The 114,467-nt window shown below is 38.0% G+C and overlaps 4 protein-coding genes across 9 annotated transcripts; 1 reads left to right on the top strand and 3 right to left on the bottom strand.

Moving 5' to 3' along the window:
- Positions 1–24,704: 24,704 nt before the first annotated feature.
- LOC306870563 (Golgi phosphoprotein 3) lies at positions 24,705–35,421 on the bottom strand. The gene is made up of 4 exons (XM_079417922.1): positions 34,967–35,421; positions 30,088–30,219; positions 29,374–29,488; positions 24,705–26,982 (listed from the first exon to the last, which is right to left on the bottom strand). The coding sequence occupies exons 1-4, from the start codon at positions 35,180–35,182 to the stop codon at positions 26,558–26,560; spliced, it is 888 nt and encodes a 295-aa protein (XP_079274048.1). The 5' UTR covers positions 35,183–35,421; the 3' UTR covers positions 24,705–26,557.
- A 301-nt stretch (positions 35,422–35,722) lies between these two features.
- On the bottom strand, positions 35,723–50,141 carry LOC306870116 (myotubularin-related protein 12-like). Its single transcript, XM_079417190.1, has 16 exons — positions 49,924–50,141; positions 46,158–46,215; positions 45,509–45,648; positions 43,830–43,902; positions 43,554–43,690; positions 43,378–43,465; positions 42,689–42,812; positions 42,013–42,082; positions 41,777–41,874; positions 41,299–41,423; positions 41,091–41,169; positions 40,918–40,988; positions 40,097–40,266; positions 39,451–39,627; positions 38,998–39,156; positions 35,723–37,918 (listed from the first exon to the last, which is right to left on the bottom strand). The coding sequence occupies exons 1-16, from the start codon at positions 49,990–49,992 to the stop codon at positions 37,328–37,330; spliced, it is 2,229 nt and encodes a 742-aa protein (XP_079273316.1). The 5' UTR covers positions 49,993–50,141; the 3' UTR covers positions 35,723–37,327.
- Positions 50,142–51,345: 1,204 nt separating this feature from the next.
- LOC306869346 (zinc finger RNA-binding protein-like) lies at positions 51,346–76,241 on the bottom strand. 3 transcript variants are annotated; one of them, XM_079416072.1, is made up of 20 exons: positions 76,102–76,241; positions 75,825–75,906; positions 71,852–72,134; positions 66,704–66,848; positions 66,155–66,376; positions 64,042–64,280; positions 63,711–63,911; positions 63,114–63,411; positions 62,766–62,959; positions 62,556–62,675; positions 62,300–62,445; positions 62,054–62,216; positions 61,456–61,667; positions 61,223–61,373; positions 60,742–60,883; positions 58,171–58,268; positions 57,196–57,291; positions 56,168–56,279; positions 54,435–54,532; positions 51,346–53,076 (listed from the first exon to the last, which is right to left on the bottom strand). In XM_079416072.1, the coding sequence occupies exons 1-20, from the start codon at positions 76,136–76,138 to the stop codon at positions 52,894–52,896; spliced, it is 3,222 nt and encodes a 1,073-aa protein (XP_079272198.1). In that variant the 5' UTR covers positions 76,139–76,241; the 3' UTR covers positions 51,346–52,893. The 3 variants fall into 3 exon arrangements, 1 of the variants encoding a protein (XP_079272198.1); XR_013784165.1 differs by lacking the exon at positions 58,171–58,268 and having other exon boundaries at positions 51,353–53,076; positions 59,601–60,883; XR_013784166.1 differs by lacking the exon at positions 58,171–58,268 and having other exon boundaries at positions 51,353–53,076.
- A 2,482-nt stretch (positions 76,242–78,723) lies between these two features.
- LOC306870582 (activated RNA polymerase II transcriptional coactivator p15-like) lies at positions 78,724–84,654 on the top strand. 4 transcript variants are annotated; one of them, XM_079417949.1, is made up of 5 exons: positions 78,724–79,095; positions 83,192–83,261; positions 83,443–83,562; positions 84,058–84,166; positions 84,306–84,654. In XM_079417949.1, exons 2-5 carry the CDS (start codon positions 83,193–83,195, stop codon positions 84,383–84,385), a joined length of 378 nt encoding a protein of 125 aa, XP_079274075.1. In that variant the 5' UTR covers positions 78,724–79,095; position 83,192; the 3' UTR covers positions 84,386–84,654. The 4 variants fall into 4 exon arrangements, with proteins under 4 accessions (XP_079274075.1, XP_079274076.1, XP_079274077.1 ...); XM_079417950.1 differs by having other exon boundaries at positions 78,985–79,095; positions 83,189–83,261; XM_079417951.1 differs by having other exon boundaries at positions 78,988–79,095; positions 83,476–83,562.
- The last annotated feature ends 29,813 nt before the right edge of the window (positions 84,655–114,467 follow it).

Raw genomic sequence — 114,467 nt, 5'->3', positions numbered from 1 at the left:
ATGAACTACAGCGTCCGTAGGAAGCCCGAACACAGAAGACCTGACAGCTGGGTGAAAATAACACACTTTCGACGGCATGGCTACAGCTCTCCACTATAACTCTTCCTCTTCGACAAAGCCGCAGAACATGGCCTTGCCCCCTTTTGCATGTTCCGGAGGGAGGGTTGATGTAAATTTATGGGTTTGTTACGTATGAAACCCGGGAAGTATCTCGTTGTAGTCCCATTTGAGTCGTTTTTGTAGGCATAAAACGTCCTGATTTTTAAAAGACGATATCTCCACTTACGTTGAACTTTCAATGCAGCAACTTTGCAGATACTGTTCATGCACCAACAGCAACATTACACACTATTTAAAATGAAAAAAGTGAAATCGCAATCAACCACCCCTTTAATTTCTAGTGATTATCGTAAATTTGATTTAGCAGATACTATTTAAACTAAACTGATCTAGACAATGACATCTCTGAACTCAATAATGAAATGCCTTAACTGAAAATTGAGTGTTTAATCTTATTTTTATACATTACTAACACTCTATCCTCCAATTTGATACTGTTAAGTGCTTTGACACAATCTGTATTGTTAAAAGCGCTATATAAATAAAGGTGACTTGACTTGACTTAAAGCCTGTGTCTGCAAGGATAGAGTTCAGTTTTAAAAAAACAAGACTTGAAATTAGCCCAAAGCTATTTTGTCCACATATAGGAAGACCAGCTTACACTATTCTTTCCTGCCAGTTTTTCCTCAGTAATTAGTAGTAAAGTTATCCTGATCTCAAATTATCCCAGACAGATATATTAGCATAACAAAAAACTACAAATAAAGAACTACAAGCATTCATTAGTTTTGCAGGTCTTACACAGGGTAAGCTTATACTAACAGGAAACAGACTGAGTGAGCTCCCATATCAGAATAACAAGAAGAAATACAGCCGTTGTTTCCCAAGACGTCTTGACATCAACAGCTTTTCTTTTGCTTGAGAAAATGATATGTCTGAAGACAACTTCAGTTCTTGGTCAAAACCACGTGCCACTCCCAAGAACCTCCTCCCTGTCTGTATCCTGCCGTCCATCCGTATGGGAATCAGTAGTCCCAAAGCAGATTCTGTGTCAACACTGCAAAACTTCCTATCATTTATCAGTCACACAATACAACTCCTAATTATAGAGCTCAAGTTACAGCGATGGATTCAACTCTTACAGACCACAACATCCACAGAACATTCAAAGGAAGTAGTCTTCATCTTGGGTATATATAGGACTGTATAGGATATGTGACTTCTACTCTAGAAATCTGAAGAATATTCTAATCGCACTTGATGCTTTATTAGACATGTAGTAGCCAAATAGATAAATATGTGCACTATATTTGTTTAACCAGTTAAAATATTTAAAGTTCTTTTGGTCTCAATTTTTTTTGAATCCCTAAAATTTGGTCACAGAGCTTTAAAGGGATAGTTCACCCAAAATGTATTTATTTTTTCATAATTTACTCACCATAGGTTGCTCCAAAGCTATATGACTGTCTTTCTGGCTATATGACTGGCTATATGACTTAGTGTTTGTTTTTTTCTCAATGGAAGTCAAGGGTCACCAAAACAGTTTGGTTACCAACATTCATCAAAATATCTCCTTTTATGTTCCACAGAAGAAAGAAAGTCACATAGGTTCGGAATTACATCAGGCTGAGTAAATGATGCGAAAACCTTATTTTTGGGCGAATTATCCCTTTACAAAATCTGCATTGCACCATACAGTTGTTTGCATGCACATTTATATCTGTCTGGTCAATGGTGCCAGTGGCTGATTTTCAGGATAACCAAAGCTGTACAAGATTTAATCAGGGCTGTACAGAAAACATAATTTAGTTGTAATGTTATTATACTCTCATTCTGAATCAAAAAGGCTTGCAAACTGAATTAGAAGTCTGGAAATAACAACAAGCTGCTAAAATAGTTCTTTTTAGAGAGCCAGAGAGTATTTTAAAATGAAGAAAAATGGTCCAAAAACATTCCAACATGTTTTTTAAACTTACTGGCGACATGGGACACAGAAGTACTGGTAATGTCACATATTTTTCCAAGGTTCTGTTTGCCAAGAAAGGAAAAGGCAAAATAAAGGTATGGCAATGCAGCATGGTGAACTTCAGAGTGCAGGTCCATCCTTTGTTTTGGTTAGACGCAGACATTTGGCGGTCTCAGTGAAAGCTGAGCATGTCAGCTGGTCCAGATGGAGGCCAAACACGGACAGACACGAGACTGTCCACACCACTGACATATGCAGCCGTCTGTCAGAGCTGTCAACATGAGCTGTCAACATTCCTTGTCAACAAGGAAAGACCCGCTGGCCCCGATCCAAGTACCATGCTCTGGGGCCGAAAACAGTCAACCGAGGGACACATGCTGACACGCTGTACATGGACACGGGACCACTAACACACAGGAGACTGTTCTTGCTGACCAGCTGTGAATCACCCTGATATTTAAACAAGAAACTGCCACCTAGTCAGATCTGTTCAAAAAAGGGTTTTATATACTATACATTTATCCCACTGATTGAACTTGTACAATGTAGATATATTTTCAAAAATTTCCTAGAATTAAAAAAAAAAAACGTCTGATGTTTCTTCCTCTGTTTGCAGAACAGCGACATCATTACTAAGTGTGCCTAATAATTTGGAAAATTTTGATTGCTAAAACCAGATTCCCAAACCCTTTTCTACAATATTTTCTTGAAGTATGACCTGAAGTCTGATTTTCTGAAACTTGATGTCAATTTTTTGAAAACTAAACTTTGACATCCTCGACAGATGTGATCTCAATACAGCAATGTACAATATTGTAGTCTCAGCCTCAGACGTCACATCCACAGAACGTTGGCTAAACGTCTGATGCATATGACACACTTATCTGGAAACACTTCAGGAATTTCAGTCGTCATCGGATTGGTTAGATTATACAGGATTTCCGGGAGACGTGTATGTCGCGTTCTTTAACGTTCTGCCTGGAAACAAAAATGCCGTAGTGCCAAACCCCCTCACGAAAGAAGGAAGCCGTTGTGTTTACAACTGACGACGAGCGCTTGTCACGATCAACTAAACACTGAATTTTCAAAAGTATGTGAAAAATTTAAAGTTCGCAGCATAGAATCTTTAAAATATGTCAGAGAGTTTTACACACCGGTCTGTTATTTTAGCAACATTTCCACGCCCCTAAACATGACGCAGCACAAAACAAAACGTGATTGGTTGCTTTACCTGTCAGTCATATGGCCTCTTGGGCGGGCCTTGGCCATTCAAAGCGGCCAAAGTCTGAAGGTCTGGCTACGCGAGACTAACAATATTGTAACTGTCACCATGTCTTTCACGCAAGTTCAGCCACAAACAGGCCATCTTATCTGTGGTAAATTTCAGTTACCACCAACAATTATGCCTTTTGTAGACACGTTTTCAGTAACACTTTTATAATGGAAGCTTAGCAGGCTCATTTCATATCGGTGTTTACAAATTGAGGGAAAAATATATACAGTACTATAGATATACCACATAAAATGTCAATAGATGTTAAGTTGTAAATAACCTAAATGCACACTAACATCACATGATGAAAGAGGGATGCTTTCAGTGCACATTTTTTCACAATTTAGAAAAAAGAGAGATTCAGCGACAGGAAAAACTGAATAAATCAATAGAATGTCTTGTAAATCAGAAATTCAGAAAAAGCTATATGCTTAGGCTACTAATTTAATGAACCAAACCAATTGTTAAAGGTATAGTTCACCCAAAAATGAAATGATTCTGTCATTAATTACTCACCATCATATCGTTACAAACAAGTAAGTCCTTCATTCATCTTCTGAACACAAATAAAAATATATTTGAAGAATTGTAAAATAAAATTTTGTAAAAAACAAAAAAATTTTAATTATTATTTTTGTTTTCTTTGTGCACCAAAAGTATTCTTGTACCTTCATAAAATTACAGTTGATCCACTGATGTCACATGGACTATTTTAATGATGTCCTTACTACCTTTCTGGGCCTTGAACGTGGTAGTTGTGTTGCTGTCTATGCAGGGTCAGAAAGCTCTCAGATTTCATCACAAATATCTTAATTTGTGTTTCTGAAGATGAATGAAGGTCTTGCAGGTTTGGACCAACATGAGGATGAGTAATTACTGACAGAATTTTCATTTTTGGGTGAAATATCCCTTTAAAAGCCAGAATATGACATATAGCTCATGTCATTATATGGTGACTGCAAACGAATGCAGACATCTTACCTGGCTCCGGTGACATCGACCCCAACCATCAACTGTCCGTTCAGTGACAGAAGCTCATCTCGCAGTTTGATATCTCCACAACGGGCCGCTGGGCTGTTCTTTTTCACTTCAGTCACCCAAATGCATCCGATGTCCAAGACAAGGCCTTTATCGCCCTTCCTGCGCCTCCTCCTGACCCCTTTCTTCTTCCCCTCGGGGTCTCCAAAAATGGGGATATTTCCAAAGCTGAGCCCAAACTCCAGTCCATCTTCCTCAGACTTGTTAAGGTAGACTGCCCTCACCTCAGCATCGATTTCCTCTCTGAAGTGGCTGCCACTGTACAAAGGACTCTCAATTTCAGCAAAGTTTAGTTGGATGTATTCCACAAGCTTGCGAATGGCAGCCTTGCAAACACCGCCTGTGCTCATCTGAGATTCATTGCCCTCATCTCTGTCTTTTTCTTGTGCCCAGAGCCAGTTCTCCAGCAGAGGTAGATGGCTCAGGGCATTTTCTTGGGTGATAGGCATCCTAGCTGCTGCTGCTGGGCCTGCCTGGGCCGCCCTTGCATGTTGAGTCAAGGCTCTCCAGTGGTTGCTGTAATCAGACGCATTAAAATGGCTTCACATTCTTCTCAAAACGACACGTTGACCTCGCAGACTTCAGATCCAGAGTGCTGCCATCCATCGATAATACACTTAGACCACAGAGCTCCATGATGTCGTCAGCAGAAACAAAAGGAAAGCGCAGAGATTGAGGGAGTAGGGCACGTTTATGCTTCGAGGCGTAACAAGAGAATGTGTGCCATTAGCGGGTCGTCTTGGTGTGTGCAAATCTAATTTCCAATGCCATTAAAGTGGAAAATAGTGGATCGCTGGGAGTCGAGATCTATCCTTGACTCACAGGCACCACAGACGTCCACCTAATCAGAAAGAAAATAAATAGAAATGCCATTACAAAGCAAGTCAGCAGGCATGATCTCATGTTAAAGCACTGCAGTCATGGCTCATTTGCTACTCAACCACAGTAAGGACAGGAACAGAAATTGGCGTTAGGTATGACAAAGAAAGCTTCCTATATACCAGCCGTTTTATTTGACTGACAGAATTCATGAACTGGAAAAGGTTCCAATAATAGTCATGTGGGGCTTTTACAGATGTGTCACTTGGCTGTTTATACAGCCATTCAGTTGGTGCAGAATCAATGCGGTTGAGATTATTCAATGCATGGTGAGCAGATAGAAAGGAAAAGCAAACTTCCTTTCAGTTCTTATTCACCTTAACCTCGTGGAATGTAACCTGACAATAAACGTTGAAGCTGCCAGCCAGATGTTGTGATGGTGTAGCTCAAACTCTTGGACTTTCAGACCATATTTCTGGCATATTTAAGTACATGCTGTAGACAAAGACCACAAGCAAATTGCTACTCTGGGGTTTTGCTCAGAATAACACGATTTTGGCCTCTGTAAGTATCACACAAACTACTAGGGCTCCCATATGTGATCAAAATCTTTCAGCGAGATAATGGAGCATTTACGTGTAACAATGTATCAACTTCACATTAATGCCCATTACGAGGTAAAAAATACATTCAACTGTGAGAAGATTACTTAGCACAGCTATATAAACAAGAGGAGGATATAACCAACTGTCAGATGACGTCATATGGATCAGACTAGAAGAGTAAAATGACAGCCAATACCAGAAGACAGAAGCCACCCACCCCTTTCAAGAGTTTAACCTCAATAAGTCACAAGTAATTTATAAATGGCAATTCTAAAACATTTCTATCAACAACCAGACATGCAATATGCAAACATGTCAGCGAAAATATGAGTAACGAAAGCAAGATTGCAATACTGCATATGAAAACATGCTTACAGTGAAGCTTTATCTTTCCACAGGAATGTGACACACTTATTTGTCTCTTAAGAGATGTCCTTACATACACTATAACAGTTTCCTACAATTTACTAGACTACTTTAAAATGGAAAATGAAAAAATATCACACATTTATTAACATTTTCCTCCTACCTTTTCACATTTTATGAGATTTATTCCTTACTCCATATAAGTACATAGAGGCTATGCCTCTCGCCATGGTGTGCTGTCACAGTGACACAGAAGGTCTGCAGACCCTAGACTTACCCTCTGAAAAGACCCACATGTAATAGGATTAGTCTCACCCCTCCCATGTGCCACTTACAAACACAATGACCTCCCATTTTCTCTTTGGTTGAGTCGCTGAATGGCCAGTTCAAGTGTTTATATTTCTGCCATCATGTCATTCATGATTATTGATGTTTTTGTTCCTCACATAAGAACAACTTCTTTAACAAAGCAAATGCAGATATATAAAACACTGGCACACATTAAATAAGATGTTTGCTCCAGTCTTCTTCGGTGTCACATTATTCATCAGAAATGATTCTAATATGCTGATTTTGGTGCTAATTTGCATCCTTGATGACCCCAAATTTTGAGGGTGAGGAAATTGAATTTTTTGGGGTTCATTCATCTTTAAAATGAATGTTAATCATCAGGAGCTACTTCCCCAGTCCAGTGACAGAAAAGTATCTGCAAACATTTTTAAGCCATTGACACTGAGAAGAGCTTCTGCCAACGACAATATCCCCATGTACAGCCTCATGATAAAGAAAGAAAGCTTTTGTGTTCTCCATTGAACTGTGTCCCATATTAAAGACTCATAAAGAGGGATTAAAGCTAAAGAGGACGCTTTTTCTTTGATATTCATTACATGGGTATTACGTACTTGGCTTTATCCACTGCAGAGACACAATAATAAAAGCACTGCATTTGATAGTGTGACGAGGAAAACATGTGTCACTAGTAAAAACCAAGAAAAATGCGATCTGGATTATTATCGCTGTAAAACCATGAGTTCCACATGGTTAGAATAAAACACCCTTTCATATTAAAACAAACAATATTTAGCATCATCAAAATCAGGCCTGTCAGGCATAGGTTTTAAAAAGAACAATAAAAAAAGATTAAAGATGTCTTATATGTCTAATAATGACCATTAAAGTCTACGCTTGGGTCTCTTAGATTAATTAAAACAATAATTTTGTTTCGATTATACTAGAACAAAACACTTTTCCATAGCCAAACCATGACATAATGGAAGCTAAACTGCCTGAGCTCAGAGCTCTGTAAATACATTCAAAATAAAAAGAAAGAAATGAGAGAATATTTCAAAGCGAAACATTCCAACTCCAGAGTCCAACAGAATTTGTCACCCTGTGAGGGTGGTCTTTCAACTCCTCTTTGATTTATCCATTAGGATCATATTACTGAGCTCTCTCGTCATTTAATAGAAGCGTTTATCATGGACGTGGATGTTTTCATTCTGAAACTTTCCTTTGCTTAATTCGCATACGCACACTTGACATACAAATCAAGCAAGCTCACGCCATGAAGTGATTCCTGAAAAAAAAATGAATATCTCAAGAAATGAACGCTGCGGTCGGAGAATAAAGTTGCATGCCAATTGTGGAAACATGAATTAACTTGAGTTTTCTAAAGAAGCGCCATACTGCCACTAATCACAGAGGTCTTGCTGAGAGCAGCTGTAAACGGGTTCACTCCAGCATGAGGTTCTATCCTCAGGCCCACGACAGTGCTTTATAATCTACAGCCATCGATTATGTGGTGGACTTCATCTCTTCTTTGATCTGACAAATGTGATTCCTTACGACTTAAGTAATGGGTATCACTATTGACAAAAATATTTGAGTTGCCAAAATAAATAGATCTTGATCAACAACATACATCTATTCATGGGACTGAGCTATTTGTAATGCTAAAAAAGTATGTTTTGTTAGTTAATGAGGCACTGGAAGTACAAGATACAGTGTGGATGTGTGATTGTACCCTAGTTCACACAAGCTACTGACAGATCGCCAACAAAGACTGGTTAATAGAGCAACAAATTGTAGCTTTAAAGTGTCTACAAGAAACTGGGTCAGCAACTACGGAGACTACAGTGTCCTACAAAAGTATTGGAAGAGTAAAGACAAAATTGCTCTGTTGGCTGTGGAGTCAAGACATTTACAAATATGATTAAAAGATGAATATGAGACAAAACTACAGAATGTCACATTTTATTAATGGGTGATTCAACACATAGATGTTTTACCAGCTAAGAAGTTCAGCACTTCATCCCTCTATCTGATGTGAGCATAAGTATTGGAACAGTTGCCTCACAGGTCTTTCTAAGTGATCAGCTGTGTCCTGTTGCATTAATTCTTCAGATATTAAAAGCAGGGAATGTGATTCTCAGACCTGATCGGCTGAGAAAACAACAGTAGTTGATGACAGACAAATCATAAAAGCTGTGAAAATTAACCCTAAAAGACGTGTCTGTAAAATCATCAACAACTTCCAGAAAACTGGGGTGATGCTCTGACAATCTACTGTCCTCAGGATACTTTGACACAGAATTACAGATGCTACACAGCAAGATGCAAACCTCTGACCAGCTCCAACAATAGAAAGGCAAGATTAGAGTTTGCAAAAAAGCACAAAGGTTTTGGAACTGTGTTTATGGACCGATGAGAAAAAGATGAACCTTTATCTAAGTGATGGGAAAGCAAAAATGTGGAGAAAAAAGGGAACTGCAATAATCCCAAGCATACAGCCTCATCTGTAAAGCATGTTGGAGGTGGTGTCATGGCATGGGCATGCATGGCTGCCTCTGGAACAGGCCCTCTCAACTTTACTGATGACAGTAGCAGAATGAATTTGGAAGGGTACAAAACCATCTTGCCTACCAATATTCAAGAAAATGCCACCAGATTCATTGGGAAGTGCTTCATATTGCATCAGGACAATGACCCAAAACACCCTGCCAGTTCAGTCAAGGAATTTATAAGAGCAAAGAGATGGAAAGTCTTAGATTGCCCAAGTCAATCTCCAGATTTAAATCAGATTGAACATGAATTTCACCAGCTGGAGAGGAGAGTAAAGGCAGAAACTCCCCAAAACAAGCAACAATTGGAATTGGCTGCATTAAAGGCTGAGAAAAGCATTTCAAAGGATGAGACCGAGAATCTGGTGATGTCTATGGGTCACAGACTCACTGCTGTGATTGTGTGCAAGGGATCTGCAACTAAATAATAGCTTTGAATCTTTTATATCTGCCTTATGTTCAACTGTCCCAATACTTATGCTCACATCAAAGAGTGGGATGAACTCTAAAATTGCTGTACTTTTTATTTGGTAAAACATGTATGTGTTGAAACGGCTAATAATAAAATGTGACATTCTGTAGTTTTGTCTCATATTCATGTTTTAATCATATTTGCAAATGTCTTTACTCCACAGCCAACAGAGCAATTTTGTCTTTACTGTTCCAATACTTAAGGAGGGCACTTTACATTTAAACAACTCGTTTTAAAAATCCTTATTTGAGAAGACGAAGCACACTGAAAGGGAAGCAGTTTGAGTCTAGAAGAAATCTGCCCAGTGCTGTTTGCTAATAATGTGAATGCAGATGGACAACATAGAGACCAATCTGCTCAGGTCATGGAGCTCTAATCCTAGACAGTGGGTGGAGGGGTTACCCACAACTGACCAAAATGTAGGGGGAGGGCTGCTGGTGAACAGGAGGAATATCCAGTGAAAAAAAATGGTGTAGGATTTACTTTTACAATTGTCACTCAGCAATTGCTGGTAAATTACATAAACAATTACAAAGAAATGGCAAGCAACACATGGCAAGCAAGTTTCTTGTAAAACTTATCCAATCATTTTTTTGTTTTATTTACAACTTATTTTAAAATATTAAAAATGATATTAAATATTAAAATATCAAAAATATTTTAAATATAATAAATATAAATAGAATATTTATTTATATTTCAAATTTTATACATACATATTTTAAGTTATTAAAATATTTTTATATAACGGCATTGTTACTAATTCCTCCAGGCATAAATAGTGGTCTACAATGTACAGTGAGTGACAGACGAAGAAAAACATCAGAATTAAAGAAAATATTGCAATCATTAGCCAATCACTAGGCTTTAACGGGGTCATTGGATGCCAAATTCACTTTACATGTTGTTTGAACATAACTGTGTGTTGGAAGTGTGTGTACACATCCATCCTATAATGATAAAAATCCACCCAGTGGTTTTTTAAAATCCCTATTTTAAAATCCCCTTTCTCAAATCAGGCTGTTCTGAGATTCCTGTCAGAATGATGTAGTTATGCGCAGGCCACTCCCACGATAGTTGATTGACAAAGCCGTCTCACCTTAGACCCGCCCCGAGTGAGCTGAGAGCTGTCCACCATTGTGTCGACTCCGGTGCAGGGGAAGACAAGAATGTCTCCAATTAAGCAATTGAGGTGTTTTGTTGTTGGATGTAATAATGAACATAGCAGTCGTTATTCACTCCCAGCATCTGAGCCACTGAAGATGCAGAGGATTAAAGTTACTTTTGATTTTGAAAGGAATGCGGTGATCCCTGATCTGCCTAAATGCGTTTCTGTTCGCGCAAATCATTTGTGATCCAGCTTCATCTAAGAAGTGAGTATAAGGGTTTTAATCTTTGCAAATTGCCTTTCCTAATATGTGCAAGTTTCGCAGCTGAAGTTTACAGTCTGCTCGTCACCCCAAGGAAGAGAGGGGTGGGGTCAGCATAGCTCATTAGCATTTAAAGCAACATAGACTAGAATGGCTTGCTGAAAACAGAGCTGATTTTGACAGGTTAAAAAGTTTTTTACACTACCATTGAGAAATTTTAACCAAAGTATGTTATAGACGTTTCATTAAGACCCTAAAGAATCATATCAACTTTTGGAAAATGGGCATCTAATGACCCCTTTAAGTCTATTCTGTTGAATTTTAAAATTGAATGTAACAGTTGCAGCAAATATCATCTGATTTATTTATTCTCATTAAATCGGTAATAGAAAGCATTTGTGGTACTCCAGACAAATTATTGCCTATCATATTTGACCAGGAAACCAAAACAACTGATTAAACCATTTAATAAACACCATGGCATTTCAAGATTCAAGATTTTTTTATTTGTCACATACACAATTATACAGAGTATAACCAGCAGTGAAATGTAGGTAGGTAGAAATGTAGGTAGCATTTGTGAGCTGAAACGAGTATAACACTCCTCAGAAACAACAGTTGAGAGAATGACATTAAAGCCCATCCCTGTTTGCAGACACACCATGTGTTTTATCAGTCTCATTAAATTAGGTACCATTAAAATTCTGGACTTGGGTTTGTCACACCGTAAACACTTCAGTAAACTCGACACATTTGTGTGACCTTTCTGTAAGGTCTTTAGTAAAGTCAGCCTGAAATTCAGTAAGCTTAAAAGTGCATTTGATTTATGTTTAGCAGAAAACAACAACACGGCAAACAAAATAGGGCTAATGTCACTGTCTGATGAGTGTTGGAAGTATTTGTTTACCAACCTTTGTTTCCCTTTCCCAACTATCCAACACATCCCTCCTTCCTCCAGGCCATATGGCCACAGATTACTGAACCCCCATTTTAACTCATCCTAAAGTCTTGTGGCTACAATCATATTGTTTGTATAATGCTTGATTGAGAAAAGAAATGGATGCTAATATCCATTTTAAAAACTATCGGTTGATTAATTGGTATCAGTCGACCTCTAGATGCTATTTTGTGACCCTGGACCACAACACCTGGATAAATAAGCTTTCCATTGATGTATGGATTGTTAGGATAGCAGAATATTTGAAAATCTGGAATCTGAGGGTGCAAAAGAAAATAAAAAATTGAGAAAATTAAAGTTGTCCAAATGAAGTCCTTAGCGATGCATATTACTGATAAAAAATTAAGTTTTCATATATTTACGGTAGGAAATTTAATATCTTCATGGAACATGATCTATACTTATCCTAATGATTTTTGGCATAAAAGAAATTTAATTTTGACCCATACAATGTATTGTTGGCTACTGCTACAAATATACCCGTGCAACTTCACATTTAATTTCACATACTAATAAAAAATAAAAAGATTTGTAAAAATTGTTTTTGAAAAGACCGAACACTTTTATTCAACAAGGACACATTAAATTGATCAAAAGTGACAGTAAAGACATTTAATGTTAAAGAAATATGAATAATGTTATGTTATATTTCAATGAAATACTGTTCTTTTGTACTTTATATTCATCAGATTCCCGAAAAGAAAGTATTATGGTTTCCATTAAAATATTAAGCAGCACAACTGATTTCAACATTGATAATAATAAAAATATTTCTTATTATAGAATTATATCAGCATTTCAGAACAGTTTCTGAAGGATCATGTGAAACTGAAGTAAGGCTGCTGAAAATTCAGCTTTGCCATCACAGGAATAAATTACATTTTAAAATATATTAAAATTAGGGCTGTGCAAATAATCGAATGCGATGATCATGTGCATCTCGTCAGTAAAGCCAGTTCTGTGATTAGTAGTAAATCTCCATCACCTGCTTTCAGATGGTGCTCCATTTACTACACACAGCCGTAGTTCACTGACAAGCTACGCAATATCACGTTCAAAAACGCTTTAACATTTTTAGCTTTAACAAAAAAAAAGATAAAAATTCAGATGATAAGCATGATATAATGATTGCTTTAAATATCAATAATGACTTTTAATTGTTTTTGGATTAAAGTCCACTTTCATAATGAAACTAAACAAGACTATCAATTAAAACAAGTAAGGGGTTATAAGAATAAACACTAACCCACTCCAACTGGTAGCCCACTATTTGCCTTTTTAATGACTACTGTAATAAAACGAATACAGCTGCATCAGAATAATGTTATGAGGATCCATGTGCTGTGCTACTGTCTGTGTTCATTGGTTTTACTCCGTTTAGTTTAACATGAGGTAGCAGTATCTGGAGTCGTACAGTCTGGAACCTTCCACACACCTGCCAGCTCATTCAGTCCTGTCAGCGAACACATGGAGAACGTCTGTCTGACTTTCAGCTACAAAACAGTGTAAGAAATGTTCTTCACATCTCACGAGTCAACAAGCACTGTGTGGTTTACAGCCCAAAATAGCAATTGAGTCTCACTAACACAAACATCTTTGGATTTTTCCACAAAGACTTGAGAAGTGTTTTCAAAACGTGTCTTTGTCAGTCGTTCAGAAGGGTACGCTTACACTAACCTACAGAAAATCTGAGCCGTTCAAGGAAAGAGTTTGACTTCAAGATCATAATATCCTACTGAAATGCTTTGATAACCGCTTTTTTACCCAAACATACAGAAACTTTTATCTGTTTGCCAACATACTATTTATAGTTGCTTAAAAAAAAGCCAAAACTGTATAGCAGAGCCATATTTATAGTCTAGCTGAGCATATGGTTGTCAGTTTTTAGGTTTTTGAGGTCACCTCAAGAGAATAATTCTCCAAACAAACGCCCAACAAAGTTAAACAGATTTTGGCATTGAAAGGCTTGACTTTAAGCATTAACACAAACAAACTTGCCATTTAAAGTATTCAAATGTTGTGAAACACTTATAGTGCAAAAGAAGAGAAAGAACTAAAACAGGAGGGGGCACTTCCCAGCCGAATGTGAGAGAAGGCTGTGGGGGGTGGGCACAGTGGCAGTGCAATTTACACAGATGTCAGAGGTGAGCCACTGTAGGAGTGAGACCCCCTCATTCAGATTCATTCATGCACTCTCCGTTCTCATTGAGGACAATGAAATGCACTTACAGGGGGCTCTAATATGTAAATGAACCCCTAGACAGGGTACAATTCATCAAGTACCCATACTTGCCATAAAGACCAATATAGTGATGGCCATCCACAAATGAATGGCTGTTTTCAATGTGATTTACAATGATGCCAATACGGACTGAAATAGGGCAGTAATGAATGGAAAGATTTTCAATGGAAGCTCTAAATCTGATTATTTTTGGGATGTTTATTGGTAATACAGCTGGTTTTAAGAGTTTTTTATTATTATTATTTTAATGTTGTTTTTAGTCTTTGAAAAGTTCTAAAAAAATAATAATATATTTTTTTTTAAACATACAGTGGTGTGAAAAAGTGTTGGCCCCCTTCCTGATTTTTTATTTTATTGCATGTTTGTCACACTTTAATGTTTCAGATCATCAAACAAATTTAAATATTAATCAAAGATAACACAAGTAAACACAACATGCAGTTTTTAAAACATAACTGTGGTTTATCACACCTGAGTTCAGTTTCTCTAGCCACACCCAGGCCTGATTACTGCCACACCTGTTCGCAATCAAGAAATCACTTAAATAGGACCTGCCTGACAAAGTGAAGTAGACCAAAAGATCCTCAAAAGCTACACATCATGTTGAGATCCAAAGAAATTCAGGAACAAATGAGAAAGAAAGTAATTGGGATCTATCAGTCTGGAAAAGGTTATAAAGCCATTTCTAAAGCTTTGGGACTCCAGCGAACCACAGTGAGAGCCATTATCCACAAATGACGAAAACATGGAACAGTGGTGAACCTTCCCAGGAGTGGCCGGCCGACCAAAATTACCCCAAGAGCTCAGCGACGACTCATCCAAGAGGTCACAAAAGACCCCACAACAACATCTAAAGAACTGCAGGCCTCACTTGCCTCAGTTAAGGTCAGTCTTCGTGACTCCACCATAAGAAAGAGACTGGGCAAAAACGGCCTGCATGGCAGAGTACCAAGATGAAAACCGCTGCTGAGCAAAAAGAACATAAAGGATCGTCTCAGTTTTGCCAGAAAACATCTTGATGATCCCCAAGACTTTTGGGAAAATACTCTGTGGACTGACGAGACAAAAGTTGAACTTTTTGGAAGGTGTGTGTCCCATTACATCTGGCGTAAAGGTTACTCAGTATTTCAGAAAAAGAACATCATACTAACAGTAAAATATGGTGGTGGTAGTGTGATGGTCTGGGGCTGTTTTGCTGCTTCAGGACCTGGAAGACTTGCTGTGATAAATGGAACCATGAATTCAGCTGTCTACCAAAAAATCCTGAAGGACAATGTCCGCCCATCTGTTTGTGACCTCAAGCTGAAGCTAACTTGGGTTCTGCAGCAGGACAATGATCCAAAGCACACCAGCAAATCCACCTCTGAATGGCTGAAGAAAAACAAAATGAAGACTTTGGAGTGGCCTAGTCAAAGTCCTGACCTGAATCCTATTGAGATGTTGTGGCATGACCTTAAAAAGGCGGTTCATGCTCGAAAACCCTCCAGTGTGGCTGAATTACAACAACTCTGCCTAGATGAGTGGGCCAAAATTCCTCCACAGCGCTGTAAGAGACTCATTGCAAGTTATCACAAACGCTTGATTGCAGTTGTTGCTGCAAAGGGTGGCCCAACCAGTTATTAGGTTTAGGGGGCAAGCACTTTTTCACACAGGGCCATGTGGGTTTGGATTTTGTTTTCCCTTCATAATAAAAAAAAAAAAAAATCATTAAAAAACTGCATGTTGTGTTTACTTGTTATCTTTGATTAATATTTAAATTTGTTTGATCTGAAACATTAAAGTGTGACAAACATGATAAAATAAAAAATCAGGAAGGGGGCCAACATTTTTTCACACCACTGTATATGACTGGATATTGGTAGAGTTAGTTTTATGTTTTTCACTTAGGATAAAACATTCAAACATCCAGAAAAAGAAAAGGCAATTCACTTGCTTGCCAGTTTAACATAAGGTAACACTGGAAACAAAGGGATGTTTCTAGCCTTTCATACTGGGGTACAAACGGCCCAATTCAAGATTCAAGAGTTTTATTTGTCACATACACAATTATACAGAGTATAACCAGCAGTGAAATGTAGGTCAGGTCCGCTCCAAGGACAGTGCAATTATAAAGTATACAAATATTAAGAGAAGAAAAGTAGAAAAAATAAAAGAATAAAATAAAATATAAGATAAGATAAAAAATATAAATATAAATGTGCAGGTCAGTATGTTGTTGACTTAAATAGTAATAAGAGGAATGTGCAAAAATAATGTGCAAAAAAGTTGTACAGGGTATTTACATAGCAGCAATATGAGGTAGAGAAAAATTATGAATAGCTTATTGAACAAAAAGCAATTAAACAATGTGTCCCCATATTTTGAAACTCTTATGTAATACTAAACGATACATATAGATCCGAATTATGTTGTTAACGGTGGATTGTAGGTAAACCACCACAAATGATTGAGTGCCTGAGTAAACTGTCCAAATGAATCAAACTGAATCACACAATCACTTTCAGACCTTTCTGTAAACTTGTTTGGATCCGTAGTGATCTGGCATCGCTGAAGTTCTGATCCTACAAAACTCATGGAAAACACACACTTGATTGTTGAAATGCCAGGAATTTACAGTGTAAATACATTAACCACAACACATCACAGTATTTGAATGCTACATCTATTTATACTCATAAACAAGCTCTGTTAGGTCTGTAAAAGCTCTGTAAAGGTCTTTTCACAAGTCCAGAGCTGAATGAACTCTAAACTAGACAAAGTAAGAGTCATCTCCATTCTTTTCAGAGGAGTTAGGGAAGCCACATAAAAAAGACAAAGGTATTAGTGGGTGCAAAACACGTGACATAAGTCGTCAAGATAAACCTTTCAGATCTGGTATCAAACCTGGTATACCAGGTTTACATTAATCCATCTGACACTGTCTGGCAAAAATGGCTAACTATTTTAAATGTTCTGGGATTTTGCTTGGTTATTATAATGTTAAACTTGACAATAAACCTTGAATAACAAATGAGACTAAGGTTATTAGTGCATAGGAACTACGAAGGATGTGTAGAAGACAAATACACACACACAAAACTAAATTGTCACAAGTGCCTGATATCTGTACATATAGCCGCTCATTTGTTCAGTCTGCAACTACATTCAAAATTACATTAGACTCAGGCAAGATCATGCACTTGAGACGACCCAAAGAAAACAACTAGCTTCCTAAATTCCAACTGCAGTTGTGCTGACTGAGTGAGGTTTGCTAAAAGTGGCACTACCACGCTTGGTTGATGAGAACTAATCAATTAAACATAAATCAATTAAACAGGACATAGAATGAGAAACAGTGCTCCTGTAAGACAGACAGGGAGAGAGAAAAATAGAACATGCACTTGCACAAGGGTGAAATAAAAGTATGGTTTAGTAAATGTTCAAACTAGAAATTCATAAAAATTACTTTAGCAATGCCAACACTGCTTTAAGTGTTCAAATTTTGTGCACATCCTTGGAAATGTTAATAGTCTGCAATAGTTTCTATTTTTAAAAGATAAAGAAATATTTAAAATTTTCATTCATTTTATTTAAATATTTTCATACCAGCAGAGATCCATTCAAATGTGTCTCCATTCATCTCTGAACTTTGACCATCCTTCGTTAAACAGATAACCACACAGGCAAAATGTATGTAAACCACCTAATGTCAACCATACAAAGACAAATATTTGGATACATCACATCCAGAAGTTGCAAACTTTTCGATGAGAGGGGCTGTCCTTCCTTACTCTTTGTTTAACAGTGTGGCATGAGATGTCCCGATGTAATCCTCCAGAAGAGAATTTGATCTAGAGGGGGCAGGTTGGATCAGTCCTGTGGTCTCCCCACTGGATGTGCCATGCATTGCTATTGGGCGGTGAGCCAGATGCTGTCCAGCTTAACCCAAAAACAACAACTGTACCACAACCCACTGACACTCCCCTGCTCCCAGTCTCCTCATTCTCTCCGAGACGCACCATTACGGTCTTTTTTTTAACTATACACACTGTTGTTCACTTTTTCCAGGACGACCACTCTGCTTCAGTGCACTAGGCTGCTGCTGAGGGTTCATGTGTGCTAAGATATTTATTGTATGAAGCATTTAGAAGAAAAAAAAAAACGGTGTTTAGTCTTAGTCTTTTCATGATCTATAGCTACCATGAAGTGACTAAATGGAGAAACCAAGCAGGTCAGCAGCATTCTAATGCATTGTGGACTAACTATATTTAGCGTGTACACAGGGCACAAAATAATTACTGTCAAATGAGTGTGAAACTATGCAAATGAAAAGGGATCACATGATAGCCGATAACCTTTAAGATGGATGATGAATAAATGCCTCCTAATTTACTGTCATAATGCAGACTGGCACAAATATTTAAGGCTTTAAATTTTCATATGACTCTTACAGTGGATTAGAACATAACTGGGAATTTGAAAATATGATATGAAAATATGAATCAATATGGATCTTATTCAGATGTTTGATCATCATGATCACCTTACTTCTTGTTTCTTACTTTATATGGTACCTCTGAAAGTACATATTGCATTTAATGTACACAATAAGAAACAGGTCATTTGTGTACATTAGATCACTGGATATTTTTGCTTTTCCCAGAGGTATGGGAACAATGGTACAATGGTAAAGTGAGGGCTAAACGCTAACTGCCATGACTGACAACAGAGTGTAATTCTCCCACCTCAGCAGAAACAGACACAAACAAAGGGAGGAGACTTACTCACACAAGTGAACGCTTCAGACGGAGCACATAACTGTCCATAACTGCAAACAGTAGCCAAGAGATGCTTTAAAACACAGGTAATGCATGCTCACACTTCAGGTGAATGGATGAGAACTATGTGTACACAACACAGACAGCCATAAGTTGCTGCCAAAAATTTTGCAACAATTTATTAGATTTCTTCATCATTTTTAAATCGCTATTTGAATTTACAGTATGCAAAGGCTGCAGGTTTTGGATTCAAGGACAATAAGACTAATCTCTTCAATGGCACTCTTCCATATGCTTTATTGTGAAATAACATGTATTATTATTATTACTAGTAGTAGTAATGGTAGTTAATTGCATGATATGACTGTCATGTGATGTCAACAAGGCGGCACCCATGGGGTTGACCCACTCCAAACAGAATAATTATTTTTTTTCTAATTATATGAATATTACAGGAGTCATCTCATGTAAATGTACACTATTAACCATATTTCTCAAGTGTTTCGTTTTATTTTTTAATACATAAATTCAAAGTGTCATAAAAATCTTTGAAATTCATATTAAAAACAGCTCAGTTGTAGCACGCTTACTAATACATAAATAAATACTGAGTCCACAATTTAACTATAACCAGTGCTGAAAACTATGACTGTTAACTTACTCTTTTTAAAAGTAGGCAGTTTCACAAATGAAAATGACTTAATAGAGGAATAGTCTTTTTTCCGTTATAATAATAGATACAGTAACACTGTTTAGTAGTAATAACCCATTATATATAAATCCGCTTACTGTAGATGTTCGTTAGACAGCATTTGTCCATGAATGTCACAAGAGGAAAATGCGATAGGAATTCAGTGAAGCTATAAACTATATAAACTAAAACTTACCATCCGTACAACTGCATTAAACCGTGTTAGCAGACTGTATTTCCATCACCAGGAGAAATTTTAATCCAAATCAATGAAATCCGATTCACAAGTCGAGTCTTTCAGAAACGCATGTAACGTTAGTGATCTGGGAAAGAAAACCACATGCACACCGAACAGCTGAACTTTTTTCGTCTGAGTGTTATTGTGAAAAATCGCCTCCCTTTTGGTCAACTTTGACAACTCTTTCACAAAGGATGCAGCAGTAACAGTAAAGGCTCGGTTTTAACACATGCACGCGATTCGCCGTGGGGAATGACGCAGGGAGTGGGCGGAGCAACACTGCTGCTGCTGCTGTTTAATTAGCTGCTGCTGGATCTGTCTATAAACACATAGCAGTTGTTAAATGCCTGCTGGTAAATTGATCTTTTAGAGCCATATTTGGCAGTATTTAGCTTTAAAACGATTTCAAGAGGCTTGGAATGAGAGGCCATTGTGTAATGTTAAGAGGTAATGACTTCTGAACAGCTGATAGGCCTATATTTTATAATATTATGTTGTGTGTTGTTAATCTGTTATATTTTGGTTTTATCATAACAGCAGTAATTAGCTACAGAGATTTATTTTTCCAATTAATTGCTCCAGTTCATTCCATTCAAGTACTTATATATGTAAATAAACGTACATTTCTGTCACTTTAATCTACAATTACTAAAAGTATGAATCATAACCTCTGGAAATCCCCAGCTGAGTTTTGTCTAGGCATGGCAAATCAGATCATAAAAACCAAGACTAAGGCTCTCAACTCCTTTTTGGACCAGACTTGCCCTGCCTTTAGTCTCATTCAATATCCTCACAAACGGAATCGCATGCCTTGAAGCTTAAATAAACAAAATACCTTGTTAAAAGCAGCAACTCTTTTGTCAGGAACTGAATGTTCCTCGCAGAAAATGTATGAAGTGAATTGTTTTTCAGGGCTGGCAGGAAATTTCATGACTGTTTGTATCAAACAGGAACATGAAAAATGTCTCAGAACAAAAAACTGCTGTGATATTTTCGTATGCTCTCAAACGCAATTGCATGTGAACATCTCTGTTTATGATTTAAATGCTGATTAGAAATGTTATGAATAACACAGGCTGTTGATTTGTTAGCTTTAATTTTACTTGATCATAGTTAGATCATAGTCTTATATCTTATTATTCAATTTTATGAACTGATTGGAGATGGAGAATCATAAAATCATTGTTTTGCAAATCTTGGATTTTTTTGTGTAATATTCAGAAGGCTGTTCTGCAGATGAAGTATTGTACTCTTCAACTGCAGGAATCCATAGAAACAATGAGGTACACAGGCATTCTTGGGCCCAGGTGGTTTTGATTTGAGAGGCGCTTATGTGCCTTTAGGTCATTTATTATTTCAAGGGAAGTAAAATTAACTATGAAGACAATGTAGCACTTTCAGACTGCTGGACACCCACAGATTGACCACTGGTCATGCCAAGCCGAGGAGAGACATTGTGGCATTTTTGGAAGACATAATCAGAAAGTAAAATTATCGAAATGGAATAGACATTAATGCATTAGAAAACTGACATCGCCTACTGCGCCTTGAGAGAGTACTCACTCCTCTCCCCTTGATTTTATCTCTGCATTTTGTTTTATTTCCAGATTTTATTGAAATAATTAATTTAACACAAAGCAATCACCCCCAACGAGTTCATGCTGTGGACCTGCTCCTCAAGTAACAACTACAGTATGAGTCTTCTTGCTTATGTCTGCATGAATTTTCCACATTTTAATTCTTTAAAAAAAAAAATCACCCCATCTCTGCCAAATTAGAAAGTGTTGGCTTGCAGCAGTGTTCAGGTCATACCAAAAATATTCAATTGGATTAATGTCTCAGCATAGACTGAACCATTCCAGAATTATAAGCTTATTTAAACTATTCCATCATACTTTTGTGTGTGTGTGTGTTTGCTTTTTATCATACTGGTGGAACATGAATAATCATTCAAATCCAGAGTATGCTGCTGCCACCATCAATCTGATTGGATGTATGGTTTTATCAGGGTGTTTGTGATAAACATCTTTAGTCAAATGATCAGATCACAAGTTCCTCCTAAACTTTTGTCTTTAAGGATTTTGTCACAACAGACTGCACACAAGGTTTGCCATTCTACTTATATATATATATATATATATATATATATATATATATATATATATATATATATATATATATAGCTTATAATTTGTACTTTTTTTAACAAAATCATCGAGTTTCAGTGGTAAAACTATTACTTTGTTTATAGCAGTGGAAATACTCATGTTCAGTGTCTTTGTAGCGTCATGCCATTTTAAATCTAATGTTGTCACTTGATATTTTTTGAAAGTCGGAATTATAAGTTTCGGGTAAAAATGTATTGATTGATTGATTGATTGCATGAATGACTGCATGAATTATTGTAAACATTTATGTTCAGTGCTTTTTATTTATGTTCATACTTTTTTAAATCAAATTTCTATAAAGGGGACTACAAAAGTATATTCTGATCTGTTATGAAACTAACATTGATATTTATTTTGCAATCAAGCAGTTGAAGACTGTAAGGTCTGCATAAGAGCTTTGCCAAAACAGATAAACAAATTATAAATATTTCCAGTGTTGGTATAGGCTACAGCAAATAAGAGGTTACTGTGTTTCGAATCCTCACACCACATATTTCACAACATTGCCTAGATTCTTATCTGTGATGGAAACAGGAGCCAGTATCACATTTGCGGCTCACTTTATTATAAGTCGTTCTTGCTAATCTATAAATCATATTGACTACGTTTTCATGAAGTTATGAGTTAATATTCTGAGAAAGTGACCAAGTATAACAGAATCCTGTCAGCTAACAGGGTGGACTGTGTTTTAAATCAGCAAAGACGCTGGATAAGTCAACATAATCATAAGCTTCCAAGCCTCAACATTTCCCAGCGGGAATGTGCACGTCAAACACTTTCCCTTTAAGGAAAAGACAGAATTTGACATAACTATGAGTCATCGTTGACAATGCCAGAGCAACATGTTTCAACCATATTCAAGGATGAAGGTGTTTTGCTCGCTTCTGACCCTTTGGCTGCATGAGCATTTTCTTTCAGTGTTAAGAGATGAGCTAAGCTGAAATATTAATGCAGTGAGGCTATTGCGCAGGCAGACACCACAGCTGGCCAGATGTCCAAACGTCTGCAGAAGCCAGACACACACCAGGCCAGGCACAAGAATAGACCAGAGACTCAACAATATATATTGTTTGTAAACAAGCATACACTGCTATGGGAGAAGACTGAATGAAAAATTACCAGAAAAGAAGAGCGTGTAAATACAAGAACCCTGACATGAAAGAAACTCTGTTCACTGACTAATGTGGAATAAAACTGTGTTTACTCTCAACAGGGTAAAGACAAACTTATTCTCAATGAGTGTTTCTGGGGTTTTTCATCTAGAATTATAGCAATGATTTATGCATACAAATGGATAGTCAGCAATCTAGAAGCCAACATACATTCATTTACATAGCTGAAATGCTCATTAGTGGTTGTACAAGTTTGCTAGTCTAGGATTTTATAATGACTCAGTGGTAGGCTACTGACAACTTTAGAAGTAAATACCTCTGTGCTTCAGAAAATGCACACTATGGTGAGACCAAGTCCAACATTCTGGATGAAGATGAGCTGCGATCGCTTTGTCTGTTTAAGAAATTAATACTTTTTAGTCAGCAAGGATGCATCATCACATTAGTTGCACCAAATCAGCATATTAGAGTGATTTCTGAAGGATCATGCTGACACTTAAATAAAAAAGTAATGTAAATTGTACTAATAATTCACAATGGTACTGTTTTTACTGTATTTTTCAACAAATAAATGCAGCCATGGTGAGAATATGAGACTTCTTTGAAAAAATATTTTCAAAAATTTCACCAATTCACCAGTTTGAACAGTTTCATACACTGCTCGAATTGAAGGGGGGCTGGGGGGATCCGGGACCCCCCATAAGGCATTAGGGACCCCCCATAAGAAGTAAAAAATAGACTTAGGGGGGTCCCTCAGACATTTTTACTTGGAGTAAGCCATTTAAAAGAAGAATAGTAGCTTATCTCTCTTTGTTATGCAACATTAAATAGTATATAGTTATGCATATTATGATCAAATATATTGTTTATTTTGTATAAATTGTATATTGCGAGACTAACCCCCACCCCCACCAAAAAAAAAAAAAAGTCTGATGGTGGGGACCCCCCATAAGACTTGATTCAATTCGAGCACTGGTTTCATATATCTGTTAAAGTCTGTTTAAAGAGAATTCTTTCTAAACACATTACAAATGTGAGAAAAGTATTGCTGAAACACATGACAAAGACTCTGAACGATGTAGTACTGAATTGTGGCGTTAAACCGCAGAGTTAAGTCCGTGTAAAGTGATATTAAAATATGTGTTCTGAGTTTGTCACACAACAGAAAAATGTGTTAAGCACCCCGCCAAATTTGAATGATAAAAAAACTAAAATAACTAACTAAAATAAGTTATCAAAATCTTTGAAAAATAAGCAGGACTCTTTGCTCTCAAACGCTGGGGGCGTGTCCGCTGTCGGCGCTGAAACCGTCAAACTGTCAAATACAGCTACAAGCTGAATGGATGCTACTGATATACAGCCATACATGTTTGAGCGCATGTCCGGTGCGCTTTGAAAGAAGAGAGAGCGGCACAGCTCGTGTTTCTAGATGCGAACTGTGAACGCTCCATGTTTTTAACTTGTAGGTATTCTGACACATATTGATGTCTCTGGGCTAAGTCCCGGAGAAAAAGGATGAAAATATTGATGTGCGCATGCGCAGTAAGCCCCGATAGGAAAATCTGACGGGTAAAATGTCAGGACACCTGGTTTCCATTCACCCTAGAACCGTCCCTTTCCTATTTGTCTTCCTAAGTTGTCTCCCATACGTGAAAAATGAAAAGTAATTTAACAAATCTTATGCATTAAAAGCAGCACTTGGCTCTTCACAAAATAAATAACAGATTTTGAGGCACTTTTAAGACCGTAGTTTATTTCATGGTAATAAGAAAGTATATACATTGGGGTCCCTTTATAGTGAGTCCTAAAGCTACACACATGATTTTCATTTTCTTTCACTCCGAGACACTTTTCAGACACTTCAAAAATCCCCATGTCTTAAGTCGACACTTCCAAACAATCGCTACATACAATGAACTATTGTGAAGCAAGCATTTACCATCATTCTGAAAGAAACAAACAGCAAAACAAAAGCATGTTGATTTTTAAATTATTGCTATAAAAAGGAATAAAAATCAACAGAATGACAACAACTAACACTGAAATATGATGATTGAACAAAGGCTTTTTCAACACATCTTCATAGTGTGAAAAACAAAATTAAGACATGCTTGTGCTAGCTTTGACATGCCAGGCAAAATGAAGATTGATACAGAGTTTGCTCATATGGTGTGCAATGTGAATACATAAGAAACTATACAGATTCAACTAGATTGTGACAGAATGCCAATCCATCCTAACATACAACCTCCAATCAGCTAATTATAATAACATACTATCAAAAATATACTGACTTGAGAAAATGGAGGAATCTAATCTTACATATAAAAGTCACATTTTTGAAGGTTATGATTTCTTTTTAAATCCCATGTTTGTTTAGAAGTGAGAGTACATGAAATGAAAAACTTATGACATTCAAAACTCCATAAAACCTCCCTTAAAACCTTGAGGACTTTTATATATCAGTGGAAAAATATCTAAAGAAAATGAAGCTGTATGCCATACATATCTTTATTTTCAGGGAGCACAGACTTCTTAGAATTATACACTTGTGGTCCTCAAATTTAGTTTCTGGTAGCATATACAAAGGGTATGAGGCCTCCGAGGAAATGAGTTACAACCAATTTCTGAATCTAGCTCCATTAATGCCACGTCACAAAGGACATACTGCACCTTGAGAGCTATGCATCCTGTAACCAATCTCAGGCACATAAAAGTACATTTAAAACAATCAGAATTCTCATGAAGGAATCACCACGATAAATGTGTGAAGAGGTAGAGTTTGAAGTTGTGGGGTGTTATGGACAGAATGGAAAGAATCGAGGGAATTGGAGGGAATGGTATAATAAAAATAAAATAAGCTCATAATACATCCAGTAAATACTGGACAGGTACTCAAACAGCCTGAACTATTTCCCCTTCGCTTTGCATTTACTAGCATTCAAAATGCTGTTTGATTCTTTTGTTTCAGTAGTGTGAATGCCACACTCTGTTAGCACTAACACTTGTTACAAACTACTAATGTAATCATAACAGGATTTTGTCCTTTTTGGTTTCTTTTCAGGCTTCATTATTAGTATGAAGACAAATTGAATTAAAAAATGATGATGCATTGCAGTGTACTTTATTTCTTGAGCATCTGTCAAGTCGTACCATACGCAGATTAATCAATTCTAATTAAATGCACAAAACTGATAACAAAACAAGGAAAAATATATATATCCTTGCTTAATTCTCCAATTGTAAAATCTGTTAGGCACCCAACACAGATGTCCAGACAAGAAAAGCCATTTTGCGTGGCAATGCAAATGGTAAATGCTCCAACAGTCCATGGTGGGAAGGTACCCAACTCCATCCAACTGAACAAACGATTCAATGAGGACAAAATAAAGTGGTCCCCTTATCAAACGAAAGAGAAACCCAATCATAGATCTTGCAGAGAGAGTAGCGAGGAAGGAATATCTACAAGGAAAGACAACTGAGACTCCATTTTGACACACCAGGTCAACCAATTCTCAAAGCTGATTTTACCAGTCCAACCGTTTTACATTTCATCGCACATCCATCAGAACTGAACCTGCTTCATTTGGTGAAGGCAGCCACCACAGCCCACAGCAGCTCATTGGCGTTGTTCTTCATGCTCTCGCCCTCAGGCTCCAGGTCCAGCAGCTGCCGTACTCTCTTCATGGCCAGATCATACTGGTCATCCAGCAGCGGTGCGAACGCGTTCTCTAGTACGTCAGAGGAATGGGCGAGGAATATAAGGGCCAGAAGGCGCTTATCCATTCGGTGAGGGTCGTTCACCCACTTGTCCAGTACGGCCTCCTGAACCTTCTTAATAAGGCGCTGCTTAATATTATTATTGGTAAGGGGGTGTGTAGTCATGTCGAACAGAAGAAAGTTTTGTTTCTCAGTGGTGAGGACGCCTTTCTCTACGAGGTTCTTAGCCAGGCGCTCTCGGACGTTACGCAGCTGATAGTGAAGCTTCAATGGGTTCCATGTCTCACCTGCAAAACACCAAACATACTGACATTCACTTTATTTGACAAGGTCAGAGATTAAACTAATCTATCATAGTCAAAATGATCACTAAAATACTCAATTTGTGACCATAATAGAGTGCATAATAGAGGTTTTCTTTCCCAAAGATGTGATATATGATCCTTTTTTCCTGATAAATTGCTATGGCTATAACTTACAATTCTAGAAGGTGTCAAGAAAATCTTCAAAAAAAAATAAAATCGGGCATAAGATGTACAATTCCCATAAGGGCTGTATTTTTAGAGATTAAATTGACCACATGAGGCCTGATTGCATCTTGTACAGGTGTTGTCAACATTTAAATGAGAAATTAATTAAATCAGCAATGTAAATAAAAACATTTTTCATAACTATTCAGACAATACTAGCAAATGGTAAGGTCAGAATGTCCATTCAAGGTAATGCATTCCTTAAATGGGTCACACTGTTCTTGAAAATACCTTTTTCTGTTCTGTGTGATGGCAAGACAGCTGGACTTATAATAAATGTATATTTATTATAAAAAATATTTTGCACAATTATTAAATTTCCAGTTGATATCAATAAGCTTGCATATTTTAATGATGGCAGATAACTAATAATTGGCCAATATATTAATTCTACAAGCCTATGTATGCCTAAATAAAAAAAACAAAAACAATTTTTTTTTTTTTATTTAGGCATAACAACATTATAATGTACAGTATGGCCATTCATTTTAAGATTTGCTAAAGATTGCATTTAACACTGGCATTACATAATTAACGTTTTTTATGACTTTAATGACTTAATTTTAAATGAGCATTAGATGATGGCAAAGGTAATCTAAATGTAAAAACAATCAAAAATAAATATCCAATATCAAGCAATATCCATAAATTTAAAAATATATTTTTTTCAAGTAGTGTAGTCCCATTTATTGCTAGCAGCTCCTACAGGATTATTACATTATTAATAGTTTTCATAGATTTTCTTTAAGATATTAGCAGCTTGCAATCTTTCACAAGTTGCTGACATTAATTTTGAATGCAGAAGTCATGCAACAGTCCCTTGAGCGAGTACCACCAGCTCAGTTGGTTGGATCCTGTGGTGAAGCAGAGAAGCACAGACATCTCAGGATCAAAGCAGACTGTGGTAGAGCATTTGCTAGTCATCATCCTGTAGTAATTTATGGCTCTGATCTAGTTCTGAGCACATTTTTATACACTTTATAAATGAGGACGGCAGCTCCTTCTCTCAGATGCTTTGATCTCACCCTTTGACCCTTTGGCTTACCATGCTGAGACATTTCCAAATGAGCTCATAGCCACAGTAGGTAACAGAAATCTCTCTCAAAGTCCGCACTCTGGACCAAAGCGAGTCTGGATCCAGCATGTTTATGTGCACCAGGCACAGTACATTTGGAAGGTAGCAATGGTTAAAATGATTAAATTTAATACAATTTCATATAATCTAATTACACTACCATTCAAAAGTTTGGGGCCAGTAAGATATTTTTCTTGGATAGAAATGAATGCCTTTATTCAGCATGGATACTTGGAATTGATCAACAGTGACAGCAAAGAATTTTATAATGTTACTAAAGATTATAAATACAAATAAATGCTGTTCATCTCAACATTCTGTTTATCAAAGAATCCTGAAAAAAAGTATCATGGTTCCCACAAAATAATATAATAATCCCACAAAGTTCACCCAAAAATGAAAATTACCCCATGATTGACTAGGTGTATATAACTTTCTTCAGACGAATACAATCAGACTTAAATTAAAAAAGTACTTTTATGATGGATGGATGCACTTTTTTGGCCTTCAAAATCTCAACCCCCATTCACTGCCATTAAAAAGCTTGGAAGAGCCAGGACATTTTTTAATATGACTCCAACTGTATTTGTCTGAAAGAAGAAAGTAATATACACCTAGGATGGCTTGATGGGGAGTAAATTGTGGGGTGATTTTCATTTTTGGGTGAACTATCCCTTTAAGCAGCACAACTGTTTTTAACATTGATAATAATAAAGATTACAAAATCATGTGACACTGAAGACTGGAGCAATGGCTGCTGAAAATATATTAAAATAGAAATTAATTTTCAATTACTGTTTTTATTGTATTTTAGATCAAATAAAAGAAGCCTTGGTGAGAACAAGTGACTTCTTTCATGAACATAAAAAAAAAACTTATCACCCACAAACCTTTGAACAGTAGTATATAATCAATAAATATGAGTCTTGTTTACAACCACTATAATAAATAATAATTAACGAGTTTAAAGAGAAATGTTTATGTTGTACTCTAAAGCCAAAGTAAGGTATCGAGGTAATCAGAATAAATAACTGAAAAGATTGATAAACTTAAATGATCTGTGCAAAACTCACCACTGAGTAACTCTATCCAGCTCTGCACGGTTTCGGGTGGTTGAGTGTCTTTTATGTGTTTCAGAGCCTCATCCAATAGCACATCCCCTGTCGGAGCATCAGACTTACATATAACCTAAAAAAAACAACAACACAAGAAACACATCACTGAACACATTAAAACACCCCAAAGCACAAAGCACCACTTACATCAAGGCAGTGAACTCAAGAGGATAAAATCATGTGAAGGAGATAAACTACTTAACTGAAGACCAATGAGTTTTATCTCATAAATTAAATGATTATTAATTAAGCATTTTCTAGGGATACATCTGAGCTGACACACAATTAATATCAAAGAGCTCCCTCTTGTGGTAGGAAGTGACCTACGCAATTGCAAATGTACTAACACTGAATTTTACAAGCACATAAAGAATATATCTTCTCAATTTGTTCGGTCCAGTTGTGATTGTAGAAACATTCACCATTAGTACAGCCAAATGTTAGTCTTACATTACATTTGTCCATACAACGAAAGTAAATGGGATCCACTGTTGTTTGAACACCAGAAGAATGAAGGTTTGGAATGACATGAGGGTGAGTAAATGATGACAACAATTTAATTTTTGGGTGAACCATCCCTATAAATGCTTGTAGAACTGAGGGAGGGATACAAAACAGGAAGCCTCTCCCCATCATATGATAATTTCCAGAGAACTGAACAGTGTGTCTTACCTTCCGGGCAAGCAGGCTTTTCCTCCTCATGCCACAGGCCTCCAGCTGCAGTCTCCCTCGTAAGGCCAGCTCAATGAGCATGCAGCCCCGCAGGCCTGATGAAATGCAGTCATTCCAGAAGGAGGTGTAGCCCTTGCACAAAAGCAAAATAAAGAAAGTCAATATACATGCCCCATCGAAGTTCAGAGCTCCAGAGTAACTAAAACTTCCAATTAAATGTTTTGTGAACAAAGAAAAATGTTCAAACACAGTTTACAGATGACTCAAAATGATAAACACTGCTAATATGGACTCCAGTTGTTTTGTGTAAAGACCAAAGGATCACACAAGGATATAATTTAAGTCGGCACAAATGAGAAACAAATCCCACTCCAAAAAAGTGAACTGTAATTCGAATGTATATTTAAGAATTGTCATAAATGGGGAAACAAAAAAACTACATATATATATATATATATATGGCTAGTTGATGTTAAAAAAAAAGTACTGCACAAACTAAAAAATACATAGGCATAAACAGGCAAAACAATAATAATAATTAGTTTTGTGACAATATGTGTTGGACTACAACACAATCCTGTGTGACAATTGCATTTTGTAATTCAGTAAATTTCACCTTCTCTTATTCAATTAAAATTGTGAATTTCTAAGAACATTTTAGTTTGTGCAGTGTCATGGTTAGCAGTGGATGAAGTGAGCAATGGATCTCTCCAGTATTAACAAGGCCTGCTTTGTGAAGTCCAGTCTCTTGTCCCAGAGGCCACTACTGGGAAACAACAGGCCTCTTTCAAGGCACTGGCAACACAGGCAATGCTCTGCACGTGAAGTGGAGTGCATGCAAAAAACTCAAAGAGTGATAAAAGCACAATGCTATATCATTCTGTGTTCTCAATGACCTGTATCATGGCAGTTCATGTTGCACTGTCAAGTTCATTCAAATACAGGAAGCTGTTGATTTTGAATGGAAGAAAAAAAAAAAAAAAAAGGAAAACAGAAATCACATCTAACATTGCCAAATCAAAGGATAAAGTGGGACAAATGAGAAAAACGGAAAATTATGTCATCATTTATCCAACCACATCCCTAAAACTGAACTTTCTTCCCCCCAGTGGAACTTAAAATTGCCATCAAATGTCAAAGCTGCTTTTTTCATAAAACAAAAGAGCATAATGATCAAGTTTAGCTGGAATTCTGCTTGGCTTATTAAAAAAAAAAAACAAATAGCCTTACACTCGTTAAGAATTACTGGATACTTTATCTGAAAGAAATTGACCAATATATATAAATTCAAATAAATACTGGTCTTACTATTCATTAAAGAATCCTGAGAAATGTGCATCACTGTTTCCACAAAAATATTATGCATCACAACTGTTTTCAACATTGTTAGTAATAACTAATTCTTCTTGAGCACCTAATCAGCATATTAAAATTAATAAATTATTCAGTGTTTTTATTTGACTGTATTGCTGATCAAATGAATGCATCCTCTGTGAGAAGAGCCTTCTTTCAAAACATTTTTCAAATGTGTTACCGGCCCCAAACTTTTGAACGGTAGAGTAGATGTTAAACATATCACGACTATATGTGATCCTTTGATTGATGACATTGCTAGAATGACAGACTGGCAAGATAAAAGTATGGAAAAGCCTGAATGACTTCAGTATCTTGTCTTTTCAAAAATAAGTAATTAAAATGAATGCATTGGACAATTAAAATATTGCTTCTTTGAAGAACACAACAGTCAGGCTCACAAAAGTCTGTCATAGTTGTTTTGTTGACACTGTACGTAAGTTCTCTGTCATGGGAGTAAACTAGATACTTGAGCTCTGATAACAGCATTAACAGGGTTAAAAATGTCAAGGTGTCCAGGTAACACGACCCAGTCTGTGTCCTTGTTGACATATTGCGAAATATTATTAAATTTATTTTACACATTACAGGTTTAAGATTATAGTTTGGTGTTTGCAGCTCATAATTATTCACATTACCAAAATGCATTATTGTGATGTAATAAGGTAACATGGCATTACTTGCATCACAATTTTTTTTTCTTTTGATTTTGGAGTAAAATATGACCTACATGTTTCTGATAGGTTCTGTAAGATTCTCCCAATCAAGCAACAGAACCAATAGCCAGACTCTAAAGTGTTTGTTTGTTGACAATGTTTCTGTAAATTTTGTGCCACCCATAAGCATGAGCAAACTGTAGTACTGGGACATGTTAAGTTAAGCCATTTATCCTTTCTGCTGCTTTTCATGCAGATAAGCAAATCTTAAGTGAGGTCTCTGTATAGGGCTCTACATGATATTCAATAACTGAAAATGGCAGGGACATAAAACCCAGGATATAAGACCTTCTGTAATAATTTTCTGGTGCAGTGCTGTTAAAAACAAAAGGAAAGTTATCCACCTTTACAAAACTAACATAGTGAACAAACTCTAAAGCGTATGACACTTTCATGATCAATGTAAGATGCTGAATGGATCATAAACATCCTAAACATAACAACAGGGGAAGAAACTATATATATATATAAATTTGCAAATCTCTTGTAGAAAGAAAATAAGACAGAATGATTCCATGTTTGATAGGTCAAGGAAAAGCTAAATGTAGAACATTCTATAAATTTATTGACAAATGAAGCCAAAACGCGCTGTATTTGAGTATGTTGCTTTAATGCAAATGAGCTGGTGCTCCCAGAAAAGAGGGCGGAGCTTCAAGATCTCAAGCTCGCTAGCCTTTGCAAATAAATATTTCACTATTAGTACAAGCCTGTTATCTTTACAGAAAACGTCCTCTGTTTAAAAGTCAGTCATCTGATTGTACTGTGCATAATAAATTCCCGTTTGTGAATTACACAGACAGGGAGCACAGCGCGATAAATATAACAACATAGCTGGTCTCATGGTGCATGGCATGCTATCACCAACTTTATAAGTCCCACTCGTGATTATGAGCTCAACAAACTGAAGCGATCGACTCACATTGCTTTAATATGCAACTTTTAACTACCACATTCCTATTCACCATCATTCATGGGCAGCTGCAGTGAAAACAGGCAGAGACAATGGTAGCTGTTAGCATCAATAGCCTTACAGAGTGCCAAGAAGCTCTTTCAGAAAGGCAATTTGGAAAACAAACGCGTGATACTTGCTTTGTCTGGAGCTGACATTCGAGCACAAAGCGTTGGTATTGATCCCTACACATATTGGGGGCTTAACCAATTTTTTCTGGGACATTTCCTTAGACAATGAAACTTGACCACAGTGTCCTCAGCGGCTCAGATGGAGGGAGTCTATGGAGACTCCTATGTTTGTTAGTGCATCCCAAAACAACACTTGAAATGCGTCTTTGGCGCTGACATTGTATATTTTCAGCAACTACAGCAAGTAATCATTACCGACGGAGGCGGACCGCAGCTTCTCACTCAGGGCTGTGTCTATAGTGCAGCGTCACAATTGGGTGGGACTTTTTCCCCTCAGTGACGTGAACAGAGGGATAATCTGAAACTGCTTATTCTGAGAGCCTGATTATGATTTTTTTTTAGATTATAAATAAATGAGTGGGTGGATTTTTACCATTATAGGTTGGTTGTTTTCACACATTGCGGCCACACAACTGTGTTCAAACACCTTATATAAGTGATTTTTGCATAATCGGTCCCCTTTAAGGGTCAGTCAACACAATTACAGCAGGCATCTCACAGCCAAACTGGCTAATTCTAGGCCTCTTCCCCTTTAGACAGTCGTATTAGTTAATTCAACATTGTGGCATCTATGAGTGTTCTGCATAGAATTGGGGAGATAATATTTACCTATCAATGATCCATGTATTTTATTTTTCAAACAGATCCTCCATATTGGTGACGTCCCTCCTAATGAATGGCTATAATCACAATGGAAAACTAGCTTACTACTTACTGAATACTGTGCATCACACACTGTAAAAAACAGCAGTATGGCTACACCGTTATCACATAACCTCATCACATTGCAGCGAGTGATGTCATTATCAGGAAAATAAAACAATAAAAACTTCAGTTACACTTTATTTTAAGGTGTCCTTGTTACGGTGTAATTATACATTTAAGTTCTGAGTAGTCTTAATTATCTATATGTATAGGGTTGGGGTTAGTGTTACTTGTAATTATGTAATTATGCATAATTTATTGTTATTATAATAGTAGGTACATGTAACGTGTAACAAGAACACCTTAAAATAAAGTGTTAGCAAAACTTCTTAGTAGTGGTCTTAAGACCTATGTTTCTGATAAGACTTGTTCCAAAATGCTTATGTTAAGCATATCTGGACGCTTCTTAAGAATGTGTACATGTGGGCGTCTAGTGACAAGGACAGGGGTCCCAGTGGGGGATGAGGGCATGCATCTTTTAACTTATATCAATATACACAACTTCTTAAAATGCATACTCTTATCAGTTATATATTGTATAAAAAACTATCATTATATATTTCATGTGAAAATGGCATCAAAACGTCACCCTGCTTAGGCTACCTTACGCTACACGAAACAGTCTATATTTGTATATTAGAGAGTTAGTCTGTTTTTTAACTGATGTAACTTAGTTCACTTAACTATGATTTGTTACGACAGTCTGGTGGGCCAGAGAGATAACTTATAATGCAGTTCAAGGCAAGCTAAAAGCTACATTGCATCAACAATCATGTGGCTGACTTTAAACAAAAAGTGGGCTAAAATAAAAATAAAAAAACCTTATTGTTTTCAGCTCCTTCTTTCTTTAAAGAGCTCAATTATCAACTGGGAGTGATCGTGGTGAGTGAAGAGGAGAAAAAGGGCTAAACATCGACTACAGTCAACTAACGTTACTAATCAAAATAAAGCAAAACGGCAACAACCTCGCGGTCTTTCAAGCCCAACAGCAGTACTTCCTCCATCAGGGTCAGTCTGGTTTCCTTGGAATCACCGCTGTCATCATCGTCCTGCTCGTCTCCACGGCGGGGCTCGTAGTCCTCGTCGCCGGATCCGCGGTCTCTGTCTGCGGCCGCAGCGCTGCGCGAAGCCTCGGTGCGTCTTTGCACCAGGCCGGAGCTCCGCTGGGTCAAAGTACTCATCTCTCAAACACTAAAACTAAATCTCCTTCCCAGACAACTCCTGTCTGAGAAAAGACTGACTTATTCAGTCCGATGCATAAATGATTCCCGGGGTGAATTAGGGGAATGAAGGTGTAAATCGGGATTTGTTTTGGAGGGGCCCCTCGCGATTGCTACCGCGGAGCGTCGCCGATTCCGTCAGGTTTAATATGGCGACCAGCTTTGACGAGAACAGCAGTGGATGTGGCATCTCGACACTCAGGTTGGATCTCCAAACCTGGGGGGCTACATACCGAGACAGCATTTTTCGTGCATCTTTCTGCGTTAGGGTAATATAGTTAACTACAACCAAAACCATTTAAAAATTTAGGTTACTTGAAATAAACTATATATATGTATAAACAGCTAGGTTCCAAAGCAATATTTCTCATTTTTATTTATTTTAAACTTGTAGTAGAATAAATTAAACAAATAAAATTAAATAAAAACTATAGCCACAAAAACACAGAGCTGTTGCTTGTTAGCAAACTATTGCTTGTTAGATTACTTGTAATAAGAATTGAACGATTGCAAAGCTGTATTTTATTTCAATCATATTCTGTGGTCAAAAAGATAGTGACATATTTCTCAAGTGCATATAAAAAGTATATAATGCTTCTTTTACATGAAAATTATCATTTTGAAGTCAATGGTCCAAAATAAAGCAATCTGACATTCTTCATATATTTCAAGGGCAAACTCTGATAATGTGAAAAAGTTAAAAGTTGGTTATAGAAAAATGCAAAACAATTGTACAGTAATAAGTTCAGTAATACGTTTCAAATCCAGCTTGCAATCACTTGCCAAGTGAAGTGAACAGAATCAGATTTACAGCTGGCTGTTCAAGTAACAGTGATCGACTGGCAAGGAGCAGTAGTGCAAAACAAGGGTGAAAAAGGTGTAAACAAAATGCTCAGGAAACTGCTCTCTCCAAACTTTTGCCAGCAAATAACACAGTTCAGAGCTTACATTAGTTTCATTACATTTCAAATGCTGAAAAACACAATTTGAACAACACATTTTTTGAATGAAGTGCCTGTTGATTTGTGGCAGTAGTCCTACAGGCACCTCAGAAAGGAAAATAAGAAAATGTGCACAAATGCAGATACAGTATTACATTATCTTGTTTAAATAATTATATTTGCAGAGCTTGCAGTTTACTATGATTTTCCATTGTGTGTGTGTGTATAGGGCAGTTGAATCTTGTTGTGGTAAGAATTAATCAATTGTGATATTAATAATCAGCTTTGTGTACTTTTTTTAAAATCGTTGTGTCTCAATGTAATACTAAAATAACAGCCAGCCTATCACTGGATGGCTAAGAGCCACACAGTGTACATTATGCAACAAAGCACTGAAACTCTGAGACAGCTGATCTCATATATTGTTCCATACTTCCTGTTTTCTTACATTTTCTTAAGAAAAAAAACAAAACATTTATTAACCCGAAGGTTGACTTGGTATCTAGGGAAAAGAAATGAGCAGTCACATCGGACCACAGGGAGTATAATCTAATCTTCAATACATTTTAAATGCAGCAGTAACAATAACATACCTGTAGATGGCTCCACACTATTTTCCTTGGTTAACCTTCTTTAGATACAGAAAACATGCTTTAAGAACTGCAGCGGCCTTTTTCCAACCCTCTGAGTACAGTCAGAGAAGTGTGGAAGTCAGATGTATTTGTAACTCTTATAATGGCTGCTATTATTCAGGATAATTTCATCCATTCATTGACCACTGGAATGGAATACTGTTTGGAATGTTACTTGGTAATGATTTTATGCAACACTGCACTGTTGAAAGACTGGAAGCTCAGGGCTATATCCTGTTCCTGTTTTGTGATGAGCAAGAGAACAATTCTAGGTATTGTTCCGTTAAGATCAACAAAAATAAAAAAGCTTACATCCTGCCTGAAGGCTCATATTATGTTTTCGATACAGTAGGGCACATGTGGTTTGACAAAAGCCTGTTTTACTTTCCAAAAGGACTCGCTTTAGCACCAAAGGCACTTTAAGCACCTAATTTGAATCTGACATGGCAACTATAATCCCGTATTTACCTCATAATATTATAATTTAATAATAAATGGACGAATATTTAATATATGGGTGAAAAAAGACTTTGTTAAACAAAACTCACAACCGAACTGGCCTCATCCTCCTGACTGGCTAGGCTGTCAGTTAACATAAGGCTTTGCATCAGACCTGTAGGAATGATGGGCTTGAAAGATCGGTTGCGGGTGTAAACGAAGGGAAAGGAGGATGACAATCGTCCCGAGTAGCCGAACGATAGCAGCCGGTGCTGAAGGTATGGACGGTGATCAAGTTTAGCAGCTTGTGTTGAGTCTCTTTGCTCCAGCACACGCTTCAGATCCTGCACCTGACTTAGAAGTTCCATAAGCTTGGTCATGACGGCCACGGAGCCTCCGCCCAGGATGTACACCTCCGGTATCCACCGCAGGTAGCGCTGCATCCAGACACGGACAGCCGGTCCGTCCAGACAGGGGAGCAGGAGGCCGTGATAGTCCAGAGGACGGTGCTGCCAGGACTCGTAGAACTCTCGGGAGGTGGCAGCGGGGGAGTCAGGAGAGCCCATCCAGCGACTGAGACGCTTCACTCGAAGCATCTTTTTAAGGCTGTCGGTCTCGTCCTTAAAGAAACCTTTCTTCAGTGGGGCTTTGAAAGCTGTGCTGGGTAAGGATAACTGTCTTTGGTGCTAGAGATTTTAAATAAAACAATGTAAATATTACTCTGCAAAAAATTAATGCACAGAATGGATTGTGTATGGTGTCTCCCTCACTTTCATTTTCCTCTTGACTACAGACATCACTATATCTCAACTAATTTACCAAAGAGCTATGCTCTTATTAAGCTTTTATCTGAACACCAAAATTTTTGAGATTTATTATATATGAACAATAAATCATTTAGATTTGTATGGTAACAAATACAGTTTTTTTTTATATTTTGCAGCAAGAGGAAGCCTGTTTCCACCACCGACTAAAAAAAAAAGTAGTTTTACATCTCACAGTTCTTGACTTTTTTCTCAGAATTGCATGATATGTACTCGCAATTGCGAATTATAAAGTCAGAATAGTGGGATATAAACTCGCAATAGCGAGTGATAAAATCAGAATGACAAGACATAAACTCGCAGTTCTGACTTTTTTTCTCAGAATTGCATGATATAAACTTTGTGAGTAATTGTGAGTTATAAAGTCATAATTGTGGGATAGAAACACAGTGGCACAAACGGGCTTCCATAGGTTAAATAAGAAATAGGCATTTTATTATTTAATTTAAATTCAGCATGAAATAGAAATTGTAAAAACATTTCTCTCTATTGTGAAATATTCAAGTTATCAAACAATAAAAAAAATTAATTTGGGTGTCCAGATTTTGTCCATCAGTAATGATTGAATCATAGAAAATGGGCATTGCAAAATAAATGGGTTGACATGATAAAATGATAAAACAATGATAAAAACACTTTTTTTAATATTTAAAAATATAATATAAAATTGTGAATATTTACATATTTTTTATGTAATTGTAAACATGCGTACATTTATTGATTTGATGACACCTTATTGAAACATCAATCATTGTGTTTCACATGATATCAGATATATCTGCATTTAAAATTTTGTGCTACAAAACCTAAACGTGCAAATTTATTTCCATTAATAATTGCATGCTGATTTTTAAATATAATACAATATAGCAGTAAATAAACACAGATTTTTCCACATCTTTCCCTAAATTATTAAATATAGGGGCATTCCACTCTCTCACCTTAGACTTGTGAGGTCTGCGTACAGCTTTCTCATGTTTCACCTTTTCGGAATACAGGGGGTTAAAGAAGAAATTCTGGGCCTTGCTGTCAAACTGCACAGACCAGTCCCACACTGTAGGAAAGCTCAATGGGCCGCTTTGTGCAAGCTGTGACTCTGCCTGCCAAGACAATCAAGCACAGGCAGTTAGCAGGAGGCGTGCCGACTGTGTCAGGGAGGCAACGGCCACCATCTCTGGAGACCATGTAGACTAATAACAGCATTACAGAGGGCTGATTGTTTTCTTGTAAGCCACTGTACTTCTATAAAGGCCTCTAATACTGTTCAACATTCAGAATGGTAAATGCAGTACTCAAAATACAATCTTCAAAACAAACTAACTCTTTGTGCATTGTGCAATCACAATGACATCAACCTCAACAAGAGAGTTTTAAATGAAATGCATAAGTTCTACCTTCATAACACTTTCTCTGTGATGGGCAGAGTTAAACAGAAAGGTGCTAAAGATTGGCACGTGAACACTGTCGGACAGCACAGTCAGGTAAGTCTCGGAGAACTGGAAGGCTGGGCTGTGCTGCTGAATAAGCTGCCACACGCACTCCAGGAACAGGAGGAAGACCGGAGAATGGCACTACATTGAGGAACAAGAATCAAATAAAAAAAAATGAGGATGAGAATGTCTGTCAGACATCGTTAAATCCGACAATAAGATGGTCAGTATGCTGATGGGGTTTATTTTGCAATAATTCTCCATTTTACTACACGCAAAGAGGTAAATAAACAGACATTGCTTTTAGGTGGAATTATTTTCTTACGTACTGCAGATTATCTGAACTGAATAGTCAGAGTTCACTAATCTAAAAATCTAAATATCTGAATGCCATGACTGACCAATCAGAATAAATTATTCCAGATACACATGTTCCTGGATATGATTTTACAACCTGATAAAAGACAGGTTTGCAGGTTGCTTTTTTGGCTGCAGAATAGCCTATAATTCTCAGAGGTTAAGAATAATGAAAACTGGAAAATATAAAACAGTAAAATTTCCACTAAGCTTCTGAAGAAACAACAGGCAAGACTGAGTATGCAATAATTACCTCCTTGTCTTTCTGATGGAGGTGATTACATCGATCCAGGAAGGCATGGCAACCAGCCACCCACTCCTTCTGCACTAGACTCTGGAAACCCATCAGTGTTCTGTAATAAGGGTCCAGCATTATCTGAGCCAGACTGGAGATCACACAGCACAGATCTGTTCCCTCTTCCTCTGCAATCAATCAATATTAAGACAAAACATCAGGGGATACGATCTCAAAGTCAAAGGGATAAATCTGTCAAGGTTTAAAATTCCCAGCCAACGCATTTCCTTTGTGGGGGAAGTCGTGGCCTAATGGTTAGAGAGTCGGATTTGTAATCCGAAGGTTGCGGGTTCGAGTCTCCGGCCAGCAGGAATTTTAGGTGGGGGGAGTGAATGTCCAGCGCTCTCTCCACCCTCAATACCACGACTGAGGTGCCCTTGAGCAAGGCACCGAACCCCAAACTGCTCCCCGGGCGCCGCAGCATAAAATGGCTGCCCACTGCTCCGGGTGTGTGTTCACGGTGTGTGTGTGTTCACTGCTGTGTGTGTGTGCACTATGGATGGGTTAAATGCAGAGCACGAATTCCGAGTATGGGTCACCATACTTGGCTGAATGACACTTCACTTCAAATTACTTTATTTTTAAAAGGTAAGGTGTGCAATTTATGCACCAAGTAGAATTGCAGTTTGCACTCCTACCACCCCTGGACAAACCGGTGTGGTCCCATCCCAAACACACTATTGGTTAACATGTTGGACCACTCAAACAAACAAAAAAATGTTTTGAAACAGACCAGAATCTTTGGAAAGTCGGAATTAGTTGAAACATGCTTGACCTACCTGTTATAAGAACATTTGTGTTGTCCTTTTCAAGACTTTCAACCACCTCTACTGCTTTTTGGAGACACTGTCTGTTGAGGAAATCAAATGCAGCTTGATAATAGTTTCATGGAATCTAATGAATGATTATGAACAGGAATGCAAATAGTATTATTTTTTAAATGCAAGCTGACCTAATCATGTCTAGCCATCCTGAACTTTCAAGGGAAGAGAACCATTTCACATCTGACATCCAAAATTCGGTTGAATTTTCTAAGAGAAAAATAAATAAAAAAACCTAAACAGCGATTGCAAACAAAATATCCATCCTTTCAATTAACATTTCAGGATTTTTTTTCACCTTTTCCTGTGAAAGAGATTTGTATATATACTGTGACTCACCGATAAGAAAGAATTGTTTGAACTTGTTATATGACTGCTGGATTTCTTGGATATTAGGAAGTGATTCTGAGAGGTCCTCTGTTTTTACAGAGTAAAGGTAATTATGTGCAACTGCATTTATCATTCTGAAAAAACAAAACAAAACGAATATGTCAATGTGAAGGTACTATTAACAGTCAATACTATTGACAGTTTTTGTTTGTTTTTGCTGTGGACAGCATATTTCACAACCATTTTGGTCCTTCAGCTGATCAGAGAGCAGAAAAACAAAGAAAGTATATTGGTTCATGCTAATGGTGTCTAGCACACTACTAGATCTGTTCTACTAGACTACTGTTCTTTGATTTAAAAAAAAACAGTGCCCTTGAGTGTCAAAACATAAAAACACAGAAACCCAGTGCACAAATAACCATGAGGGTATCGCAGCAGATTGGCTGATCTCATGGGATAAATAAACCGAGTCAATATATTCTTTTACGTGTCCAAGTGTTTTTGGAAATCCCCATCTTCCTGTGTCACAGGCGGGAAAGACGCTTTGAAGAGAGCACAACCGCTGTGATGAGACCAACACCAAATCTCAAAAGAAAAATAACAGACATCCAACCTCAGTTACGATCAGCTATACAAATGACAATAACATTCCAACATTATAATAAACATTATGACAATATTCATAAAAATTATTTAAATGCTTAGATAATATTCTTAACTCACTGGTAATCCCTTTCCTTGGTAGCTGAATAAATCCCCTAGTGCTAATGGGATGACAAAGTACTTCGGTAACCTAAAATGTCAGAGCAGTGTTTTTGTTAGAAACATTTCTTTCACAATGTATGACATGCTATAGAAAAACATTTTGCATCTATTTTATCATATATATTATATATACTATATCTATATTTTGTTATACTGCAAAAAATGGCTTCTCTTACGTAGTATTTTTGTCTTGCTTCTAGTCAAAATATCTAAAAATTCTTAAATCAAGATATTGTTACTAGACAGGCAAAAGGACTTAAGATATTTAGTCTTGTTTCCAGGGGAAAAAAATTAATCAAGTGCATATTGCTTCAAACAAGTAAAATTATTTTTTTAGTTGTGCAGTAAGTAAAATACTCTTGTTTTAAGAATATTTTACTTAACCCACTGTCAGATCATTTTACTTGTTTTAAGCAAAATGCACTTAGTTAATAAAACACCTAAAATATATATATATATATATATATTTGTGAACTACCCAAATGTAAACAGTGTAGGATTGACTTTATATCAGTCTAGGTCAGTAACACATATAAACTTAGATTAGAGATTGCATCCTGTTACTGAACATGTACCTTGTAATTTAAACAATGGTAACATTGACACTTCACAGCCAAACAGCTGCAAAAAGTACCTTTGTGAGACTTCAAAGTTCTTGTTTTCAGTGACTAATCTACAGTTCACTTTTGTCCGTTTCATTTCCTGGGTCCAGTCCTCTGGTGAGTCAAACATAATTGTCTCCTGTTTCCGTTGCATTTCTGCAGATAAAATATACATCTTTTGTTGTCGTTCCAAAATTGACTAATGAGGCTGAACAAACCCTGGCTGATAATAATAAAAAATATTTCTTAAAAAGCACATTGGCATATTAGAATGATTTCTGAAGGATCTTGTGACACTAAAGCCTGGATTAATGGCTGCTGAACATTCAGCTTTGCATCGCAGGAATAAATTACATTACAATGTCTATAAAGAAAGAGTGACTGTTGTTCTCTCAGCCATCTGTTGAATTCCAGTTACACAGACTATGATCAGAATTTAGCAGCTGGTGCTACAAGACCAGAGCTGCATTTCAGATGTTCTGCATAAATGTGACTTCATGAACTTCTCAAGGTGATGTTTTTCCTCATGTTGTACAATTACTGGTTTTGGCAGCTGCTGTATTTGGAGGCATGTTGTTTCAAAAGCAGTAAAATGTTAATGTACACATCAAAAACAAAAGAATAAAGTACTCAGACAACGGCTGTTTTTACATCAACAAGTGAAACTGAAGAGCATCAACATCAAAACAATGAAAGCCTCTACAAAAAGATAAATCTGTACCTGGGCTTGGTGTCCCTGTATAGGAAAAGGCAAAGACACACTTCAGAGATTTCTCTTCCAAACAATGATGAGCAATACCCTGAAAGATCTTTAAAAAGCAAACAAATAAATGCACAAGGAGATGTGAAACCCTCTTTAAAATTTACATATACATTTCAGTCCTGCTGTCAAATTACCTTTTTGGTATCTTCCTCCTTGGTGAATGTTAGACAGAACTGAAAGACTCGTAGGTCTTTACAGTGAATGATCATTTTGGATGGATATTTGTTCTTCACAAGGCCTCCTGTTATCAGTTTTTTCTTTTCATCATAAACTTTGAAAGAAATTAAATGTTTCTCAGTTCAAGCCAATTCAAATTACATTCAAACCAGAAAGCTTGACCAAGAAAAATTTACACATGTTCAGATCTATATTAATTAATAAAAAGTAAAAAAAGTAAAAACAATTATTACCACCATAGATGTGATCCACACACATTAACGGAATGTCGTTTTCTCCATAGAGTTTGTTCTTAAAGGTTTTGGCCTGGAACAAAGGTAAGTGACACAACAGCCTCTTATTGTGCACTCTCAATACTGATAATACCAAAGTAAGCTATTATGAAAGACAGCAATTAACAAATACCAAGTCCATGAAAATATCCAAAATATCCATGAAAGGTGTTTTTACACTGTACATCATAATTAACAGGAAAGCAAGACGCTGTTGCCTTGTTCAGTGTGCTGTATCAAACTTTTACACAATATTTTGTTTGTGAAATCAAGTGTGAAACACTTCAGTTCCTGTCAACCACCCCCAAATATAAGTCTGAAAGCAGCCTATGAAACCTCTTCATACCAACTAACACGAACATCTGACCAAAATTAGCTTTCAGCAACAACACGTCTGCAGCTTTTTAAGATCACCGATTAGATTAGTAATATTTATATACTGATCTTAGTCAGTATACTGGTCTTAACAAGCCCCCCCCAAAAAAAAGATCTGAAACCAAGAGTACCTGGCACTTCATGAATACCTGACCATTTAAGGCTGCTCTAAGTTTCCCACCAGAATTTCACTGCCAGCGAGTCCGGCACTCAAGTTCCTGAAATGGCAGCTAAAGTGAGAGCACTCACAGCGCAGTTCCTCATGCAAGGTCACCGAGCATGCAATCAGGCAAACATTTTTGAGTTAAGACACCCAATGTTTCAAGGCCAACAAAAATGGACTGCATTCACACTTTTTCTATTTTTATTTGCTGAAAAGTTTATCCAAACCTGACTAACAAACAAGAAAAAACTATTTATCATACAGGAGCAAACAAAATTAGCTCTGTGGTGTTTAATTTATTTGACTGAACAAACTCTTCCTGTACACTGTCATTTACCCAAATATGCTGATTTTCAATGGAGTAACTTAACTTCATAATAATTCAACTCAGTAATTTAAGGGTTAGGTTAGGGTTAGGTTTAGGTTAGGGGTTTGGATTCATAGCTGGGCTTTCAATTTAATGTGTTCATTTAACATAAAAACAAGTTAAAAAAATAATAATATTAGTCCATTTAGTCGTGTCCGCAGAATGAGTAATGAGCTGTTCAAGCAGGACACATTTAATAAAAATTATTCATTGATAACCCCAATTAATAGCATTCTTATCATTAATATAGACAATTGTATGAACATCTAGCTCACACGTTATCTTCTCTCCAAACCACACTACATGTACAAGAATGCTACAGTCTACATACAGGAAGTACACAATGCTTTAAAAATAACACTGTGGTTCTTTGGTCAATTGAATTACAAACTATAGATGGCTTCTTAGGTGACAGTATTGTAGATGTAACATAAGTCCATTTTTAAGGAATACAGTGTTCATATCATGATTATTTTGGTCTACTGTAAGTAGACAAACTCCTGACTATTTCCGTGCTTCTGTGAAATGGTGGAAAATTCGTATGATGTCATTGGTATGTGTTTGTACAACACTCCACTGAGAGTTAGGTTTAGGGGTGAACCTTCATGCTTTCTTTCTTCTAAAAAATTTTAATATGAATAAAATTTGTACGAATTAGTCAAATACTGTAGAACTGATTCTCATGCGATTGTGTCAGGACAGAAGGGTTTGTTGAGTCCTGTAACCAATCCTTACCGTCTCCTCCTGTGGTGTCTCATCACTAATGAACGTAACACGAAAATTGGTGCAGAACAATGTGCCAAAGACGCCACGCTGGGAGAGATCATCTTGAGTGTATTTGAGAATGGGGTTGGCGCTACAGAACTCCACTTCACCTAAGGAGCAACAGAATAACAGTCAAGTTAGTTTGAATAAACACAATGTCACCGGACGCGACAAAATAACCACTGCAAATCATTTTAACTTTGTTTCAGTACATCATAAATAGAACGAGGCATTAGTTTACATTCAGGGATTTGTTGTGTTGTCATTTGGCGCATCTAGTGTAGACAGCATCACTGATTACATTAGGTTTTATTGTATTTTGTTGTGTCGTGCCGCGTCTGGTGTAGACACGGTGTTAGTTTTGTGGTGTGCAGAGCTTTAAAGAAATGCAGTCTGTATTTTAGTATATTACACACTTTTCTGTATCTGCAAAACCACTCTGATTACATTAGAAGAGATCTCTGGAAGCTACCCTCTGAATTAGAGAACAATTATTATAGACTGAATTGAAAACTACTCTAAGGGGATCAGTGATGCAAAAAAATTTTTAGATTTACATACAATAATGCAAAGAAAATCCTGAGAGAGCAAAACATTGTGTAAGGGATTTCCTATTTACCTGGTAGCAAATCAGGATGTTTCTCTTTCTTTGGTTGGTCTTTCTCCAATTGTATTTCCTTAAGAGGACAGAAGCAATACAATTATATTATACACTGTAAGTGTAATTGATTATCTAATAAAGTAAATTACTAAATGACATTTTCACAAGTACTATAGAGCACATATAAATGTCAAAAACATCATGCCACATTTCACACACTGAGTGGCTGCTGCTGAGTAAGCCAATATTTGAAGTCTAGATGCCTCCACAGGACATCTGCTCTGTAATGAAAACTCCAACTGCTGCTGTCGTACATATGAGAATATAGTAGGTATGAGAAATCATTTATTAAATTAAAGAAAGAGTTCACACAAAAATAACATTGTCATTAATTACTCATCATTATGTCGTTTCAAACCTGTATGACTGACTTTATTATTTTTAGAACACAAAAGAAGATATTTTAAAGAATGGTGGTAACTAAACAGTTTTGGTGTCCACTCCAGTGACATCCACTGTATGGACAAAAATAATATCCTCTTTTAATGTTCTACAGATGAAAAAAAGCCATACAGGTAAGTAAATTACTTTTTTCATTTTTTGGTAGACAATCCCTTTAACATTTGATTGAGTAACATTTTATTTTAGTGTAATATACAAGTAATATAATGAGAACTGAAACAACATTGAACAAAATCAGCCAACTAAGATACTCAATTTTGTTTAATTTTGTCTCTGGTCCAATGAATTTTAGAAGAAGCCCTGTGAAATCCTTAAGACATGCTTTGCAACTTTAAAATTTAAATCAGGTTACTTCTCTTGTTACTGGTTCAAACAGATAAAAGAGGTTTTAGAAAACAGCAAAATCGATCAATTAATGGCAATGCGTAAAAACTGTAGAAGTTCATTTGAAACAAACAGGATAAATAAAGGAAAGGAAGTCATCGAACATCCTGGCTACCATGAGGCCAGCTGCAAAACACAACAGCCAAAACTTCACAAACAGACCCAAGTATTTGGGCCACTCCTTTCTCTAATGACTTCCTGGGGGTGAAAGCATTCTCTTAAAATTTGCTTTTGAAATCTGAGACATTAAAAACACATGGTCTTTCCGTTTATGTAAATTTTTCCAGACATAAATATGGATCACAGTGGGTCTTCACTAATATCAAGCCAACAAAAATGAGGGGAGAGTGCTGTGAGATCCGACAAAGCTCCCTGGTTTGGATCTTCAGAGAGGGAATCAGTTGAACTCTTCACATAAGACCAGTGGCCAGTTGCATAAACATAAACACAAAGTTAAGATTGAGTCTTAAGAATCGGTTTGATCAACTTATACAAACTGACTTGAAAAAGTTCTGACAAGTCTTTTTTGACTAGTCTAAGTAGTTTATGCAACCAGCCACAGATCTTCCTGCATTTATTTAACAGGACAGCTTATCAGAATTGATTCACCCTCATGTTGTTCCAAACCGGTATAGCTTCCTTTCTTGGCAGAGATGTTAGGCAGCCTCAATCAGAAAGTTTCTATTCTATTCAAGATTATATACACATATACATACAAATACACACATACATGTTGGTTTTTGTGGTTTATGGGGACTCTCCATAGGCGTAATGGTTTTTATACTGAACAAACTGTGTGTGCTATTGCCCTACACCAACCCTACACCTAAACTTAGCCCTCAAAGGAGACTTTGTGCATTTTTAGATTTTCAAAAAAACACCATTTAGTATGTTTTGAATTTACGGGGACATAGGCAGTGTCCTCATAAACCACCTTCATATTGTAATACCTCTGTCATACCCATGTCATTATACAAATTTGTGTCCTCATGAACCACATAAACATGCACACACACACACACAGACACACACACACACACACACACACACACACAGACACACAGTATCTCACAGAAGTGAGTACACCCCTCACATTATTGTAAATATTTTATTATATCTTTTCATGTCATCATGTGACAACACTGAAGAAATTACTCTTTGCTAGAATGTGAGTACACCCCTGGTCAAATTGGGCCCAATTAGCCATTTTCTCTCCCTGGTGTCATGTGACTCGTTAGTGTTACAAGGTTTCAGGTGTGAATGGGGAGCAGGTGTGTTAAATTTGGTGTTATCGCTCTCAGTCTCTCATACTGGTCACTGGAAGTTCAACATGGCACCTCATGGCAAAGAACTCTGAGGATCTAAAAAAAGAATTGTTGCTCTACATAAAGATGGCGTAGACTAGGGCTGTGCGATTAATCGAAATCGAATCGCAATCGTGATTTGAGACGTTGCGATTTGCTAATCGCAAAGCCTGCGATGTGGACGCGATATTACTCTGTTCCAGAGCATATGCATGACTGCCAGCCTTGAGTGACAGCCTTGTGTCTTACTAACCAATAGAGTGAGCGCACCTCCGTTCTCCCCAATCAGCACTGCTCTAGCCAACTGTGCAAACGCCCACTGTTTAAAAAGGGTCAGATTGAAAGTTAGGCAAATTAAAACTAAAGAAAAACATATGTAACTTCAGCTTCAGCTTTTGGCTCAAGGCCTGCATTTAAAGTCACACCAGAGGTGTTCAGCTGACATTAGGACTTTGCTTTATGCAGACCAGTCAAGTTCTTCCACACTGACTGAATCAATCATTTCTTTTTGAACCTTGCCTTATACACAGAGGCACTGTCATGTTAGAATAGAAAAGGGTCCTGTCCAAACTGTTGCAATAAAATTAGAAGCACACAATTCTCTAGAATATCATTATATGCTTAAACATTAAGATTTGTACTCATGGAAATTACTAAAGTTGTCAAACCTGTTCATTAGAAGAGGGTGACCCAATACTTTTGGCAATATCGTGTGTGTGTGTATTTTATTCACATCTTTTTATTATCTGTTTGTTGTTGTTGTCTCTGTGTACTGGAAGCTGTGACACTAAAACAAATTCCTTGTATGTGCAAACATACTTGACAATGAAGCTCTTTCTGATTCTGATCATCACTCATTTTCACTGTATTTTTTTAAAACAATGAAGCTGAACAGCGACTGAAACTGTCATTCTGTCTAAAACACTTGCATTACATATTTGGCAGATGCTTTTTTTAATCCCAAAGTAGTCTTGCATTCAAGCTTTGGTTGATTTTTTTTTTTAATTATTGCATTTGTTTGTTTTTGTAATGTTTTATGCACTAATCTCTTGAATAAAAGTACAACCATTCTTTCCATCATGCTTTCTTCACTGAACAATAAGAACGTGAACTCTATTGTCCATCAGTGGGTCATGACACAACCCATGACATCTATGCGCGCGCGCGCTGCATGCATCAACGCTAGATGTAAGTTTACCGATGGACTTCAAACACATCACATGTCAGAGGCAAGCGAAGACACTCGTGACACATGTCAATAAACAAAATCATTCAATAACCTGGATTGCAACTTCCAAGAAGACTGCATTGTAAAGTTGAGGACTTCTGTCAAGTCTAAAAAACTATATTTCAGTCGTCAAACCGAAGGCTTTCAACTTCGAGGTGAAAGTGAATGAAAAATCACTGTTGCTCTTTGAATGTATTTCTCCATGTGAACGAAACACACACAAAACAGATTTCCCTGTTTGTCTAAACTTGAACTAGTCGACAATGTCAACATCAGCATGGGACTTACTAACCCCGCCCAGTGCATGGCTATCCGCGGTTTCAACTCTTCTTTGAGTTAAGTTCAGCTTCTCAGGGTTGTTATGAAAACAACGCAAGTGTAACGCGGCACGAAAGCTTTCGCTTACCTCGGGTGTAACATAAGACACAAATGACGGTTTAGAAGACTTCGCTCCTCCGCTCCCCAAACTCAACATTTTGCCTGTGTCCCGCTTCCCGAACAGTCAGGTGGAAATCCGGGAGAGCTCGAGCTGCCCAACTTTCCTCCCCTCTCACTCTCTCTCTCCACCTCTCCTTCCTCCAGCGCGATTTCCTTTGGCTGGAACACAACCCCTGCTCTGACAGCAAACCGCGCCCATTCTACGTCATTGGTTTAAACTGTCCATTTTCTCAGCTGGTCAGCTGCTTATCGCTCATTGGATGTCGCGGCTGTCAATCACAAGCGCGTCCTCATTTCCGAACCCATAAGCAGTCGCATTAAAAATAGCCTTCACCCTGAAGTGAGAACTGAGAAGGGGCTTGTGTTTATATAGCTACGGACGGAGTACACCCGCATTATTTTTTCTTTGCTATGTTTGCACGTATTGCGATTTTCCTTATTTGTGCACAGACTAAAATAGTTCCTTATTGGCATTAACAGGAAACACAATCAAGCAACCGCTGTGAGGGAATCTAGAAGTAACATCCACTTGTATTCTTAAAGCGAGACACTGAAGGTGAATAGGGGGGAAAAAAATAAGTTATCTCCTTACCTACCCAGTTGATTGATTACATTGATAATTGAAAAAAAATGTATTACATGTTTTCCTAAATTTTAGGTTTAAATATGCAAATGAGGCATTATTTAATTAAATTAAATCAGTTTCAAAATTCTTATTTTTATAAGATTAAAAAAAAAAAAAAAAAAAAATTGACAGTCAAATGTTTTTACAGAAGGAATTTTGGGTATATCATTTTTGCCACTCCATAATTCAGAGAATACTGTGGGAATAAAACGTATATACTCAAGCAAATTATAAATGAACAAATCCCTCCGTAAATACCTTCAGGATAAAGACAGGAATAAAAATGTAAATCTTGGTGTAAGTGCTACTGAAGTGGATATATATGGCTCAGTGTAGGAAAAAAATACATTTTGAACCAAAAAAAAAAAAAAAAAAAAAAAAAGGCCTTTAAATATGTGAAGTGACATACGGCCGTATATATATACATATATATACAGTTCGATATATGTGTTGTAATTTAATTCTATTGACACAAATAGATACAGTGTTATAAAAAAAATCAAAACCTTAACAGTGTCTCTTGGATGTTTTCTTTCCACTAGTCTGAAAAAAAGACTATGAAAAACCAAAAAGCCCAAAATCTCAAACTGGACAGGTGCATGAAGCAGTGTTTTTGCCTGCTGTCTCCCCTTAAATCAGTGAATTATCAAAGCTCTTTGATAACATTAAACAAAACTAAATCTCCAGGTTAAATATGACTATATTAGGTATAACTGAAATAAATGTAAAGTAGTTAAAAAAAAAAAAAGAAAAAAACCCTAAAAACACAATTCTGGAAATGCCTTTATTATATGCATTGTATTGCAGTAGTACCTTGACAATGAATGACAAGCATCAAAGGGTAAGTCTACATCAATCTGCAGTTACAACACCGATATTTCACTTGTGTCCCTCCCATCTTCTTCAAAAGATATTCATCAAACTCTAATCAGAAACCAAAATTAGGGCAAGCAACTATGCATCTATAAACCAGTAAAGCAAAACCCATTAAAAACAAAGAACATAACATTCCAGTGCGTTAAAACCATACAGGCATTTGTTTCTGAAGATCTATTGCAAGATTAGATACAGGCTTAGTAAGTGATCATATATTAGAGATCATACAGTTATATGATCACATTTAAAGATACAATTAGGGCTTACAATATTATGAACACAAACGCAGGCAGACCTGGGTCAATTACAATTTCTAAAGGAAAAAAATAAAAATAAAAAAAGCCTTTGACTTTAAAAGTACAAATGTTCACTGCTTTGAATACTTGTGTGAACAACTGATCTGGGGCCGGTTTCATAAAACAAGTTTACCAAATAAGCCAGGCTTATTTCAGTTAGTCTGACTTATTTTGAACCAAATCAACTGACAATAAGCCTGGCTTATTTGGTAAACTTGTTTTATGAAACAGGCCCCTGAAATGGACTGGTAACTCAAGATTTCTATTAAACGTACAGAGACAACTTATAGATACTTGTGGTATACCGCCCAGGCCTGATTTCAATGGTCAGTGTCTTCAGAAACGTGATACAGCTAAACCACAGAAGGCTGTGAATATCAGAGCACACTTAAAGCCTAACTTTGAGACAAGTGCAGTCTTGCATCACTTGGATTAAGCATATAGAAGGAACAAGATTCTAAAGAGGTTTGATTGACGTAAATTTACAAATGGTTAAAAGCCATCCCAACCTTCAGAATGCACTAGCAATGGAAAATGCATGCTTGTATAAATCCACATCCAGTCAACGTCACATTCATCACAACAGGACTAATGAGTCGCATAAATCTAACATTTTATCTTCGATCTTGTGGTTTTAAGAGGAATGTCTCTAAACATAAGTTGCAAAAACACCTAAACAAATTTATTGCAAAGCAAAGGAAGCCATTGTCAAAGTTATTTTACATGTGACTGGAAGGATAAGATAAAGAATCTGTTCCACACTGACACAAGTACGCAGCTCAGACTTCTACAAATGCCTAGCCTGAAACTCGTAAGAGATCTGAAGATGGTGAAAGATTACATCCAATGTACTGAATGGAGCATGAACTTTAGGCTTAACTTCTCAGGTTTGTGCGCATCTCGAAACTTTAAACCAAGACACCAGACTAAACAACAGAGATGGACTACAGTCTATGTGCCAAGGAAATGAAGCCTGGCAGTTCCCCAAGTGGCCATCATTAGGCCTTTACCAGAGCTTAAAAACAAAACTTCATTAGTAATCAGCATGCACAGAGGTCAACAGAAACATTTCGTATTCCTGGAATGAACAGGATTTATAATGGGTGTGGGGAGAGCAGGGCTAGTTGTACTGTAGAGCACTTCAGAACCCCTCGTAGTCCTTCTTGTCTTTCTTCCCTTCAGCTTCAAATGCATCGGTCCCATCGCTGTCGTCACGTCGCCTCTTGCGGTTATTCCGTACGTTGAAGCGCAAGTTCATCTGGGGCAATGGGTCCATGCCCAGAACCTTGTGAATCTGACGGAACGCCAGCAGCCTCAAGGCAAACTGTGGAAAAATTGGTTGGTCAATACACAAATTAAAAATACTTGATTAAAGGGATACTCCACCCCAAAATGAAAATTGTAATTAATCACTTAGCCCAATGTCGTTCCAAACCCGTAAAAGCTTAGTTCGTCTTCGGAACACAATTTAAGATATTTTGGATGAAAACCAGGAGGGTTTGTGACTGTCCCATTGACTGCCAAGTAAATAACACAGTTGAGGCCCAAAAAAAAAAAAAAAAAAAAAAATTTGTATGAAAAGCATCCGAATCTGAATTTTAAGCGACGAGAACACTTTTTCTGCTCAAAGAAAACAAAACAACGATTTTATTCAACAATTCATCTGCGCGTATGCCGCTTGCGCCAAGCGCCATTTTGGAGAATGTCCGCTATGCTGAACCAGAGGAGACGAATTGTTGAATAAAATTGTTGTTTTGTTTTCTTTGCGCAGAAAAAGTGTTCTCGTTGCTTCATTAAATTCAGATTGAACCACTTATGGCAGATGAACTATCCTGACGATGTTTTTCATACTTTTCTGGGCCTCAGTGTTATTTACTTGGCAGCCAAGGGGACAGTCACAGACCTCCCGGTTTTCATCCAAAATATATTAAATTGTGTTCCGAAGACGAACAAAGCTTTTACGTGTTTGGAACGACATTGGGGTAAATAATTAATTACTAAATTTTCATTTTGGGGTGGAGGATCCCTTTAACATAATGCCATAAAAACGGCACGCATAATTACTAGTGCTGTCAAACAAGCGATTAATCGCATCCAAAATAAAAGTTATTTACAATGTGTGTGTGTACTATGTATATTTTTCCATGCTTTAGGCGGAAGTAGTGTCAGTGTTTACAAACGTGCGGAAGGAGGACCATATACACATATTCAAATGTCTTTGTGTCAGTTTATAGTTTAAAATGCCCATTTGTGCGTATCCTGGGTGTTTTAATATTAAAAAGCCTTCTGACTCGGTACTTCCGCCTAAGTCAACCGTGACCTTTTCAACGTCATTGCGTATTACGTGACGTCGCGAACGCGCATCACAGAACAGAGCAAGGCAAGCATTTGTGCTTATAAAACTTAAACTTTATTTATTTTTTAAATGACCGATCGTTTCGCTAGATAAGACCCTTATTCATCGTCTGGTATCGTTTAAAGCCCTTTGAAGCTGCACTGAAACTGTCATTTGGACCTTGAACCGTTTGGGTCCCAATGAAGTCCATTTTATGGAGAAATGTTTTCATCAAAAACCAAAAGAAAGACATGGACATCTTGGATGACATGGGGGTGAGTAAATTATCAGCAAAAGTTTTTTTTAAAAGTGAACTAATCCTTTAAAGCAGTTACTGTGTCCATTACCTGAGCGCTTGACGTAATGTCCTCTCTCTGCTGCGCTTGCATGGTAGCCAGTGTATCTGCTGGATTCTTCTCACAGGGGTCCATCAATCCTGGAGCACCTGCATTACACAGAAAAAAAAAAAAAAAAAAAAAAAAAAAAAAAACAAGAGCCAGAGAGTGTGTTAAAGGGATCATATGATGCGACTTCAAGTTTTCCTTTCTCTTTGGAGTGTCACAAGCTGATTGTGCATAGATAAGATCCCTGAAGTTTCAAAGACTAAAGTCTCAAAACTAAAGAGATATTCGTTATAAAAGTTAAGACTCGACCACGCCCTCCTAAAACGGCTCATTCAAACACGCCCTCACATGTCTACGTCACGGTGTGGGAAGACTTGCAATACACCGCCCAAATGTATACGCAATGAAAGGCAGAGCAACTATTATTCTCGCTGTAGTATTGATGCTGCTGCCAGCGCCATGCTGTGTTTCGTTGTAAAATCGAAAGTACTTTGTTTGGGCTTACAAAAGAGGACACAACTAGAAATCAGTGGTTAAGTTGTATTTAGAACACTGTTCCAGAACAGTTCAACCCAAATATTCGAGTGTGTACAGTGTATTTTACGGAGGACTATTTCCTGAACCTGGAAGAGTAGCCTACAATGCTGGCTACGCACAAAGACTGTTTCTATAAAGTGGGGCAATTCCAAATTTGCAAGGACATTCTGACGCTTCTGACTTACAGCCTGCAAGTAAGTTCTCTTATTTAAAGAATTTGCCACTGACTATTCAAACGCAAGTTTTGAGCAGTGTAGAGTAGTGCTTGTTTGTCGTTTCTCTGATCACAAATGCAGACATGGTAATGTTTACGCAGCACGATGCAACACGACGGTATAAGTCATTATAATCAGTAATTATGTACCCACTGGATGCAACAAATGCCTCGTTTATAATTGGGTTATATCGTTTTCGTGTTGTCGCACCGGGACATGGCATCACAATACGGCAAGGGGGCGTGTGATGAGTGGGGCGGGGCCGAGAGAATGGAGCGAAGCCGGTGGGGTGGAGTTAATGATAATGAGCGACACCTCCACCACTAACCGGTCTCGAGTCCCACAGAGGAGCTCCGGAAGGATAAAAGTAGGAGTGACGACAGTGCAAGACGAGAGAGGACCAGGCCTGGACTTTTTTTTGTGTAGTGTGTACGGCAGTCGTCCGTGAGGGGCTGCCACTTTACTTTTGTGTTTGTTTATTTTTTATTATTAAATGTTGGCCGGTTCCCGCCTCCTTCCCGATCTACGAACTGCGTTACAGGGCGTAACATTTCAGTCTCACGCTTGAGGTATTCGGCCAATCACAACGCACTGGATAGCTGGCCAATCAGAGCACGCCTCGCTTCTCAGAACGATGATCTTTGTAAAAATCGATGCATTTCAGAAAGGCGGGGCATAGAGGAGCAACAATAATGTACAGTATGTTTTTTTTTTTACCTTAAACCGCATAAACGCATTGCATTACACCAAATACACAAAATAATGTTTTTAGCAACGTCATATGACCCCTTAAATTGAGCATCTAGATTCCCAAGATGATTTTTTAAAATGGAAGTTTAAAAGTTAGTAAATTAAAAGATCTCTTTTAGTAATTCACACCAGTATAAAAGCTAGATTACTAATGTACATTACTACATAGACCTCAAGACACACTTTATGGGCATTGCATTGATTTTTAGATGTTATCAGATTGCTGCATCTTACCAGATAGCAGAATGCCTGAGGAAATACATTCAAAGACTCTTCGCAGAGCATCTCCGGGGCTCATTGGTCCAGAGGCGCTGCTGATGGCCTTCTCCACCAGCAGCTCCATAGCCTTAAATTAAACACAGTAACTTAAATTTACCATAATAAATGGCATTTTGAGCAGTTTCCTCATAAGATCATGAGCGAAGGATGATGAAATTGTTTAAACAGGACTAAAATTGATTTTGCTTAGCTTCCTTAATGCTGTTGCTATAAAGGTTATGTTAAATTACATGTAATTGAGCTACACTAAGGACAGTAAAAATTTTTAAAAAAGGAACAATTAAATAGGGTAAATTAACAATTACTTAAAATAATTAAAACTGTAGGAAAGGCCTCATTTTGTGTCAGATTTTATTGGCTATTTGACATGTTATAAAAAAAAAAACAAGCTTAACAGGCTATTCTGAGTAAAGTAGAAAGAAGCTCTGGTATAACTACAAAACTACCCAGGGATGTTGTCAAGATGGCTGCTAAGTGGAAAAGAACATGAAGAGTGAATGGTGTGCCTTTTAAGGTAACACAATCAATCCATGAAAACTCGCTCACTAATAATTTACTCATGTCAACAGCAGATCTATGCACTGTGTTAATGCCAGCTAATGGGATTTGACAGAAACGAAGCATTTTTTAAATACGGTTATAAAAAGCTACACCATTTAAAAAAAAAAAAAAAAAAGATGAAATGCATTCATGTTTTACCGTTGTTCTGTGAATTTGAGAGGGCAAACATTGCAGATCTCATGAAGGGTTTGGTTGGTCATGCGAATTTGCCATGCTGACCAACAGTAAGCTGCTTGGTTTGAAAGTAACAAGTGTTCGCTGTGCTTCATAAATTGCTACAATATTGACGATCAACCTTTTTTGCCCACAGTTTTACAGAAAAGTTAGCAAATGTGACTGCACTTTAAGTGTCTGCTCCCCAACACTGTACATCCATGGATCAGAGAAAACTAAATGTTAAATGACCAGATATTTTTACTCACCCAGCTAGGAAAGGCAGACCAGGTGGGCACTCGCTGACAAAGGTCACGCAGTATTCGAATGACAATCACACATGACTGGAGTCCATTAGCCCTAGCCTTCAGTGCAGTGAAGTCAAGATTAGTTAATGCACATGAACAAAAACATACAATCATTCAACATGGCGGAGCTCAGAGAGAGGTGCAACACTACTGTTCACAATGGAAGCTTATAATTGGATTAAAAATAGCTAGGCCAATTGGCTTTCTTAAGCTGCCATTTCCAGCAGTATTTTACCTCACCATTAGTACAAGTATGAGTTCAAAGTTTGCAAGATTCACTTGGAATGGCTCCCTGGTAATCTTGTAAACCCTGACCTCAGTTGTCAGATACTTCACAAACATATACTTTCATTTAACAAAAGATCAGTTTGCAAGAGTAGTTGCATAGGAACTGAAGCAGTCAAGGAAATCTGCTTTACTTTGCCTGTGTATTTGCAGAGATGGCAACAACACAGTAAACTAATCAGATATTCCTTTCCTCTCAATCCCTATTCCCAAGAAAACAAAATCATTAATAAACTAAAGAAATCACAAAAAAGAAAAAAAAAAGAAAAAAAAAAAAAAGAAAACGCTCAACATGAAAGCTCTTATCGATGACACTTTTATGCAAAGGTATTCTGCAGCCTTATGGAATCATTTTACATGCCGTGTATTTCATCTAAGACTTATGAATAAATTACATATATGCAAGGATGCTTAATTTTGTAGGATCAGATCATATATACAAAAACAGAATGCAAAAAAATAAATAACCATAAATCTCCAAATTATATACTGCATCCTTGTACCACTTTTACCTCAAAAACAAACAAAACAAAAAAACCCAACTTTGAGGTTTAAAATTTAAAAACAAAAATACTAATCAACTTAAATTAACAAATAAAGAGGAATACATCTCATAAGGCTACAAGAAGAAAGAAAAATGATGTTCCAAACCTGGAACCACTTAGCGTGGCGTAGGGCAGCCAGAGCGTCAAGGCATTTTTGCCTGTCCAAGACGTCCGCTGGGTCTTTCACCATACTCGAGGTTACATCTAAAAATGGATCGAATTGTCAAATGGTGGTGAGGAACGGGTGTTTGACCAGGTCAGAGAGACTGCTAAGAACACATTGCCACACATACCAGTCAGTTCTTGATCACTGCTCTCTTTCAAAATGAATCTCACATTTCATCCCATATGCAGAATCTTTCAGATCTTTTCAACAACATTAAGGATCAGCTACACTTGGCATTTGGTGCACTTCTATTAAGTCTGTGGTGTGGTGCTGAGAGAAATAGGATAGGGACGGAGTTAAAAATAAAGGCCTTTGTCAAAGATGATTAATAAAAAAAAAAAAAAAAAAAAAACACTAAGAATGTGGCATAGTGATGTAGGATTTCTTCATTGGAGTTGGAAATGCACTCATGATTTTTTTGTACTCTGCATATAGTGAGCATGACACGGATTTCTCTTGATAAAGACCATTTCAGTTACAGCATTACAGCTCTGCAATCCACCATTTGAAATTGCTGGGAATACGACGATATATGATTTTCCAGTGCTAAAAGCTAGCGGACTAGCTTAGAAGTCACAATCCGTAATTGCAACTACTGGCAGATTCACACAATTACAACAGCCATCTTTCGTAAATCCACATCGTATCACAGGTATTCAAACACATTACTTTGGAAAACTCTTAAATTGTGCCATTTTGCCAATTACGGATGATCTTGTTGTCTTACAGTGGAAAAAACCTTGAGGATACGTTAATAATTTGTATTTTTATAAGCTAATAGAAAACGTTTCTCTAGTATCAGATATTTTGAAGGTGTACATTTCCTTAATTTCTTGCTTAACCAGTTGACTTAACATTTGAGGCTAAAGTTATTTTCTTTTGCTTCGGGCAAAAACAAATTGTGGATTCCAGTGTCAACCTAAGTGAAGATTGAGGTAATAAAAGTTATAAAAAATACTTTGAGGATTTCTTTGAAACACAAAGTAGTCACTGTACTGATCCAGAAACATTAGAAAGATAATGATGGGCGGCAAATGGTACCAGATGTGTAAATCATGATGATGTAAAACGGGGATATCAAGGGAGATGTGCAATGTTTACAGCTGAATGAGTATTTGTAGTGACCCACTACATTTGCATGGCAATGGTAGGTGTGGCAAAGTGTTTGAAGGTATTCAGGAGGGGGACCTTGGTCAAAAATCCTTCCGGAGCTGGTAGACGTAGCCTCAGATGGGAAACAATTTGCTGAAAATGCAAGGAGGCTTTGGGCTGGACTTAAAAAGCTTTGGATACATGAAGGCAGCAATGCGTGCTGGCAAGAAAATATGAAGCTCCCAGCAAGAGGATTAGGACAATCACTGCATGCATACCTGTCATGATTGGGTTTGGAGAACCCCCATATCTCAATGTATACTGAAGGCTGTAAACCCCAGGTCCAACCAAAGATTCCTCTATCAAAGCCTTCCTCCCAAAAGCTGACTGATACTCCCCTAAGGAGCCAAACAGGAATGGTGGCATGGCCGCAGAGCCTACGTTTAAGATTCCACCATTTCAGCGGCTTCTTACCAACTAAAACTCTCCGTTGCAAAGATATAAAAAGACAAACTGGTTAATTCTATGGTTGCTCTATTATTTGGGGAAATGTCATAGCTTAATGCATTTTAACATCTGAAGAAATTAAAAGTAACACTGTTTGAATGCCAAATTTCAATTTGTCAATTTCTTCTCGATTGCTTCACTCAGGGGAGCACTTTCATTTTGGAACAGGGGACCTCAGAATGGTGAACCTTCTCACCACCAGACAAAAAAAATATTTGTTTCCTGTGGGGACATAGTAGGCATTCCAACTGCTCCTAAGGTTTCAGGCCCAACTCAACCATTGCTCTTCAGGAACTAAATCAGGAATTGAGTTTCTTCAACAGAATAATACCCCTGACCAAACACTATGCCCCCTTGGGAAAGGATAAAATCATTTGGTTCTGCATAGGACACCATCCCCTTGAACACAGGAAACAAAAATGAATCTTACCCGGGACCAACTAGACTTACACAATGCAAACACTTATCATGCTTGTTTTGGGGAGAGCTTCAAGAGCACTGGAGAAGTGTTACAAAGAGAAGACCCGGAGCACCACTGCTGGCATCGGAGATGGTTGGATAAAACCTGGTAGTGTTGAACTCGGCTCTAAAGCAACTTGAAGTCAAACCCTTTTACAGGACATCATGAGATAATTAGTGTAAATGAAGATAGAAAGAGGCACTTTACCTCAGGGGTAAACGGTGTAGATCATTTCTTATGTATGGCCAAGCTCAAGCACACAACAGGTTTAATTTGTACCATTTTTCAATCGTATTTTCTCCAATTCAAAAAGGTGCAAACATTGTTCTGCCAGCATTAACATCTAGCACCATCTTCACAGTGCCAACAGATGGGCTCTTTAGGTTGTCAAAATCAGCATTAAATATTAATCTGATAGGTAGTCGGTTAATGTGAGTAACTTCTTTTCCAACCTCCATCCCGGGTGTTTTCCTCTCGGATGACGGGCGAGGTGAGGGTGATGGTCACCTGCATCTTGGGCTCAGCAGAGGAGGTAAGGATAATGGCAGCCTCTTGGATGGAGCCTTTTACCTCATATTTCTCCGGAGTAACCATCTGACAAACACATGGGTTAGCAGAAAACGAAGTTACAACCACCTAACTGAGATCTGGCAAACCCTGACCCAGTCCTGTTCCTGGAAGGCCAATGTCTTGGAGAGTTTAGCTCCAACCTGCACCAACACACATATCTGGAAGTTTCCAGTTATCATGAATATACTGACTAGCGGATTCTGGTGTATTTTATTAGAGTTGGATCTAAACTCTGCAGGACAGAGGTCCTACAAGAGCAGGATGTGACACCACTGCTGTAAAGCATTTAAAAAACAAGGAAGATTTTAAGGAAAATGGGACAAATCTAATATTATTGCAGTTAGCACTGCATTGAACCGGTACCGTGAGCTGTTTGGGAAGATGTTCCACAATGCGTGTTAGCAGATTCTTGGTCGGCTTCTCAGAACAAAGGAGGACCAGGTTGACATTTTTGTCTCCACGTAGAAGCAGCCCTTTGGCGAGAACGCCAACCCGCATCACTCCCTTCAGCACTCTGCAATGAACAAGAGGTCATGTATTGCTTTGCCCTTTTCTTTCTCTCTGCTTTGAGAAACATTAGAGAATTCTTCTCCCACCTGTCTTTGGGAGGCTCTTTCTTTTCTTTGTCCTCTTCTTTGCCCTTTGCACTTGCATCTTGGTCTGTGATGATGTCAGAGACAAGCTTAAGTGCTCGTTCAGTGATTGATACAATCTTCTGGATGGCCTGGAGCTCATCCTCAGATGGGTAAATAGCTGCATGTTTGGTCATCACATAACGATCATCTGAGGAATCAGGGCGACGTGGAGGCTGCAACAAAAACTATACGTTATGAACCAGTTGTGATAAATACATTTCAGTGGTAGATATGGCAGTGAAATATAAAATTGATCTTCCAAGAAACACTCCTAGTGTGTAATACAGGTATTATTCAGCATGATTATTATTCTAGTCAACAATATCTAGTTGAGACAGGAAGGGTCTGTCTGAACCGCATGTAAAAGCAACCAACACTCCTGTTCAAGTCTCGGTCACTTTTGATCAAATGTAATGCACCTTTGCTGAATAAATGCACTTTTCAATAAAATCAAAGATCTTACTGACTCCAAACTTTTTAAATGGTACTGTACGTCAAACACAAACCACATGTTTTGGCAAACTCTGTGTTTTCCTCAGTAGTAGTTCTCAGGACTTACCATTGGTCCTTGTGGTTGAGGAATGGGCATCCCAGGCCTCACTCCAAGAAGACCAGGAGGTACAGGTGGACCCTGTGGATAACCGCCATCAGGCATTCTGCGCCTTTCCTCCCAGTGGTGCTCGTCCTCCATACGTCGCCAATACATGTCCTCTTCATAGCACCTGAGAATAATTACAATATTTAAGACCTCAAAATGCTCGTGTAGATACTGACATATAGGAGGAGGAAGAAAAAAGTATCACACCTCATCTCCATCCTCCAGCGCTCCTCCTCTTCACGCCTTCTCCAGTACTCTTCCTTTTGCATCTGCTTCCTCATCTTTTCCTCTTGGATCTTCCTGGCTCGGATGCTGGGCTTCACTTCCACCTGGAGATCTGGGTTCACCTTTTTCTACAATAGTGGAAAATACAATAAGCTACACTGACAAAACATTGCATCGATCTCGATTGTTCTGCATTTATAATAAAAGAACCACAGCAATCAACAAATCACTTACTAACCTTATACTGCAGTCGATGTCTCCTTCCTTTCAAATGCATTTCTTTGGCATTCGGGTCATTGAAACTGCATTCACACAGTTTGCAGTGGAACCGGATAACCTTTCCTTCATCATTCCTTACCTGAAACCAAAACACACTTTTTTATTTTGCACTTGGCTTAACAGCTTTAAAGTTACTTTCATTTCCCTATTGGAACTTTTTTCCTGATACCTCTTCAACATAGTCATGTCCGACGGGCTGAACATCACTCTGCAGGGCTGCAAGTGCTGACTGAGGTGACAAAGGGGCAGACATTTCATTCTTTAGGTCCGGTGGTGGCGCAGACACAGCGGATTGTGCCGTTTTAGCTGCCTCCATCTTGGATTCTTCATTTCTAACAGCAGTGGTCTGTAACTTGTTTCCACCTGTTTTGTTAATGCATCAAAGCAAATATTCTATTGTGTTAGGTTATATAATATAATAAATTAAAACATTTTAAAAAGTAAAAATCTAAAATAAATATGATCTGTTCTGTAAACTTTCTGTAAGAACAAATAACACCGATTCAATAAGACACACCAACAAAGTTGATCTTGGGTGTGTTGAACTTCTTGACAGAGGTGCCATTGACTGAGACACTGTTGGGCACTGGGCTCTTGCCCTGTGCAGCCGAAGCCGCCATGTTGTTGACCATGCTGCCAGATTTTAAGTAAGAGGCAGAAACTGAGGAAGCAGAGAGATTGGACGATGTGCTTGTGGAGCTGCTGATGTTGGAGCTGGCAGTTTTATTAGGAGCAGCTGTACTGGAGGATTGGGAAACAACACTGGGCTCTGTGGATGGTATTGGCTTTCCTAGTTTGGTATGCAATTTCACAACCTATAGAAACAGAATTCAATTAGATACTAGGCACATAATCAATATTCCACCCACATGCACCCATGAACATCACATTTTGACTTATTACATCTTGGCATTTCATAATAGAGTATGCTTGTAATAATGCGGCATCCATTCCCCTTCAAACTACTTTCCACTGCATATTGTAACAGATAGAGTCCCTAACAGGCCCTCTCTACAACGGAGAGCCAGAATCAAATGCATTCAAAAATAGTGCTGCCAAAAAACATGCTGAAAGCAGATTATTATGTGCCGAGATCAGAGAGTGAGTCATGTACCTTCTGGTGTTTGGCTCCTCTGATGTGCGCGGCGTAAGCATCAGCTCCAGTACAGGAGACGTCACAGAGCTCACAGCGTAGCTGATTCTGTGTGCCGCGGGCGGAGCTCCCGCCTCCGCTGCTGCTACTGCTGCTCTGTGACAGCTTCAATGCGGCTTCCTTCTTTTTGTGTTTCTGACCCTCCAGATGCTCCTTATAGGTCTGAAAGCCGGTGATAAGATATACAAGTGCCATAATTCATGCAAACCATTTATTATGAGTATTAGGAAAACACGAGTGTCTGAGCACATAACACACAAACAACAGCAATAAATATATTATAATAAAATACCTGGGGTCCAGCACAGCTGATCTTGCAGACATCACAGTAGTGTATCTGTGGTGGTTTAGGGGGCTGTTTAGGTTTGAGTGTTTTGTTCTGCAAGGGTGCTTTCTTTGTAAAAGTGCTGCCTGTCCACGCGGCAGTGGCTGCTGCGGCGACTGCCGCCTGTTTCTGCTGCTGTTGCTGCTGCTGATAGTAGGAGGAGGCAGCGGAATACACTGCAGCTTCATAGCCAGAGTATGACGTTCCTGAATATACAGAGAGAAGCAATTATTGGCCACAGTACACACCGAGATTGACAGGATTGCACTGTAAATCTACAGGTCCTTCTAAAAAAAATTAGCATATTGTGATAAAGTTCATTATTTTCTGTAATGTACTGATAAACAGACTTTCATATATTTTAGATTCATTACAACACAACTGAAGTAGTTCAAGCCTTTTATTGTTTTAATATTGATGATTTTGGCATACAGCTCATGAAAACCCAAAATTCCTATCTCAAAAAATTAGCATATCATGAAAAGGTTCTCTAAATGAGCTATTAACCTAATCATCTGAATCAACTAATTAACTCTAAACACCTGCAAAAGATTCCTGAGGCTTTTAAAAACTCCCAGCCTGGTTCATTACTCAAAACCGCAATCATGGGTAAGACTGCCGACCTGACTGCTGTCCAGAAGGCCATCATTGACACCCTCATGCAAGAGGGTAAGACACAGAAAGAAATTTCTGAACGAATAGGCTGTTCCCAGAGTGCTGTATCAAGGCACCTCAGTGGGAAGTCTGTGGGAAGGAAAAAGTGTGGCAGAAAACGCAGCACAACGAGAAGAGGTGACCGGACCCTGAGGAAGATTGTGGAGAAGGACCGATTCCAGACCTTGGGGGACCTGCGGAAGCAGTGGACTGAGTCTGGAGTAGAAACATCCAGAGCCACCGTGTACAGGCGTGTGCAGGAAATGGGCTACAGGTGCCGCATTCCCCAGGTCAAGCCACTTTTGAACCAGAAACAGCGGCAGAAGCGCCTGACCTGGGCTACAGAGAAGCAGCACTGGACTGTTGCTCAGTGGTCCAAAGTACTTTTTTCGGATGAAAGCAAATTTTGCATGTCATTCGGAAATCAAGGTGCCAGAGTCTGGAGGAAGACTGGGGAGAGGGAAATGCCAAAATGCCTGAAGTCCAGTGTCAAGTACCCACAGTCAGTGATGCTGGTGTTGGTCCACTGTGTTTTATCAAGGGCAGGGTCAATGCAGCTAGCTATCAGGAGATTTTGGAGCACTTCATGCTTCCATCTGCTGAAAAGCTTTATGGAGATGAAGATTTCATTTTTCAGCACGACCTGGCACCTGCTCACAGTGCCAAAACCACTGGTAAATGGTTTACTGACCATGGTATTACTGTGCTCAATTGGCCTGCCAACTCTCCTGACCTGAACCCCATAGAGAATCTGTGGGATATTGTGAAGAGAAAGTTGAGAGACGCAAGACCCAACACTCTGGATGAGCTTAAGGCCGCTATCGAAGCATCCTGGGCCTCCATAACACCTCAGCAGTGCCACAGGCTGATTGCCTCCATGCCACGCCGCATTGAAGCAGTCATTTCTGCAAAAGGATTCCCGACCAAGTATTGAGTGCATAACTGAACATAATTATTTGAAGGTTGACTTTTTTTGTATTAAAAACACTTTTCTTTTATTGGTTGGATGAAATATGCACATTTTTTGAGATAGGAATTTGGGGTTTTCATGAGCTGTATGCCAAAATCATCAATATTAAAACAATAAAAGGCTTGAACTACTTCAGTTGTGTTGTAATGAATCTAAAATATATGAGAGTCTAATGTTTATCAGTACATTACAGAAAATAATGAACTTTATCACAATATGCTAATTTTTTGAGAAGGACCTGTATAAGCCTAGGTTATGTAGATCAATTGGTAGCGTATGACCCTAGCCATACCAAGCTCATTGATTTGGTTCAGTAATAGTACTAGAAAAAACATTTCACTTGCATTCTGTTCAGCTTAGTGTCTCCAGGCCGGGGGCGCAGTGTGCATTTCATTATATCAGATCAGAGTTGAGAAAATCTGCAAATATTTTGGAATAGAACAATGATGTTCTTACCAGAGTATGTGACTGCATTGGTGCTGTAGGTGGGACTCTGAGAATATGACGGGACTACAGAGGGAGCCGCAGCTGCGACCGGCTGTACAGCAGAGGACACTGGGTAAATGGAGAAGGTTGAGGTGGCAGGTCTAGGGGTGGTTGGCTTTATGGCTGTAACCTGACGCGTTTGCTGGGTCTGGGAGTACGGAGTGGCACCTTGGCTGTATCCAGTTTTAGGGGCTAATGGGACGAATAAAACAAAGTTGTACAGAATTTTACAATACAAATCATTTAAAGGGTGACCTGGAGAGGATTACGGATTTAATTATGTGCCCTTCAGGTGGCATTTCTTCAAAATAATGAATAGGGATAAAGGAAAAATACAATTTGATTCCATTTTAAATTTAAATAAATTCCATCAAATGTTACTGTTTTTATGGAATACTAGGGCCTTTAACATTTGGTAATAAAAAGCAACAAGATAATTTTACAGAAAAACAGAAGCATGAAAGTTTAATGCTTTAGAACATTTCTTCCCATTTAAATGCCAAGACATGTCAAGCATACCGGTCTGATAGTAGGATTCGGCCACAGTGGGTTGTGGCTGGGCTGCTGCAGCGGCCACAGCCGGTGTAGCCACAGGTTGCTGGTAGTACTGTTTACTGTCATACGCTACAGCCGGAGCGGTGGACCGCACATAGGAATAGGAGTCCTGCAACAGTAAACAAAAGGCTTGTCTTTTCTTAGCCATTGGACATTGATCCGACTCTTGAAATCGAGAATGCATTTCAGAAACAAAGAAACACACCTATATACAAAGGTTTGGGGTAGAGAGCGACCGATATACCGATATTTAAGCATTTTTCCATAATCGGATATCGGTTTTGTAATATCGGATTGTGGACGTTTTGAGAATTGCGCGCAGGATTGCAATCGCAGCGCATCTGAGGGGAGATGAGACAACGGCGTGCAGGTACTTGATTTGCTGTAGTTAGTAAACTATTTAATATTACAGGCATTAATGCACAAATTCGATGTATTACATAAATGCCTGATATATAGTTTATGCAACTTGGCTCTAGGAAATGTGATAAATAAGACACTCTGTCAAGCCCTGTCCCTATAAAGATATAACTTTGCCTGAAATAACACAGCCATGAATTAGAGCATGTTGGAAATAAAAGCGCTGAATTGAATTCTCTCTCTGTGGTCTATTAGTCTCGTGAAGTCGGAGTCACGTAGATAATCCGTCAAGTCCTCTCCAAATAAAGACGTAACTGCATTAATTAAATACAGCCATGAATGATTGCATGTTGGAAATAAAAGCATTGAATTTAATTCTCTCTCTGTTGTCTATATGCTCATCATTAGTCTCGTGAAGCCGCTTTCATATTGCAGTTCACTCAGCGGGTTGATGCTCAAGAAATGCTCAGCACGGCCACCGCATGTAACTTTTAACAAGATTCACTTTTTTGAAGCACCCTAAATTGTATTAACTCTTACTATATAACCATTATTTAGTTTATAAACATGTAAATGAATACAACTCTATGGAAATTCTCTGCAATCGATCGCAGTTTGAGTAGCCTATAGTTCTGTCTAAATGCATAGATAAACCGCGCTGTCAGCAGCATAATTTAGAGCATGCCAGTTGAGAAATGCAATAATACAATGCTTGTTATATTCCAATATTCCAGAGAATATTATTTCGTGAATTAACATTATCCAGTGAATTATTCTTCACTCTTTCGCCTATTAAAAAGCTTATAAACCTACTAAAACTGTAGTTAAAAATTAAGTTGATATGACTCCTGTCCTTTATTTATTTTCTCCATTTGAAAACATTAGACATTCTACGTTTATTTTGCTTACTGCTATATTAGTGTTGCTGCTAAAGCTTTTTATAAATAAAATGTTTTTATTGTTGTAATACGAAGATTAAATTTAACATGACAGGGCTCTAGACTGTGACCAAAATGGTAATTTTTTGCGAAATTTAAAATTTGACGTGGTCGCATTTGTACGAGTGCCTGGTCTGAGCTGCTCCAAAGCGTCTGCTTCATACAGCGCGCGCTGCCAGCCCCAGCACATTATAGCAGGAGTCAGATTTCACTGATCACGTGAAGAGAGGTGCTTTCAGCGCGAGCGCTTCGTGGGTAGAGCCTGGTTTATACTCGCCACGTCAGCACGAGCGTGAAGGTGCGCGTCGCGGACAGAGCGCAACGGAGGATTTTGCTTTCAAACTAAAGTAAATGACCGCTTCTTAAACCAGAGAAGGTGAACATGGTGGTATTCTTGTAGAAAAAAAAACATGCAAGTCCTGTCAGCCACAGCCAGTTTAGTTTTACTTTTCTTTTTGAGAAGCTTGTTATCTTTGCGGTTTACCTCACGTTATGCTATGGAGGCTTTCCTTAATTTAAAAAAAAATATATATATTAATATTTATTTGCTTCCTCAGAGTTTCAGGGTTCATACACATCTTTACCAATAAATTTCCATGACTTTTGAGACAATATTCATGACCTAATGTTCCATTATTTTACAATAAGAATAAAAATCTGTTCAAATTATCATAGCATTAACTACAATTAATGACTAATGCTATTGTTTGCTTTCTCTGTTTTAGTAATAAGTACACGCAGCAACTGCGCCAGATGTTACTCCACACAGAGAACGTATCATATCACTGAATATTATCATTTAACTCTGTTAAACACAGGACCTGAATTTCGTTTTGGAAACTTTTCTCTTTCGCAACTGTTAAAGAATTAAAACACGACAGTGCTTACTCGCCAGAATGGCCATTTTAACAATTTGTGCATTTTTGTCGCTTAAACGTAACAAGCTGTGCTTTAGAGCCTTGCATTTCAGCCCGAGCCCGACAGGCCCCGACTTATTTACGGCTTCAGGACAATTTTCATGTCATAGCTCAGAGACGGCCGGGCATTGGGCTTGTTTTAGGCTTCCTCCTTATTTTTATATTTTAGATATCCATCAAATATTACGGTGATGAAAAGGATTTGCCGCGCTGGTGGAAACAACACGAGACCGTGCTACCGCGACTGTCAAGAGCGGCTCGACTGTGTTTAGTGTCCTGCCAGCAGCAGCAGCAAGTGCTGGAAGAGTTCTGTGTTAAAGTGCACGCAATAAAGCTTGCCACAAAACCCCAGCAAGTAATTACCATGATGAATGTGTCAGGGCCAGGGGGAATAGAATATTCGCTGAGTTTCGGTTCATTTTTGTAAAGCGCTTCTGCTCAAGACCGAGATAGCAGAAAGCCCATCTTGTTTGTGGTTAAAAAACGTATGTTGATATTGTGAGTGCACACAAATAAATGTCCTGCAAAGCCTCCACTCTCCGCACAAACGATACGCACCTAATAGTACACATTTGTCTAGGTTAAACGTTTAAACTAACTTTGTGATATGCTTTTTTAAGTATTTTATATATAGATTTTATTTTAGTCAGGTGGTTTGAGAAGGCTAAATTGATCAAACATTGGTTAACTCACTGTCTGCCGCTGGCCGCTTGGTCGTTAGGCTACTTTAAAAACAAAAACTTGAATTTAACAAATAAAAAATTGTTCCAAACATTTTTTTTTTAATTAACTTATAAAGAAACAAAAATAAATATAACCACTTTGCCATTAAAATGAAACTGAACTATTTTAATGGCTACAACAGCAGCTGTGTAATGGGGAAGAGAGAAAGAGAAAAAAAGACACGGGTTCCAGTCGGACTTGGGTAATCATGCCGCACAAGGGCATATGTTTGAGGCCTGTGCAGGTTTCTACTGAGCTTGTTTGGTACCAAACTCAATTTGGTTCTCGAAAGTCGGCTTTATACCATAGACTGTAAAAAAATAGCTTTATACACGTGCCCTTTGGAAGTGACTGAGCGCACGGGAAACCGCCTCTGGAGCGTGCGAGTACCGACTGGCTTAAAAAGACGTGCAAATAAATAATTGTGTCGATGCAACAAAGACCCGATTAGGCAAGTGACAATTCTGTCAACTGTCCCGAAACGCGAGCGAAAGACTTGTATCGCAGCGTGCAGCCGCTCTTTAGTGACGAGATGCGCAGATGAGAAGCCGCTATAAGAGACAGTCAAAGAGAGAAGACGCGGTACAGCTGAATCACTCACGCGGTTTTCAAATTACCGATTTCATCTGATACTCTGTGTGGATTCACTTACTCAAACCTACATGCAACAGGCTATTGAATAAATGTGTGAATATCCATCATTTTAAAGTCGAATGCTGCGGGAATGAGTAAAATAATGCGATATAGCCTATGCGCAATCCCGCACCGAACCTGATTAAACAATTCTATTATACAGATCTGTATAATAGAATTATACAGAGATTTGTGAAATAGACTTCCATGACTTTTCCAAAACTTTCTGGGTTTATTTATTTTTCCAAAACTTTTCCAGGCCTGGAAATTGCTGCTTTAAAATTCCATGACTTTTCCATGGTTTTTCATGACCGTACGAACCCTGGAGTTTGCTAAACATTCTGTAATATACTCGGTATATAGTACAGCATGTGATGTGTCCTGTGCCATGCCTTGCCTTATTCGTTTTTGTTAATAAATGTCATGTAAGCTAGTTTGTCATTGTCAACATACTGTTTTATTGTTGTTGTGCTTTTTAATTAAGAATAACAATGAATCCATCTTTTGTTTTAGTCATACATGAAAGGTGTATAGATATAAGCAAAACAGACAATTATCTTTTCTTGCAAGATCGCAAATTTGAAAGTGAAAGTACAAAGTACAAAAAAAAAAAAAAAAAAAAAGGAATTCCTGTTCACAAAATTTTAAATCACAAATACAGATGAAAAAGAACGAGTTAATGTTGAACACTTTCGTTACCATATAACTAAACTATGATAAAAGTTCATCAGCATGCATTGATTAATCAAATGTTCAAAAAAAAAAAAAAAAAAAAAAAAAAAAAAAAAAAATTGCAACCAAATTATGTGCTCGTTCGACCAACTGAGAAAGTTAGTCGCAAAAGTGAGATCAGTGGGAAGAATGAGTCTAGAGCTCTGCATGAAAGACTGCTAATTCTCAAAACATTTTTTGTTAAGATGACTGAAAGGAGGAAAAACCAAAGTGAAGTATGGACTTGCTTCACGCAGTCATTTATATACTTTATAACAGTAAATAAATATCGGTTCTGCATATCGGTTATCGGGCACATAAACACGCAAATAATTGGTATCAATATCGGTCGATCACTAGTTTGGGGTCAGTAAGATTTTTTTTAAAAAGCCTTTCATGCTCACAAAAGCTGCATTTATGTTATCAAAAGTACATAAAAACAGCAACATTGTGAAATATTACAATTTGAAAATAATAAGTTTTAGTAATTTATTCCTGTGATGGTAAAGCTGAATTTTCAGCAGCCAGTACTTCAGTCTTCAGTGTCCCATGATCCTTCAGAAATCAAATATAGTAATTTATAATTACTTGGAAATTAATAATAATTAATTATAATTAATTGGGAAATAATTATAGTACAATAACTTTTGTAGCATTATAAAATGTCATTTATTTTGATCTATTTAATGCATTTCTTGCTGAATAAAAGTCATTTATCTGAAAACAAATCTTGCTGACCCCCAAGCTTTTGAGGAGTAGTGTATGGTAAAGACTCAAGGTGACAAATGACATGAAAATGAAATTAAATGAAAGTTTCTCCTTTCTTTTACCTGGTAGTTTTGTGAGGTAACAGGAGGCGGTGGTGGGGGTACCTCCGGTTGTCTCTGTGCATACCCGTAATCCGCGGCAGCGTGGGCTGGCTGGTATCCTCCATAAGCGCCGGCAGTAGCTGCTGCTGCTACTGCAACAGGTGCAGGCCTAGCAACAGCAACCGTGGCAGCTGTAGGGGCGTAGGCTGCTGCCACCGTGTGTGCCGCCACAGGTGCTTGATGCACAGTATAGCTGGCCACTGTAGTGGGGTGGGTGTATGCTACCCCAGCGGCCTGCTGCTGACTGCAGAGGAGAGGACGAGAGGCTTAGATGACAACACAGACAGCTACGCTACTCACCGTGCTGACCTGGAGCAATTGCATTTATTAAAAAATAATAAGACACACACACACACACACACACTGGACTATCATTGCAAATAAACTGTCAAAGGCAAAAAGTAACAATTTTGACAAAATCTAACCTACTAACAATGACCTTCAATGTAATTAAGACATTCATGTTAACATCTAACGCATGCCATAACAGATTATCTTTGAGGAACATTCATAATTGTCTTTCCTGATTGCTGGACTTAATGCACCAAACCCATTGGCTTGACAAGGAACATACATGTAGAGCAGAGGTCGGCAAGTAAGTTTGGCATCGGGCCAAAAAAATAATTTTGGCACTAGATAGCGGGCCAGAACATAATCAAAGGATAATTTAAGAAATTAATTGATGAAAAATGCAACTAGAATTGCCTGTGACATACTGTTACAGTGTCTTTTGTAACTGTGAGCTGTTACTCGATGTTAAATCCTGTAGTAGGACCGTCATTAACAAAACGCCACATTTGTGTGGCGGTGACAGGCAGAGTAGGCCATGTGAGCGGAGTGGAGCGTCAACAATTTCCCCTCCGCCTTCGCTCCGCGGCTAAAGCATTTCAATATCACAGTTCTGTTCATAGGCCTATATTAAAAAAAATTAAATAAAAGACTTTCAACGTGGCTTATTGGAAGTTAGTGTGCAAACTTTTTTTCCTACCAAGACAAGCTAATTACATGGTTGTCAGCATTAAAAGGCAAAGTCTAATTGCTGCTTTTTGCAGTGCATTTTTTTTTTTTTTATGAAAATATCGGTACGTTTTCGTCAGTTATTTTACCTACAGATCGATGCATTTCTTACAGATTTCTGTTCATTCGAAATTGGTAACAGATGAAAGATTACATTTGTATGAATGCATTGTAAGAATGCATTGAGAAAGCGATTGCGTGTGAATAAGTATTGTAGTAGTTGTTTAAATCATGCTTTCAGCTCAAAATATTCAGTATCTAGAAGGAACAAACAAATTCCTTGAGAACCATTATAAATTCCCGCTCATGTCCATTGCCATCACATTCACATTCTTTCTGATTTGAGCGATACTTCTCTAATCAAGCTAGCTAAATATTTTAAACTTGTGGATTCTTGCTAAATATGCAGTTATATTACGGCCGGGTCATTGGCATGAATTGTAGCCTAGGCGTGATGGAGCAGTGATGGAGTGCTCTTGGAGCGAGTGAAAACCACGCCGCTCCACTCGCGCTCCGCTCACATAGTCTAATCTGGTTGCGAGTAGGCTAACTGTTGCCGATCACTGATGTAGAGGAACAAAATCAAATCAGATAAGGATTAAATTTAGTGCAGCACACATACCCACACTTGCGGTCTTTGCACTTGATTACTTATGACATATATCCTGTATTTGGCATAAGTGTTCAAGTGAGGATGAAGACCACGTCTGTGTTGAACTTCTCATTACCTGATGGGACACTTATAGTGTTGTAAAAATGCAAGCGTTTATGTAGTTTTTTTTTTTTTTTTTAAATGGGCTACTTTGCATTTTAAAATCAACTTCTAAATGTCTGTCCAGTAGTCCCTATAGCATAATTTAATTTGTGATGCTTCTAATTAAGTGATTAAAAAGCAGTTGCAAATGTTGTACAAAATAAATATCACTACTTCTCATCTTTGCACCAATAAAACTTGCAATACTTTGTCTACCAAATTATATGTAATAACTAATTATATTAATTTTCCGAGATCTCTCGCGATATCGCGGCAAAAAGTCTCATGATTTATTTGTATGCATGACGGGATACACCAAGCCTCAAATAGCACTCCGGAGTGGTATTCGAGATTCAGTGTGCATTAAGGGCACTGCGCTTTGACGTTTTTAAGACCTGGGACAGTCTTTCGCACTTGGGCCTACTTCCTGTCTCAAGTGGCCAAGACTGCAAGAGTAGTTATTTGGACAAGACATCTGCGGGCAAGTGCGCGACACATAATGGCGTTGGGTCACGGGCGTCTCGAGTTCAAATTGAATACATATTGTACCCATTTTCGACCCCCTGCCAAATTACCCCTCTAGTTGAAATCGCTAAACCAATGAGATCGGGGTCTCTGCAGAGCAAATGTGGCCATTTCTGACTTTGTAGGTGTTTTCAAACAGGTGTGAAAATGATCCCCCTTACCTGACCCCACCCCTAAACCTACTATCACTATGACATAAGCCAATCAGGTAACATGGTCTAAAAACACCCCAATCTGGTAACTCCCATTACTTTCCTGCAGAGATCTATACTTGAAACATACCAATACTAGGGGGTTAATAATCTGGCAGGGATCAGAATTCGGCAGAACACTGGCTTGAGGACATTTCCAGATCCTAACCCCCACTCTCTCTTCCACTTCACTTCCTGTCTGCTCTCCATTGTCATTTCATAATAAAGTCAAAAAAAACAAACAACAAAAAAAAGTTATATTCTTTAAATCTACTACTACAATCCATCCATGTATAAAATTCAGACAATTCCAAACTGTCAAGCCATCAATCTAAATAGAACACTGACACCTGTCAAGAATATCAAACACCAAGCTGAAGGAAAACTGCTCAGAAATATGATCCAGCTCAGAAGTAACGTCACATCTCAGCTACTTAAAAAAAAAAAATGGAGGCACGTTCTTTCACTATATGGCACATAAAGCCAAAACAAGAAGATTAGGATTAACGTTACTTTAAAGACAACTTAAACTGAAAAACGTCAACATAGGCCAAATAAACCCTCGAACAAGCGGATCAGTGACATTCAAGGAGTCCTTGAAGACGTCCGTGAAGACATCGCCCTTCCCCACACACACACACACATTTAGTCAATTATTCAGCTAGAACGATAAAGTGTCAAAACGAGTTTTTAAAGAGTGTTGGGCGACCATGTACATTCGCCTTTTTGCGTTTCCGTTTTAAACGCACTTGAGTGTAAAGAAGCCCGTTGAGATGGACGGTCATGGAGGAGAGATGACCGCTGCAGTCTGCTCGCTTTACTAGATTTACAGTTTATTCAAACAGCTCAATACAAGAATAGGTTCACAACAGTGCTAATATATTTTAAAATAAATACGCCCCATGTTGCGGATAAACCCTCAGAGATAAGCGTCGTGTCTGTTTACGCGGCAACACGATCTGATATTAACAATCACTATTTATTACAACTAGACCATTAGTTACAAACCAAAATGTTTTAATATCTGTACATTTTAGTTAGTTATACATTTAAGTAGTATTTATTTTAAACTATGATTACACGGGTTTAAACTGTGCACATGCGCTAAACTGTAAAGCGGTACAATAACGCCTTTTTTGTAGCTTAAACGATCACTTCAATTTCTCCGTAAAATGCCCAAAACACTAATAAAAAACTCAATCTCTCTCCCTAACAAAAATAACACAAATAAGTTACATAAACAACGCATTACTGACTATATAATAAACATAAATATTGAATAATAGCATGTAATAATGCATCATTTCCTCTCCAACTGTTCATTTGAAGGTTTAAAGCCAATCGCCTCCCTCCCCTACCCCCACCCGGCCCCAGCAACAAAGGCAGATGGGCCAAATCCCACCATTACTGTATCACCGCAGTCCCCATTAAACATCTCGGCCCTTACCTGTACTGGGCCGCGGCACCATGGGTGAATCCAAAGTAGTTGCCGGTAGCCATTTTGACATCTTCACCTAGCCGGCTGGGCACTGAAAAAAAGGAAAGATTCATGGAGGGTAAGCGACTGTGTGCGATGGCAACCATGATGAACAGCCGGATCATGCAGAGGACTACGACGAAATAAACCCTACCGATCCCCACACACCCATAACATGATCTTAATCACATCCTCTCTCGTTGAAATCGCGTCTAATGTCTGTTTCTAAAAACCTAATTTTACTCACCATAGGTGAAGGAGACTACTGGACATATGGGAATCATTGGTTTCCTTTTCTCTTACGAACTCTTGACTCGTAACCCTGCCTTTTTATATGAGAAGGTCGTACCAGGATATAGCGCTTACCGCACGTGCGCGTTTGAACGTTGAGAGAGATGGGAAATGTAGTCTTTCTTACAAACCATTTCAAGGTCGATGAGTGCAGCTTTTGATAAAAACAAACACAACAGACAACTTTGTGTATGATTGTGATTAGGAAGTGATACTGACAATGTGAACATGTAACATAACTTGAAATAATTAAAATGCTGAGGAAATTTAAATTAATTCAGTTGTGGCTGTCATTTTTGAACGTACACCAAATATTAACTGATGTTTTGTATTTTAATTTTACGCTAGTTACCATTTTTGTTCTCTATATGTGAGTGAATTAATCATTCACTCAACCAGTTCTTTAAAATCAAGGTAAAATGTCTATTCACGACAACAACACAAAAGTATTCATGCCTACACACCCCAGAAACAGTAGTGTTAAAGCATCATATTAAAAAATAGACATTTTTATATGTGTTTTATCATCGTCATTGCGTTAAAACATTATAATTCTCCGCCATTTTCGCTCTTTTATGGGAACGAGTTTGACGAACACAGAACGAGAAGCATTCGTTCACTTTAAAGATTTGTTGCTCCTATGGTGCTCTGCATTGAAGAAAAAAACTACATTTCCCACAATGCCGTTATAGGCTTTTATCACACTTCCGCGTTCGAAAAGCGGAAGATTTAAATTGTAGCGTAAAAGTACTTCCGCTGCAGCCTCTATCAATGGCTGTGTCCATAGCAGGGGATTGTTGTGGATTATTTATGTAGAATTCAGCACATATACGTCTTCTAAAGACACCAATCTCAGTTTACAACTATTAGTATTGAAACTATTGAGTATTATGAAACGAAGGAATATGTTGTCACGATATCCCGATGCGTATTTCGTTTTTTAAACAGAAGCGCGCGAGCCATGCTGTATGTGTATAGGCAATTCTTCACAGTCTGATCACCTTATTTCATTATAGAACAGCGAGAAAACCATACAAACAACATATCACTTTCTTTAATAAGCATTAGAATTAGCCAAAGCTTAAAACATTAATTATGACTAAAGGCTGTATAGGAGGATTAAATTAAATGTTTAGGGCAAACTTGTTGTATTAAACATAATGCTCTCATTATTTCGCGCGCTGACTTTATGATGCAATGCTCTATAATTGCATCAAATTGAAGTTGTTCAAATAAAGAAATATTTCCAGCCCATAGACGATAATAAAAAATGATTATTTGATTATTTTAATCGAGTTATTCTCCGTGATTGCGTGCAACGATTGAATATCATTATACTGTGAACAAGAGCGGGAGGTTAATCACAGTAAATATAATTAAAAAATAATAATAATATTAAAAATAAAATAAAATCAGTCCGAGTAGGCCTATTCCTGGCTGGCAGCGCCGAGAGTCGCGTTGCTCAGATTGGCTAATGTAATGTTACACATTAAAATGAAGGATGACATGATACATGGTCTGGAATCGGTATAAATACGCAGTTTTAACATTGACGTTTATTGCGTCACTGTTCAACTAAACTAAATTAGTTTAATTTTCTTCACAAAACTGGCGTCTGTCAAGCAACCGCAGCTTCAAAAACAAGCCCAATATTGTTTTTTTGATTATTTATTATCATCAATATTATTTATTATCAATAATTTATTACGAATAAATGAGCCTGCAACATATTAAACTGAAACCACTCTTTTATCTGAAAAGCAAAAACAGAAGCTATTTTACAAAAATTAGCAAACTGCAACAAAAATGGGAACAAAACTCATCTCCAGTCAGAATAGGATTGGAGAGATGGAAAAGGAGAAAAGCACAAGAGCTTCAAAGGGGAGCTGTAACATAGCCACATATTTGTAACCTAAAATATATTGGGGTTATTCTATGGAAATGTAAATTTTTCTGCCTTTACAGAAATATTACACTTGAAAAACACTTGGTTATAATTTTGATATATATTTTAAAATGAAACAATTACACTTTCTTGAGCCATCAATGTGGCAATATTAGTTTTTAATTAATTATAAAGAATTCCAAGCACCACAGCCATATACAGAGGGAAAGTGCTTTATTTTGAGGTCAAAAACAGGTTTTTCTACCATTTAAAATAAATAATGTATATATAACTTTCAAATAAATTACATTAAAAAACTAAATGCCAAATAAATATGATAGAAAAATATATTAAATTATAACATATATTAAAAAAATAAAAAATCTATAAACTGTCATTTATGTGTATTCATGAAGTCAAAATGTAATCTAATAATGTGGTCTAAGTTTAAATGTTAAAACAATAAATACATTTTAAGACACCTTGCCATACCAGGCTATCGAACCAAATGTTTTTACTCAGTATTAGGACATGACTACTTGTTTTTTATTACAGCCCGTGATAATTAATACAAAAACATTGTGCAAATGAGGCTAACAGAAGGTCATCCCACTCCTCTAGGCCTGCTTCTATCATCGCTGGGATTCCAGCGTCACGCGCCTTCTTTCTGAATGTGATTGTTCTCCAATGAGGGGCGGAGGATTTGGTAAATTAAGCTACGGCACTTCTATTATTGCACTGGTTGGCTTTTGTCATTCAGTGCATTGGAGAACACGGCGAACATAAATAAAGAAACGAACTTGTTTGTCAGATTTCCCTAACAAGCAACCATATTTTTTTAAATAAGCCCCCCAAAAAAACGCAACCCGCGACCAAGGATTTTTTCACGCAACTTTACAAAAAAAAAAGAAGCCCGAAATCGCGTATAATACTCGGATCGGAGCCGGATGTGACGACACGCGGACTGTGATAAAGGCCTATTAGCTGCATGGTTGGTTCTCGATTCCTCTTCTCGCCGCTGAGTGTGTCTGAGTGACTGCTGTAGACAACTGCACAACGTTACATGTAAGTCCTGTTCAATTCATACTGACGCTAATAGTAAACTGTCTATTTTAGACATGCACTTGTTAAATAAATGAACAACCATGAAGAATCATATAAAGACCAGTCATACAAAACCGCTTCTAATGTGAATGTGTTATCCAGGGCCTGTCTTTCCACCTTAGTTTTGGGATGCAGAGGCCCATAACCAGCCACGCTATACTCGCCGGTGTTGATGTACACGAGATAGTTTTGGTTGAACAAACAAATTAAGCAGTTTCATGTCGTCCATTCCCGTATATGGAGGCAAATCGGTGAAGCGAAGTCATTATTGATCGGGAAGCCTTGAGTCTCTCTCTTGCTTGATGGCTCTTTTCGACCAAGATGACAATCCTCTCTCGTGCTCTGCGATCGGCGGAGGGGATGCTGCTGGAAGTTTGTAAAAATCAATGCAAAATTCATATAGTCTGGATAAAAAAAAAAAACGCATTGCAAAGTGTATGTAGCAAGGCTATACACAGTAGCTAGCCCTAAAGTTTAAAGCTAGGAAATGTGTTGCAGGTTTTTACAAGATTTAATTTAGTACTTTTTGAGATCCAATTGGTCTTCTAAATAAACTTGTATTTTCGCAGTTATGATGGAAATTCTGGCAATATAAGTGAATCTCAAAATTGAATTCTTCTAGATCAGAGCAAGTCTGGGAAATTAATAAAATTTTAAAATAACCCCACTGTGTCTGCTCTTTTTTTTTTTTTTTTTTTTTTTTTTTTTTCACCCATAACAATATGGTTCATAATTTTAAGTAAACTGTTACTACTGATAAGTAAACCTTTTAAATAATTTGGAGTCATTGAAGTTATTTGTTCTGAGAAATTACTTGTGTTTTTAAGAAATTAAGTGTTTTTGCCTAGAAACAATATTGTGTGACTCCTGTGCATTGATGACACATGTAGCTAATATAGATAATATGGCATTTGTTATTTAGAGGAAATTTTCTATTTTTTTTAATAGTATTCATGTATTTAACATTTACATTGTTTCAAAAACTACAAGATAACTTAATGAAATTCCGTGTTGCGAGAAGGGTCTGGCTGCAGACTTGCACTTGGACGCTCAGGCTTGCACACTCACGCTCAGACGCTCAAGCTTGCACGCTTGGACTTGCACTGGCACGCTCAGGCTTGCACGCTCAGACTTTTTAGAAAAAAAATTATTCGAAGAACTATAACAAACAACATGTAAACAAGTAAATTAAGTAAAAGTACTGTTCCTCTTGGTCAGGATAGTCAGTAAAGCCAAAAATTACATTTTCCCATGAGAAAAAGGTTTTAAACACTGAATATTCTCACTAATAAACTTGTGGACCTTACACCATACTGTAACTGAGTATGTACAGTGGGGATCGAAAGTTTGGGCACCCCTTGCAGAATCTGTGAAAATGTGGATAATTTTAACAAAATAAGAGAGATCATATACAATGCATATGTTATTTTTTATTTAGTGCTGTCCTGAGTAAGATGTTTTCCATAAAAGATGTTTACATATAGTCCACAAGACAAAAAAATAGCTGAAATTTTTAAAATAACCCCATTCAAAAGTTTGGGAACCCTTGGTTCTTAATACTGTGTGTGAGATTACCTGGATGATCTACAACTGTTTTTTTTGTTTTGTGATGGTTGTTCATGAGTCCCTTGTTTGTTCTGAACAGTTAAACTGAGCACTGTTCTTCAGAAAAATCCTCCATGTCCTGCAGAATCTTCAGTTTTCCAGCATCTTTTGCATATTTGAACCCTTTCCAGCAGTAACTGTATGATTTTGAGATCCACCTTTTCACACTGAGGATGATTGAGGGACTCAAACACAACAATTAAAAAAGGTTCAAACATTCACTGATGCTCCAGAAGGAAACACAATGCATTAAGAGCCGGGGGTGAAAACTTTTGAACAGGATGAAGATGTCAAAATTTTTCTTATTTTGTTGAAATATCATATTTTTCCATTTAGTACTGCCCTTCTGACGCGACAGAAGATACTTGCATGTTTCCTGGAAGACAAATGAAGTACAATTTACCTTGATCTTCAAATTCAAAAAGTTTTCACCCCCGGCTCTTAATGCATCGTGTTTCCTTCAGGAACATCAGTGAATGTTTGAACCTTTTTTAATTGTTGTGTTTGAGTCCCTCAATCATCCTCAGTGTGAAAAGGTGGATCTCAAAATCATACAGTTACTGCTGGAAAGGGTTCAAATATGCAAAAGATGCTGGAAAACTGAAGAATCTGCAGGACATGGAGGATTTTTCTGAAGAACAGTGCTCAGTTTAACTGTTCAGAACAAACAAGGGACTCATGAAGAACCATCACAAAACAAAAAAACAGTTGTAGATCATCCAGGTAACCACACACAGTATTAAGAACCAAGGGTTCCCAAACTTTTGAATGGGGTTATTTGAATAATTTCAGCTATTTTTTTGTCTTGTGGACTATATGTAAACATCTTTTATGGAAAACATCTTACTCAGGACAGCACTAAATAAAAAATAACATGCATTGTATATGATCTCTCTTATTTTGTTAAAATTATCCACATTTTCACAGATTCTGCAAGGGGTGCCCAAACTTTCGATCCCCACTGTACAGTGCCAAAATAAGTGCAAGGCAGTTTCCTCATTCATTACAAAAAGTACAATTTACATTTTTATTCCTTTTTTTTTTTTTTTTTAATTTTTGTAAATAATGATTTGCTGGATACAATCTGTGAATAAGTTTATAAGAAACTTCTTTAACCTTATTTCTAAGATGAGTTTTTTTGTGGTAACAACCACACTTTCCTCCAGCAAATCAATTTTCCATTTAATAAGGAGACCCAGTGAGACAAAATATAAGATACAGTAACAATTTCTCTTTGGAAAATAGTACGAATTGCTCTATTACTCATGAGGTATGATGAAAAACAAATTTTACCAACATAAGATTTAGTAACATCAAAAGACACTGAACCGGGAGAATGGTCTTTATCAATACCTCTAAATAGCATTTGTGTACCAGAAGGAATTGAAACAAAAACCATTGCAAATGACTGGTATTTAGAAAAGTGTTCCTCCTTTATTACGCTCAGACTTGCACTCTCCGCTACCTGAGACGTCACTTGCATTCGACACGAATCGTGTGCGTTGCCAATGGAGACAAGACGCCTTGGTGCTTAAACTATTCAAAAAGCTGTGGCTACAGAACAGCAGCATATAAACGCAATGCGAAGCGTTTTCCTCCCGTAGAAAACCATAAACCCTTAATATGGCTTAATGTGTTAAGAGTGCTACTAAAATATAAAATCCAATATACAGTTTATTAATATAATGAATATGTATGTAGTATTTTCCTCCTATAACGCAAAACATGGGATAATGTAGCATAATGGTGTAAAATGATAAAGTAAAATCTCAATATGCTCCTCATCATTATTAAAATAATGTATTTTAATAGATTAAGCCATATTAAGTGTTTTCTACAGGAGGAAAACACTTAACGAGAAACTTTGCATTGCGTTCATGTTCCGCTGTACTGAAGCCACAGATTTGCAGGTCTTGTCCTTTTTTCTCCTACAGATGACTTGCAGGACCCTGTTCATTATTGCACTAAATTAATTTTAATCGTTTAAGCATCACAGCGTCTTGTCTCCATTGGCAACGCACACGATTCGTGTCGAATGCAAGTGACGTCTCGGGTAGCGGAGAGTGCAAGTAACATTGTAATTTAGTTTCTTTTTTCTTGTCTTCACCACCTGGCTACTGTTGTAAAATGTTGAGATTCAAACAAAAAATAATCAATAAATGGAACAATATAAAAGACTGCAAGTGACGTCACCCGCGGAAGCGCAAGTGTCTGAGAGTGCAAGTCTGCAGCCAGACGCTGTTGGATGTAGCAGTTAGTATAAAGCACAGGTTTTCACATCAAGGGCCCCTTGCTAAATAGTGATTGAGCAGCGGCCTGCTGTTACATACAAAATTAAGCCGAATATACATGGAAACATGTATATTCAGTTCTGGAATTAAATTCCATAAAGAGACCTTGAGGGGACAGTGTTGAGTCATATTTTACATGAAATTGTACTTGTGTTCAGCAGCATGCCTAAGTCAAAAGAAGTGCTGTCTTCCACTTCGGGAAGTGGTTCAGACAGTGATACAGAAACAAAGGTATGAACACTGATTTACACGAATGCAACAAAATTAATATAGGCTTTCCAACTGTAAAACTATGTTTATGCTTCTGGACTTGAATTTAACTTTTTAAATCAGCAACGGCTATTTAATCTGAAATTGTGCTGCAGGCCTGAAAGGTCATGTGTTTGTTTTTGTCTCCTTATTTCTACTAAAGGCCAAAAGAAAGAAGGCAAGTGCTCCTGAGAAGCCTGCCAAAAAACAGAAAAGTGGAGAGACCTCCAAACCCAGTGGCTCTGCTAAGAGTGACAGAAACAATGATGATAACCTGTTCCAGGTTGAGCTTTTCAACATTTGTCCTGATCCCCCTATCAGGGTTTATTAATGACCAAGTGATTTTACATTATCCCATTTACAGTAGAACTGCTGCTTACCAAATAAATGCATGGACGTGTAATATTGATGTGACATTAAATTATCTTGTAGATTAGTTTAAAGCGCTCTACCAAGAGCCATAGTGCATTGAAACACAAAAAACATTCTTGCTGGGAACAAGATTAACATCAGTTTATAAAATATTTATTATTGATTTGTAATGCAACTTTACTTTTCCCTTGAATTAGTTGCATTTAGCTGTAACAAATCTCTTATCGGGTTCTTTTTATTCTGGTTTATGTAAATTCTCAATAGAACTTCTACAGAGTACCAGTAACCAGCAGTTTCTTCTGTTTTAATTTATTTTTGAATTTGTGTAATGAAAGTTTAGTATGATTTGATTTTAGAGCTATTATTACTGTCCCTGGTGGCTCATTCATGTTTTGATATGTGATAGATTGGAAAGCTGAGATACGTCAGTGTCAGAGATTTCAAAGGCAAGGTTCTGATTGACATTCGAGAGTACTGGATGGACCAAGCTGGTGAGATGAAGCCTGGAAAAAAAGGTAATTATGGGGCCATTTTATTTGATGTATTATGTCATCTACTTTGATCTCTTAAACCAATATCTTTCAATGCAGGTAAAAATTTTTATTATTGTGCCATAGTATTTTTGTTCAATCGATTGTATTGAATTATCCTCAGGCATTTCATTGAATCCTGAGCAGTGGAATCAGCTGAAGGAACAAATGTCGGACATCGATGATTCAATTAGAAGATTGTAAGAGCTCTTTGTGCAGTGGATGGTTGTCTGGTTCTTTTTAGAGTTCCATACTTTGGTACACGGGGACTTTAACAAAATGTTTCCTGTTGCAACTTGTGCTATATGTATACTGTTCAATTCGAAGAGACTTTTTGTTAATTTCCAGTTGTCTGCTGTTAAATGTGACGTGTGTGAATAGTAAGTCTTGACTGGGAGATTGTTATTTTAATAGTTCAATAGCTGCATTGTTCTCATACTCTGCCTACATAATAAAGGCTTTTTTGGTTTGGAGTCTTTTTTTTTTTTTTTTTTGATTGAGTATAAAAATATTAACCATGTTATGTTTTGTTCCCTATATCATAGTAAAGTGCACTTTTTTTTGTACAACTGGAAGTTGTGATACTTTCAATAAACAGAGCAGTAATGGATTACTTAAAATGAAGGCGTTTGGCGCTTTATGATGCTTGTTGTGTCCAGTCCCGAGTGCTTGTGTGTAATTTGCTTGCCTTCGCGTGGGAGCAGGAATTATAATGGTCAGTGCACCCACTCAAACATAGACCAGACTCCAGAATAAAAACAGTCCTTTCACTTGACTGTCCAGAAGAGCCATCTTGCATCAATTGCATTTGCTGTCTAAATTAAATCATGGTAGCCACTGTATTGCCAGCACGTCTTTGAGACAATATGGTTTATGGTATTGTGTGCAAAGCAAGCATTACTGGGGTAGTTTCTGGTAACCACAGTACAAGCAAAAAATTTTTGAGATGCAGAGGTTCATACTGTGAATAAACAAAATCTTTTGTTCATTTATGTTACATTAGTATCAAATATATTTCAGAATTGGTTGACTGAACAGCATTTATACATTAAGACATTTTGTGCAATAATTGTACATAAACTAGAAGTATATATGCATTTCAAAATGTGTATTGATTCAAATTATGTAAGTATCGCATGCATTCTAAGGTTTGAACACAAAGATGTGCCTTTTGAAAATACTTATTTTTCTGTTTCACTGCTTGCACTTCAAGTGGTGGTTACTATGGAGATTACTTGCAACCACAGAGGTTCATTTTATTTCCTGAGACTGAGAGGTAATAATTCCATGTTCTGATTGAAGCAGCTTTTCACTCCAACTGTGATCAAACACCAAGGCATGAACTATGAAACATCAAAAAATGGCAGTCTCTAAAACCATGAGTGTTATGTTCACCTGTTAGTGTAAAGCTAATGTTAGTGCGTAAAACTGATCAAAAGAAAATGAAACATTTTATTGGTGGTCAGTGGCCACAGTATGTATGCATGAGTTTGGTGTGGTGTGTATGATTTCATACTAGATTTTGTATTCATATAATTTCATTTTCATCTTCAAATGTTCTGTATTTAATGCAGTAAAGTTCCTTAGATTAAAATGGACCATGTACATTCATATTTGTCAAAATTTTAAAAATACAAGTACCCAAATGCCCAAAAGAAAGGTGGCACTAGGTGGCACCAATGCTCTATTGAAATTTAATTTCTCCTGCTAGTTTTTGGACAAGAAAACTATACTCATCTTGCCAACGTTTTTAAGAATGACACAAAGATCTCCTTAAAATTGACTGACCATTGTGGAATACAATTTTTCATTCCATGTTCCATTTAAGGTCTTTAGTTCTTTTTTATACCCTCTCTATCAACATGACAATTCTGATACCAGACAGCATGTTTGTGGCTTACTAATGTGAATTTCCTTCCATCACATGTTGTTGATAGGAAAGGAATTTGTTTCACAAGTCTTGGCAGTGCATCAAACACTGTTAATGCATGAGAATTAAACACTGTTAATGCATGAGAATTTCCTTTCCTATCAGTGTGTGATAGATATTCCATCTGAACACACTGAACTGAGTGATGTGCAGGAATCAAATTCATTTGTTCAATTAAAATGTGCTGCAAGTTGTGCTTTGGTCTGCACAGTGCGACCATCTGTCCACAAAACAGGAATTGGTGGAATGTCCCCGATAACTGGAGGTGTTTTGAATCGTCCATGCAGCCTCCATCTTCTTGAGATTTCCTGTGCATCACTTTGATGCTTTTATGATGGATGGAGGAATACACAGAACATCCTGGAAGAGAGAAGCCGAGCGGGCGTGTTGCACTACTTTACTAGTTTTGGAGCACTTTAGGTCACTGATGCATCAAAAGTCCAACATCTGCTTCCATTTGAAGGGTCTGCTGCGATTGAACATTGGTGTCTGTGGTTCTTGGACTGGTTCTCGTGTCATTGAGTGTTGCACTGCATATTTCAGCGCTTGAGTTTCAGGTTATATACGTCTGGACATGGGAATATGCCGGGGCGTGTAGCTCATCATTGGGCTAACATCAAACCGGCGTGGGTTTTACAGGAGAGAATAACGCATGAGGAAACCCTTTCAGCCCAGTTTTGATGGATGTCTCTGACTCTGTTGTTTTACTCCATGGTGGCTAATATAACGGATACAGTTTCATGGAAGGAATTTGTTCTTCCATTGAGATGTGAAATGCATATTGATTAAGGGGCGCCTTGAGTTTCCTGTCCGTGACAGGGATGGTATTGGCTGGAACCCGCTTTTGCTGTGAACTAAGGCAGGATCTTGCCAATTTGTCTACAGTTGAATTATCTTTACAATGGACAAATGATATTAAGGATTTTATAGGCCGGAATCCCTCCTCTTGACCCTCTAGCAGGGATAAAATCATGTATCTCAAACACGTCAGAGGAAAAACAAGTCCAAGACTTCACCCTGGCGAAAATGTTCTCGTTGTGGTGCACTTCTGCCAAATATGCTGTCATTCTGTGTATAGCGCTAAGCGTACAATCAAAAAGCAGAGGGAGAAAACAGAAAATGTGGTGGTATCCTGGCTGGCTCCATGGAATGTCCAGTGAGTGTCAGTTTAATAATGGTTGCAGTTGTCTTTGGCATGGATATGTTCTGCTTACATGTGAGGTCAGTTTGGTGAAGCTGCCACAGAAGTGAAGATAGATCAAAACAGGACCTCATTGATGATTAATGAGTATCCCAAAGGTGGTCAAGTAATCAAGCTTGGGGAAGAGATGAAATGTTGCTTTGCTGACTGTAATGATAAAATAGACATCCAGACGTTCCAGCTTATGGAAGATTCTGATTGATCACACTTTCCTCTTCGGCACACAGAACTCTTCTCACAAATGCTATCTTAGTTCATCACATGAATATTTGATTCATGCAACACCAAATTTATTTCTTAGTAAAGACTTTTGTAGAGTACTTCTATGAAAATACTTACGGATCTGTTATTACTGATGGCTTTGAATGGCAAATCCATCTGAGAAATATAAAACGTCTGTAGTTCAAGACAAATAAGCTTTTAGTGTAGTATTGTGAACTGTAAAACTCAAAAACATTTATTGTCAAACATTTGCTTTTGAAAAATAACACAGAGTTGAACATCTTACCATGTCTGAGTAATTCATTGTTGTTGTTGAGCTCCTTATTCTCCGTGGGCGAACCTGAACTTCTGAAAACTGGTCCATATTCAGAACCCATCGTGTCTGCAGTACTTGGTGCAGCGGGTTACATAAGCATATACAGTAGCTTAGCTGATATAAGAATAAATTGAAGATGTCAGCTCTGGTCTACTCTATGCCAATGGACAGATACACATTGTGAAAAAAAACGGCACTACTTTCACGTTGCACAGTGGACAAGATATTTTGTGTAACTTGTGTCTCAGTTATCCACTGTCGTGAAAATTACTTCAGAGGAATACAATTTTACAATCAGTGTAAGTTTGTTGCAGTGTGTGCCTTGTTACTACATTGTAATGGACTATTTTTCATAGTGAAATCTTTAAGATAAAATACAGGTCAACTCAAATAAGTATTTCATGCCCAAGTATATATTTATTCGGGGTGTAGTTATATAAATAAGTGGTACATTATCACTTACATAAGCCAGATTTCCCTCAGCTGCATGCTACACAGCAGGACAGAAAGTTCCATTTTCAGCAGCCTGGGAGGATTGAATGTGCCTGGGCGCCGACATGATCCCTCGGTGTGCTGCTGCTAATGGCTGTGTGGTGAAGCATTATGCAATGCCATAACTTGAGCCATACTTTAATTCCTTTGATTCCCCACGGACACAATTAAGATAGTCATGGTTGTAATTTTGACGCAGTGGTCCAAATGTGCTATCTCGCTCACAGGAGGAGAAATGTCTTGCCAAAGAGGGAAAATATAAGGAGTCATGTCTCATTTATCTAGTGTAAACAACACGGCCTCTGTGGCAAATCATCTTGTTATTTGCCTGGGTGTATCCACAGTGGATTTTCTTATCGCAGATCAGTTCAGATAGTATTATTAATAAACAAACTGTGCAGAATTTAGATAATGATATCACACATCTCTCACTTAGTTTGCATTAATAGTGGAAAATACAATCAACTGAAAGACTCCAGGTACTGGAGAAAAATGTACTGTTATTAATGGGGGAAAGAAAGTTTTTGGAATAGTACAGTCATTAAATATTCATGGTCGTGCTTCCCGTGTTTGCGCTGGGTTATGTTAAATCACTTCGGGGATGAGGGTTTTCCACTTGACCGGTTCATATCCTGTTTTTCCTCCTTTTTCCAGTTTAAAGACTCTAAGGACACTAAAAATTCCTTATTACATTGAGGTGCTCCCAGCTGTATTGTTTCATTACATGGCAGACGACGTGAAAAAACAAATCTGTGCCATGTCTAGTCTGATTTTCAATCATGACAATCATGCTGTAGTACTGAATCAATGCTGCTGAGATTCAACTGCAGATATTCTGATATTCAGCATTATGGCAGATGTGATATTGCTTTTATATACAATAGGTTAATTAAAAGGATAGTTCCACCAAAAATAAAAATTATATCATTAATTACTCACCCTCATGTCGTTCCAAACCTGTAAGACTGTTAATTTTCAGAAAACAAATGTAAAGAAAGATATCTTTGATAAAATCCGAGAGCTTTCTGACCCTGCATAGACAGCAACACAACTACTACGTTCAAGGCCCAGAAACAAAGACATTGTTAAAATAGTCCATGTGAAATCAGTGGTTCAACCTTAATTTTATGAAGCTAGGAGAATACTTTTGTGCACAAATAAAACAAAAATAACTTTATTCAACAATTTTTTCTCTTCCGTGTCAGTCTTTTATGCTCATTCACAAGAGTACCACAATGCCCTTTCTGGACCCTAACTGACCCTTTAAGCCAGACAAAATTTGACTAGATAAACAGAACAGAAATTCTCAACAGAAATGGTTTCATGGTCTTTTCCATAATAATTGCACTCAAATAATGTCAAAAACACATAAAATCTGAACCAAATGCTCATTCTAAAGACACTACCAAAAAAAAAGAGAGATAAAAACAGACACATTTCTAATTTATTTCCATATAACAAAGTGGCAAAAATATATATATATATATATTTTTTTTAAATCAGAGTAAATGCATTTTGTGGCTGCTCTTAGTAAGAACTGTTGTGTTTTTTTTTTTTTTTATCAGACCTCACACCACTCTGTCTACCCACCGTCTCTCTACTAAGGACAGAATGTAGACAGGACCAGACAATGGGAAGCAGTAATAGACCATTCAAACAAACAAAGATTTGCAGAAGAGGTGAAAAAAAGAAGCAGAGAATCTCTGACGTAAAAGCATCTACCGCACACACAGTGTCAACATGTAGTGTTTCTCTTCGGCCGTGAGACGTCAGAGCATGCCATTTGGAGGATGTTTAAACAGAGATCTACTCGTCTCTTTGCTTTAGCCTATCTGCCGTACAGACCACAGGAATTCCAGGACAAACCCTGCTTGGCCCGGTCTCCTCATTATATTGGAGAACCGTAACTCTCAATCCTTATTTTTGGATGGTTTTATTCTCAAAAGTGTCATTAGAAACATAGAACAAGGCTAACACATATAAGTATGATTGCGTTACTGCTCCAAAATATAGCTGTACAATGAATGTGCTCTAAGAATATTTTCCTCTCAAATAAATAAAGCAGCAGTTTGCACTGAAAGTGCAAAAACTTTTCTAATTAGGTTATGAAAAACTTGCAGTTTTTATAGTTCTTAATGGTAACATTAGGAAAACATTCTTAGTATATATAGGCTACACGTGGAGAGGGCTTCATGAATAATGATTCATTTGGCTAATTCATTAACTAATAGATTTAAACTAGAATGGCCAAACCATCCCATAGTAATTTTTAAGTTTCAATATAACAGTTTAATAAACAATGGTTTCATGGTTATATTGTGAGAATGTTCCCTGAGCCTGATACCTTAAAAAGTACCATTAACGTTACTGCAAGAACATACCTTTAAAAGAAAGTTCTGGGAATGTTCCTTGTTAGCCTGGACTGTGAGATGGCCTAATCCACTAATACTAATTGCTGACTAATTCAGTTAGCAGTGAGAAGAACTGCAGGCAGTCAGTCACACTCTCATACCATTAAGCCATTCACTGCCCAGGGGCAAGCCTCACTACACTTAATTAAGTCACAAGCCCCATTTATAACATTATTCTACACTTCACATTTCCATCTCTTTTAAAAGCTTTAATAAATGGAATATTTTGGATTTCAACAAACCCCTAACGACTTGGAGGGATTTTTAATGTGTCCTCCAGGGGAAAGGAGGCTGCGTCTGCTCTTCGGAGGTGAAAGGAAGTTTAGTGGAATGTCTGCAGCACAATTTGAAGTAATGGACTTGGGTCGTGTTATTATTTTGTTCCGAAAATCATTACTTTTACAATGTCACATTCTTCATTTTATTTGGACTCAAGTGGACTTACATTTCTATTTACTCCTGGTTGGGGCCTATTGGGTTACTGATTTGCATGTAGGTGACAGATACGAACGCTGAAGGGAAACATTTTCTTTGCTTTGTATAAAAATCACCATGTGTTTTACACGACTATTATGATTGAGTTTTATATAGTCTCGTTCAACTGCTTTAAAAACATCTCTTGCGCTTACTAGGTGTCTGTATCTCGGGTTTGGTTACTAAAATCAAATGCCTGTCGGTATGGGCTATTGAATGATGGACTGTGGACTACTTGACTTCCAGACTTGAGGGCACGGTGCCTCTTCTAATCCCTATGAGGACTGTGGGTCCTATTAACCTGTCCCTGAGAGTTTGTTTTTACATGCGTATGTGTTCGCTGCCATGGCCTCTTTTAAAAGGAAACAGGAATGTTGCCAAATGTGTTACCCCATACTGTAGATTGCTCTGAGAGGAAGAAGACCGAAACAACAGGGGGTGTCTGGCCAACAACATCCAGCGCTGTCAGGGGGCGGATTGAAAAATGCACTCTGTATGCGTTAAATATTTTCAAAACATGAAACTCAACTCTTTAAAACATAGCTCACGCGGTCTCTTGGTACCTGTCTTTGGATATTTGCATTCCAGTCACATCAGCGAAAGAGTGTGAAAGTGAAATGTTGCAGTGTATGTCTTCACATATTACACAGAATTGCACCTCTGCTGTGTTCTCATTATACCCAGGGTTTAATTCTATCTATCTATCTATCTATCTATCTATCTATCTATCTATCTATCTATCTATCTATCTATCTATCTATCTATCTATCTGTCTGTCTGTCTGTCTGTCTGTCTGTCTGTCTGTCTGTCTGTCTGTCTGTCTGTCTGTCTGTCTGTCTGTCTATTGTTTTGTACAAAGTTTTGGGCAAAAGTTTAAGGCTTAAAATGAACTTTAACAAAATTCATATAATTGTCTCATAAATCTGCTAATGTTTGAATAAAAAACATTGATATATATTACTAACTAGGGTCAGTCATTTAGCTCCTTCACCCACATATTATACATTTTGTATCAAAAACAGCTTTGTAGACAGTCATACATAATAAAATGTACTAAAAGGGATAGTTCACCCAAAAATGAAAATTCTGTCATTAATTACTCACCCTCGTGACTTTCCAAATCCATAAGACCTTCGTTCAACTTTTATAATGCAAATTAAGATATTTTTGATGAAATCTGAGAGCTTTCTGATCATCTATATAGACAGCAACACAACTACTACGTTTAAGGCCCAGAAAGGTAGTAAGGACATCATTAAAATAATCCATGTATCATCAATGGTTCAACTGTAATGTTATGAAGCTATGAAAATGCTTATTGTGCACAAAGAAAACTAAAATAACGACTTTATTCAACAATTTCTTCTCTTTTGTGTCTTCACTGTGGGTTCAGGAGAGTAACATGACGCATGCATGTAGTGCTGCTGAACCAGGATCCGACATTCTCTCATCTGTAAATTCATCATCTGTAAATTCTGGTTCAAATAAGTAAGTTTTTGCTTGTAAACAAGGCACAGCTCATCAGGGTTCGATGTCAGAACGCTGGCTCTTGAACCCGACTCTCCTGAACCAGCGGCGAAGACTGACACGGAAGAGTAGAAATTATTGAATAAAGGAGTTATTTTTGTTTTCTTTACACACAAAAAGTATTCTCTTAGCTTCATATCATTACGGTTCAACCACCGATGTCACATGGACTATTTTAATGATGTCCTTACTACCTTTCTGGGCCATGAATATGGTAGTTGCGTTGCTGTCTATGGAGGGTCAGAAAGCTCACAGATTTAATCAAAAATATCTTAATTTGAGTTCTTAAGGGTTTGGAACTAGGGTCAGTTTAGGTTAGCTATCCCTTTAAATACTTATATACATTGTCTAACAAAATGTCTGAGAATCAGAGAATCACTCACACCAGAAGGAATAAGCATCATATTCAAAGTGTATATAAAGTAGTCTACCAAGTTCCGATTATAGAATATCTTAACTGGGGTAATTTGCTTCATAAAGGGATGAATTTCCCACCTAATGTGGCATAAGACATTTGGATGAACTCCGATAACACAAGCTAAACAGGGAAGCGGATCCAATCCAAACAGGTGCTTCTCCCTCTGTTCATCTGCATGTCAGGTTGAGCTGAAAACTCCTAAGAGACTTCTGTCACATTCATTTTTCTCTACAGAATATGAGGTATGTTCATGAGCACCTGGATAAGTGTTGTTTTTAACACAAAGTCAAATTTAATATGTGCTATGACACAGATCATAGTAACATTAAAGAGGACATTTTTGTTTTCTGAGCAAAAAATCTTGTCAGGGTCTCCAGCAGTCTCTCGTGTAATCTGAATTATTTAAGCTATCCCATATGCGTGCACAACATCTGAATTAGTAATGCGGTGGGACTGAAGCAATCTCAGTACTAATTTACAAAATCACAGTTACATAAAGTTTTTGTTATCTGTCAAGTACATTATATGGACTAATAATGTGCTGCAAGTGAATTTAGGAATAACAACATTATAGCAGGCCTATACAATATAATTGTATGTATTTATTTTCAGATTTGCTAAAGATTGATTTTATTTATAAGCACTTATAAAGATTTTAAGTAAGTTTGAGTGAGATTTAGGTGACACAAAAAAACTAATCTAACACCCAATGCCAACGTTGGTTGATAATCTGTATGGTAACGATATATTATGCATCCCCAATAGTAATTTTAATAGATATACAGTATAAAAATATTCTAAAGAAGTAACGCTTTTTCCAGAAGTAGAAGACAAGGCGACACATGTGTCTTCTCTGATTTGTGATGCTTCATGAGGAGCGTAAATGAACCATAGAGAGCAGCTCCAGTCAACTCGGTCCAGCTCAAATAAAGTCTAATGATGAGGGCAATCTGGCTGTGAGAAGAGAGGCTTGTCCAGACACATAAAACACACTTATTAAGAGATTTTGCAGTGACACTGTCACATATTTTAACCAAGAGAACAATCACTGTTACTTTATGTCATGAACAGCAGCTACTTAAAATAATGTGGCTCAGACTTGTACAACACAAACACATTACTTTAGTGAGAGAAATCACAAGCATCAATTTCCATGGTGTTTTCAAGGTAATTTAAGTTCATTTCGGCAGGTACAGGGAGAAAATGAAACATCTTTAAAGTATGTGAAAAAGTGAGCTTGAAAATGAATGATTTTCTACATATTACTCACCTCTTTTGTTTTCCAGTTTCCTCAGCATATGTTTCATTGTGCTTATTCGTGACACAATGACTGGGTGTGAAAATAGATGATGCAGCCAAATGATGTTAAATGTCATCATGAGCACTTGGCTTCAAGTGAAGATGTCAAGATATCATGGCAACCCATTGTTTGTTTGACCCATATGTGAAAATGATCCTACCAGCTTTGGCTGAAACATTTTTAAGTTGATCCTCATTGCAGTTAACCAAGCAAATACAAATCAAATTCTTGTTTCACATGCAATGTCATTTGATCTTATGTTGCCAAAGTATTCAAGCTATTAAATGTGAGAGTGACGCTGTTTGCTGTCATGACCTTCTAAGTTCCCATAGTTCTGTTCAAACACACATCTGCACATTCACATCTCCATTATTTCATCTCATAACACTCTTCAATACGAATGAAACTAACGTAATGTGCAACAAAATCTTAACAAATATCACATCTAGCTTTTGCCAGGTCAGGATGTCAGCTTTTATAATGGTATTTATGGCATTTAGAAAAGCGTTTGTCTGCTATTGTGCAAAGGTCTTGCATTTCAAACGAATGGCACTGCAAGTGTGACACTGGCGCTTTCAGTGAAATTCTTGAAAACATCTCTGTAGAGGTGGCCTTTCCAGTAACTATTGAGAAGTCTGGTGTTTGTTGACATTTCCCAGACTTTGCTTTGTGGTGAATGTCTGTATATGTGCTCACCAAAGTGTGTCCAACAAAGTTCCTGAAAACGAGACAAAACTAAATTAGGCCTTCAGGCTTGACAGCTCTTAACTTCCATTACCTCTCATCCCTTTACAGGTTATATCCCTTGACTGATTTACTCTTAAATGGCAGAAAAACAAAGGTGTACCTTTTATATGTGTAAATACAAAAGGTTTAAACTTGAATCTGTGGCTTTCTATGAATGAAACTACATGAACAATTTTCACTTCAAGAAATACATCCCAGTCCTGTAAAATCCATAATTACAGTTCTACCTATAGTTTAAACAACAACAGGATAAAATCAAAAGAAAAGTGAGGAACAATATTGGCATTTTACCTTTTGTTCAAACTAAAAAAGGGAATTCTTTGAGTTTTTGGATTATTATCGACATAACTGTAGCTCAAATGAAGTCAAATGCTCAGTGACGCAATGATGAACTGGAAAATGTAATGCGACTTCCAGCCATAATCATGAATAATATGTAAGGTGAGTCCAAATCAGCAGTAGAAATTCCTTAATAAATCAATGTTTATATGAAATAGTTTGAGCGAGTAATTCAATGACTTGCACATTAAAGACAGCTTTTGTTCCTGAATGAAACAGTGCTTTTGAACAAATTGATTGAATCAGTGACTCACTTTGTAACTTGTTGCCACCTACTGGCATATCTGGCATAACCTGAAGAAAGAGTAAAGGAAAATCAAAGACAAGCGGTGTGACTTTAAAAGTGAAATGTCCCAGTGCTGATGTACTGCATGAAGGCTCTGAGAGCACAGCTTGCTTGACCAATCAGACTCATGGACTAGTTGTATAATGTACATTTTTCATCACTCACATCATAAAATACAATATACTGCAGTTATGTTAAATATTCTCTTTCATTATTATTATTATACAGACTTTTCTAATGACATTATCGTCCAAGAAGACACTATCAATCCATCTAGGACAGTTAAACAAATGAGATGAGTCTGTTCTGGAGAGGTCAAATTTCAAACAAATCTGACAAACAAACAGAAACTGCTATTACAGGCTTCCGTGATTTGCTATATTCCCAAACTTTCTCAAGGAAAACAAACATACTGAACCCATGGACAGTGTCTGCTGCAGTGGGACTCTGGGAATGTGTCTGATAAGCTCTCTCTCTTTCTCTCTCATCGACAAACTCAAGACCCTCAGCCCCTGTGGAGTACCAGCATCCCCCACGCAGAAGAGTCTGAACACGTTGAGTGATTGAAAGCATGTACCTCTATTCAAACAGGCCAGAGAGCAGAGTGGCTTTGGCTTTTAACCCTCAATATCAGAAAAAAGAAACGCAAGTTGTAAACAAATAGTTTTTCAGCATATTTTTTTAATGCGGTTAAATTATTTACATACAGCACCCACATACACATCAGCCTAAATTTGTCAACTCTACTTGCTTCAATATAACATATGTAGCCTGCATATTCTTTTCCAGTAGATTGGAAGAATCAAGCCAAATCTAATCAATATGAATGTACTTTTAGTCCTAGAACTAGTATTTCAATTTAATAGAGCTCCTTCTGAAAAGGATGTTGCATCTAATAAAGCTTCCCTAGTGATCATTTGCGCATAGTAGCTCATGCCAAGACTTGGATGCAGTTTCACTGCCTGTATTATATAGTTCCTTGTTAACAAAGCCACAGAACAATGTTGATGAGGACCCTTAACATTTATGTTTTTAAAGAATTACATTTTGGAATTTAAAACATGCTTGCTGGCTTTTAATACCCCTATGCATAAGACTGTGGGAGAGACTCCTGGAAAAAAAACAGTGAGGTTGTTATCGACAGGCTTGATGTAGACTTGCACAGCACCCATATCAGTGTTTCAGAGATATTGTTAACAATTGTAACGTTTCTTTGTGTCAGGTGTTGAGTATTAATTTGATTGCAATGAAACGCTGTGAATAGCCTCAGGCTCAATACTTTTGCACAGAGCAGATTGTCTCACTTAGCTTTTAGTGTGAGTGACGCAACATAGGGCAGCGAACATCTTGCCCTGATTATGGTTATTGTTATTATTTCCTCTCAAAGTGCTTTTAATAAAAGTCAGATGTGCCCCTCAAAACAGGTACTGCCATCATTTAGGTCTTTTCATTGTACTTGTTTTATTTCCCCTGATGATCTCACAAGCTGCTGGCACTCAATAGATATGCTCAGACCGGCCAAACCGTTCAGCACCTGTATTGTTACTTGATCTCATTCGAATACCATGCAGTGCCAAATGATTATGGGGTTTTACTGACTACTCAGCCTTCTATAAGTTGTTAAACACATTGAGTGCTTTCCGATCATTTTAAGAAAAGACACAGTAACAACGGGACCATTTTAATATTTGTGGCTTCTGTATCCATGGGTGACCATACTGCTTCGAAGAAGAATGGTTTTCATGTAATTCACTCTTTCCTGGGGTTAAACAAAGTTTTAAAAAGTATGAATGTCACTTGTTTAGCCAAGTGGTCTCATTAGATGAATGAAGTCTGTTCCCTTTTATGTTCACACAATTGTTCTAGAGTGACCACAGGTGTAGTTCATTAAGTTAACTAGGAAGATGTTCAACAAAGTTTAGCAACCAGGACTCCAAGCGCCAAAGCACTTTCAGTCTTATTTTTGTATGACTGTAACCAAGCCAACGTCTTTTTGTGAAGCCTGTTTGAGCTTTATTTCCTTAAAATAAATGTCACTTGAGTTAATATTTTGTTCTTTACATAATACAGTGACACTCTTGCATTTTTAACTGTGACAAAAATGAGCTTTTCAACATTTAAAGATTAAACTTATACATTTTAAAATAAATATTGCAAATCTAAATGTTAAATATAAGTGTTCAGTTGACACATACTCAAAAATAAAATCCTGTTCCTTGGAACTCACTTCTGCACCATCATCACACATTTAAACAAGTGCAAAGAATCATGTGAGCAAAGTGTCCATCAGTTGCCCCCTTCAAAATCCTTCATTCCGAAGGGGCCTTTGAAGTGGCCAGTTTTGAGCACTTTGGTTTGGAATGACCCTTCATTACAACAACAATGATTGTTCTTCCAAAGCTGATTAATCCTGTTTGGAATGTAGCGACAGTCTGTGGAAAATTCCCAATTACGTTTGGTTACGCTTTCACAGAATTTCAAACTGGGGCATCTCAAATGTGTGTATTTCATAAATATTTAGCTAGAAATTTACATGTTAAATGTATATTATGTATAACATTTAGCTGTACCATTTTGATTTATATGGAAAATGTAGATTTAATATTTATCTTTTTGTGACGTGACTTTCGAAAACTAGTCTCTTTTGACATTTGTTTGAAATAAATCTGGAAAATTGGGCAGTTATTTGCAATACTTTCGCCTCTCCATACAACACCCTGAGGAATATTCAGAAAAAAGCAAGCAAGAATGATGTGATTTTGCGTCAAGCAGTGTCAACTGGTTTATAGAGTAGGAATACGTGGTGCTCTGGATCACATTCAAACACATGTGGGCCTATGCAGTAACTACAGAGCTCAGAGCTATAACTTGACAAAACCAGCACAATCGTCCCTCAAATGGAGTGTATTGTCAACAAAAAAACGTTAGCCTGCAGTACCACTACCCATGTTGCTGTAAACACAGAGCGTTTCTAGCTAATCAGTGCGGAAATAAATTTATCCCACGTGGAGGTAATCGGTTTAATAAAGAGCATTCGTCTGGAGGCCATTTATAAATGCAAACCGTGCACATCTGGAACTGATACTCAGCTGAGATAATCCTAGTCTGACGCTTCTCTGGTCCACCTGTAGTCCGGCACGGCACAGGTTGTGCACAAACCGTCTACATGTTGAGTGTTTGTTAGCGAGCCCTTAGCATTATGTCGTTGACTTCAGTGAGTCCTCTCCAAACTATTTTCCTTTTTCATGACAATGGAGCTCTTTATGACTCTCAATAGATGTTTCGTAGCCCAGCACTGAGTCCCCCTGTGGTTTTATGGAAAGAAAGTTTACGAAACAGAGGCATATGTTTCAACTCTAAAGATGCATTACACATGGGTAAATGCTATTCTGATGATAGATATGGGCTAAAGAAAATACTTCAGTATTAGTTAAATATTGACTAGATATTCAGCAATAAGAAGTGCCTAACAAGTGCTTCTTTTGTCTCCTCGGCCAATAAAACACATTTAAAAGGATTTCCTGAAGGTTTCAAAGTTTTACAAACCTGACAAGTATTGTTAATGGCTTTTCACGGAGAGGAAATGTGACATATCTCTTACCGCGACTATGCCGTACAGGAACACAATTCAGCCCCTTGGCAGCACACATATTATTTGTCAGGATTATAAAGAAAGGCTGCCTGGAAACAAGGTTATTGCAGGTTTCAGACAAGACAAACTAATGAAATAAGGGTGGGAAGGGAGCTGTTTGATTTGTGATGGCAACATAACGCAGCACATTCTTGCAGTTGAACATTACTGGAAGTGCAAACCCGGGGTATTCATGTTAGTTCACAGCTAATTGCCATTCTTGTTGTCTAAGTAACCGGTCAACAACTCAGCACTCAGTGTTTTAACATACTACACAGTCTCCTTGGAAGCAGATTGGGACAAGATCTGTGGAGGGTCTGTAAAAAGACCACCAGTGACTATTAGAACTTTCATCTCTGTTTATACTTACTGAAATTACCATCTTCAATTTGATAAAATAGCAATAACATTGTAGGGTATTTTATCCACATTTTCCTCAATATCACATGAAGGTTGCTATGTTCATAGTCAGGGCCTAAATCATTTTACACTGAAAATTTACCAGCCCTAAATATTTTTTACCAGCCATGAAACTGTATATGCATTATTTCAATAAAAACCTAGGCAGAAAAAATTGAGAAAACACATCTAATTGCCATTTTTATTATTAATGTTTTATCAAGGTTCAAGGTTTTTTATTTGTCAGTGCCACCATATGTGCAGACATACAGAGGAATCAAAATACCATTTCCCTTCTCTCTCATCAAGTGTTTACTTTGTCAATGCAATATATAGAAGTTTGTATAAAAAAATATTTATTATTACTACTATTAATCAAATTATATATAAAAAAAAAAACATTGCTAACTATCACTATCTTAATACATAGTTCTTGAATTCTTAGTAAAGCAATATTACAAACTAAAACAATGTTTATTTACTATGATTTATTTAGGCCTATTGTATTATTATTATCTCACACACTGTGGATCTGCATTCAAAGTTTTTTTTTAATAGAAATATCTCACCTTTAAGGGTTATTCCATCCCAAAATGAAAATTTTGTCATTAATCACTTACCCCCATGTCCTTCCAAACCCGTAAAAGCTTTGTTCGTCTTTGGAACACAATTTAAGATATTTTGTATGAAAACCAGGAGGTTTGTGACTGTCCCATTGACTGCCAAGTAATTTTCACTGTCAAGGTCCAGAAAATGAAAAGCATCGCCAAAATAGTCCATCTGCCATCAGTGGTTCAATCTGACTGTTATTAAGCGACGAGAATACTTATTGTATGCAAGGAAAATAAAAATAACGACTATATTCAACAATTCGTCTCCTCCCGTCACCGTAGCACCATTTTGAAGAATATCCGCTGGATGCACATAGTGTAATGTGTTGAAGCGCAGAAGCAGTCGAAGGCCATTAGCCACTTCCTGCCAAAGCGCGCCGGTGCGAAACCAGTGCGTTGTAGACACAGTGCCCCTAGCAGACCGTGAGAGCGGCTTCTACAGTCTTTATTTTCTGGTACCAAAGAAAGACGGCGGACTCCGCCCCATCTTGGACCTGAGACAGCTGAATCGCGTGCTTTCGAAGCGCTCGTTCAAAATAATTACGCTGAGACAAATCCTCTCACACCGAGAGATTGGTTTATCTCTGTGTATTTAAAGGATGCTTATTTCCAGTGTTGGGAGTAACGCGTTACAAAAGTAATGCATTACAGTAACGTATTACTTTTTGATGTAACGCAGTAGTTTAAGACATTACTAATCAATTTTCAATAATATTTTATTCGGTAGAATGGCGCTCGGCGCTGGTGGAAATAGCATGAGTCTCACAGATGAAGAGTTCTGTTTCAAATACACCAATAAAGCAAAAGTAATTACCATGAATGTGTCCGGGGGAAATAGTAAGGATTCGCCATCTCTTCGTTAGACGCGCCTTTAGAGAGAAGTGCATCTTCACGGATAACGATTATATTAAATAGTTTTTGTTTTTTCATTTTTATTTATTTCGTTAAGTAGTAATTTAAAGCTTTCTATATATTTATCATGTCTGTGAGGCATGTAGTCGCTGACTTAATTTTTGTGAAGCACTCCTGTTCAAGATAAAAGGACGTTTTGTTGATATTGTGAATGCACACAAATAAAAGTAGACCCTTTACAGTTCCGAATTATGTATTACTCTTACCTTTATGAGCAAAAATTATGGTGTAAGTTGTTTCCATTGAAAAAAAAAATGCAATTGATTGCGCTGGTGCCTCCATGTCCTGCGCTTTAGCTTCCACTCTCACTATCTAGGTTTAACGTTTAAACATTGTTATATGCTTCAACTGTTTTAGTATATCTATAGATTTTATTTTAGGCAAGTCGTGATGATTTGAGAAGGCTGAATTGATCAAACATAAGCTATGATCAGCCTGCCGGTCTGCCGCTTGGTCGTTACTTTAAGAAAGAAAAAACTTATTTAATGAACAAAAAATGCTCCAAACATTTTTTCTAAATGAACTTAATAAAAAGCCGGAACGAAATATAAATACTTTGCCATTAGGGCAGGGCTCTAGTACATTTTGTCATTTTAGAATGTTAAGTTCTACTTCTGTAGATGTTTTGGTGAAAGTAACTCAAAAGTAATACAGGAGTCATGTAACGCATTACAATTCTGAGACAGTAATATTGTAAGGTAAGGGATTACTTTTAAATAACAGTAACAAGTAATCTGTAATCTGTAATGTATTACAGTTTGGAAGTAACTTGCACAACACTGGTGACGGTAAATTAATCTTGATTTCTTGAATCATTTCTAATAGGTCTATAAAGGTGTTACATATTAGGAATACTTTTAACTTAAAGTTTAGCTTACCTGTCGAGAAGAAACTTCATTGTAACTTCATCGTAGCGACTGAAACATTTTATTCCGTCTTTTTATTCCATCTCGTAAAACACTGCCCGTTTTGTATCCGTTGTCTGTTTCGTGTTTTCGTTAGGTAAACAACCTCTGTGTCAGCCTGCTACAGCAGCCACACCACAAACTCTCGCTTGACAGGCAAGAAAGGACGTCCTATCAATGCATTTGAACCAAATGTAATGATTAGTTGAACATTTAATGGTCCTGAGACTTCTACAGAAGATATGTAATCGATCAATATAGTTTAATAATTTAGAACACTTTAATCATTTATTGCTATCAGGATTTGCTATCAGGACTATTTCAGCCAGTATAACAAAAATGTTTATGAAAAAAAGATTACTTTCTTATCTCTCTGCACCTGTAAGACGTCCTGTATCCAAGTTAGGGCTGGGCGATATAAAAAAAAAATGTATATCTCGATATTGTCAAAATTTGTACGATATTCGATATATATATCTCGTTCTGTTTGGATTTGCTTTTAAATAATAAAAAAAACATGATTTTCTTTTGCCCCCATTAAAAAGCAACAAAAACAATTTAGATAGAACAGCTATTGTTACAAAGTAAATACAAAATATTTAGTGCAAATTTAAGCAGTTAAAAAAAAAATCTAGACCAAGTGACCACTTGCTGCTTTTTATTAAATGAACATTACATTATATGTAACTGAATCAGAATCAGAATAAGAAAGAGCTTTTATTGCCAAGTATGCTTGCACATACAAGGAATTTGTTTTAGTGTCATAATCTTCCAGTTCACAGAGACAACAACGACACACAGACAATAAAAATAAGATGAGAATAAAAAAATACACATGTAAATATAAATAAACAAAATTGAAAAACAAAAATTATTTGAAACATAAATAACTGTATGTACAGTTGTGCTATAGATGAGAGAATGGAATATAATAGAAGGAGATGCAGGGATGTACTAGGATGGAGGTGGTAGCAAATATATATAAGGTTATTGCACATTGTTATTGCATAATGGGTGGGGGGGGCATTTAACTGTTCATAAGGTGGACTGCCTGGGGGTAGAAACTGTTCTTGTGCCTGGCTGTTCTGGTATTTGGGGCTCTATATCACTGGCCAGATGGCAAAAGTTCAAAAGGGGATGACTTGGATATGAGGGATCCAGAGTGATTTTCTGAGCCCTTTTCCTCACTCTGGATGTATACAGTTCTTGAAGGGTGGGCAGGGGGGCACCGATAATCCGTTCAGCAGACCGGACTGTTATTGTAGTGCACAGGACAGACTCAATGACGGCTGAGTAGAACTGTTTCAGCAGCTCCTGTGGCAGGTTAAACGAGGAGCGTTTCGCTGCAGCCCACAAGATCCAGAGGGCGTGGTTGGATCCAGATCCAACTCCTCCCACCTTACATATACCTGAACCTACTCATCTCCACCCCATGATCCCTAAACCCACCCCATCTCAACCCCTAAACCTACCAATCTCCACCCCCAAACCTACCAATCTCCACCCCCTAGATGTGGATCCAACCATGCCCCCTGGATCTTGTGGACTGCAGTGAGCCCTACTTGGGTTAAACTTCCTCAGCTGGCGAAGAAACTACAACCTTTGTTGGGCTTTTTTTTTTTTTACAATGGAGTCTATGTGAATGTCCCAATTCAGGTCCTGGGAGATGATGGATCACAGGAACTTGAATGTCTCCACTGCGGCCACAGTGCTGTTCATGATGGTGAGTGGGGAGAGTGCAGGGGGGTTTCTCCTGAAGTCCACGATCATCTCCACAGTTTTGAGCATATTAAGCTCCAAGTTGTTTAGACTGCACCAGACAGCCAGCTCCTTAACCTCCTGTCTGTAGGCAGACTCGTCACCGTCCTGGATGAGGCCGATGAGTGTGGTGTCATCTGCAAACTTCAGGAGCTTGACAGAGGGGTCCTTAGAGGTGCAGTCGTTGGTGTACAGGGAGAAGAGCAGTGGGGAGGGAACACATCCTTGAGGGGCACCAGTGTTGGTGGAGTGGCTGTTTGTTACGTGAATTTTCCCAGTCTCACTAGCTGCTGCCTATCTGTCAGAAAGCTGGTTATCCATTGACAGATAGAGCTAGGGACAGAGAGCTGGGTTAGTTTGGTCTGGAGGAGTGTTGGATTGATGGTGTTGGCCAAACTAAAGTCCACAAATAGGATCCTCATTTAAGTCCCTGATTTGTCCAGGTGTTGCAGGATGTAATGCAGTCCCATGTTGACTGCATCATCCACGGAGCTGTTTGCTCGTTAAGCAAACTGCAGAGGGTCCAGTAAGGGTCCAGTGATGTCCTTCAGATAAGCCAGAACCAGTTTTTCAAATGGCTTCATGACGACAGACATTAGAGCCACAGGTCTGTAGTCCTTAACCCCCTGGGGTCGAAGCACGCACCAGTGCAGGCTGTCTCGTATTTTCTTTATGACGCAAAAAGAACTAAAAATACTCCATGAGTTTTGATCGTACAGATAAGAACAAGGTATCACTGGCCACTTTATTAGGTACACCTTGCCAGTACCTGGTTGGACCCCCTTTTGCCTTCAGAACTGCCTTAATTCTTCGTGGCATAGATTCAACAAGGTGTTGGAAACATTCCTCAGAGAGTTTGGTCCATATTGACATGATAGCATCACGCAGTTGCTGCAGATTTGTCGGCTGCACATCCATGATGCGAATCTGCCGTTCCACCACATCCCAAAGATGCTCTATTGGATTGAGATCTGGTGACTGTGGAGGCCATTTGAGTAAAGTGAACTCATTGTCATGTTCAAGAAACCAGTCTGAGATGATTTGAGCTTTGTGACATGGTGCATTATCCTGCTGGAAGTAGCCATCAGAAGATGGGTACACTGTAGTCATAAAGGGATGGACATGGTCAGCAACAATACTCAGGTAGGCTGTGGCATTTAAACAATGCTCAATTGGTACTAAGGGGTCGAAAGTGTGCCAAGAAAATATCCCCCACACCATTACACCACCACCACCAGCCTGAACCGTTGAGACAAGGCAGGATGGATCCATGCTCGTTATGCCAAATTCTGACCCTACCATCTGAATGTCGCAGCAGAAATCGAGACTCATCAGACCAGGCAACGTTTTTTCCAATCTTCTATTGTCCAATTTTGGTGAGCCTGTGCGAATTGTAGCCTCTGTTTTCTGTTCTTTGCTGACAGGAGCGGCACCCGGTGTGGTCTTCTGCTGCTGTAGCCCATCTGCTTCAGGGTTCGACGTGTTGTGCGTTCAGAGATGGTATTCTGCATACCTTGGTTGTAACGAGTGGTTATTTGAGTTACTGTTGCCTTTCTATCATCTCTAACCAGTCTGCCCATTCTCCTCTGACATCAACAAGGCATTTTCGTCCACACAATTGCCGCTCACTGGATATTTTCTCTTTTTCAGACCATTCTCTGTAAACCCTAGAGATGGTTGTGTATGAGCGAGAGCGAGGGGCACGCCCACTCGCACACAATACACAGACACAGACAATGATACACGAGACATGAAGGAGGCAGTAGATTAATATACCGTGACAGGCGGACCTGTGCGTGAGCCCTTTAAAGTCAGGGAAGAGTCACATAGACCCTCACAGATTGTTTATTGAATGAGAGGGTTTGCTGGATTATTCATTAAATATAATGTGTGTCTTATTGGTCCAAATGCTACATCATATTCTTCTAAGCTCTTTTCAACATAATAATAATAATAATAATAAATGTTTTTTTGAGCAGCAAATCAGAATATTATAATGATTTCTGAAGGATCATGTGACTGGAGTAATGATGCTAAAAAGTCAGCTTTGAAAGTCGGCTTTGATTGTTCCTAATAAAATGTTTAACTGCATTTGCAAGTGAATCTCAAGTTATTTTGTGTGATAGCTAAATATATTCTAAATAAACTACAAACAAAAAATATATACATTTATTTTGTCCTCATATTCTTTCTTGTAACTCTTCCCTCTCAGTCACATACTTGACTAAATGGCTCATTATGAAACTCATTATTCAGCTAATTATGCGGGCCTTTGTCTTCTCAGGTGTGAATGTGAAGGTTGACGCCTTCTCGCATAGACCCTTTCTACTCAAAAAGTGAATTAGAAAATTTAAATCAATTTATTGTTTTCTGTGAGCAAGTAAACAAGATGATTTTCACATTATTTTGAAGCAAGAACTCTAGACTACAAGGTCTTGTTCTCAAAAGTCTTGTGAACAAATTTTTTTTCTTTTTTTCTTTTTTTCTTTCTTTGGAACAGGGATGATGGTGGAGCATTTGAAGCAGGAAGGGACTTCACACAACTCCAGAGATATATTGAAGATCTGTGAAAAGATGGGGGCCAGCTGGTCAGCACAGGTTTTCATGCAGGCTGGTGTCACACCGTCTGGGCCTGGTGCCTTTCTCCTTTTGTTCTTCCTGAAGACCTGGCGCACATCTTCTTCACTGATCTGAAGTATAGGAGTGGGGGAGAGGGGGGTTGCAGGAGGTGTTCATGGTTGTGTAGAGAGATGTTCAGGATGGGTGTGGGGAGTTTCAAATCTACAATTAAACTCATTCAGGTCTTCAGCAAGTTGTTGATTCGCCTCAGTGCTGGGGGATGGTGTCCTGTAGTTGCTGATGGCTTTCAGACCTTTCCACACTGACGCAGAGTCATTGGAAGTTAACTCATCTTCCAGCTTTTTAGCGTAGGTCCTTTTAGCTACTCTAATCTCCTTATTCAGTGTGTTTCTGGCCAGATTGTACAAGACTCTATCCCCATTTCTGTAGGCGTCCTCTTTGGCCTGACGAAGATGTCAGAGTTTTGCTGAAAACCATGGCTTATCATTGTTGAATGTTACATAAGTCCTGGTGGGAATGCATATATCCTCACAATAACTGATATATGAAGTTACAGTCTCTGTGAGCTCGTCCAGATTGGTGGCAGCAGCTTCAAAAACACTCCAATCAGTAAGGTCGAGACAGGCTTGTAAAACCTGCTCTGTCTCGTTGGTCCATCTCTTTACAGTCTTTACTACAGGTTTAAAAGATTTAAGTTTTTGCCAGTAGGTTGGTATAAGATGAACCAGGCAGTGATCAGAAAACCCCAAAGCTGACTGTGGGACAGAGTGGTATGCATTCTTTATTGTGGTGTAACAATGGTCCAGTATATTACTTTCTCTTGTGGGACATGTAACATGTTGTCTGTATTTTGGCAGTTCACGTGAGAGATTTGCTTGATTAAAGTCCCCAAGAATGATTAAAACAGAATCTGGTTGTTGTTGTTCTGTGTCTGTGAGCTGATCAGCGAGTTTCTGTAGAGCTGTGCTCACGTGCGCTTGCGGTGGAATGTAAACACTCACGAGAATGAATGAGTGGAACTCCTGTGGCGAATAGAATAGGGATGCATCGATCCGATACTCAGGATCGGTATCGGCTGTGATACGGTCATTTTCTGCAGATCGGGTATCGGTCAGAAGAGACCGATCCAAATCCGATATTGTGCATATACTATTCTGTGTTATTGTTGAGCCCCACGAAAGGCACAAAAACATAGTATATAAAACATAAGCACCATACTATATTTCAAGTGTTCTGAAGCTGTTCCATAGTTTAATCTGAGGTACAGATTAATATTTAAGTCATTAAACTCAAGTTCAGGTAAACTCTTCTCTCCGCTGCGGCTGTCTCTCATCCTCCATTCAGTGTTCAAACTGTGTGTCACGTTCGGTTACTACAGTCAAACTCTCTTCAAGAGCGCACAGTAACTGAGGTTTAAAACTTAAAAGAAAAGGATCAATAAACTAATGCACACACATCAATATCTCTTCCCTTTGTACTTTGAACTTTTCTGTGCGGACTCGGAGGGCTGCGCAGCCTGCGCGCTGAGACTCGGTGTCGCTTCAAGTGCATCATACTGCGCACGCAGCCAGGCTGAATGTGTGCAGCACCATCTTGTCACTGTGGAGTACTGCAAAACAAGTACAGAAAGTGCATTCTGTAAAAAAAAATTTAGTACATGCAATGCACAATTAACACTGTGCAACTGAGGGAAATTATTAAACTGGGATACTTTAGAGTTTTACTTTAACTTGTAACTTGGGTTTCAAGTTTTTAGCTAAGAACAAGTTTGTCAACTGCCTCTGGTTTAAGAGACGCTCTGTGGGATGAAACTTTGCTCCCACTGGCACTAACACATGTATATGTAACTGAAGTAGTGCAAAACAAGTAGAGAAAGTGCATTCTGTTGACTTTTTTTAGTGCACGCAATTTACAATTAACACTGTGCAACTGGGGGAAATGATTACACTGGGATTCAAGTTTGACTTTAACTTGTAACTTGGGTTACAAGTTTTTAGCTAAGAACACACGTCTGTCAACTGTCTCTGGTTTAAGAGAAGTTCTGTGGCATTAAACTATGTTCCCACTGGCACTAAAAACCCTCTCAGATGGGGAGCTAGTTGCTGAAACACACAGGTATTTCTTTGCTAATTTTGCAAATTTGGGGAAATTTGCCTCATGGATGCTCCACCACCTTAGTGGATTTGTGTCACTGTCAGCATTTGCAGATTGTAAGTAGCTTTCCAGTTCTTTTTCAATTGCCTCCCTCTGGGACAAAGCCCTAGAAGAAGATGAGGATGTTGCCTGTTTGAGAAACACAGTGTTGGACTCAGAGTGGGTGTTAGCAAGTAGGGACTCTATCTCGTCAGCAGCTTGGGATTTCACCTCCTGAATTTTGTTGTGTTCAATGTAAGTGGTTTTAAACCTTGGATCAGTGAGGGAGCAAATGTTCAGCAGCCTGCTGGTCTCAGGATCAGAATATTTGTCATCGAGATACTCCAAAATTGAGCTTTTGATTGATTTGGTGAGGTCTGCGTCTTCCTCTTGAGGTGCAAGGATGTCAGTGTTGAACAGAGAAAGCACTGGTTTGATACAGGAAACTGTGACAATGCATCAGTGAAATCTAGAAGTGGCCGTACAGCTTTGTGAACAGACTCCAGGACCTGAAGATCATACCAGGTGGGCACCAAATGTCTTGCCTTTTTATCAGAGGCAAGGAATTTTGCTTATGGCTGGCTCTTGCTCCAGGACTCGAGCAATCATTTGTTCCCTGGATCCCCACCTGGTAGGTGACTCGGTAATAAGCTGGTGGTTTGGCAAACTGAGATCTCTCTGGACATTTGCAAGTTCTCTTCTCCTTCTCCAGCTGTGTGAGAAGATGGCCACAATTTTCTTGCACATGTAACGCCCTGAGAAAAACAGGGAGAAAAAAATCACAAGTGATGCAGTGATCTTTTCTCAGTGAGAAATTTTACTCGTATCAACACAGTTTACAACTCATATTCGCAATCGATTGGTTACAGTAGTATATATACTCCTTTTGTTTTGCAAATATTTTAACCTATAATAGTATGCAACATTTCCCATTCTCAGTCTATAAAAGATTAATTTGGTTATGTACACTCTCCCAAAACTCATAACAGTTACAAAATAAACAAGTAAAATAAACTTAGTAAAACTTTACCCTTTCTCGTTCAGCGATTACATACACACACTCTTAACATTCAAACCCATTTTAGAAATGCATGATAATTATTCTAGTTATCTGATACCTGAGAAAAACAGGAGAAATAATCATGAGTGATGCTGTGATGTTTTCTCAGTGAGAACTTTTACTCGTATGAGAAAACTCTCGTGATCCCGCCTGAGAAAGTGAATCGAGACATGAGCAGTTGATCCCAGACTAATGAATCAGGTCTCGTTTGCCGATCACCGCCTATTTGAACTTCCTTGTAATAAACACAACCAAATAAAACAGTTAATTAATTGACTATTTCCCTATTCCATTTCCACCTCTTTCAAACTGAATTAATGTTGAAACAAAATTACTTTGTACATTGAACAGAATTAAGACCGTTTTAACTTTGTTTTAAATGTTAATGTCTGCTGGATAATGTAATTAATACAATGAATACTACCCGTTACATACTCCCCTTCAAAACAGATGTTGTCCCCAACATCCCAATATTTGACTCTTAGTGCAAGATTTATGCTACATATCATTAATGAAGGTTTCAACCTCATAACATTTCAGACACTTATGCAACACGTCTCTTATAGTTTACAAACTGGAACTCTTTTCATACATTCTTTTTCACATGGGCAAATACACATTGCCCTTCGACGTCCATATAATTATTTTTTTTTGAATGTCCATGTTATCTCACACTTATATAACTTGTGTCCTCCTAGGGGTGCATATGAACTGTACTTCCAGTCTGTAAGTATAGTTCATGTTTAACAGTCTTTTGGAATGTGAACTCTGTGTTGAACAGTCCATTGTGTGCTAAATGCATGTGCATCTGTTCAGTTCAGGGGGTGTTTACTATCACAGACCTTTAAATTCTGTGTCCATAGGGATGGAAAAAGGGATATGGGAACACCATGGGTGTCCATAGCATTTCAAGGTTTGAATGATGTGGTAGTGCACTCATATTATAACATGTTGGTGAACCCAGTCTATCATATGTAAAAACCCTCGGTCGCTTACATGGTCGTTGAGGTCGTTGAAATTCTCCCTCACTGGAGATACTTGGAGCAGGTGAGTGGATGATGTTTCCTACAGATTGGTCCTCAGTAAAACTGTCCTCCCTTTCTGAAAAGTGCTCCACTTGGTCTTGAACTTGGGGAGCATCAATACACACAGGGTATTCTGTTTCAGGTGGGCCAGAGTCGGATTGCTGCTGGAATAGCACTGGATAATACTCATCATCATCGTCCTCTTCCTCTGGCTGTTCTGGTTCTTCATTTTTTATTTTGCTGCTTTTCTTTGTCCGAGTCTGCACTGGCATTTCTACAGGTAGGTGGTCACAGGGGAGGAGGAGGTTGCGATGTAAGATTCTTGATCTCTTTCTCCCTTCCTCAGGTCTGAGCTCATAGACTGGGATGTCTTTACTTACTTGACAAACAACTGTGTGGATAGTATCCTCCCAGTGATTTCTCAGTTTTCCTGGGCCACCACGAGGTGTCAAGTTTCTGATTAAAACACGATCACCCAGCTGTAGTACCGAACTTCTCACTTTGCAGTCATAGTTATGCTTGTTTTTCAATGCAGCTTTCTGAGCATTTTCTCTTGTGATCTCATATGCTTCTTCCATGCCCTGCTTCCACTTTTCCATGTAGGTATGATGATTGCTGTCTCCCTGCTCTGGAGTCAACCCGAACAACATATCAACTGGCAGCCATGGGGAGCGCCCATACAACAGATAAAAAGGTGAAAAACCAGTCACTTTACTGCGAGTGCAGTTATATGCATAGATCAGTTTGTTTAATAAGTCTTTCCAGCTAGTTTTTTGTCTCTCCGTGAGGGTCCTTAACATTTGGAGCAGTGTATGGTTAAACCGCTCAACTTGTCCGTTCCCTTGAGGATGGTAGGGAGAGGTCCTGGACCCTGCAACCCCACAGTATGCTTTCAGTTGTTTGAACAGTTGGTTTTCAAATTCACCACCCTGATCATGATGGATCCTGGTTGGGAACCCGAATCTCAGTGCATAGTCATTGAAAATCTTTTCTGCAACAGTTTTGCTTGATTTGGACGACGTAGCATAAGCTTGTGCAAAGCGTGTGAAATGGTCAATAATTACAAGAATATACTCGTAACCACCCCTACATTTATCGAGGTGCAGAAAATCAATTGACACAAGTTCAAATGGCTGAGTGGTGACAATGTTTGTTAGTGGTGCTCTTATTTCATGGTGGGTTTTTTTGTGTTTAAGGCACACACATCTTCTCATAACATAACCCTCTATCTCTTTTTGCATATACGGCCAGTAGAATTGGTCCCGTATCAATGATGTAGTCCGGTCTACACCTTGATGGCCCTTGAGTTCAAGGGCTACACCTTGAGTTCTTTTAATACTGTATTTATGTGTTGTCCTGGAAGAACCAGTTGTTTTCTGTTTGCCGTTTTCCTGTACAAAATTCCATCCTCATCAATTTCCAGTTTGTCCCACTCTTTAAATAGGCATTTCACCTGTGGACTGAGTTGTTTAAGTTGTGAACCTGATGGGGTTTTTTCTGTCAATTTGCACTGAATGACTGGTCCCACAGTGGAGTCAGTTCTTTGGTCATGTTTGATTTGTTCTGTCGTTAATGGAATGATAGATGTCTCTGGAGCTATTTCTGCGGGTGTGGCCGACACACCCATGGACCATGACACACTGAATTCATTCTGATTTTCCACCGCTTGTGTGGCTGCCCCGATCACATCATATGCCATCTCCTCTGAACACTCTTTCATGAATGTTTCCATATCTAGGGGCATTCTGGACAGGCTGTCCGCATCAACATTTTCCCTTCTAGGGCGGTATTTGACCGTGAAGTGAAAATCTGCCAGTTCCGCTACCCACTGGCGCCCTGTTGCGTTCAATTTGGCAGTGGATATAGGTAAGTGGATTATTGTCACTGTATACCGTGAAGAATGGGGCATAATACAAATAATCCCTGAATTGTTCTGTAATTGCCCATTTGAGGGCTAGGAACTCCAATTTGCCTGAATGCAAATTATAGTTTTTCTCTGCTGCAGTTAAAGTACGGGAGCCATAGGCAATCGCACGGAGTTTTCCATCCTGGCTTTGGTACAATACAGCACCTAGTCTCTGATTAGAAGCATCAGTATGAAGTATAAATGGTTGTGACAACTCAGGGAAGCCGAGAACAGGAGGCTGGACTAGGCAGTCAATCAACTGTTCCAGGGTTAACTGGTGTGTGTCGGTCCAGTCAATAGGTGTGTTGGAAGGGACCCCTCCACTCGTTTGTTTCGTTTGCCATTTTCTCTTTTGGCTTGTTCCTACTTCTGTATCTCTGGGCGTTTTAAGCAAATCATATAGAGGGCTGGCTATACGTGAAAAATCTTTAACATACTGCCGATAATATCTTAAGAGTCCCAAAACTGCTGTCAACTCACCAACATTAGCTGGCTTTTTGTGTTTCAGTGCCCTTACTGCAGCTGTATCGGCAGGGTCCATCCTGTTTCCTTCCGCTGACACTATCCGTCTAAGGTACCGCACCTCAGCTTTGAACATGTCACATTTTTCATACTGTGGGGAGGTGGTCTTTTGGATAGTTGCCATAATCAGGGAAATCTCAGTTTTCAGGTCTTTCAGCAGTACCATGTCAGAGCGTATTTCTTTGATTTCACATAACAAATCAGGGGGTAGAGGGGATGTGCTTTGCTGGATAGTGCGTTTCTTTTCCACTGCAACCTCACTGGACTGGACTGTACTCACATTAGTGACTCGTGATGGGGCACTGTTTTTCTTTTTGTCCTGTCTCTCCTTTTCGTTGGCGCAAGCAATATTAACTCTTTCCAGCAGGAGTTCATCTGAGGTGTTAGACTGTAAGAGGTAAGGCTGTAGGTCACTTTTAATACTGTCATTCTGAAGGCCAGTCAGGACAGTATGTATAAACAGACTTTGAACCAAGGCTGGGTCATACTTTAAACTTGACTCAGCTTCCTGAGAAGCAAACAGTATTTTCTGCCTCAGATCCATTGCCCTTATCAGAACGTTTTGAGGGGATTCTTTACTGCTCTGAACCTCAGAGGTGAGTTGTTTGTATAAATCTGTGGCACCTCTCTCTTGGTAGTGGGACCGGAGTATTCTGCGAAGTGCAGGCAGTGTAAGATTTTCTTTTCCTTCCAGGTAACTCCGTAACTGTAGGCCTGGTGTGATTGCGCGGATTACAGCATCAATGATATCGGGTTCTGGGTAACCTCTGCTAAGCCCACTTATCCTTCTGCCCTGGTTCACCTATTTGCCCTGCTATTTTAAAATCTTTGCGCCACATGGAACTATCTGGTGGTGCTACAATCATATTCTTTCCAGGAGTACTGACACCTGGAGAGGGGTTCTTATTTTTGTTCATCAAGTCCCGCATTGCATTCTCTTTCTCTTCCAATGACAGCCTGAGTGCCTCCACCTCTTTCTGAATTTTTTCCTGTTCATCAGTCTGATTTGGAATTTCATTTTGTATTTTATCTATTATGTCTTGAACATTGAGGAGTTCGGACATGCCCTCAACCTAGGTCAGTTAGTTCTTCCCGTTCAAGGTGCTTTATGATATGGGAAATCAGCTGACCGCGATTTTTACCAGCCACATTTTTCTCCTCAGGCCCCGAGATCTGAAGTG

Source organism: Barbus barbus (assembly GCF_936440315.1).
Source record: "Barbus barbus genome assembly, chromosome: 5".
Taxonomy (NCBI): Eukaryota; Metazoa; Chordata; class Actinopteri; order Cypriniformes; family Cyprinidae; genus Barbus; species Barbus barbus.
Note: the sequence above shows the minus strand (reverse complement) of the source record. Positions and strands in the feature narration are given on the sequence as shown.

What these genes read in the sequence shown, in the direction of transcription:
- LOC306870563 (XM_079417922.1), bottom strand. Translation starts at nt 35,182, where the DNA reads ATGAGTACTTTGACCCAGCGGAGCTCCGGCCTGGTGCAAAGACGCACC. An exon ending in TGGGCTTGAAAGACCGCGAG is followed by an intron (nt 30,220 to 34,966) that starts GTTGTTGCCGTT and finishes CTTTTGTGCAAG; the next exon opens with GGCTACACCTCCTTCTGGAA. An exon ending in AAAGCCTGCTTGCCCGGAAG is followed by an intron (nt 29,489 to 30,087) that starts GTAAGACACACT and finishes TGTTTTTTTTAG; the next exon opens with GTTATATGTAAGTCTGATGC.
- LOC306870116 (XM_079417190.1), bottom strand. Translation starts at nt 49,992, where the DNA reads ATGTTGAGTTTGGGGAGCGGAGGAGCGAAGTCTTCTAAACCGTCATTT. An exon ending in AGGAGGAAGATACCAAAAAG is followed by an intron (nt 43,466 to 43,553) that starts GTAATTTGACAG and finishes TGCTTTTTAAAG; the next exon opens with ATCTTTCAGGGTATTGCTCA. An exon ending in TTCCAAAAACACTTGGACAC is followed by an intron (nt 41,424 to 41,776) that starts GTAAAAGAATAT and finishes TTGTTTTTTCAG; the next exon opens with AATGATAAATGCAGTTGCAC.
- LOC306869346 (XM_079416072.1), bottom strand. Translation starts at nt 76,138, where the DNA reads ATGATTCCCATATGTCCAGTAGTCTCCTTCACCTATG. An exon ending in AGTAGTCTCCTTCACCTATG is followed by an intron (nt 75,907 to 76,101) that starts GTGAGTAAAATT and finishes CCTTTTTTTCAG; the next exon opens with TGCCCAGCCGGCTAGGTGAA. An exon ending in GGAAAACACCCGGGATGGAG is followed by an intron (nt 58,269 to 60,741) that starts GTTGGAAAAGAA and finishes ATCCATTTTTAG; the next exon opens with ATGTAACCTCGAGTATGGTG.
- LOC306870582 (XM_079417949.1), top strand. Translation starts at nt 83,193, where the DNA reads ATGCCTAAGTCAAAAGAAGTGCTGTCTTCCACTTCGGGAAGTGGTTCA. An exon ending in ACAGTGATACAGAAACAAAG is followed by an intron (nt 83,262 to 83,442) that starts GTATGAACACTG and finishes TTTCTACTAAAG; the next exon opens with GCCAAAAGAAAGAAGGCAAG. An exon ending in ATGATGATAACCTGTTCCAG is followed by an intron (nt 83,563 to 84,057) that starts GTTGAGCTTTTC and finishes GATATGTGATAG; the next exon opens with ATTGGAAAGCTGAGATACGT.